The 135,874-nt window shown below is 43.6% G+C and overlaps 7 protein-coding genes across 25 annotated transcripts; 4 read left to right on the top strand and 3 right to left on the bottom strand.

Annotated features, from left to right (window-relative positions):
• Positions 1-1,115: 1,115 nt before the first annotated feature.
• prdm5 (PR domain containing 5) lies at positions 1,116-41,040 on the bottom strand. Its single transcript, XM_047588334.1, has 16 exons — positions 40,708-41,040; positions 39,924-40,007; positions 37,500-37,622; positions 36,045-36,210; positions 35,745-35,922; positions 34,671-34,763; positions 34,402-34,523; positions 33,632-33,711; positions 31,063-31,147; positions 30,828-30,985; positions 30,209-30,302; positions 26,101-26,261; positions 22,974-23,067; positions 15,341-15,426; positions 4,729-4,833; positions 1,116-2,414 (listed from the first exon to the last, which is right to left on the bottom strand). The coding sequence occupies exons 1-16, from the start codon at positions 40,804-40,806 to the stop codon at positions 2,250-2,252; spliced, it is 1,893 nt and encodes a 630-aa protein (XP_047444290.1). The 5' UTR covers positions 40,807-41,040; the 3' UTR covers positions 1,116-2,249.
• A 7,983-nt stretch (positions 41,041-49,023) lies between these two features.
• ndnf (neuron-derived neurotrophic factor) lies at positions 49,024-59,497 on the bottom strand. Its single transcript, XM_047588062.1, has 4 exons — positions 59,056-59,497; positions 52,853-53,047; positions 52,331-52,455; positions 49,024-51,151 (listed from the first exon to the last, which is right to left on the bottom strand). Exons 2-4 carry the CDS (start codon positions 53,044-53,046, stop codon positions 49,755-49,757), a joined length of 1,716 nt encoding a protein of 571 aa, XP_047444018.1. The 5' UTR covers position 53,047; positions 59,056-59,497; the 3' UTR covers positions 49,024-49,754.
• A 13,796-nt stretch (positions 59,498-73,293) lies between these two features.
• On the top strand, positions 73,294-88,805 carry cpeb2 (cytoplasmic polyadenylation element binding protein 2). Of its 9 annotated transcripts, none has more exons than XM_047587092.1 (11): positions 73,294-74,721; positions 76,070-76,339; positions 79,036-79,126; positions 80,782-80,832; positions 81,939-81,962; positions 83,494-83,712; positions 83,848-83,937; positions 84,085-84,203; positions 84,286-84,400; positions 84,654-84,835; positions 85,084-88,805. In XM_047587092.1, the coding sequence occupies exons 1-11, from the start codon at positions 73,774-73,776 to the stop codon at positions 85,309-85,311; spliced, it is 2,337 nt and encodes a 778-aa protein (XP_047443048.1). In that variant the 5' UTR covers positions 73,294-73,773; the 3' UTR covers positions 85,312-88,805. The 9 variants fall into 9 exon arrangements, with proteins under 9 accessions (XP_047443048.1, XP_047443047.1, XP_047443051.1 ...); XM_047587091.1 differs by having other exon boundaries at positions 83,491-83,712; XM_047587093.1 differs by having other exon boundaries at positions 73,295-74,721; positions 83,539-83,712.
• A 1,716-nt stretch (positions 88,806-90,521) lies between these two features.
• Positions 90,522-95,326, top strand: LOC125009478 (complement C1q tumor necrosis factor-related protein 7). Its single transcript, XM_047587483.1, has 3 exons — positions 90,522-90,740; positions 92,948-93,184; positions 94,452-95,326. The coding sequence occupies exons 1-3, from the start codon at positions 90,719-90,721 to the stop codon at positions 95,078-95,080; spliced, it is 888 nt and encodes a 295-aa protein (XP_047443439.1). The 5' UTR covers positions 90,522-90,718; the 3' UTR covers positions 95,081-95,326.
• A 449-nt stretch (positions 95,327-95,775) lies between these two features.
• Positions 95,776-111,080, top strand: cc2d2a (coiled-coil and C2 domain containing 2A). 3 transcript variants are annotated; one of them, XM_047587139.1, is made up of 40 exons: positions 95,776-95,953; positions 96,071-96,152; positions 96,797-96,850; positions 97,029-97,106; positions 97,204-97,351; positions 97,711-97,802; positions 97,934-98,035; positions 98,118-98,198; positions 98,283-98,495; positions 98,587-98,746; positions 98,839-98,975; positions 99,061-99,192; positions 100,393-100,602; positions 100,705-100,811; positions 100,925-101,065; positions 101,203-101,359; positions 101,484-101,752; positions 102,254-102,431; positions 102,546-102,699; positions 103,176-103,323; positions 103,650-103,788; positions 103,876-104,079; positions 104,187-104,279; positions 104,378-104,469; positions 104,677-104,805; positions 105,878-106,045; positions 106,143-106,200; positions 107,292-107,401; positions 107,584-107,680; positions 107,759-107,857; positions 107,936-108,112; positions 108,401-108,415; positions 108,540-108,743; positions 108,854-108,943; positions 109,038-109,151; positions 109,718-109,852; positions 109,932-110,054; positions 110,128-110,186; positions 110,282-110,459; positions 110,585-111,080. In XM_047587139.1, the coding sequence occupies exons 3-40, from the start codon at positions 96,845-96,847 to the stop codon at positions 110,768-110,770; spliced, it is 4,983 nt and encodes a 1,660-aa protein (XP_047443095.1). In that variant the 5' UTR covers positions 95,776-95,953; positions 96,071-96,152; positions 96,797-96,844; the 3' UTR covers positions 110,771-111,080. The 3 variants fall into 3 exon arrangements, with proteins under 3 accessions (XP_047443095.1, XP_047443096.1, XP_047443097.1); XM_047587140.1 differs by lacking the exon at positions 104,677-104,805; XM_047587141.1 differs by lacking the exon at positions 108,401-108,415.
• fbxl5 (F-box and leucine-rich repeat protein 5) lies at positions 111,069-118,283 on the bottom strand. 2 transcript variants are annotated; one of them, XM_047587143.1, is made up of 11 exons: positions 118,133-118,283; positions 117,255-117,470; positions 116,197-116,292; positions 115,798-115,993; positions 115,091-115,276; positions 114,855-114,980; positions 114,261-114,415; positions 114,084-114,166; positions 113,194-113,928; positions 112,493-112,641; positions 111,069-112,138 (listed from the first exon to the last, which is right to left on the bottom strand). In XM_047587143.1, exons 1-11 carry the CDS (start codon positions 118,214-118,216, stop codon positions 112,062-112,064), a joined length of 2,103 nt encoding a protein of 700 aa, XP_047443099.1. In that variant the 5' UTR covers positions 118,217-118,283; the 3' UTR covers positions 111,069-112,061. The 2 variants fall into 2 exon arrangements, with proteins under 2 accessions (XP_047443099.1, XP_047443098.1); XM_047587142.1 differs by having other exon boundaries at positions 111,069-112,641.
• An 830-nt stretch (positions 118,284-119,113) lies between these two features.
• nek1 (NIMA-related kinase 1) lies at positions 119,114-135,259 on the top strand. 8 transcript variants are annotated; one of them, XM_047588015.1, is made up of 36 exons: positions 119,114-119,260; positions 119,677-119,825; positions 119,931-120,027; positions 120,136-120,233; positions 120,431-120,514; positions 120,618-120,685; positions 120,776-120,862; positions 121,294-121,348; positions 121,654-121,854; positions 121,950-122,022; positions 122,522-122,634; positions 122,794-122,859; positions 123,176-123,235; positions 123,315-123,362; positions 123,605-123,685; positions 123,975-124,171; positions 124,258-124,377; positions 124,483-124,585; positions 125,023-125,109; positions 125,666-125,749; positions 125,851-125,928; positions 127,182-127,277; positions 127,360-127,566; positions 127,667-127,720; positions 127,813-128,059; positions 128,231-128,344; positions 128,441-128,617; positions 129,363-129,530; positions 129,632-129,737; positions 129,889-129,965; positions 130,053-130,270; positions 130,837-130,985; positions 131,199-131,581; positions 131,800-131,933; positions 132,033-132,165; positions 134,445-135,259. In XM_047588015.1, the coding sequence occupies exons 2-36, from the start codon at positions 119,709-119,711 to the stop codon at positions 134,456-134,458; spliced, it is 4,194 nt and encodes a 1,397-aa protein (XP_047443971.1). In that variant the 5' UTR covers positions 119,114-119,260; positions 119,677-119,708; the 3' UTR covers positions 134,459-135,259. The 8 variants fall into 8 exon arrangements, with proteins under 8 accessions (XP_047443971.1, XP_047443973.1, XP_047443972.1 ...); XM_047588017.1 differs by lacking the exon at positions 122,794-122,859; XM_047588016.1 differs by lacking the exon at positions 123,315-123,362.
• The last annotated feature ends 615 nt before the right edge of the window (positions 135,260-135,874 follow it).

Below are 135,874 nucleotides of genomic sequence, written 5' to 3'. Positions count from 1 at the left end.
TGATACACACAGCGATTGAAGTGGGGGGGTTGGTGGGGGGGGACAAGATCACTGGGTCACTGGGAAAGTCCCATGAGAAAAATCTAATGTTGCGAGACGAGAATGGAAAAAGCGGAGACGCGGCAAGACACGCCGTTACGGACGCGAGCTTTAAGAGCCGGGGCGTTAATCGAAAGCAGGAACATCTCAGCGCACAGTCGGAACCTGTCAGCCCGTTCGGTTTAATAGGTGGCAGACAATAATATTCCACTGTTGCAAATTCTACTACTACTACTGTTTACAAGATGCAGTATAAACGCCGCCGCGTCCCAGTGCGTCAGCTTGGCCCCGGGCGCCTCACCACTAAAGAGTAGGCAGCGGATAGCACGAGCTCAGCGGGCAGCGCGGACCTCAGCGGGGCCCGGCGGCTCGGGCCGCGCCCTTGCACTGCCGTGCGGTGAACCGAGCTCCAGAGGGAGAAGCAGGGCAGGCCGGCCGCATGCGACCCGAGTGCCGTCGCTAACCGTGCTCCTGACAGGAGCCTCCGGAGACATCCCGCTGCTTTCGATTTCCACGCTGCGCGCGGGGAACGCAACCTTAACATGAGCACCAGCAATTAGTTAATTGTTGAACAAACAGCACGCGCTCAAAGACGCGAGGACGGGCATACTGTAACGGTTATGTGTTTTTAGGAAGCCAAAACCGCACACGGCAGGATTTATTGAGTTTGAACAGCAACCCGTGTGATGAGAGCAACCCGCAGCTCTCCCCACTTCAGTCCGCCGCCCGTGAGGTTCTCACAGAGTTAAATCCCGAGACACCATAGAACCTCTGCAGGGGACGGACGTGAGAAAGAGTCCCCGTATCCAGAGAGAAACCATCAGAGGGACTCTTTAGTGTGTGGCTTTACAGATCAGGCGAGTGGTGACTGTGGCCTCAGAAAGAAAAAAAAAGCCTTAATTAGCCTCCGCTCCCAGCAGTCTGCCAACCTAAGAATAGGGGTTAGATTAACAACAAGAACTGAACGCTTTTAATCAACTCTCAAAGCCTTTTTTTTTTCCTTGTGCCCCCCCACCCCACCCTCCAATGTCAACAGTTCACAAACACATAATTAGAATGAGCGGAGGAAATGGATGTTTGGTAGGTGATGAGGTTTTATACATTTCAAAATACGAAAGTGTGAAGTGACAATTCACAGTCCTCTGATGCAGAATAAACAGATGGAAAATGGGTATTAATGAAAGGGGCAATGAATGAGGAAGCAGAGGGAAGTGGATGGAAAACAGAACACGCTATTGAAATACATGAGATTCTGTATTGAACGAAAGATTAATAAGGAACAGCACATAATGTAAGGCAACACAGCCCCCGGGCCATTCAAGTGAAAATGCACTCAACAACTCATTATGAACGACAACAGAAACAGTACTTTGGATTTTTCTTTTTTTTTTTTGTCCCTGGTTTGGGACACATTTGCGACAAATTTCTGACGCAGAAGCGACAGCGCGCTCCGAGCACCACTGCTTTCCTTGCGACAGATAGGTCGTGGGAAAGCGAGGAATGGCTGAACCCATTCATCTTAAGCTGGACCTACGCAAAAGTGGAGGGACAGCGTTTAACATTTGGGTCTGTAAACTTGCTCTTTCAGATTTTATACATGGCATGGTCACTGTTCACAGTGACGCTGCAGTAACACACCGTGTCTCCAAGAGAGCGTCGTACATCTAAACACGCTTGGACATGTGCAGCACATCACAGGAACTTATAGTGTACAGAAACAACTAAAAATAAAAGTGCGTCGAAAGGTCTTTGGTCGCAGGTTCTCGTCAACGTTTGGCAGCAGGCCGCGAATGCACGTACAGTAAGGGATCAGACCACCACAGTGCAGGAGGTCAGGCTGTGACAGTATGTACAGTAACATTGGTCAGAAGTCGGACAGGCCAGAATGGATTTGCTTCTGGAGCAGACGCGGCGGCTCCAGAGGCAGATCAAACATATCTGGGATTCTGCTTGTTCAAATATCCAAAACAATATGGAAACAGCATGACAAAAAAAAAAAAAAAAAAAGAAATTACAAATGTACAGTCTACGTTCAAATCTGAAAACACTGGCCGTAATGTTTTCCATATTCCGCGCGCATGTATCGTTAATCTATGTGTGCATGCAGTGTGCATGTGGGAGGCGTGCTGGCACCGCGTAGCACGAGACTGAACTTTATCTGAGGAATCAGATTCAGACTCATTTGCAGCCCAGTGCTCGCATAATTGGCTCTAGGTTTCCGTTTCCCCGTGGACATTCTCCATGTGTACTTTGAGGTAGTCGTTCCTGGTGAACTTCTTGTGGCACAGCTGGCACTCAGCCATGGGCCGGTTAGGGTTGTGCGTCAGCTTGTGTCTGCTGAGCATCTTCTTCAAGCTGAATGACAGGTCACACACCTGCAAAATACAACAAATGCGAGGCTTAATGAGCGATAATTACAGCAGGGAAACAGTTTAGGCTTATCAGGCGGAAAAGAAAGAGGCGACCACTGTTTTTTTTTTCCCACCAGAAGCGGGAGGCAACCCGACATCCACCGACTCCGCAAGCCTTTATCAATCAGGATAATCCAGTGGTGGCTGGCGTTCAGCTGCAGCTTCACATACAGCTCGAGGAATCACAGCATGCGGAACTTCAGAGCTACATTCAGAAAAATCTCAAACATACAGTGGAAGTCGTGAATGAAAGCAGCAGAGCGATCGCACGACACCACACCCGTAGCCTTTTCAGGCGGACGGTCGCGCTGATGCGTCATCGTGTTGCGGTGTTGTTGTAAGCAGTCTCAACAATTCACAAATCAGATCCCGCGCTGGCAAAATACTGTCAGTTTCACGGAGCGAACCAGTGGCGGGAGCCGACGACGAGAGAGGGGCCTCCGTGTCTCGTCGTAACCCAGATGTTACTGGATGCCTCGACAACATTTTAATGCTGTTATGACAGACGCTGCATCCAGAGCCCCTCCAGCTCGTCTGGAAAAAAAGTTCCTGGAACCGCGCGATCCCTTTGTCTGACTCAAAATCCACCCCGAAATAAAACCCACATGTTATTTCTATTATCTTTAATAGTTTAGCATCGAATTATTTACATGAAAATGTCTCGTCCAAAGCTGGGGAAAAGAATCCAGATGAATGTTGGATGTCGCTGGGAGACACTGTCCAGGGATGCTTCGCTGACAGTGAATGGGAGACGGATTTTGCGGCCGTGCAAGAGTATAGACAATCCTCTGGGGATGCTGGATGATTTTCAAGTTTAGAACGCAAGGCAGCGTCAGGGATTTAGGATTACTGGGCTCAAATGATCATCTGAGAGCATCTTTTCACCCAAGAATAAAGTGAGTGGAGCTTTTGTGTCGCCTGTAAATCTCACGTACACATTGTTGACACGTGTATTACGTAACGTGACCACTCTCTACTGTGTTTGTTTCTTGGATTCTTTCTTTTTAGAGCTTTCTAGATTCAGTTTGATCCTTCCTGACCACCAGACACAGGTAACTGAAACTTTCAACAAAGTTACTTTCACAACTCTTGTTTTTATAAACATACTACCAGTTATTATAGGCTTCAGATGCTTCTCTCTTCAGCTCTGGCGAACCAATCATTGCCTGTTGACTGTGATACCAGTGCAGGAATTTAATTCATTGTGAACGTCAACAGGTTTTCAACACCTGGCAAATCTTTGCACCTTGGTGATGTTGGCCAAAAGCAACACAGAACAGCTGTTACTGCAGTTGCTATATCGTCTGATTTAACTTTAACTTTGGGGATAATTGTGTTTGTGTCTGCTGGACGTAAAGTCTACAACTTTACCCACTATCTTTCTCAGCTTAAAGTAAATTGTTCTATATTTCGGTAAATCCGTGCCAGCAAAAACATCCAAAACTAACCGTTAGCAGCTCCTTCTTGCAGCGTGCTAGCGGATAAGCAGAAAACTATCACTACTGTGTCTGATACAGAAGAAATCAGTTATTACCAGCATCTTATTTCATGGCTCCGAAGGGATTTAAGTAAATTTATTCATGATGGACGTCGGCGATAAACACATCTTTGATAAGTGTCAGCGTGATCAGGTTCAACAGTGTTCAGAAAAAGTAGCAGCTTACGCGCGAACGCTTGCCAAAGATCCCCATCAGCTCCCTCATGTCCTCATGTGAAAACCCCTGCCGCAGAATAATATTAAAATATAATGCTAATTTATATAGTGTCTTAATCCCGCAGTCATTTGTGGTAGCTTGTAAAGACTAACGCTTGAGCTTTACATTGATCCAACACATTAAAATGTTTTGAGGGCTCCGGGCTTTCACGACATTTCTAGCTGCCAGCCGGAGTCGAACGTTTTGGCTTCATAAAAATATAGAATCAATCAAAAATGACAAAGCGCCGTTTTGAAAGTTTGTTCCAAACGCTGACAGCTAAATCTGCCACGTGCTCCCTCCCCAGTCTCTGAGAATAATTATTACTCCTGCAGTATTATAAGCAGAGGGTAATTTCTCCCTCTGATCCTCTCAACGTGTTTACGTGAGATCAGCCCACTCGGCCCCTCCAGAGAAGCAAGATTGCTATCTGCCTCTGACTGAGCCCCAGCTCTTCCACAGGCTTGGCCTTGCGCCAGAGCGCCATGACATACATAGAAAGAAAAGCAAAAAAAACAAAAAACAGGCGAGAATCACGAAAAGACAGTTGGTGGTTTGGAAGCGGTGCAGCGCAGGACACTCACGTCACATTGGAAAGGTTTCTCCCCCGTGTGGGTCCTCATGTGCTCGTCGAGTCCTCTTTTCTGGCTGAAGGCCTTGTTGCACTCGCTGCATTTGTACGGCTTCTCCTGCAGTGACACACACACGCACACGCTGACTTTAAAGAGGGCACCTCATCCGTCAGTGTCCAGCAGAACAATACATAAAAAACACACACACGAAAAAAAAAAACAATAATTCCCCAGTTTTGGTCACATATGGACAAAACCTGGTGGAAAAATGTTTAATGACACACACATGTGCACGCACACACGCGCAGAGAAAACAAACAGGCACGCAGGGAAGAGCTGAAAACACAAGAAGATGTGGAAATATTCGTGTAACGCGCACACCAACGCATTAACGCTCACACGCTGATGGGTGCGCACTTCGCAGCCCGGCGTGCTCCCCTCGCGTTTATGAAGATGTGAAATGAAAGATTGCAGCCCCTGCAGTGGGGAGGAAATGACCGGCGCAGGGGCCATCAAAAACACATGGATCGCTCGGAAGAGTAAGGAAAACACGGAACGCAAAAATTCCCTTTGAACGTGTATCAGTGCGCTGCCACTCTGGGGCTGTAGAATATCACTCCTCTGTCTCCGCACCTCATCAGTTTACCAAAGGACGTATCCTGTGCGCCGTTTGGAAGCCCGTCTCAGTGTCAGTCACGGCGGCTATCTCGCTGTGGGCGCGTTTTCACAAAAGACTGTTCAACTGTGTGTGTGTGTGCATGTTACAGTATGTGGAAGAGGGCGGACAGTAGGCGTGTGCTACCCGGTCTGAGGGGAAACAGTGGTGACACCTAAAAGAGAAATGAGAAGCGTGGAGATAGCGTGGAGCTGGTTCCCAGTGTCACTCTTCGGGGAGACTGTTTTTGACAAGTCTGCCTGATATCGGAGGCTCAACCCATTTAAAGCTTAGTTGTCATGGGAACGGGGTGAACGCAGGAAGTAAGGGTCCTGGGAAAGGCGCTATCATGTGGGCGGGGCAAGGAGTGCCCAGTGACACAGGATACAAAAGGAGGTAAAGATCAGGTTCACTGCATGTGCGCCTGTGAGCAGCTTTGAGCGTGCAACTGTTTGTGTGCCTGTGACAGAATAAAGGGGAACAATGGAAATAAAGATCTGTGTGTGTGAGAGAGGAGCCCGCCTCGAGGAAACACACTCTGTCTCCGGATCAGTGTGATGCAAATTTCCACTTGAATCTTTAGCATTAACAAGAAACACTTCTTTTTCCACGAGGGGAGGATGTTTCTTGTATGAAAGAACTAAAACCGAAGGGTGGAGGTTCAAAGGACCAGACACACATGGATGGACTTAGGTGATGCGGCGTACCCAGAATGCACCACTCTGACCCCAGTAACATCGAACATCTGTACCTGGTGACCTTCACTCTTCGGCAGCTGTTCTCCCGCTGACCTCTGACCCGACCTTTCCTCTGAATCTGACCACTCTCCACAAAAAAGCATCTATAAATGTGAGGACGGAGCCTTGTTTACTTACTCCGACTGAGCCAATCTTCTCATATGGCACGTTAAATATGCAGACATTTGTAAAAGCAGCATGCCAACAGGATGTCGCTGTGCTCAATTAGGCTTCGGGCTGCAGTCAGGAATCAACAAACAGCTGACAAATGGTTTTTAGACATGCTAGTAGCACGGCTCTAAGCAGTGTCAGTCTGTCTGGATGTTTGATTGGCCCCGCGCTTTGGTCCAGATGGAAATATTTCAGCAACTACTGGATGAAACACCGTGTTGTCTTGTGCAAACATCTGGGTTCTCCCTGACTTCTCTCCTGGCGGCACAAGTGAGATAGTATTATTTGTGAACAGTGAAATGTTTCCAAAACGAGAACTCTGGCTTAAGCCCACATTTCACTCTCAAAGTCAAAACCTTAGTTTGCAAAAAACATTGGTTTAAGACCAAATTCTTAAAAACATAATAACGTTCCGATCAGACTGATGTTGTGTTTTGCTCGTGCAGATTAAGAGTGCTGGATGGATAAATGAATCGGTTTTATACCTTAAATTTTGCAGATGTAAGTACGTCTACTGTCTTTTCAAAATACAGACAAGTTACAACAGCTTTGCCACAGCAACAGACCTGAGTCACCTGCTAACGTCTAACTTAATGTCATCTGAATCAGAAAACAGAAAAAAAACTGGGGTTGTTAAGGCGAGTTCAGAAGGGAAGAGACGAGCAGCTGAAATGATGAAACCACTTTGGCACCGTGAAATGGCCGGGTACCAAGTTAAACCAATCTCAGTCTTGAAGCTTTGCGAGTGATGTAACAACCGACGGGAGGAAATGATGCAGCTGATTGACATATGACATAAACACCGAGTTTCCCAATGGTCCACGACTTCTTGATAGCGGTCTCAGAGTGTCGGGTCCGTCCAGATGAAGGGGCGGCCGCATTGATGGAATTTGGAAGATTCTTGGCCGTCCACAGCGCCCGTGTCTCTGCTTACGTTCTGCTTGTTTCACTCGGAGCAGGAAACATACGAGACATGAATCTGGAACGTCCACTAGCAACAACCTGTCAGCTACAAAACAACGGGCGACAGCAAATTACTTCATATGTGGACGGGGGTTTGGACGTCTCGGGCTGATTTTGTCAAAGAACAAAAGATGACAAACACATGTTTTGTAATCATGGAATATACAGATTGTGCACATCCATTTTTTTGTCTCGGAACAATACCATTTAAAAGTCCTTGATTATTCAGAATGGCAGCAGGTTGTTGTTGGATTGCGTATCAAAGCGTGCGGTTCGCCGTGTAAACACGCAAAGTGCAATTGCATCTGTCTTAAATCCTCTGTACAGTAAGAGTGATCTGCAGCTCCTTCGGCCAAATGACATTAGTTTTTCTCAGCAGTGACTTCATCTGGCTCTGCTGTTTGTAACTGTTCAGCCCATATTTCAGAGTGTTGTGAGCAAAGGCAGATCTGGGAACATTCGGAGCAAAAACATCAGTCAGTTTAATTAGCGGCGCACTAGAAAATTATACCTGCCTGTTTCTGCCGAGACGCGCCGACCTGAGCGGGATACCTCCATTATCAACACGCAGCGAGAGCAGATCGCTGTGCTCTGGACAGCATTAGCCGAGGACAAATCTTTCAAATTAACCACGCTGACAGCCCCCCGACTGTCACAGTCACAGACGCATAAGCTGATGATGGAAGTACATGATGAAACACTTATTAGGGCTCATCCGTCAAAAGTGAAACCAGCGCACGCACGTCCAGATGCTCACAAAGAGCTCATGGAAAGTGTCACTTTGGTGGGGAACTTCAGATGGAGCTTCTCGGGCGTGACCTCATGACGTCCAGTAGCGGACCTACCTTCTCCCCTCTCCGCCCAAACACTGCCTCACGTTACATTTACATGCTCGCCAAAACAGGGTTTCCCATAAGTTGTCCTCCGTGCTCACGCCCCTCTGTTTTCTGAGAAAAACACAGTGCAAAATGTATCCAATTTTCTCTGCCCTTAACTACACTACCTCTGTGTTTTCTGACAGTGGGAATTTACTAGAGGAGTTATGAAAGAACCTACAATTGAGGGAATTACCTCATAATTAAATTTGCAGGGAGTGTCAGATATGTTAGACACGGAGGAGTCACACTTGATAATCACAAGGCGAGGCGCATGAGAGTTTCTTCATGCGCACTCTGCCTTTTAAACAATAGCTTAAAAAAATAAATAAAAATACGAGCGTAAATCTTCAGATAAAAAAAGTGGAATACGATACCCGAGACTGAGTTGGCACTTCTTCAACTCTGGTCTCTACCTATTCACCGCCTTATCGTTTTTTGTTTTTTTTTTATAATGGAGCTCATGTATCTATTAAACAGACACCACGTTTTCTGCTCTATTTAGTTTTTGAGGTCAGGAGGAATTTTATAATGGCCATCTGGTTGGCTAGTTAATAATATCAGAAACCCGGTGGTCGCCGGATGTGCTTTGCCGTGTGAAGACGTGCGTGCGGAGGCTCCGTGTAAAAGTTGTCAAAAAATATTAATATCGCCATATTTCTATCAGTTTGGGGGAGTGGCTGAATACTTTTTGTTTCGGGAGCTAACAAGTGCGCTCTCAGTGCATTTTAAGACCGAAAATGACTTCAAGATCGACTCGGACCGGTGGAGAGAAGCAGCAGGTGGTTAGCAACGTGGCCTCCTCTGCTAGCAAGGACAATGTTAGCCCATCTCAAGCCGACGACATACCTCAGTGGGCTAAGGACATGATGTCCGAGATTAAAAAAGCCAACGCTGGAGCTACGAAATACAGAGAGGAGACGAAGACCGAGATCGTGAAATGTAAGGAAGAGATAGAAAAAGGAAGAAAGGAGATGATGATTGAGATGGGAAAATGGACCAAGAGTTTGGAAGAGAGCACGAAAGCCCAGTTTGAGTTGCTACACGGGGAGGTGAAGTTGATTGGGGACAAAACTAGCAGTCTGGCTGATAGGATAGAAGAACGGAAAAAGGAGGTGGATGAAACGTTAAATTATCAGTCGGACACCATAACCAACATGGAGACAAGACTGAAAGAAATGGAGAAGGAGGTACTGAAGCTGAGGGGACGGAGTGAAGATCTCGAGGCACGATCACGGCGCAACAATATCCGTGTCGTAGGGGTAAAAGAAGGGGCCGAGGCAGGCAAGAAGCCGTCGGAGTTTGTGGCGAGCTTACTAAAAGAAAAGTTGGGTCTAGCAACAACGCCGACGCTGGACCGTGCGCACCGGACACTCGGCGCGAAACGAGACGGGAACGGAGTTCCGCCGAGAGCATTTGTAGTGAGATGTCATTACTACACAGAGAAAGAGGAGATATTGAAGAGGGCGAGGGAAATGGAGAGAACACCCGAGGGTCGGAGCGGACGGATTCACATCTTCCCGGACTTCACCCAGGAAGTAAACAGTAAGAGAGCAGCCTTCAGAGAAGCAAGAAGCCTCCTGCGGACCTGCACCGGGGTCAGATACGGGCTGCGTTACCCGGCAACACTGGTGATTACGCCAGAAGGAGGACAAACGAAAATCTTCGAAAGCCCAAAGGACGCCACGGATTACATCAAGAAGGAACTGAGCCCAGGGTGAAGCCTATGGACTGATTGGACTCTGGCTAAGTAGAAATTACACATGCTTACACTGTTGAAATGGGGGGATTAATATAGGCAGGATATTGTTGACCAGTCCTGGCAATATTGACGAAATATCTGGTTCCAGTGTATATTTAAAGGGAAGGTATACATATATTTATAACCCCCATCTCTTTCTAGAAGCTATTTTTGTTCTCCCTCATATTATTGTTTTACTTTATTCGAGGTTTAAGAGTTGAATGTTCCCCCTTGACCACTGTTGCCTACCCTCTATGGTGAATAAGTCAGAAGGGTGATGTTATACTTTGCAGACTAAGAGGATGATATGCACGGAGCTGCACACGGTAGGCTTAGTGTGCAGGAGATGGTGGACCGGTTGGCCACGAGAGAGCTCCTTAAGAGCGTTATGTGTGGGTTAGCGTTCATATATGTTATGTGTTATGTATTAGTTGTGTCTGTGTGCGTGATGCCCCCCTCCTTCCTTCCCAGACCCCCTCCTTTTAATTTTTTGCTTTTGCTGCCTAATCTTCAAGGTGTGATTCGGATAAAGGGTACCACAGGGCGCAATGGTGACATCAGGCTACGATCTCCGGACATGGCACCAACCATGGATCCGAGCAGAATGGCCACAAAACTGATGAGCTGGAATGTAAGGGCGATCAATAAGCCAGCTAAACGGAGTAAGGTATTTTCACATTTGAGAGACCAGGGAGCAGAGATAGTATACTTACAAGAGACACATTTGTTGAACAGGGACCACATCAAGCTCTGTAGGGGGGGATTTAATCAGGTTTATCACTCAAATTTCAATAGTAAGAGTCGGGGAGTGGCCATCCTCATACACAGGAATGTACAATTTATAGAAACAACTACTATAAAAGATAAACATGGTCGGTATATTATTGTAGTTGGAAAATTATTCAATATGCCAGTGGTGCTGGTAAACATATATGCACCCAACTGGGACAATGTTCAATTTTTTAAGGATCTATTCTTATTATTACCAAATTTGGATACTCATAATTTGATTCTAGGGGGAGACTTGAATTGTGTCCTAGATTCAACTCTGGACCGCTCTAGCCCAACATCCAATGTATTAAGCAAATCAGCACAATGCGTTAACTCCTTCTGTAAGGTATATGGTATATTTGATCCATGGAGATACGTAAACCCAACCTCCAGGCAGTACTCCTTTTACTCCCCACCACATCGGACTTATACTAGGATCGACTACTTCTTATTAGATAATAAATTGACCACTATAGTAACAGGTATAGAATACTCTGGTATAGTAATATCTGACCACAGCCCAGTCATATTGAAACTTCACTTTCCGGAGAACACACCACCTCAGAGAGTGTGGCGCCTTAATAACAGGCTATTGGCAGATGATAATTTTACAAAATTTATAAATTCGCAAATAACCTTTTTCTTAGAGCTTAATGATACCCCTGACATAAGCAGTACCACTTTGTGGGAATCCTTAAAAGCTTATATTCGAGGACAAATAATTTCATATAATGCTGGTGAAAGGAAAAGAAAGATGAAGCGTACCACAGAACTAACAGAGGCAATAAGAGAAGTTGACCTGGCAAACTCTACTGCTCCCTCTGAGGAGCTACATAGAAAGCGTATTTTGCTCCAAACTGAATATGATATTTTAATAAATCAACGTGAGGTGGATCTATATCTTAGGTCGAGACAGGATCTTTATGAACATGGTGAGCGCGCAGGTAAGCTCCTCAGCCACCAGCTGAAGCAATCAGCAGCTGCTGGTAGGATAGTGGAGATAGGGGATAACCTGGGAAATAAAATTATAGATCAGAAAGGTATTAACAACCAATTTAAATCTTTTTATAGGGATCTTTATACTTCCGAAGTAAATGACAGGGAGAGAGTGAAGAATTTTTTTGAAAATCTGGAAATGCCATCCCTAGAGAGGGTAGATAGGGATAGATTAGAGGGACCCCTGACTGCAAGGGAGATAGAGACTGCGATTCAAAACATGAAGACAGGTAAAGCGCCGGGCCCTGATGGGTTCCCAAGTGAATTTTATAAAACATTTGCTCCTAAACTGATACCCCTGCTCTGTAGACTATATAAAGAGGTCCTTGATAAAAAAACTTTACCTCAAACAATGTCACAGGCTATGATCTCTGTGCTCCTTAAGAAAAATAAGGATCCACTTAAATGTGAATCATATCGCCCAGTGAGTCTACTTGGATGTGATTATAAGATATTGACCAAAGTACTAGCAGCTAGGATTGAGCCTGTTATAAGTAAGATAATACATTCTGACCAGACAGGGTTTGTTGCTGGCAGACAACTTTCCAGTAATCTTCGTCGCCTCTTTAACGTGATATACACTGCTGAAGACAACGTTGAGCCTGAGATTGTGATAGCCCTAGATGCCCACAAAGCCTTTGATAGAATAGAGTATTCCTATCTGTTCACGGTCCTTGAGAGATTCGGATTTGGTCCTACATTTCGTTCATGGATTGAGATAATATATGCGAACCCCCAGGCTATGGTAAGAACAAACAATATAATATCTGAACCTTTTCCTCTGTTCCGGGGAACAAGGCAGGGGTGCCCCTTGTCACCCCTGCTCTTTGATATGGCAATTGAGCCCCTCGCTATAATGCTGAGGAATGCTGCTGGACTGGGGGGAATACGCAGGGGGATGCAAAACCATAAACTTTCGCTATACGCTGATGACCTTCTCCTTTTCCTGTCGAACCCTGTCACAAGCATCCCGGTGGCTCTTGCTACCATCGAGGACTTTGGGAGGGTTTCGGGTTATAAAGTTAACCTAGAAAAAAGTGTTCTTTTCCCAATTAATAAACAAGCGAGGAGACTATCATTCCAGGCCTATCCCTTTACAACACATAAAGATAAATTCACCTATTTAGGCGTTAATGTAACAAGTAAATACAAAGACTTATTTAATCATAACTTTAAAGTTACACTGGATAAGGCAAAGTTAGATATGGAAAGGTGGTCATCTCTCCCACTATCATTAGCGGGGAAGATAAATTCTGTTAAAATGACTGTAATGCCACGATTCCTTTATTTGTTCCAGACAATACCAATTTTCATTCCTAAATCATTTTTTAAAGAACTGGATAAATGTACATCTACCTTTATCTGGAAAAAAACAGTCCCCCGGATAAGAAGACAGTTCCTTGAGAGACAGAGAGAAGAGGGAGGCCTGGCCCTACCAAATTATATGCACTATTATTGGGCGGCTAATATACATAAGCTGTTGTTTTGGGTCTCACAGTTAGATGATGATGAAACCCCAGTGTGGGTACATATGGAAAGATATGCATCTAGCCCAGTATCCCTACGCTCCCTGATCTGCTCCCCTCTGCCCATAAGCAAGCACCTTTACACGAACAATCCTGTTGTACATGACTCTATCAAAATCTGGGTCCAATTCAGAACTCATTTTAAAGACAGAAATGCCCTTCTGTCCGCTCCCGTCTATGGCAATCACTTGTTTTCTCCGGCCCTTGGGGGGACAGCGTTTAGAGAATGGTATAGAGCTGGGGTGGAATGTGTTAAAAATCTTTTTAAGGATGGTGTGTTTATGTCTGCTGCTCAGCTGGAGAAGGAATATGGAATCCCCTCAAGGACTAACTACCTCAGATACTTTCAGATTCGAGATTTTGTGAAAAAGACATTCTCTTCATCCCTTAAATTGCCGCGGGATGGGTGGATAGATGGGCTATTGGACTTGAACCCGACTCTTAAAGGGATGGTTTCTATGCTTTATGTAAATATCCAGAAGGTGGCTTCCCCATCCCTTGATTACATAAAAAGGAAATGGGAGGAAGAGTTAGAGCTGGACATATCGGATGTTGACTGGGGCTGGGCGGTAGAATTAATACACTCTTCCTCTGTATGTATTAGACATGGACTGATACAGTTTAAGGTGTTACACAGACTTCATTTCACGAGGGACAAACTGTCAAGAATTTACCAGGGTGCTGATCCGACTTGCCCTAGATGTAAACAGGTGCCAGCCAACGTATCCCACATGTTCTGGTCTTGTCCCAGGCTCAAAGAGTTTTGGACCAAAATTTTCAAAACCTTCTCATCCATATATAACAAAAATATAGAGCCTGGTCCTCTTGCAGCCATTTTTGGTGTGGCACCAGGGGAAACACAACTAACGATGGCTCAAAGGAAAGCAATAGCATTCTCGTCACTGTTGGCTAGGAGATTGATCTTATTTAACTGGATAAAGGCAGCACCGCCAACTCACAAACGATGGGTAGAGGAGGTGATGGCACACCTTAAATTAGAACATCTTAGATTTACTTTACTGGGCAATACTAAGAGATACTCTAAGGTCTGGCAGCCTTTTATTTCTTACTTTGAACATGAGTTTTCATCTGCTCAAACATAAGTGGCAGCTTCTGAACCCCCCCCCCCCCCTTTATTTTTTGTTTTTGTGTTATAATGAATATCATTATTATTATTATTGTTGTCATTTTTATATACCTATTTATTTTTAACCCGAGAGTGTCTGGACCACACGGGTGGTGGCTATGTCTGTTGTCTAGTAGTAGTAGGATCTGTCTTGTTACTGTTTTGTCTGTAGTTTAGACCTGTGTTTGTGGTATACTGTATATTTTGAATCCTACTATTTTGTCTTGTTTGGGATGTTTGATGTTTGTGATACGAAAATCAATAAAAACACTTTGATTATTATTAATAATATCAGAAACCCTGGTCACACGCGGTTATTGTCGCGGTCTTTTCCCTTTTCTCCACCAGACATAGATCAATCCAGAGATCACAGAAAACAAGACATTTCCCATCCAGTGGGATAAAAATTTGTATTTCAATTTGACAAATTCGGGGAAAAAGGCCGTATCAGTCTGGTTTTGTGTTCTGGAGCGCGGTAAACCACTGAACAGCAATGTCGGCTCTTACCAGTGAAACATAACATGGTGACAGCAGTATCAGTATCAACTATTTGAGAGGAAAGTTATTTAGCTTAATAATATTTGTGTTATTTCTGTTTCAGGTAACTGAAAATCACACCACCTGAGACAACATTGCAAGGGCTCATTTCAAGAGGATGCAACACTAGAGGAAGAAATCCCTTCTTACAGCACGGTGAAGAAGTGGCCCGCTGAATTCAAGAGGAAGGAGTTCACTGGTTGGCATTTTGTTTTTAACCTTTCCAGAGGCATCGCGTTACCTGCAAATGTGCTACATTTCCTCAAACAGACTCCTTTTACCTTAGGCCACAAACTTATCCTTCAGTCCTCGTACTGATTACACTTATGCTCTTCAATCTGTTCTCTGTGGGCTTAGTGATGCTTTCTCGCTGCCTATTGTACAGGAAATAATGCGACCAAGAAAAATTCTCTGCTCCGTGACTGTACTTACCATCTGATAAACTAATACGGGAAACAGATGTCAGCGTGGCACAAAATAAATGGCACGCACACAATAATCTCACAAAGTCGGAAGGAAAACTTACACGGGTGTGGGTGCGGATGTGCATCTTCAGGCCGTCGTTCTTGCTGAATGCTTTGTCACAGTAGGGGCACTGGTATGGACGCTCACCTGGGAAATGAAAATCATCGGTGCGCATGAGACGTCACTCACACTCAGATATGGACATGTCACATACAGAAAACGATCAGAAGATTATGAGGAAGACGCGCCAAAGTATACGTGCTCCTACCTCTGTCCCTTCCTGTAAACAGTCTCGCTAACACAAATGTGACCCTGCTACTGGCGGAGCACGTATCATTCTCTGAGAGCAGCTCGTTTTAGATGCACGCTGACTTTCCACTGCGGAGCAAAAGCTTTTGTTGGCTACGCTTCATGGCTCGCTATCTGAGCTTCAACTGGCCAACAGTTTAGGAGCACATCAGAGGCAATGTGGCTTCTCCCAGTTGGATCAAAAGCAGTCCAGCCAAGCTCCCACAGATCCTATCTAAGGGCGCACCGCTGATGACAGAGAGAAAGTGACAGGCTGTCAGTCAGAGGGTCCGCTGACACATGGATCTGTTTACCGTGCGCTGATCCACAGGTCAGATAAGAGCCCCGGAGTTGATTGCTAATCTACAGAAGGGATGTGAGGTAACCTATAGAACCGTGCTGGAATTAAAGATTCAGAAGGGAAAATACTGTACAAAACCGACACGAAAAAAAAAAGTCTGGCTCGAGTATTTCCTCAATATAATTCATACGCTGCAATCTAAGATTGAAAAAAAAAAAAAAAAAAAAAAACATCAGGGTATTACACTATATGCTCTTAAACTTCTCCTCCAGTTGTGGATAGACCCACATTGTGAAGTACAGCTATCTAATTTCTTATCTGCTTCGCACTAACGTAATCTCTCTTCAGTGACTAATTGTTGAACAGTCATTTTATTGATGGGGGAGATGTGTTGCCCCTTTCAGTAAGAAGGTTAATTAGCTGTGTTTCCTTGGGATTCAAAATGCAAAGATGCTTATGAAATCAGAAAATCCATCAGGGGAATGTGTGAGAAGACGTAATATTATCCCACTGCTGTGAACACAACTTAGTTGGAGGAGGGTTTCTCTCATCCAGTCAGTGTCTGGTTAGACAGCTTGAAAGGGATGTACAGTAAGTATCTAATTGACATATTTTATACAGTTTTATGAAAGGTTAAGCTTGTGTCTTTCAACTACAGCTACGACGGCTGTCGTGTAGCAGATGTACACGTTAGCCCCCCCCACAAGAGGGCTTCAGAGGAGCACTAGGACGACCGCTGTACAAAAAGTCCAACCTGAGGTCGGTGCAGAAAGGGTCACGGTGACATACACGAAGTGATGACACACAGAGGAACATGTGCATGAGGGCAGCGAGACATTCTCTCCCAAAATCCCCTTCTGTGCAGCTTCAGCCCCTAGGAGGCCTTTTGTTGACAAACAGGAGAATCTGAATACCAGATGTGTTTTGAGACGGAGCAAAATCCTATGTCTTATGTAGCATGTGTGGTATCGGGTTAAGGCCCGGCGTTAGCCTTGGGGAGTCCTGGGGAAGGCATTAGTGTGCTAATAGCGCCGGAGCACAGAGCGCTAGTGTACTCTGCGGCTTGGATCACATCCCTCCCAGGAGCTGGCTATTGTCAGTTAATACACGGCACAGACAACCGCACCCTGCTAACACTGAGGCTAGCGATAAGTGCGCACCAATTCACCTACTTAACCTATAATACTCTTCGGCTCGGAACATGTGTGTCTCATCTGGAAAAATGCAAACAGAGAAAATGATGGTACTGAATATTGCAGGAGGGGTCAGTCGTAAATATGGTCATTTATAGTTCAAATGTCCCACTCGAAGCTACTTTAGTTCGACAGTCACGGTTTCCAGCCCGCTTTGGAATAAAGCAGGAGCAACCTGGCAAAACAGGAAATAAACAAATGCTACTTGGAAACCTTAGTAGTAACATTCTTGCAGCGCTTTTTCTCTCTGTTATTCATGCGAGAGGCTTCAGCGTCTGTTCTGCTGAGTGTTACTGTAACTAGAAACCCTCCACTTATTCTCCAGATTGAGCCAGATTGTTTGGGGATTACGAGGGGTGGCTGCAGCACTGAGCCGGGGCTTTATGTGTGTGGAGATGGTAACTGATTTAGCATGTGCTGAAACAGTACACCATCTCTTTGACCCTGGGTGTCTCCCCCGCCCCCCCGCTGTGGCCCTCACACTCCTTGTCTGCTAATCGATCCGTTTGGCACCCCCCCGTGTGTTGTATATGTGCGCGCATACGGCCGCGTGTCTGGTTAGCAGATGGTCGGCTTTTGCCGTTTTGCCTGCCGCGCAGCGTTCGTGTTACGGAGAGCGCTTTGTAGCTTCGGGGGCTCCGTGTCTGAAAGACATTAGCGCTGTCCGTCAGAAATTAATCCCTGGCTTCCTCCAGTTCGGGCAGACAGTGGCCCTCCGCTGTCCTTCTCTCCGCCCTGTGCCACATGCCGACAGGGGCCGCGGAGGTAACGCGATATCAGCGAGTTAAAGATGATAAGAGATTGGCTTTGATGAGCAACAGGAACGCCCAACAACACCTACACTTGACCTTTCCATTATAGCCAGTGTCTCAGTAGATTTCTCCGCTTCCTCAAACGATTGGAGGTGCCATCATCTGATGAGTCCTCCCCTGCCCATGCTCCGCCACACTGCAGATCTGAACCGGACACACGCTTCATATCTTTTCCAAGATGATAATTAAGCATCTATAAAGGAGTTACGGCTGTAAAAGCGGGGCCCCATTCTTCATATTGACAGATAATACCTCTTGCATGGCAATTTTGCTTTGCGAGTTTGTAACTATGACCACAGTCAAGACAAACAAAGTCATCTGCACGTAAATAGGTTCAGTGATTCCAGAGTTCTGCCAGATGTCATATTAAGGGCAGTCGCTCTGTCACGACACAATTTAAAGGTGCAAAGTGTGGATTTTTAACATCAAACTATACAACATAACAGATAACACATGGATGAAGATATTTAGCATCCTCCATGCAGATTAAAATACTGATTGTTTTTTTAATATAAACTGTCGTGTCATTCTAGAAACCCATTTTTACACAAAGAACACAGACCCTCTCCGTAACAGCGATCCAAACTAAAATACACAACACAAAATGCACACTGAATATTAGCGTTCTGGCAAGAACATTTGTATAATTACACAAATGTTGCAAAATTCACATGGCAATGATTTAGCGATGTTATAATCCTACACATAGCACACGAGTGCAACACAAGGTTTTAGTTCATTGGGGCAGATCTCAGAGCTAGACACTCCTGATCTGAAGAAAACCAGATACGGGGACTTGGCTTGTATGTATATTATCTGCTACACAACCTGCTAATAACAGAACATAGTGTTTGACAACCGTGATTACCTGGTGGTCTGGACTCCTGACAAACGCCTTTTTAACTTGTCAGAACGGGTGTAAACCATATGCTGTTCATAATTTTGCAACATAAACACAGTGTTTACATTAACCAACATAGCAACATTCATTAAGTTCATCAAACTGACGGCTCTCTGGAAACAGTTTACTTTTATGTAAATGTATGTTGTAGCTCAGATGTGAAACGACCAGGAACGAGTTGCATGAAAAGTTTAAGAAACACAGATACACTGGATGGCCAAAAAGAAAAAAAAAATTTCGTTGGAACCCCTTTGGCTTTGATTACAGCGGCATTCGATAAGCTTCTGCAACGTCACAACATTTATTTCCATCCAGTGTTGCATTAATTTTTCACCAAGATCTTGTATTGATGATGGGAGAGTCTGATCAAGTCGTTTCCAGCACATCCCAAAGATTCTCAATGGGGTTCAGGTCTGAACTCTGTGGTGGAAACACTCTTTCACTATTTGAGCCCCATGAATACTTGATGAAGCCATCAGGGGAAAAAATCCATTGATGGAATAACCTGGTCATTCATATATTCAGGTAGTCAGCTGACCTCATTCTTTGAACATAATGTTGCTGAACCTAAACCTGAGCAACTGCAGAAGCCCCAGATCATAGCACTGCCCCCACAGGCTGGTACAGCAGACACTAGGAATGATGGGTGCATCACTTCATCCGCCTCACTTCTTACCCTGATGCCCCATCACGATGGTTGCCCACTATCTTTCCAGTTTTTAATAATGCATTGGCCAGCTCTTAACTCAATTTTAGTAGTTTCTGCTTCAATCTCTTTGGATGTTTTCTCTGCTTGATGCATGCCAATGGTTTCTCAAACATCTTTTCTACGACCACTGGATGTGTCTTTTCACATTCTTGTTTAAGAAGTGAAAATACATAGATATGTAGATATAAGATTATTATTGAGGTCATCTCAAGCGGAAAATTATTTTATGGGATGATACGATAGGATAATAATCTCTCTAACAAACATAAAACTGGCTCATTCACAGCATTTTATCATGGGTTCATTTTGTTTAGTTTCTTTGAGAACACAAGTTGCTAAGTAAATTACAAATCTGATTTAAATAAGCTCCGATTTCTCTTCACCTTGTTCTCCTGGAACCTCTACATTAACCTGAGGGTACTCATTTAGTTTTTTCTGCCTTCACTGAGCTTGCGTGCTGCTTTTCAACCCATTCATACTTGGTGACACAAAGTGCTGTAGACACATCCCATCTCCAACAGCTGTTTAAAGTTGACACATTGTAGTCTTGGTTTATTCCATCTCATGTTTCTGCTTGTTAAATTTACAGCAACACTTGCTTTTATTTTTGGCCACGAGAAAGATTCTACAACTAACCTAAATTTACGAGAGGTGTTGCCTTTTGGAGAACCGAACACGTGCACGCACGCTGGAGACCCGCTGACATGCACGTGAAATGCCGAAGCTTAACTTCTGAGGGTTAAAATGCACAATTTCTCGTTACACAGCTCATGGGCTTACGCTGATCGCTGCTGCCAACATGACATGTCCGATGATGTCAGTATGACAGCGAGTCACTGGGTTCTGTCAACATTTCCCCTGGCACAAACAAATCTTTTATGAACCCACTACAGTTGTTCACCACATCATGGCACACATGGTGGGAAAATCTGCTCTCACTGAGCTGTGATGTGGAGAAGAGCATATTTGCGCCATCAAGGGGCCCGAACGAATCATTTAGAAAATGATAGAAACATCCATCACGACGGCCGGTTGCGCGACCTCCGGCTTTTTCGACAGCTCACATTTTAGGGATGGTCGCTGACCTCATAAAGGCTGCTCGCTGAGAAGACGCCCGCCGCTGTGGCACAGCAGCTAATTTGTTTGAGCTCGACATGACGTTCTTCGCAAAATTTAACTGAAACCAAATCCAAGCAAAATATACAGTACACGTCTCCCGAGCTCCTAATACTCTGCACTTTCTTCTGATTACGCGCCCATCTCTCTCATAATGCTCTGCAGTGTCTGGCGGTAAAATGAGAGGGGAAGGAAATCTCCGAGGAGTTCGGACAAAGTCCTCTGTGTTTAGCAGGTAAATAATCAATGCTGACCGGTTCCTGTGAAGCAGGAAGACAAACAAGATGGAGCTTTCCTGCCTGCCGTCCAGAGAAGCTGACGGTTTTAAAGGCCTCTTCCTCAGCTGGTGGCCTTCTTTAAGAGATCACCGACTGAAAAGCAAGCCGTCTTTAAGACCTTGGCAACATTAACAGGGTCACTTTATGATTCGGACGTCGCACGTTTGTCGTGCATGTAGGGAGATGAGTTACAAGAGGTATGTAAAATTACAAGATGATTCTCGTCAGGGTTGTTGCTCAGGGGGCGACTCTCCACCAGAGCTTATTTTTTCCTCTCACACAGAAACACAACAAACAAAAAAAAAAAAAAAAAAAGCCCAGTCTATAGAATGAGGGGACAGATTTACAGCCAGTCAGGGTCAAGGGTCATCCGGCTGGATGCTTTCTTGGAGTGGTCTTTTCTCTCTTTGCTCCTTTCTTTCTTTTAGGTGTCCCCCTCGGCTCCCACCCCTCCCCCAGCATTCCTCTCTTTTGTTTATTCTATATAAATACAATCAGACCGGGCCGCGGACCACACTCGTATACATTCTCTCTTTCTGTTGGTTTGTCCTTCACACATACACATGTACGCAAACACACACATACACAACCCGCGCACACACTGACACAAAGGGGGCTGTTGACAAAGTGTGGTAGGCTTGTCCGTGGACCGCCACTCAAATACACGCACACAATTTGACACTAATCTTACAGAAAACAGGCGAGAAGGACTAACAGGCTTTGATTAGTACTGCTGCTTGATATGATATAGTGTGATGACTGACCATAACAACACTGAATATGTTGTGTGTATAGGTAAGGTTTCTAACGAGCCTGTGACCCGGCAGTGAGTCTGTAGCCGCAAGACAACAGGACAACAAAGAGAGAACCTGACAGAGGAAAAGGAGAGACGAAGTTTAAGTAGCGACGAGGAAAAGATAGCCAGGCGTGGGTTAGAGCGACGGAGAAAAAGAAAAAGAGGGGGTGAGGCCAAGAAGTGTGTGTGTGGCCGTGCCAGGTCTCTGCACCAGTCTGTTGGTAAGGAAACACACTGGAATGCGTAGCTTTCCAGTTTAAGGCAGTTTAATGAACATCCAGAGCTCTATTTCTGTGGTGGTGCAAAGGCCGGTGCAAGCAGCGCTGCAGTTTTCACATTAAACATTAAAACGTGCTCCAATCATTCACTTTCTGGTCGGACCGTGTGGAGAGCTCGAACACGCGAGGGGTGGTGCGATCGCTTGATCTTCCTCTGGTCACGGTGTTTTTGGTGGAAGGTTGGTCTGGAGTCGCTCTCTGTTGGGAACTCATTATGCTCCAGCTAAGATCTGCTGGTCCAATCAAATCATCCGTGTGGGTTTTATGTGGTGCAGAAAGACGGATGGACGCAGACGTACTGTAGCCACGCACGTCGTGTGAGTTTAATTTGTTTACAATAAAGTGACTCTGATTGATTGCAGGACTGTCCATTATGATGAAGAGGTTGCTTTTGTTGTTTTTAAAGGAAATCCAAATGGCGTGTTACAAAACCCATATTTCAATAAGAATCGAGTCAGCCTACAACTGTACAGCAGATGTAGCGCCACGGCAAGCAACTGTTTAGCCGAGCTGAGCACGGATATATCTGTTTAATCTTTACGAAAACAAAAGCGTAAAAGCAGTGAGTGGCACTTTTACGGTGGTTATGAATCGGGATTATTTCCTGGGTGCGATGATGATTTAACACGAAGCAACGAGTTCAAACAGTGGGGCTGCGTGTGTAACGTAATGTAGATGTTAAAGTCTGCAGACAGAGTCAGGGTAGCTGTTTTCCTTTGGTTCCAGTCTTTATGCTAAGCTCCAGCCATCCAGCTGCTGTCTAGAGCTCCACATTCATGTAACGGACATGGGAAGGATGTTGATCTTGTCGATGAACAAGAAGTTGTGTCACTAAGAAGTGAGAGACCCGCATGATACTGCAACTACATGATTATCTAGAATTTAGTACTCAACTCTGAAAGCACTTCAACCCACTGAAGTAAAGTAAATAATAAATTTGTACACACTCACTCATGTAATACTAACAGCAGCTGGTGTAAGGATGATTTAAACAAAGCGCTGAGCCGTGGAGGGCCACTGACCTGTATGGCTGCGGATGTGAACCCTTAGCGTGCCATTGCTGGCAAACTTTTGTCCGCAGTACGGGCAGATCTTCTCCTTCTCCCCTGTGTGCGTCTGGCAGAGAAATGATAAAACGAACATATGGTGGATGTTAAGGGAAACATTTGTAACATTCATCTTCACATCCTTCCCACATTACAAAGTAAAATGTGATCTACTGTGATAGCAGGATTTCAATGTCAGAACATATACCCATCAGATACTCATCGGAAGGCTGTCGAGAAAGGAGAGGTTTTTAATGTGCCGTGCCTTCAAACAACGTTTACTAAAACATAATCTGATTCTGTAAACTTTACATGCACTTTAAATGTCACAGTCCCAAGTGAGCTATGCGGTCGGTTCGGGAATAAGCAACATTTCATCTCCCATGATTCACCGCTAACTAGAAAGGAGATGAATGGAGATGCACATGTTCACATGACGGTGGATTCTGAGAGCTGCCCTGAAGGCAGGATCAAAGAACACAGACGATGCTGATTTGCTTAAGCCCATGGGATCTAAAGGCCAGGGTGCAGGTATGCATTCAACTCCTCCTCCTCCTCCTCCTCCTCCTCCCTCCTCTTCCTTTCCCCTCACCTCCCAGCTGTCCGCGGCGTCGAGCTCCGCGGACCCGTACGAGCTGCACATGCAAACAGGGACGAGAACATGTGGAAAGAGTGTGCTACCTCCTCCACCTTTCCCCACAACACCCCCGCCGCTCCTCTCACTCCCTCTCTCCCTGTTGAAATGTACGCCCGGAATTCCTCCTCCTGGCCTGTTGTGAATTCCCGAGAATAATCGTGAGTACGAAAGGCTCAAACTCGGAGCGACAGTTTCAACAGCAGTACAACAATACAGGAACACCTCCTCACTGGGCCCCCATCCTTCTCTCCATCACCCCACTGTGTCCCTCTGACACCTCGGGTGTTTCGTTACAAAGGCTCGATCCACACACACACACACACACACACACTCCAGCAAACACAGTCACACGCACCAACAAATCCACTCACACGAACACATGTGACCCAGATGGAGCATTATCATTATGTTGTTTGTACAACACAGAGTATTCCACCTTCATAAACAGACAGCCGTGGGTTGGGGGAGGAGGGGGGAGGGGGGCACTCACCGTTTCACATGGGAACATCGGTGTTCAAATCCTACGTGTGGAATTTATTGGAGATTGTAGGTTATTATAATTTTTTTTTTTTGTCTGTATAATTGATCTACTTAAGAGCAACCTAGCAATTTTCATTCATACGAATTCTTCCATGCCAGCACAGAGAGGTGAGACTACCGCGTACAAAAGACACAATGCGTGTACATACATGCTGGCACACACACACACGCCTTCTCGCGCAACACCGATCCAGAGGAGAAAGTGTTTACTGTAACACAAGCGCGCTCCACAAATAACTCTCGCCTGTTGGGCGAGATGTGCGAGCAATGCGCGGCGTTTGCTGTTCGTCTATGTGAGCGACGGTGGCCGGGACACGCGCCTACCTACGTATCCGTTCTGTTTTGGCATCAGCAGGAGAAGCAGTAAAAATGTCTGCTTCACAAAGTAATTTAGTGTCATCTTCGACCTTGAAATTGCCGTTCCTTCCCCGTCGTCTTTTGCAAACTAAACTGCGAACAAAAAGCTTCAATTATAGTCACTGAGCCCTCCAATCAAGCTCACTTTTGTTTAATCCTCGAAGGTTCATAATTTGAGGCCTTAAGCGGGAAACGTAAACGACACAAACACACCTATTGTCTGTAGTTTTGTCTTGTTTTTCTGAACTTAAATAAAATTATAAATTTAATTCCTTGTGCCCCTTCGTGGAGAATAACTTCAATTGCCTGAAAATAAATGATTTGTTACTCGTGTCATATAGTAGAGAATTCCATTTAGTTGAAGCAGTGGTAAAATGACCAATGCTCTGTAGGCCTCAGGACAACTCTTAAAGCAAATAATCTCAAATTGTCCGACATCTTGCTGAGGTAAGCTGCACCAGCTCAGAGTTTGCATGTGTCTGCCCACCTGGTGTCTAAAAAAGCCGACACTATTAAGCCGACAATCCATTACCCTCAAGCACTTTTTCCAGCTTCCAGATCCAGTGTGTTAAGTTAACGATACAGGGTTAATAAAAAGCTACTATAAATATACTTCTTCTGTTTTTATCAAACGTGCTAAATCTGACATGACTCGCAAACCTCCAGTTAGAACATGGTAATTATTTTGGGCTGCACTGGACTCCACGTTTGCTCGAACGCACAGAGCGGAGTATCGAGCGCGCATTAAATCAGATTTCATCAACAGAGTGGGCAATAGCGGGGCTACTCTGCACGTGTAAACACAGCCAGCAAGTTGTCGTCTCCTCGGCAACCTGCCTTTGATCAGGGCCCGATCTCTCAGCGGTCTCCAGACACCGTAAGCAGTGAGACAGCTCGACATGCCTGTCTTCAGACCTACTGTTCTGAGTAAAAACAACAAAAAAAAACAAAAAAAACAAAAAAAAAAGCAACAAGACATTTTCTTTTGCCGTGTGCCAAGAAGCTGTTTGGTTTCAATCTTGATCCATAACCGCACCGGACGTTGTCAGATTTGGGGGCTCATAATCTGCAGCGGGATCTGTTTGGGGTTTGAAACCCTGCGGAGTTAATGGACTAACTGCCATTTCTAATCAACATAGGAACTGATTTCCAAGCCTTCACGGGCTGCAGTGGTTAAGATGGATGTCTACAGCAGGTTTGATATTCTAAGATATTAGTACAGTTAACTACGTCGCTTTGAAGAGACCCAGATTTAGAGTGGAGGCCGAACAATGGAAATGTCGGCCTCTCACTTCTTTCCGGGTATATGTGGTTTGATAACAGAAGATTGATGATGGAAAATGTGATGTAAACTGCAATTTAGTAAATTTCTTTCACCTCCGAATGGCGCATAATCTTAGTGAGAACCTGAAGATAATTTTGCATGGTTTCATAAGTTATTTTCTAACTGGTTTGAACTGTGTGCATTTCAAACAATTTAGTCTGAACCCAATTTCAGGACAAAGCGACAGCAGACGTTCAATCACTGCGTGTGATTGAGGCCTTCTGGCTCCGGCTCCTTTCATTCACCTTCTTGTGGCTCTTGAGGACCGAGGGAGTGACAAAGGCCTTCTCGCACAGGTCGCACTTGTACTTCTTGTGGCCGTCGTGCACCACCTGGATGTGGACGTTGAGCGTGTCCTTCCTCTTGAAGGTGGCGTCGCACTGATCACACTTGAATGTCCTCTCACCTGTAGCAAGGACAGAGAACCATTTGCCCATTTGTGAGAGCCATTTCCAGTTAGCTATTGTTGTGTTCCTAAACACACCGTCATCACGCACAGCAAGAGTGGACCCAATTTTACCAGGACAATTGTGTGGGCAGAGAACTACAAAGAGAGTGTGTTTCATTGCACCAGACAACCACAAACAGTGGTATTTAGAACAGTCTGCTTCAGATTCCTTTTTCTATTAAACTAAAGTTCTCTTTTATTGTGTATCTCTAGACGAGCACTTCCCATGGGAAACAGTAAAACAAACTGCTCTGCCATATGTTTGCTCTGAGTGTCTTTTTTTATAGTATTTTTTTTAACAGTGTAAAAAAAGATTTTATTAATCATTCCGCTGAACAGCCAGACAGACAGTACTTAGACAGACCGTTACGCCAGCCGCAATCTCAGCTGCTTGCAGAACGAAGCCTGATGTTTTCCTTCACGCCTCTAGCTCTCTGCCTCCGCACAACAGCCGCTATTGTTGAGGAGTAGATGTTTCCATTATATGGAGATCATTCCATTTCCACAGAGTAGTTTAGATGGGGGGCGGGGGGGGGAGGCGAGCGGTTACAAGCTTGTCCTCATTCTCCTGTTACCAAGGCCGATGATGGTCAGCTCAATAAGCGTGAACAGCAGTGGAAGCTACGGTTCACTGTGCGTTTTAATAAAACGTTCACCGGGTGGAAATCGACGTGAACGACACACTCACGTAAGGTTTCCAGTAATAAAGCAACTTTGGTCTGATGCTAAACTAAAATTTCTACACGTATGGTTTTCAGGCCAAGGACCCCCAAACTGATGGAGAGATTACGTAGGGACTGACCCACCTACTATGTAAAGATTTTGCAAACCCCCTGCAGTACCTCCATGAACCCCTAGGGGTGGCGGACCTCCTGTTGAAAATGCTCTAAAGGTCTTAAACTGTGGTCTAAAGACTACTGACCTGACATTAATGTTCTCTGTACATACTGAATGTCCAGATTGGTCTTAAGTTGTATTTACTGTATTTATTGGCCACGTGTAACCAACAGTTCTGCTGTTATGAGACAAATTCTCACTCACTTTGTCAGCTGCCTGAGGCAACGAGGTGCAGGTCTCTTTCCAAGGATTAACATCGACACCTGACATTGCAACACCTATTGTATAATGTTCTCTCACCATTCTGCGTCACAGGTTTCTTTCATATCCAACTTAATGTTAGACCACTTTTTTTTGCTAATACGACTACTGACTGTTACATATGTAGTGTTTTCATTTCCTGAATTTAAAACAAATGTCTTCTTTTTGTTCTTTGTTCACATTTTTGTGAATGAAACAAACAACAAGTTTGTGTTAAAAACAATGATTAAAGTAAGATTATAAAAGTGAGGCCTTGTGAGTTTCACCTGTAAATGCTACGACAGCTGTGCTTCATTTTCTCACTGTGGGCCGCTCGCTACAGTCCTCAAGTGCTGCCTTCCCCTTAACCCACAACGACAGACAAATTCATTTGATGGCATTTCTATTCTCTCACCTACAGTGCAGTGAAATCACACACTCCATCCTCAAGTCCCTCATACTGTGGAGAAGTTGATACATAATACAAGTCCTGGTATTATATTGCCCGCCTCCTGAGACAGCGGCAGGAAATGCCTTGAGCTTTACAATCTCTTTGTTATCTGGTTCAATTTGAGGACCGACGCTGCATCCTGCCAAGGCTCAGCTGCAGCTCAACTATCCAGGGAAAGACTTTCTGTCAGACTAGAGCAACGAGGGACGAGCAGACAATCAGAACACTGATGTCTTAGCAGGGAGGCATTTGATGAGGTTATGACAACTGGCGTTAATGGAAATATCCACAGGGGTAAAGATGAGACGACAGCCAATAAAAACGTGGGACTGTAAAACTCACCAGACTGCTTTTAAAGGTCAATATTCTGGATTACTTAATCTAAGTACAGGGAGAAAACTACATACGCCAACAAACTGGGTTCCTTATTTGTTCGTCATTGCACTTTCAAATTCTAAAAAAAAAGAAATTAAAAAGCTAAATGAACATTCATGATATTTTGATCCTTTTAAAATGGATGCATATTTTTCACATTGTGAAAGACTGTGACACATTTCCCCATTTGAATGTGAACAGTCAGAAGCAATTACACATCACTGTTCAAATAAATACAGCCAGAGTTATGCAACTGCCTTACTTGGTCTGGTATAACCAGTAGTGTATAGTACAAGTTCGTCTCACTAAAAGGAGACTTTTTATTCAGACGGTCTACTGCCATATCCTTTATTTTTTTTTACAGTTCCAAAGACATACAGTAATCTAGTTTATACAGCAACTCAGAAGGGAAATGCTACTTCTGTCTCTGAACTGGTTCCAGTTTTTGCGATCCACAGGTATCGTCTGCCTTCAACGTTATCACTTCCGCTCAAGACGTCAGTGAAAACCTTTAACGCGGCTCTAAAGCTTGGTTGAGTTTCATTAAAAGAGTAGAAAATAATGCAATCAGTGCAGGGGACTTGATTTCCTGCAAGCAGTGTTTCCCATTAGTTCCTAGACTGTAGTCTCATAAGGAATCAGAAATAGTTCGACACGTCTCAATTAACCTAAATAACGTGGCGGTGTTGTGGTGAAAGTGAAATAGACACTTATCTTTCTAGTTGTGTCTCAGTTAGATGTGTTCACGTCAATGCTACACATTGCATTAGCATACTTTTGTCATATTTTATCATATGCATCCAGATTAAGAGATAATTAAACTGATTCTGTGCTGAACAGACTACAGATGCTGTTTTTCACAACTAAAAGAAATCAGGAAATCAGGAGTCGCTAAAGAATTGGATCGACGGGCAGAATTGTTAATGGCGTTGACACTGATAGGATCTAATCAATTCCCATCCCTACCACTCAGTTAAGTCTAGAACAGGTCATATTAGAGAGGGCACCCTCGGCTAAGGCGTTCTCCACAGATGCTTTAATCGCTGTCATCTTTTTTAAGACAGATGAGGTGGCAGACTCTAAACAGCCTGCTTCGCTCAGTGCATTTACATGCAGAGCTTAGTCGAGCTATGCTCAAAATTCGACTTTCTCCGTACAGTCCTTGTCCCACTTTACATGCAGCGCAAGGATATCGAATAACTGTTCTCCTCTTCCACACTAGGTGGCGATACGTGTCTTTTCAGCGGGGTTAAAACCACGTTAATACGGCGCGGTTTCCGGGTTGACGTATTACGCGATATAATAAACTAGAGTCGTTCATGCGGCAGACCGGCATTTCAAACAACAACCAGACGGATAATAGTACATTTTTAATCTCGTACGTAATGTTCGCGCTGCTTCTGGTGCAGGTAAGATCGGCGCTATCCCTCAGACGGCTCCGTTTCTCTTATTCTTCTTCTGCGACTGGCTTTCTTGGACGTTTTTGTTCCGGGTTCACACGCCAGCGCAGCGGTGGTGGAGCATGCGCACACGCATTATCCAATTGAAAGCTCCGATTCGATCGCATTATCTGGGCGTCTCAATCGGATAATGAGAACTCCGATTTTAATCGGAGTAACGTGTTTACATGCATTTAAGTTCTCCTGTTATAGTCTGATTAAGGCAATAATTCGTTTTTTTTCACGTGCATGTAAACGCACTGACTGACAGCAGCCATTGGTGTGAAGAAATTCAGTTTTGTGGCAAACTGAGATGACATGGATGACTAGGTTGCTGACACCACATAAAGCCTGCACAAACGATCTGATTGGGCCTGCAGATCACAAAATCATTTACCAACACAATAAGAAAGTTGGTTTAATATCTAAGGGGACAACAACCAACTAAACAACCATAAACTGTCTGTGGGGAATGTGTAAAATATGTCAACATTGCCAATGAGGCCATCACAGAATAATAACCAAAACCAAAACCTTTCCCCTTTAACTAAGTCCACACTTACTGTTGTGGATGAGAAGGTGGCGCTGCAGAGAGAAGGGGGTGCGGAACAGCGCTTTGCACTCCTCGCACTGGAAAGGCCTTTCCTCAGAGTGGGTCTGCAGAGAGAGACGAGCAGCATCAGCATGTTTGTAATGTGTAAGGCGAGCCGTCCCCCGCCTCAGCGTGGACGTTAAAGGGGGCTTCTTAAATTGATGCGAGGGGATCGCGCGTAAGGCTCCGCAGCCAATTTGGTTTGTTGACCTGATGAAGACGGGCAGCTTGAGCGGCTTTACGTTCAAAGTGCTTCTGTGTTCCTGCTCCCCCCCTGCACCCGTCTGTCCACCCCCACACCTATCTATCTGAGTGACACCTCAATCCCAAAAGTAAACATGGGGAACCTCAGGGGTGGAGGGGGGGGGGGGGGGGGGGGGGGGGGGGGGGGGCAGAGACCCCACAGATAACAGCCACCAACAAGACCCTGATTGATTACAGCCTTAGTAATAACGCTAGCTTTGAAGTGATGAAGGAAGACCTCCCCTCAGCAAACCCAAACCAGCTAGAAGTAGCAGTATTAAGGAAATATATATGCTAATTTTGGCAACTAATTAATCACCAATGGATTTTTTTATGTGTTGGCTCACCTTCTTGTGATTCTTATAGACGTTGCGATGAGCAAACTCTTTCCCACACAGCTTACATTTGTACGGCTTGTCCTCGCTGTGGATGATCTTATGAGCCGTCACCTGGTCCAGACGCTTGAACGATCGACTGCAGATCTCGCAGGTGTACGGTCGCTTCTCTGTTGGCGAGAGATCAACAGTCAGAGATGGCGCGCGGAGTAAGAAAATCACCGACTCAAACGAAGCTCTCTCTTACCTGAGTGTGTGATCATGTGGCGTTTCAGCTGATTGGTCGAGATGAACTTTTTGTCGCACGCGTGGCATTCAAATATCTCATGCACCTACGGCGCAAAAGGCAAAAAGAGGGAGAGCTGATCGTCTCAAGAACTCAAAGCAAACGTCGGAGGATAAAAGTCTGCGATGGTCAGATACAAAATCTTCATTAGACTGATGTCTACAGACAGAAAAGCAATTAAAGTGATGAAAAGTTTCAATCCCGGTTCTGCTTCGGAGCACAGTTCCAATAATTGCACATTCAATAGTTCCCTGGCGTACAGCTACAATAGCATATGCTAATGTAACGCAGCTCCTCTTGTCACCGCTGCTTCTGCAAAAGCTTATTCAGCTAAATGATGATAATGGCAGATTTAAGCTGCTTTGGAGCTGAACTGTCATTATGGAAAGTTTGATTGCCCGACCGCAAGAATAATACTTAATGCCCCAATGGCTCTGATTGAAGCTATAAGAACACGCCAGATGTTTTTTGTCAGGAATGTGCTCCATATACAATGACACTGTGTTTCAGTAGAAATCAATTCTTCTGAACATCTTCATCGGAAGTTTTACTGGAGGAAAAAAAAAATGATGCTGACCTAAATTTATAGAGCCATATTCATTCTCTCTCTCTTTTTTTTTTTTTTAAATAGACCGATGTGTGTTATTTGAAAACAGCTCCATTCTGACGCCTACATTATAAAACTGGCACATAGGCACATTAGGAGGCCACACAGGAATATCACATACTCCTATTTTAAAACACCCCGGAGATGTGAAACTGGAGAATACTGACTCATAGGCAGGTGAAGTTAGTTATATGATTCACTGCAGAACTATGTCACAACTTCCAGGTGACTTTTCAATGCTGAACAGTTTGCGAGTGGCCCGATGATAAATAAGCTGACAGGGACGGATTAATGTCTGCTGATTAATCTTGATGATAGATGCAGATGGCAGGAAATTAAATTTCATAATTACCTTCTGGAATAATTAATGAACGAATAGTGGTTAATGAATGACAACCAATAAGACAAATTATTTGAAACAGCATGCATACTAATGCAGTGGCCGACATCCTTGGAGGTATTGTTTTAAACTGAAGCGTAAAACAGCTGAAAGGAAAACTAACCTGGGTCCAAGTGATTAATCTTAAATAATGTAAATAAAACGGTAATGAGAGATTGTTGTTGTTCTTGGACAGCAGCAGCTCACATATTCAGTTGAATCAACTGAACGCATTTTAGACTTAAGCCTCTGTGAAAGGAGGCTTCACTTTGAATAGGACTGGTGCACTGGCACTGAATGCCGGCGCAGTGGGGCTCCAAGAAAACAGGCGGTTCAGTTGTGCGGCAATGCAATTCGACAATGCAAAGCCGTCATGGTAAAGTGTTGTGTTGAACAGCTGCGTAGATGGCAGTTTAATACACAATTAACATGTTTCCAGTAATATTTACCCATCCTCTGCACCCAAAAGGGGGCATGCTTAATACTGAATGCTGCCTTCCACATTAACAAACACAGTGGATTCTCTTTCGACCGAAGAACGAGCACGTCTGCTCGATCAAGGCAGGACAAAGGGCACTGAAAATATACAAGTTTGAGATTCACCAGCAGAGAATGGTAAGTAGAGAAAAAAGTGTGTGTGTGTTGCTGTGTTACAGGAACGCTGCATTTCTGCTGTCGCTATTGTTTCAAAATGCTACAGTTTTATTTTCCACCCTGATATATTTACATAGGTGCAACATTTGTCTGTGTTGTTACCATCTGCTGTGCCACGTTCTGGCGTCTCCCAGGTCTTTTAACACATTCTGTTCCTCCAACTGGACTTAATGGATTACACTGCATGTCTGAACCCCCCTCGCTCAACCTCCATCACAGCCTCCTAATCAGCTTTAACACAAGCTGTTTTTGGCCTAAATTACCGGTCAAATATGTTGGCTATGTTAATAATAATTATTTAGTGGGATAATTTAATAGCACTTAATTGCAATCAAATTGTATCTTCAAATGGAAGGCCCATTAGCCTACTTAGTGCACAACGGAGGAATGCAGCTTGCAAAAAGAACTACCCAGCAACAAAACTATTTTTTGTCCTTAGGAAGATGTTTTCAGACGGCGTTTAAATAGCCGTGTTCAAATCTGCAATCCATCAATAAAAGAGAGAATCCTGACGCCAAGGTTAAAACCCTACAGTCTGCCAAAAGAGCCTCTTGAATTTCACAAGACTTGTGGGATGAGCTAGTGAAAAAGAAACCCAGCCCTCCGCTCAGTGTCACCCAGAATAAATTTGTAACAACTTGATCATATAGAGAGAATAAGTGCACTCGGAGGCATGTGAAGCGGAGGCACATGCCAGATTAAGAGGTTAGACTGGGTTATAGAAACACAGCGGCTCGTGATGGATACCAGCGTGGAGCAGCACCAAAGAGACATTCGCGTAAAAGTGGATCATGCAAAACTGCGTAAGCTGACTAAATCCTCTCAGATCCAATGCAAAGTATCTGGTCGTGATAAATTGAGCTGTACAGCAGATGCTGCAGAAAACTCACCTTTCTGTGTTCCTGTAAATTCAGAGAAGAGGAGCATTTTCTGTTGCATATGGTGCATGTGAGTTTGCGGCGTGCACTCCCTAAAGAGAGACAAAAACAGGGTTTCAGATCTCCATGTGCAAGAGTGGTAACATTAGGCAACGATTTTATGACACACCATCGCATCATTTAAGGAAAAACACCAAGCTCTGTTAATCATAACCCCAGTGATCCCACCATTTTGGGAGCAGAGACACCCTCCCTTTATCCCCATTTGAATTACATGACCCACATCTGTTGAGTCTGATCCACTTCCCCCCTCACACACACACACACACTCACACACACAGACACACACACCCCTTGTTCTGACCACATTGGGAAAAACATAAAGGCCCAGATCTCAGCTTCATCCTGCTGCCCAGATGAATGTCTTAATCTCGGGTTGATACTTGATTCCCAATGCCCTACATCCCATCATAAATAGCTATGCAAGTCCAATTATCTGAAAGAGTGAGCCGCCCCAGAACACACAGGTCAGCAATTATGGAGTGCAAGTAATTAGAGATGTGTCTCAACATTGCAGAGAGTTTAACTGATCGAGGTCATGCACTGTTACTGCAGTTCCTTGAGTGCTGAGGCTGCTAATGGACAATTATCTTCATTACACGACGGCTTGAAGGAAAGAAAAAAAAAAGTGCTATGCATGTGAATATATGTGCAACGGAGAGGGTGTGAATGAGACGGCGAACATCAGAGAGGGATCAAAGAGAAGACGGATAGATGCCAACCTGTGTGAACATTTCCTTTATGTTTCTTCAAAGCGTCTTTGCTCTTGAATCTTTTTCCGCAGCTCTCTGCTTTACATATGAACCTGGCGTCTCCTTTACAGGCTTCCTTATGCTGTTCAAAACTGCGCACACAGGACACAGATAGACACAGACAGAGTATCGGGACATCGGGTTACACAGTAACACAGGATAGCACAATTGTTCGGCTTAGAAAACAAATTCCAAGTGTGAACGCACATTGTATTGAGTGCGTGTTTGGGCAGCGTTACCTGGATTCTGAGCTGAATGTGTTGTGACAGAGGGAGCACTGGTGAGCTTTAGAGTCACCCGACGGATCCAGTGACTCTGAACAATGCAAAACACTGAGGAAGCGTTCAAGAAGAAAAACAAATTAGGTGGCAAACAGGAAACAAATCACACAAGTGTCAAGTGCTCAAACGCACAAAAGTCAAATGAACAAACCAATGAAGCTATTTTGCGCAGAACAATATCGCCAGGAATCTCCAAAATGGACAAAGTAAAGCTTCATTTAAAGAACAGGTTTAAGAAATAAGTTAAATATTTGGCAGAAATATCGACTGATACCTCTCTCAGTTGTACGATGAAGCTACAGCCAGCTGCCTATTAGCATGGCATTAAGACTGGAAACAGAGAGCTAGCGAACTAGCTAAACTCTGTCTAAAAATAAAAGAGTGCGCAAACCAGAACCTCTAAACCTTCTCTAATTAATTTTGCTTAACTTTTTTATCTATCGTATTTTATTCCATTAACATGTATTAAAAACAACATGTTAAAACATTTTATTCTAGGCTGGGTGGTAGTGAATTCACTGAGATTTCACTGGGTAAACATTCAGGTAAATAAATTAAGAGCTTTTGTTAGGTATGATAGTAGAAATATGTTTAATGGCTCCTGATTAGAAAGGAAGAACAATAACGTGTTGCTTTTTTCTTTACTAGAACCAGGCTAGTTGTGTCTCCAGTGACCATGCTAAGCTAAGCTAACATGCCAACCCCAACTTTACTTTGAATCCTTCATCTTATTAACAATTTGTGCATTTTACATAAGTATATTTACAAGCTATAACTTCGGTTCACTGTGCTATTGATTAGTTTCAGGTTTTTCACAGGACCACCATCGTAGTACCTCTCATTTAATGAATGCATTTGGATCAAAAGCAAACAAGCTAATACTCATTATCTGAGCTGTACTCTGGACTGATTTAATACTTAGAACAACTTCCCACTGACCTACGATTCAGTCTTATCAGCAAAAAAAAAAAAAAGCATGACATTAGGCAAAAATGCACTACAGCTAGTAAAGTGATGGAACAGTAAACCCACTGGCGCTGCAGAGCCTGTTTGATGGGGAATTTCTTGCCACAGTTCCTGCATTTGAACTCCTTCTCCTCTGTGCTGGGCCTCTGATGCAGGCTCTGGAGGTGGGCGGCCAGGATCTCCTCACTAGGAAAGCTGCTCTCGCACAGCAAGCATGGGTGGTCCTCCTTTTTTATTACTATTTCTGCAGAGATGTAGAATACACTTAACAGACGTGGCAACTGCAGAAACGTGAGGAATAAATCTAACTGCGGCGTTTTATCAATAACAATGGGAATTTATAAGAAAGCGAGCATTCCATCATACCCATTTCTACAAGATGCTTGGCCTCTTTACTGCTCTCGTCCTCATCTTTGATGTCTTCTTCTTCCTCCTCCTCCTCCTCTTCCATATCACTGTCCAGGAAGCCTATCAGGAGCTCCGTGTCTGTCTCTATGTCATCCACAGCCAAGTAGAAGATGTTCTCACCGTCCTAACAAACGAAAACATGGTTGTTGATCACGTGACAATAACACAATGGAGCACCGGAAGAACGTGTCGCAACATATTTGGGTGGAACGTAAGGACAAAACGTTTATAACCGTTATAACCTTTTATGGTAATGCGCATTGGGTAACTATTGAGGCTAGCTGAGGGCTGAACTCATTTCACCCAGACAACAGTCTGTTAAGGCCTGATTGAAGCCACAGGTCAAAAGATCAAACCCTTAAAAATGTTGTCATTAACTTCCTTGTCCTCAGAGGTCACGTTAATAAAATCAAACCATCATTTTGTTTTAACTATGGGATTCTAAACATACATAAATAATGATTAAGGGGGAGAAAGCCGCACAATAAATGTCACTGCTGATGAAACGCAGAGATTTAAGGAACTAGCGTGACCTTTAAACAACCAATCACGTTGGGCATCGGAGTATTAATGGCAGGAACTTTGCTCTAGAACCTAAAAGGATCCTCTCCTCTTCCTTCAACTGCTATTTTTCTTTCAACATGAGAGAAAATCCTTTTTTAACTTTGACACAGAAGTGCAAGAGGTGAAATTTCCCAGATCTAGCCAACTGTGTTTGCAATTGTGCATGTATGCATTAAGAGTTTTTTTAGGTGCCCATAGGCCTGGCTACTGTTGGTGACACATTATTTAGTCAGTATAAAAACTTTAAAAATGTTCCTGGAACCTTTTAGAAGTAACAGAAAAAAATAGTGGCTGATATCGCAAAAATGTTTTCTCAGAAAAAGAAAAAGATCCAAATCAAATATGCATCTGTCCTGAATTAGTTTTAAATCCATCTTTAATACCGTATGATGTTTTACCCCTCCGGTCGGTGATATACTTTATGCTGTAAATGAACAGCGTGTATCATTTCAGATGGTTTTCTTCATTGTAAAAACAAATCACAATTCTCAAACAGAAATCTCTTTCCATTCACTTTGCAGATTCAAAATATTCTCCATGCTATAACCACTATGTTCCCTCTCTCCCAGTTAATCCCATCATTTGGGATGTTTCACAGAACAAACCCAGTAAAGAAAAAAAAAAGAAAAAAAGAAAAAAAATACTTTTTTTCCCCTTTTCTTACACTAGTAGAAAGAAGGGACATTTTTGATCGAGCTCCAAACCAAAAACATGTCTCTTTATTTGTTGAGTTTAAAACCGAAAGACTCATTTCTAACATATCCGCCCTGACAGACGCCTGCAATATTTATTATTTTCTTTATTTTAGGTGAGTCTGAGGGATTCATTGTCCACCGAGTGGAAATGTACCTGAATGGCTGCCAAGTTCTTCTGCTCTTGCGAAGGCGCCTGATGGACAAACCGCAGCCAGTTGGCATAACGGGGATTACTTGCATCCAGAATATACAGCACATCTCCTTTACTGCCACGGACCTGGGGAAAAAAAAAAAAAAAACTGTTACTGTGTGATTTGTCAGAGGTGAACTACTGATTCTCCTTCATGTGTTCTGGCTTTAACGGTTTCTCCTCTGTACATCACAGTGTGCTGGCTTTACATACAAACATCTGTTCTCATGCACAGTTCTGTACCTCACAATGTGGAAGCTACAGATAACACAGCATTTACATTATTGGTTACAAGCAGCAGCTTCTCCACAACATGAAACGGGAGTTTCAGTTTAAATCGGCCAGCGCAGTTAATTGATGTGCACCACAATTAAACATTCTCTTTATCAAAGAAAAACAAAAAGGTACAAGACGGACGAACAAGCAGCTGTGTCATGTGATAAAGGATGTGATCTGTACTGTACAGCAAAAACAGATTCACAGAGACCGTTAACTGTAACTGAGTAAATTACAGTTATTAAACTACAATTATTACTCTATTACAGAAAACTGTAACTGACATCTGATTCTGTATGTCTGTATTTGGCAGAAGGAGATTATTTTGTAGCATCAACATGTCTCTGTTTTAGTGGCAGTTGGCTAGAGGACCCAAAATCATGTAACTAAACATGTCTGCTGTGTGAAGTACTTTAGTTTGGAAAATAAAGTCAGACAGAAATGTAAATGTTTGGTGGTAGTAAGAGATTTGCCACAAAAAAAAACAAAAAACAGGATGTGCAGAATAAACTCGACTGCATCGAAACAAGACAAAACACTCAAGAAGAGAAAAAAGTCAAGGAGGAAAATATCATATACAGCTTAATGGCTCGGATGAACAGATTATTTCTGTAGTACAGAACTCAGATGTTCAATGTCCTCGCTACATTGGCTTTGACGGCGCCATTGGTTGGACAGTTACATGATGCATAAGAGCGGAGAAAAGCTTTTAGCCTTTAGGACTGGAATTCAGCCGATACTGAATATTAGAAGATCGATATTGGATTGAAAGAAACTTGACTGTGTCATCCATAGCCAGTACCTATAAAAATTGGTTCAAGAAAGAAAAAATGGTGGACCACTGCCAGGTCCAAGGACCGCCATGGTTCGCTGATGCACGTGGGCAGTGAAGGCTGTTCAGTTTTTTTCTGTAGCTCAAACAGTTGAAAATGTTCCATCACAACCTGTTTTCTATGGGGCATGTTTTCTTTGACATCATATACACAGAATCCAAGGGACATCCCCTGGGGGCCCATGGCGGGGTATTTAGTCTGGAACCATTATAGATGTTACAATCGGTATGAGGGACAATCCAAGCAGTTCTGAAACGACTGGATCTGTGTCAGGCTTCAGCCAAGCCTGATCTTCTGTAGTTATTTATTTCCAATCTGCTATAATCCAAAACCACGTAGTAGTAGATCCCTGTTGGCTAGCATCAAAGCTGCCAAAAATAGACTAAAATGACTAAACATGCCGTGTGGATAACATGCCGAGTACACTCAGGCAAGGGTTGAGTTTAAAAGAAGAGAAATGTTTCCCTGAGGACAGAAGGACAGAAGTTTTCAGTCTGTTTGAGCTTCTAGAGCCAAGGTATGAGCTACCCCCTCAATACAAGTAAGATAAGAGAAGAGAAGCCTCCTGAATGATGAATGGTCGTTTTTGGGGTCGGAGTAAATAAAACCCGATTGTGACCCATCCTCAGAAACAATGCTCAGGTGGTCGTACGTGCAAAAGTAGCATTTACATAAATGCCGAGTTTTCCCAGAGAAACATTGCGTCACAATGAGATCATCCATGTTGTTCACTTCACGGTTTGGAGGTTTTAATGTTGCGGCTGATCGGTGTATACAGTTGATTGAGCAGTGATTACTAAACTCTGTGCAGGACTCCTCTAAAGGCTCACGAGGTCACAGGAAGCTTGAGCTATGTATTATATTTTATAAGATTAACCAATGTGATTAAATGTATTATCCTAATCTGAAAAAAACTGCACGACTACAGCTGTCCAATAGAATATGGGTAGTGGCATAAACGTTTCAGTGTCACTCTCTGAAATGCAGTGGAACAGATGTAAACAGATAAATAAATAAAGCAGCAGACAATGGAAATTATGGACATTTTATACGTTGTAGGGGTACAAATACCATCCTACAGACTTCATTTGGGCATTAGGGTTGTGATACTGCTGTTATGAGATAACCTGTCAAATAAAATGTACGTGAAGTCATATTATAAATATGCCTGCCAAACCGATTCAAGTCAACACTCCCATTCACTCGGATCAAATCAGAAGTGTGTAAAACAAAAAAAAAAAAATAGATAAATAAAAAAGCAGCCAGTGAGCACATTCACCTCCCACATCAGCCTGGTGTCCGAGCTCTCATCCAACTCACTGGGCAGCTTTTTCTCACCAGCGAAAGGGCCAAACTTTTCTCCCTTTAAAACAAACAGAGGAATCATTGTCAAAAGTGAAGCTTTTTCTAAAACACAGTCGCAGCCAGAATGAATTAGACAAAAACATGATAGCCTACACCCCGGCGGCGGAGGACTGTCCAAGACATGATTTCTGAAGTGTTGATAAATGTGGGATGGCCTGTGGGCTCGCCTACAGTTTAATGTGACATGTGAACGCATCCCTCGGTACTGGACATTCTTCCTAGTGATCTCCCAGGGGGGCGTGGTCAAAATGTTCTTCGTGGTGTATTCATGTTCATCTTCAGTTTTACACACATTCACATGACGATACCTCTCCACTGACACATGAACCCACTCCTCCTCCACGGAATGTCCCAGACTCTCTACACGTCTGTCAACAGCGGGGAATATGTTTGTAGTTTCGTAAAATGGGGTGAAAACTTTTAACAGTTCGTCTGAAAGTAACTTATTTTTAACGAGACCGCCGCCTCGAGACCCTCCGTCGCCGACATGACTGCGTGAAGTGGACCCGGAGAAACTACTGGAGTTACTGTAGCTACGTGGCACTTCACGTCAGAGAAGCCCTGGGTTGAGGTCGAGACAGGCTATAAGGCGAACACAAAAAGTATATACGGCGTCGACATTCTGCTAAAAAGTAACACAAAACGCTTCCCGTGCGTAAACTCGGCTACAAAGTTGCCCCCAGTCAGAAACAACAAACCTTTTTCACTCGCCTCGCCGTGTAAAGACCGATTCCATCCTGGACCTTGGACGATTTCAGAGAAAATCTGTCTGGCACATACATGCCTAACATTGTCATCGCTCGGAAATGTTCCCTTCAGTGACAGTTAGCTGGCTATCAGATGTGTCAGCGGAAGTGGAAAACCATGGTTAGTTTGTATTTGGAGCAGATAGTTTCTTCGTGGAGCGGTCCAGGTTGAACTTCTGTTGCTCCTGCAGCAGGAAAGCGGAGCGGCGTCCTGATTGGTCCAAAGTTTGTAACCAGAGGCTACCTTTACTGTGGTGCAGCCTGTGGTTCATTCAGTCCGCGCTCCCTGTGTCTTTAGGATGAGAGCGGCACTCGCACTGTAGTAGTTTGTTGGTCGTTTTCTCAGTAGTGGAAAAGAAAATCGAGATCTCTTCCTGAGTAAAAATATTACAACAATAAAATACCCGTCTAAATAAATAAATAACTCCAAAAACAAAACAAAAATTCCATTCCAACTTAAACGTGTACATTCGTGTCGTTCAATTAACTTAGTGGCACAGTTCCATATGTTATAGTTTGTTCTTGTTGTTATTATTCATGCATTGAGGTGAGGCAACATATCTCTGATATGTTTTTTTTCTTGATGATATGGAGAAATAATGCCTATACCTGTAATACATTTACTTTTACAATATTTTTCTCTTGCCTTATTTCTATTTGTACCCACACCGTCTTGCCCCGTCACTGTAACACTTACATTTTACAGTGATGTCTTTATCGTACCATATCTTATTTTATTTTATCTCAGATACATACAATGCAATAGTGTAAAGCAGCAAATAAAAAAAAAAGAAAGTAATGGACGCGTACCTCAGAAGGGGACTTAAACAAATGTTATTGGATGCATTCCACACTGAGTGTTCCCTAAACACTGTCTATACAAACACTGGCTCAGAGTGAATTTGTTACTAATGCAGTACAGTCACCAGATGTGTTGTTGGATTAACTGTTACATTTACCTTTGTTGGAGGAAATGATCAAATGGGCTTAGAAAGGGTAAATATACACAGAAATTAAACATTGTTTGTCTACATTAGGAGCCACTGGGTGCAGCAGTAACACTAGGGCTGGTAAATAATATTTGGGTAAGTTATTCCCATACATCCGGTAAGACAAGATGTACATTTTTTTTATTATTATTATTATTATTATTAGATAAGCTCTTATGCGTTGAGCCAAAATGGAAACGGATGAGCCCGTTCTACTATTAGTGCAGATCCTGACCCAGTAATACTTGCAGGTTATTACACAGGAAGCCGCATAGTAGCTCAGGAAAAAGCACCCGCCATTAATTTCCTCATTCACCATTAACCTCAAAAACCTCTGAATATTGTGACGCTCTGTGTGTTTTGGCCCGGATTTATCTGCGCTATAATTCACTAACCACACTGTACCAACAAGCAGCAGACCAGAGGTCTGACAGACTCTTTCTGCCCCGACAGCTCCGCTCAGCAGGGCAGAAACCCCAATTTACCAACAATCAGAGGTGGCCGGGACAGATGGTGCTTCCTCCCTGAAACAGCCCGGCACCATATGAATCAAATCCTCAGACATGATGTTCAAATAATAGTGAACCTCTTAGTAGATGGTGTCTTTAGAGTGATTGTAAATACTTTCACATTGCAAGTAAAATAAAGGTCAATATTTAACTTCATTGGCATCCAGTCTTATGAAACCATTTCTCAGTACTGATGTGATAAAACAATAAGATACTGCTTTACATATTCAAGCCCTATCTTTTATATTCCATGTAAACTTTGCATCATATTAAGAAGATATTTATTTATTTATGAGGATTAAGATTCGATGTGAACACGGCAATACTTTTTTTATTTTTTCTGTTCCAACACCACATTGACTTTTTACCGGTAAAAGTACTTTTTTCTAGTTTAAAGTTGGACATGGGACACTGAGGAGAAGGAGTTATGACATTTCAAAATAAAAGCGCACAGAGTAATGCCAGATCACTTTCTTTTCCCGACTCTCCAATGGATGGCGTTTCACCGCAACCGCAAATAATGAATACGCTGGTGAGAAATGGAACTATCCGGCCGCAAACTGACCTTGCATTACCTCCGTCGTATTCTTTTCATCTCCGCTCACCTTGATGTGTTGACTTTCACCCTGCGGAGAGAGATTAGCATCATCTCTAATCACTGGCTGTTTGTGTATGTTCTTTTTTTGAACACCTCCTCAGCAAATGCCTGCCTCCTTTAATCAGCACTGTGTCAGTATTCTCTTGCCTTTGTTTACTGTGTTTGTGGCCTGTGTTTATGCCAATGGCTTCCTGTTGTGTTGTGGCTCTATGCCCAACTGCTCTGTGATTGGTCCAAATGACGAGCATTGGTTGACAATTACAGCAAGACTGAATCATGGTGTACATGTTTACATCAGAGGCAATGAGCTAGAGTGCTTGACTGTCCTGGCTGCTATTTTATAGGGTTTATGCTTCAAAATGAGGGGTAAACATGTCCTTCAGTAGGGATCTTTTTCCCCCAGACCGCTTTTGTGTTTGGGTTGTTGTCATCAATGACCCGGAGTCATATTTCTGATGTATTTCAGAGAGTTAAGCCATAGGAGAGGGTTACACTCGGGTGACAAGCCTGATCACTACACTGAGAGGGCCTTTGTGTGCTTCTACTCCACCCATGTCCTCCTTGGTCCATTTTCTGCCCCCCCCTCCCTGACCTTCCTGTCAGTGCTTTGGCCTGTCGGGGCAGGACGATTAAATGTCACGACCCCCTTTTTTCCCCTGTGCCCTCTGAGGACCCTCCAACCCATTAACTTTCACTCAGCTTTCACTGAGATCCCGAGGTTATCCCCACCAGCTCTGATCTCCAACACCTGCACACAAGGCTCACAGAGACACGCGGAATATGTTCTCTTCAAGTAGGAACCCCGTCACAAGATGAGCAGATAATCCAGATGTGGTCACAGAGGCACAGAGAGTCGGTTCTGGTCTGCTCAGATAATTCACAGTGTACGGCAATGCATCCGTTATTCTTAGACATAATTCACTGAAAAACACACTATATATGAACTATACAGTGACACAAAGTGGAGGAAAAGTCTGCAGGGCCAAAAGCCACCAGGATTCATCCTCTTGGTCCATAGTGGACCAAAGAACCAGCTGAGCCTTGCGTACAAGGCAACACTAGAAGACAATGATGCACTGAGGACTTAGAAATCTGCTATGATATCTTCAGCCAGACAGAGACCTTTGGATGTTCAGCCTCACAGGACCAAGGCTTTGAACCTGAACATACCCAGCCCTGGAACTGAGCAACCTCAGTGACTGCTCTGCCAGTTGAGTCTCTGAGGTCCAAAAACTACAGAAACCACATTTAGGACATGGAGAAGGAAAGGACTGCATTGAAATAAATACTTTCAGAGTTTCTTTTTTTAAGTAAATATTTTCACTGAGGGAAAACCTCAGTTTGGCAAACATACAAATGGTTCCATACAAGATTTTCCAAATGGATGTGCGCATTTTTCTGAAATCTCCCAAACCTGATACTGTAGATTGAGAGGCCAGACCACCTTTTGTTTCATGTTTCACAAACCCCCGCAGTCCTTCACCGCAGCTCCCTATTTCAAGGCTGTCGCTGAATAGCCAGCAAACCATTTCCTGAAGCTCCGAGGTCACTGGATAAATGATGTTTTCATTTGACAACCCCGGGTCGCCAGTGAAGGAGGGTCTTCAGAGGGAGCCTTTTGAAATTACAGTACTGATGAAGCGTGAGAAATTACAGGCACTTAGAAGTGATTTCATGAGCACAAGAGAGCCGGGGGGACCACCCCTACGCAGCTCGGGCAGGAGGGAACGATGGCAGCGAGTACACAAACACGCAAACACACACAGCATGTCCACACGACTGACACACATCAACACCCACCCACCCACCCACACACACACAGAAATCGCATCCAAGTGCAGACGTAATAGGACCAAACAGTTTCTTTATCCTCAAGTGCATCATGAGTACAAGACTGTTCTGCTCAGCCTATGATAATGGAACTGACCTTATAGTTAAATATACAACAGAATTAAATAAAAGTCATATTCAGGTGCCAGTTATCCTAATGGGGATCAGCTGAGACTAGTAATGCCCGAAGGCTACTGGTCCTTCTCCACCCTTCCTGGGAATGGGCTCTCGGTCAGGATGGGTTTGGAAGGAAGCCTCTAATTTTTTGCCTGGTCCTCTGCTAAATCAGAGCAATGTAGAGCTGGTCTGGACCAGAGCCGCAATAATGATCTATCCCCAGAGCCGCTGAAGTGGAGTCATTTTCATCATGGCCTATTCCTCTTTACTTCCCAGCCAGGGCTCCCTCTCTATGCACATATGCTCATAATTTCATTTTGCACTGCTTAGTTTAGAGATTTCTGACACATTGTACCACTGCGAGAGCGAATCATTTAATTTAACCGCCCTCTGGTACTGCACCAACCCCTCAGACGGCAGAAGCCCTTCATTTAGTGCTGGACTTTTTACGGACAACAGTGTTTTCCTGCTTTTCTCCGCCACAGAAGTCACTCTCAAAGCCCTCCCAGCGTGTCCGTCTGTTTGCTGTCTGTCTCTGTTTGGATTCTGTTTGAGCCTCTACTCTCTTTTCACCATCTCTGTCCAAAAGTGTCACTCAGCTTCAAGTTGGGGAACAAGTGCATTCGCGCACACATACACAAAACACGCTCACGAATGCCAAGCCCTGAAGCCCTCCTTAAAGAGAGGGCGGCGGTGGGACCTCTGCAACAAATTAATGACGTTACATAGTTTCTGTAAATCGTGTTTTCTTTGACCTTCTTCTTTTCTTTGCTTAACTCTTCATGTCTACTTTAATGGATTAATAATAGTTCAACATTTGGGAAATACCCCTTCTAAACTTTGCTTGTTGAATGAATAGTACTCTGGCATCTGTCAGTTAAATGTGAAGCTACAGCAACAATAACCAAACACGAAAAAAACAATATATCATTAAGCTTTAGAGGTACGGGCTTTCTTTTTCGCTTTTCTTCTTCATAGTTGCGCTAACTCCTGGCTAATTAAGCTAGCGGCTTAATAAACAGCTGAGCAAATCTTATTAATGGTGGCTATTATATTAGTAAATAGTAACTTGTTTGTGACAGGGGAAGTTGCGTCCACAAAATTCTTTCAAGTGGCAGCATCATTCATAAGTCGCGAGAACATTTGGTGTCTGGAATGTACAGAAGCTAATAGATTAGCATGCTAACAACTGGGTAACTTCATATAGGAAATGCAAGGCGATGATAAAAAGAGGATGTTTTTGAGAATATCTACATTTTCTTCAGATATATTCATATTTATCAGAACAATTCTATAGGCTACATTGCCATGACCACCATTTTGGAAAACATCAACACGACAAACACATCACAGCTCCTGAACTTGGATAACATGACCCCAGATGAAGGCTGTAAGTGAACCAGACTGCACATCAGTCATAACCGCTATGAGCTTCAGCGTCAGCTGATGTTTGGAGCCATTTTCTTTTGCTATTGATTAGTCTTTGCTGTTTCCTAGGTCCCAGTGTTTGTTGTTGCCTGTATAGCGTCACACTTCCAATAAGCTGTCCATACCTTTGACCCACAGCATCTGGCTCTCCATAATACTATTTTATTCATGCTTAATGTAAAAAACACGCCTTACACTTTATAACACAGTGAGTTAGTCAATCGCATTCATAACCTTGGTTCAATTGAGGCGTCATAAACAGCATATGTTTATTTAATTTCATACACTCTTAACTTCACATCTGCCTAAATCTAATCTGGTGGTGAATAAAAAGGACCACAGCAGGATCAGAGCCAGCTCTTCCGTGCACTGGGGTGATTACTCCGCCACTTAGTCGGGCCCTACATGTCTGTCTCCACTCCTTGCCCTGCTCCATGTACACACATATATACAAAACTCATACATGAAAGCACTGCACTCATTTCCACGCAAAAGATAAACACGGGGAGCCCAGTAGATGGTTAGCTCTAGGATAGAGGTTTCTCTGTAAGCTCATGTTCGAGTGTTTGTGAGGAGATCTCCTGATGCATGTTGGAAAAACACAAGTGCCTAGATGTTTTCCATCTTAGACCTCTTGAATTGACCAGAGAGCAGGGGCGGGGGGGGGGTTCTTCAAAGCTTCCCAGCAGATATTATTCACACGTGGAGGGCAACATTTGAGCAGAGCTGGCCTTCTTTATTAGTGGCAGTTTACAGGGGTATCCATGACGCTCCCACAGCTCCCTGGAAGCTCCTCCACATTATTCCAGGGCAACGGCAGGTTAATGGAAACCAGGTGGAGCTTCCCTGCATTTCTTTCAACCAGGAGCCATTGATTGACAGGGAATTGGGGCGATGAATCGGGGAGCAGCTACCCAGAATCAGGGTCAGGATGGAAACATGGCAATTCTCAAGCCACAGCTGCTTTCCTTGGCCACAACAGAGAGAGTGTTTCCATTCACCTGTGACTACTCATCACGTGTGGACATGTGCACTGATGTGTGCCTGCCCCTTTTCTTTGCATCTTTGTGGTCAAGTGTGTCTAATGACCAGGCAGTAATATAAGTTGAGTTCTCCCAGAATTGGTGTTTTTTGAGGGTAGGTACTTGAATCCCACCTACAGCCGTGGCTGGAGTGCCCTTGAGCCCTTCAGTGTGGGTTCCCTCTCTTACAAATGGTCAGGTTAAATACTTTTTATGTGCACATAATGAAACTGTCAGTAAAGCTGGTATGTGCATTTGCATTTATTAGATAAATTTGAGTGAAGGGAAAGATTGTTTCAGACATGGTGGCCTGTTATTTTTTTATACATTCCAAACTATTGCTTTAGACCAATACGTTTCTTATCTTATTTGAGGTTCTCCCACTGAAATGCTAACGTCTCCACTATGACTAGCATAGTAGTTCTTGGTGGCTTATGTTAACTAATGATAGAAAACTTCAGTTAACCTTAAAACGTGTTTATTTTGAAATGCCAAAACAACATGGCAGTGATACACGTACAAAGTACAGACTCTGTTAATGGCTAAAAACAAACGCTAGCATAAATGTAGTCTTAAATAAACAGTCATAAATAGTGTTTCTTTTTTTTTGTACCTTATTGGCCGTGTTATGTACTGTATTTAGGTAAATAGAGCATCAGGAAAAAAAATATTTGACACGCATTTGGCAAAATAAATACAATAATCATAATATCTATGTTTTTTTTTTTGAAAACTACTCATGGTGTGGCTTGAAAAAATGAAAAAAAGTTTCACTGGAAAGTTAGCCAAGGACAGATTAGAGTGACTGGCTATTAATAAATGCTGCAATGTCAAAATTTTAGGATTTACATAGAGTAAATGGTGTATTTACATTATCTATTGTAGATTTATGGAAAAAACGTGAAAGTCTTGATGCAAGCTAAAAGAGAATAGTTTTCTACGCGGGGCCAAAAATTTCAGCGGCAGGGATGAATTGGGCCCGTGGACAACAATTCTTTCAGCAACCGTGTAAGTGACTCTTTCCCCTCTCTATTTATCATAAAACGATAATATCTGCCAACATATAATGGCTTCAACAGTTCGTGTCAAGAGTTATCTCAGTCATTTTAAACTGAAAGAAACCGACTTTCTATCAGACCTCCATTCATCACCATGCATCATTTCATGTATGAGATGCAAATTTCCTAATCCGTAACATCCGGTGCAGCCACAGCATTGTATTTCATCTTTGAGGAGATTAGTGTGTGTAACAGTAACATCGTCTGACTGTTTATATACAAAAAGTATAGATTACAAGAGGAGCATGTGAAACAGATGGTCAGCAAACCCAGAGCTAAAACAAGCTTTCAACCGTCCTGTACTTAGGCTATTTGTAGTTCAACATACTGTACGGCCTGTAGAACATGAATGCTTCTCTGGCAGAAACAAAGAAATGCACTCGCCAAAAATGCCAAAAGAAATATGCAAAATTGAATTTACCATATGTATGTTGACGATGTTCATTGCAAATAACTGCGCCAAGAGATAATACTTTTCCATTTTAGCTGTAGGCATTTATTTCTTCAATTTATTTTCATCTAATAAGTCCTTTTCTGTTGGTCGTTTCTTATCGCAAATCATTTCTAGGATCTCATTTTAAATCCCTCCTTCTATCATATATATTCCGCTTACCCTCATTTAGGTGCGGGAGTCTATAAACACAATATACAGTCGGCTCTTTTATCTTCACGTTAACTACTTGGCAAAAGAACATGACACCCAGGGTGACACAGGGATTACTTGTTCTATATTTAGTCTTTATGTACATGAATATTGGCAGGACAGCTCTGTACATGTGACACACACACACACACAGCGATACAGTGATAATAACACAGATCTCCAGCACAGAACACATTTACAAGATGGGCTCTAGGGCAAACACTGGCTGAGATACATAAGGGAATGTCTGAACTACGACAACTTCCTCATAAAACTGGAATCTTCTTGCAACGGTTATTACTGTCATCAATAAAGACAAACGATCAAAAAGAGAGACAAAAAGTATAAAATAATTTAAACTCATCCTAAAGACATGTAATGAATATGCAGTGAGAGATCTATACAAAGCGGGCGGCTACCGTGTCTCCCTAAGTCAACGTGATTTGAAACCGAAGGACGGGACAAATATGACGGACAAAAGCAAATGTCATGCAGCAACAAAGAAACATACAAGGTGAAAGATGATCTTCTTTGAAGTTCCTCCCCAGTGGCAACATGATGTCAAGACGACAAGCCTTGGTAATAAAGCGCCTCACGCTATGGGCCACCCAGACGTGCCACGGTGAAATGTAAACATAAATATACAGGTTGATATCTCTCTCTACAAACAGTTCAGTCACTGCCACAGGCCCATAAGCTGTGTGAGTAGTCAGTCTGTATACACTCCTTAGTAGAATATCACTTAGAGTTAAATAAACTTATTTAATATATATATTTATAATAGATTTATCCTTTGCAGAGTCATTTAGCAGTACTTCCTTGTTTTCACCAGTTTGCTCTGGTATTTCACTGAGTGACCACTGTGTCCCACCACGTAAACGTCCAGCAGGTAGGTCTTGCCTGGCTCCAGACTCGAGATGGTCTCTGTGGTCACAGCTTTCTGCAGGTTCGGGCTGTGGAAATACTTGCACATGACCTTTTCTGACTTCCTGCGGGTCTCTGGCCCGGCACACTGATTTTGTTCCCGGCGTCTCTGCTCCTCGCCGTAATTGTCGGCCACCTCTTTGCGGTAAATGCAGTACTTGTTGCGGTCCTGTGTGCCCAGCCAGGCCACGGTGACGGAGGAGCAGGTGCGCAGCTTGTCAAAGGCCTTGATGCGGGTGTCCTCCGGCAGCGAAGGGAAAGGCTGCTTGCTGCTGGGTCGTGTGGTGGCGAGCACCTTCAAAGTCGAGGCCCCTTTCCTGCTGCCCCGCAAGCGGATCAGGTACTTAGCTTTGGGCTTCCCCCTCAGCTGGAACTGCCGCACCCCCTCCACGTTCTGGGAGAGCAGCAGCTTGCCGTCGCGCCTCACCTGCACCTGCACGGCATCCAGGCATGTGTGGACGAACAGGGTGACCCTCTGGTGGGAAGACACCGGAGCGAAGCGCAGAAACTTGCTGCCCTTTCTTTTGATGAAAACGTCCGATACTTTCCCGTCCTTCAGCTCCACCGTCTTCTGACGCGCCTCCTCTTTAGTGCGGGCGAAGGTTCCCACGTACGCTGTGCTGGTGTTGGTGGCAGAGTTCACAGCAAACACATCAAAGTAGTACTGCGTGTCTGGTTTTAAATCTGACACGGTGAAAATGTTTTTGTTGCCGATGCACACCTTCTGAATGTCTGATACTTTGGGCTTGGCTGTGTAGGCCCGGGAGATCTTGTTACTTGTGAGGCCTCGGTCCTTGCCAAAACCATTGTCAGAGGGAACAAAACCAAAGTGCACAAAGTCAAATGGGCTAAAATCTCTACCGGGCTTTGGAGCCAACATGAAGGCATCATCTGTGCTGATTTTAGCCTCGGCAGCACACATGCTCTTGAAGTTATGCTCCTTGTTGATCACTACACAGTACTGGACCGGCTGGCCCATCAGAGAGCCCGTGGGTGTCGGTTTCCAGGCAAGTGTAACAGTTGTACGGCCCAGTGCAGTCACATCCACGCGTGGGTCGTAAGGCAGCTCCGGGTAGGGCTGGTCAGACTCTGGAGTTGTGGTTGCGTACACCTTGAAGTTGCTGTCTTTCTCTGTGGACAACAGCTCCAGCTGGTAGAGACCAGAGGACGTGCTGGTGGCCACATAGGACTCCACGTCATTACCCTTGTAGGAGAAGAGCTCTGTGCCATCGTCTACCGTCACCTGCTGTTTCTGTTGGTCCAGAGGTTCAGGCTCTCCTGGAAAACAAAGCCAAACAAGCACTGCATGAGCCCTTTGCTTGACACTGCATCCAAACTGACATTACTAATTCTGGGAGATCTGTACTGTTGACCTTTTACCATATTTTCCTTAACATCGTCTTTGATGAAAGAAAAATTTCCACCCACAATAAAAATGTTTAACGCTGTGAAGTCATGATGAAGCTCTGCAACCCTCATGAACGATTAGCACCCCCCCTCACATGGCAGCCATATTTTCACTCCAAACATCGCCAAAGATCACAGGCCAGCATTCACTTGGCCTTTCCGATGAAGCTGTGCTACAAAGAGGCGCCTTGTAGTTTCTATGTGAGAGAGACAGTCTCAGCTCTTATTCCTGCTTGAGCGAGAAAACATAATATTATGTTTGTCAACCAGAGAGTGTGCTCTGTGGTGTACTAAAAATTAATGCTCAAAGATCTACTCCCACTAGAGACATCAAAAAAAATGGCTGCTAAGACAGGAACACGCTCACTGGCTGAAATGCTGCTGCACCAAATCTTGGGAATTTAGACTTCAACCACTTGCTGTGTGTGTGTCCCGGGTCCTACGTTTGCACTATTCTTCCAGTTCGAGATGAATTCTTTTCTCTTGAGGCAAGGTACATGTCTCCGACAGTGTAACTACCCAATAAATCATGCGGAATATCTGATCTGACAGACGAGTGCAGACACACACGCAGGTGCTCGTTTATTGACATTCAAATATATGCTCACATCACACATCCACGCTCTAAACCACTGCTTAAGTCATCTGGCAAGATCTCTGGTGTTGAAAGGACACCCTCCAGATGGAGAAAGTTTTAATGTGAGGCAGAGAGGGGGAAAAAAAAAATGTAAAGGAAAGAAGGAAGGAAGACAGACAGAGCACGGCGGGATTTACCTTAAGAAGACCAAGATAGCTTAAGTAAAGGGATGTAATGTCTTTGATTCAGTGGGCTGACTAGAGCAGAGCTCTCCTCTGAAATTATAGACGTCAGCTTGGGCCGAGTCAGACCTCATTAGTGGTCAGACTAGACACCACGGCTGTGACTTAATTAAAACCCACCAAAACACAAAGGCTAGCATCAATGCGTAGGTTAATTGTGCGTGGAGGATAGTGATACTTCCACATAACGTGTCATTAACCTCTTCTACCACCGCCTGATGTCAATTATACCTGATCCTTCTCCGCTGGCCTCTTCTGGCAACTCCTGTAGGGTGAGTTTCCACTCCAGAGGAGCGTCACAAGGTGTCACAGTCACAGACAGGGGTGTGTTGTCTTCTTCCACCACAAAGTAGTACCTGGGAAAATAATAGGCCGACGTGAGCACCTTCGTTTGCGATTCGTCATAGTTTTAGCATTAAATAATAATAATGTGTGGAGTAAATGCACGAGACAGAGGATGTAACGCTTGAGCACATATTACTGCTCCACCAACCTTCTCGTCTTTTCTTCTGAGCTGAAACACTTTCTCATCTATTATTTAGTTTTTGCATGGACATAATAGATCATCTTACAGAGCAGCCTCTGATGCTTCCTATCTATTTAGAGTAAGTGGTCAACAACAAGTTCAATGTTTTCTTTGCTGATTGTCAGCAAAGGACTGGCTTGTTTTTTCAGTCTTGGCATCGCGCAGACAGTTTCAATCGCGAGGATTATGTCATTCATTCAGCCATTGTTTGTCTGTGGAGCCCTCACCTTTTGGGCGTATCCCTGAAAAGGTAGCCGCTGATCTCTGCTCCATCCGGTATGACGGACGAGTCGTGGAACAACGACTTGTCTCTGATCTGCATCTGAAAGAGCCCTTCATCTCTCGTGGGCAGTTTCTGGGCCACAGATCCAAGCCCTAGGAGCACCAACAGTACCACGCTCCAGCCTTTACACTGTCTCATTCTGAAAGACACAGAAAAACGACCTTAGTCTCATTAACAGTATGATTATCCAATAGATATTGGCAATAGAATCCAAGTGTTATTTTGGTTTTAGAGCATCGGCTGGATATTTCTGGATTTATTTAAAAGCTAGATAACTACATTAACACCCCTCTAAAGTCTGTGGAAAAACTATTAAGCTACAGCCAGCAGACATTTAGCATAGCTTAGCATAAAGACCAGCTAACCTGGGTTTATTCTGGGCACTTCTAATATGCACACACACACACACACACACACACACACACCATCCCCTTGAAACCACAACTAAGCATTTTTACGCTATTTAAAACTGTTTTTTGGTGGTTAATTAGTGAGTTTTAGAAGTTTGTGCGGGCATTGTTTTTAACCACTGGCGGTCTCCTACTTTTCTAAGCTGAATGAAAGGTGGGATTAATGTTCTGACAAGGAAAATAAAGAGCATTTAAGTCTTTTCCCGAAATGTCAAAATTTTCCTTTAAAGCCAAACATAATGGTATGATGACTGAAAATACTTCAGAGGAGTGAAGCCCATGTGCCATGCTCACGTCATGCTAAGCTAATCGACTGCTACTGAGCTTCATGTTTGGCAGCTCAGATAAAAAAGTAGCATAAGTGATCTCTGCCAATTCCCTGCAACAATTCCAATAACCGTGTTACCCAAAGTGCCTGGCAGTGGACCAAACATAACTATCTGCAATGAAAAAGAAAAAACTGCTTTAGGCATTTTTTTTTTTTTTTATGACAGAGCCAGACAAGCTGCTTTCATTATTTCCATTCTTTGCACTATGCTAATCTAAACAGCTAGTTGAAGGTTAATGTTGAGGATACAAACATAAGATGGAACTGATTTTTCTCAGCTAACACGCGTCAGCAGGCCGAAGTGTACTTCCCAAATTATAAATAAAATACTTTGAACAGTAAAAGCAATCATGACCTGGTGATAAAAGAAAACAACCGTCTGATTTTGTGTCTTAATCCTAAATTAAGCTAAGCTAATATACTTCAGATTGTAGCTTGATTTTGGTACCGGTAGCTTGATGTTTGAATGAAATCATTTTAGAAACTCAATATCTTTATCAAAAATGTCTTTTTTTGTTATGTAGTCATTGTTTTTTCATGTTTGTCTTTTATTTTTTCTGGCATTGAAACTAAAATCTCTTCCTAAAGACGCAGAGCTGTTGGGAATCACGTGGTTTTGGAAACATGCTAACAATGTGGGTTTCTGTAAAAAAACATTTTTTAAAAAATCTTCTACATACTGTGTACTTCGTGCTTCTTCATGTTAAATGTGTTTTCCTGGGAGTTTGAGGATTAATTAACCCGCAACATAAAATCTTGAAAACACAATCACCACCAGTGAGTGAATCAGACATGAAGCAAAGAGGGGGAACGAGTACACCAAGGCCACAGAGAGGAAGGAGGGATTAGATTCAAACAGGAATGTGTGATGGAGGGGACATTGCTTGGCACTCTGAGGAACCACACTATTTCATAAAACGCCTATTATAAAAAATCCCCAAATCCATGTCGTTTAACTTTTATTGACGCTGGTATAAAAATGTTTGGTGGTGCAGTCCACGCTTAAGAGTTGAGGCTCAGGACGCGGTGCAGCTGACCGTTGCTGAGAGCCTCTCACGTATCCCCTGTCTATTGATTTTGTCCCATTGATCGCAGCTGATGGGAACGTTAAATCCCTGGTGATTTAATCAGTGTAATGACGGCAGATTAGCCAGATACTTTACTGCCATTTACTGCCAGTGAGATGGTGTCCTTTTAATGACCCCTCTCCCTTTCTCTGCTCACCCTCGCTTGTCTGTCTCTTTCCCTTGATCACAGTTTTTTTTTTTTTCATCAACTTAATAATCTCTTTCACACTTGTGCACACATATCCTTCCCTTCTGGCTCCTCCTTACATGTTCTCCTCCCTCGCTGTCTCCCTAAACAGAGGCCGATAAGTAAAACCAGAGCACTCGGGCCCGGACGAATCTCCACACGCTACAAACGTGGCTTCATTTCTTACATTGGGTTCCTTTTAAAACATAAGCAGGGGAGAAAAGCCTTGACAGCTCCTGTCAGAGTGTCTCCTTCTTTGCTGTTGTCTGAGCCCAGCCTCCCGTCATGCCGCCAGACTTCAAAGAGCGAAAGAAAAGCCGCCTAAGTGGTACTCCGAGGTTTGACTCACAGAGAGTTGAGATCCTTATCGCCTCGGCTTGTCTCATTCCACTTCAGAAACGTGTCACTCGGAACAAAGACATGTCTATTAATACTGAAGACAGTGCTGAGGTGGTATGTACAGAGCTGCTCAGAGCTGCCTTTCATTCCAACATCCCCAAACACCACAGACACAGCAAGGGCCTCGGTCCCCCCCAGCCAGCTCTGTCCACCACACTGATGTCATTACACATAATGTCTAGCACTCATACAGTGAGGGTTTTTTATCACCACTGTCATTAGCACATCTGACGTGCGCCGTCAATGTGCTCCTCACATGTGACACCACTGATTTAAACCCTGTGAGCTTTCGGCTTCTCCCGCACGCTTCCCCCGCTACTCCCTCGTCGCAATCTAGGCCTACTGTATATTGCAGGGAGATGACATCTGAATGTTAGAACAGTTGTGCTGGGTCACTGCGGTTGCATGGACGAGCGCAGAGTCAACATGGTCACACAGCCTCCACGCTGGATCTGCTTTTACATGCGGCCCTGCACCATTCTCATGCCACAAAGTTCCCATACCAAAATAACACATAAAAAAGCAGCATCTGGAACAAATAAAGTCTAATGTTTAATTAGAATGTGGAAGAATGTATGATCGCAATTTGAGGAAGGAATCATTTTAAGGGAAAGTTCACCCACAGTCGTGTCAACTTTGTTTTGCTGCTTCCTTTAATTTTGTTTTTTAATGTATATTTCTAGAATTTTTTTCGCTTAACTGTTAGTAGGATTTGAAAAGCATTTTGGGTGGAAAACTTTGTGCATGTTCTGAGGGCTGTTCAGTGGGAGTAAAGGACAAATGCTGCAGTTGATAATGAGAGAAAATAGTCCTGATCTTCTTTCCCGTGGCTGACCTTGATATCACTATCAGCATTAAACTGAAAACAACAAAAGTAATGACCCCACCCCCTTGCCATTCCTGTGTAATCTGAGGAATATCATACAGAGTTCCTACTTTAACAGCTTTGACCCAGCTCTAATTTGGGGTCATTACTAGCAAATCGTGTGCAAAGCCAAAACAAAAACGTTCACACTTTGTCTTTACATCTCCCAGATGGATGCAATCTTTGCAGGGACATCAATCCACTGCAAAATTAAAATAATGCCCGAAGATTAAAGCAAAACCATATCAATTACACGCAACGACCCAGCCACAAAATTCATCCACCTGATCAGCTTTGTGTGCACGTGTGTGCTCAAGAGCGTTCCCAGCAACAATACGCTGATTATAAGCGCACAGTTTCCATGTATGGGGATGTTCCTGGAACGCGAGGCGGACCGCGGCCGTGCATCCCCAGCGCGGTCATGCATGTGTGCATGTATGAACCAAGCATGTGCGCGCCAAACTGCCCCTGACCTCGCTTTGTTTAACCGGCCTCCGTCTCATTCCCTCCAGCTCCTTGTCAAGATGGATAAGTCTCCTGCCTGCTGCCACATGGAGCTCATTAACAGAACGGGAGGGAATAAAAGACAGTTTAATTTCAACACAAATAAAGAGACATTTCGGATTCCACCCAACAAGACGCCTGGCATGGGCTCGCGGGACCTGAAGCCTCTGTGTGTTTTCTTTAAGGAGCTCTGAAGGCAGATTTATGGTGGGTCCTCGGTAGCAAGCTCCATCACCGCTGTCTGTTCAGGGCCAATGTGGGGATTGGAGTGAGCGGAGTACATAGTGGGGGAGAGGGTGGGGGCGGAACCACACAGGACCTGGACCTGTTCTACACTGAGGCCAAACCAAATCAGGTCTGGTGCTCTTGGCCAGCTAAACAGCTCATTAATGAATTGGTAGGGACTGTGGTGAGGGCTCCGGTCCAAGAAGGGAGATTTCTATCTGGTGTGTGTGAGCGTGTGCATCCATATGTGTATATGTGCGCCTGCGAGTCCAAACCATCGCATTCCTCTGCTCCACTCTGTGTATAAGTCTAAGTCATCACTCAGGGCCTGTCTCCTCGCCATCCACAACATCACTCACAGTTAGAGTTCGTGAGCTATCCACCTCATCAGAGCCACGAAGGCTGGCACAATAGCATCGCGGAAAGTAGAGCCCAGTTTCCTTTCCTTTTCCTCGCCCCACCCCTCCCCTCTTTATAGTCCATCTCTGGTGCTTGCTTGCGTTTAGCACGGCATCCTGGAATGTCTCTATGCGCAGGGTCGGGTCGCAGGGCCGACTCTCTGCGTAAAAAGCATTCAGATAGGGTCGAGGGTGGGGGAGTGGCAGCGGCTCTGACTGATGTGCTGGCATTGTGGCTGCGAGGGCGATTATAGATTACAAGAGAAAATGCACCCCCATGGGAAAGTCGTCCTCCCACTGCCCATCATCCGGGGCGCACATGCACGGGCCCTGGGAAATGAGTCAATCATGATCCGGTGTGTCGTGCTCGGGGAAGCAGAGACGGGGAGCGCTGAAAGCCCGTTCAGAAGCTTGTGTTAGCAGGCTCTGCCTCTTCTTGTGTCCATCTGAGGGAGCATAATGAGGGGCTTTGCAAAGTGAGCGTGCCCAAGGGGGTGGTAGTGGTGGTGGTGGGTGGGGGTAGGGGGTGGAGGGGGCACGGGGGTGTGGATATGATGAATAATTTAACAAGGAAATAAAAACTTGCGCCCTTAATCTTCCACCACTGACTCTGGGTGTGTGACAAAAGCCAGCGCGGAGAGGAGACTGTATATCCACCGCCGAAGACTGTCACTTCTCTGGACGCAAGCGGCTATAGCAACACTGGCGGAATTCTTTCAGCCGGAGAGTTTTCATATGCAAATCACGGTTTAGTTACGGTATGCGACGCAGACCTTCCCATTTTAAGACTTTTTTTTGTTCATGATTCATTCTCCTGAGAAAGTAGAAGGGAGGCAGTGTGGCTTCGCCCCGCTGCTAAATACAGTTATTCAAATCTCCACTCCGGGTATGTCTCTCATTAAACACCGACTGAGAGGCTCTCACATGGACCGGATGAGGAAAACAACTCCCAACGCGAGCTAAAACTGTCATCGGTCTGCACTGATCCGTTTAATTAAAACAACAAATGCACTGCCAAGTCAAATATGTAATCAAATATGTACAAATGTTTTGGTGACATTAAAAAAAAAAAAAAATCTTCATTAAGCGCTTTACTCCGATCAGACCGGGCTCCCACAGGTGCGTAAAAGCACCCAAGGGCGACAGAGGGGAAGGAAAATTCATTAAAAATGAACTTTTAGCGAAAACTTGTTAAAATTAAAAGTCTGATGGAGGAGAGTAGCTCCTCCGCGACCCATAGCGCGCAGATAGTCAGAAATACTGCGCGTATTGATAAATCGCCTGCACTGGGTGCTGTCACCCCTGGGAGCATGGGAACTGTCGGGAGGCACAAAAGCAAGAGGATTTTCCAAAGTTCATCAGCTCTGCAGCACCGTGTGATATGCAGCTCAAAACCAAAACGAGCAAAAAAAATTTTAAATTAAATTAAAAAAGCATGCGAGTTGAGGCTCGATTGAAATGTGTTTGAAACTTTTAACTTCCCGGAGTTGTAAACCGCAAAACCCCTCTCTTCCCCTCTCTTTCCCCGTCTGGCAAGCGTTTCAAAGGCACTACTTTACTCTGGGAGTCCGGGTCTGCATTTACATGGAGCTTTCATGCACATTTAGAGAAGGGGGGGCAGAATGCTTCAGAAAAGTTGAAGAAGTTTCTTCCTTTCTCTGATCACATAATTCTCTCGAAGATCCGGATCAGGCGCACCGCAACACGCCAGAAGCAAATCACGAAAAAATAAAATAATATATATATAAAGAGAGAAAATCTTACCTCTCGGAATATGAAACGACGAAGTTATCTTCTGAGGGATGGCGCTTCTGGTTCTCAAAATCACTCTTGAAAAATTGCAAGTGGAAAAAAAAGTGCTTTAAAACTAAAGCGAATCAGGAGAAAAATCAAAACACACGTTGTCCTCTACAGTGTCCAGTAGTTCCCTCAGATTTCACTTCTATTGTTGGTGCCTATCAATCGGATTAGGCGACTGCACTGGTGCGCGTTTGCAGTTTTCTAGCGGATTTAACTGGTCTCTGGTGGGCAGGAGTGTGTGTATGTGTGTGTGTGTGTGTGTGAGTGTGAGAGAGAGTGTGTGAGTGGGTATCCCGAGTGCTGGCAGTGCGTCCCTCCCCTGCCGCGCCGCTGCTATTGAAACCTCCACTGGATTGGAGGCAAAACTGGTGCGAACTTCTTTTTCTTCTTCTTGTCCTTCCCTGCGCTCTAGACTCCAAGACACAGAACCAGCCCACTCCTTCAGCGGCACGCCACAAAAAAACGGGGGAAAAAAACAAACAGGGGCCAGACAGAGTGCTCCCAGGTTTGACTGGCCCTCAAACTCTGAGCCAGGAGTGGAGGAGAAGGATAGACACAGCAAATAAAATCTACTAAGCTTGTATTATACAAGCCAGGTAGTTGAAATCGCATAACGATGCGTGCGTGTGCTGCTGTAGACAGTCGTGCTCAGTCCTAACTCCTCCAGAGCGGGGTTCCCCCTCATTCTTATTATTTCCTAACTGTTTACTGTGATGCTCCCTGAAATTATTAGTTTGGGCAGTAGCACCCTTTCATAGTCACGCAACCCTCAGGGCTACGATGTGCAGACATGTTTTATCATGGGCCCTGATACGTGCGCGGCTATGCAAAACCTGTTCTATGCATTGGTGGTGGCAAGAAATATCTACTTGGCACACAGGTCCTCGCCGCCACAAACTACCGATCAGTTGTGGGAATTCCCACTAAGTCTTATTAGCGTTGTTTTGTTCCTTCTGGAGCCTGAAGAAGCAAATATTTATCCAAGATAAGAGCCATTGACTGCCACGGAACTGAACTGTCCCGAATTTACGGCTTGATGGGTGTCAGTTGTCTGTTGGGCGGACAATCTAGATTTAGAGGATGCTGCCGTTTCCTGCTGTTTCCTCCCCAGGAGCGAAGTCTTTCATGTGGATCCGCGGGTTTTTCACGCGTGAGCGGCTGCAGGTTGCGTGCGAGAGATTGCTCCTCTGGAGCCTCTGGCCATCACCAGTTTGTCCTACAGGACTCAAATGTTCTGAGAATATAGTCAACATCAGCAATTGCGAAACTTGTCACGGCGTTGTCTTTGCGGAGACTTTATTCAATACAAACGGCCAAAAAAAAAGCAGAAATCGTTTTTTCTGTTTACTGTTTAAGGGTTTTACCCGCAAGAAGTGACCGGAATATGTTGCTGAATTCACTGACCATTCATTGTTACTGTGCTGTGTCGGTCTGCAGACTGCTGGCAGCTAGAAAATGGCTGTTGGTGCAACAGCGTCATCTAGCGTTTACCAGAGCAAGGCCGGAGAGGGCAATGTGTGCAGGGTCCACTGGTTGTTCTTCAAACATTTTGGTGAGAAAAGTGAGGCTGAGACTTGAATGACTATGGAGAAAAACAAAAAGCTTTAATTATGAATCTGCACCCCAACAAACCAAGATGTCAGACATTTCCCTTACCGCAGGATATCAATCACATTTCCATTTTTCCTGTACATTTATATACAGTATGTCCTGGATAGTTGCCCATGGAACCTACACACAGGTTTGTGTGTGCATATGTGTGTGTTGGGGATATCGGCGCCTGCGTTTATGATTAGTGCCGCCGTGACTTCCACATCCTTGGGATTAAAATAAATGCCAAATTGAATCTGCCATTAGCCACACCACCAAACTGTGAAAATGAATCCACTCTGGGGACCTGTATGGTTACAATAACCCAGTCACACACACACACATGCTTTAACACACACACACACACACACACGTTGAACCAGCTGCATGCCAGAATCGTGAAAACGTATCCACACCAGGGACAGTTTAATACAGATGGAGGGAGGAGGGGGATAAGGAGGTGGAAGGTGCTCCTGTAACGCTAATCCCTCCGCACTGTTCCACTGCAGAGAGTAGAAAATCTCATTTTTATAGATTTACTCAAACATTTGCTCATAATTTGGAAGTCCACCACACTTCTCTGCACTTCCTGTTAGCGTCCTGCTTCATACTCCACTATACCGAGGGGCTTCACTGACATATTGGTGCAGTTAACATCTACATATGTGAACTGAAACCGATTTCAGAGTCTTCAGTGAAGTTACTGCAGATGTTAAGCAAGTAGTGTTTGCTAAAGTTTTTTAATGAGCATTTAAGTCAAATTTGGACTCACTATATTAGTATATTATTGTTAGACTAAAAGGTCAGTTTGATTAATTCTCTACATACAAAGACCTGTATAAAATTTCAAAGCCATCCATTTAGCGGTTTTAGACATTTGTTGGGAGCAATGTGGTGAACTGGGAAGAGTTTTATGCCTGGAAATATACACTGTAATCCTTTGTCATTTTTTTTTCAGACCACGACAATTAATATTTTTTCGAGGTGGCAGAAATATCGCAAATCTGGACAACGGCCATTTTCAAGGTTAAAAAATAAAAAAAATAATTTTTTTACTCATCGGTGGCGGTAAATAAGAAAAATGTCTTTTATACTTTGATCCAACTCTTTAATCTCAGTTACCCAGTGAACCTCTACAGTGATTAATGCTTCATTATCAGTGTGGAACATTGTGGGCCTGGCGTGTTTGCTTTTGGAGATCGAGTTACGCGTCGAACCAAACTTGTTTTCCATCCTGATAGTTCGCCCATCGTGTCAAAATGTCAGCAGCTGGTGCGCTCCTATTCGCGGCCGATAGGTCAGAATGAGGATTTGTGACAAAAAAACACTGTCTGAGTTTATAAATTAAGGGAAAGAAACGGTGGTTTTGTGGCTCGAAGATGTTTGCAGGTCAGCCATGAACAACAGTCCTCACATACTGGCCTCAGGCTGTTTGCTTTGGGGGTTATGTCTGTCACTGATCTAACTGATCTCCTTGCACTTCCACAACGCCCCTGGTAATCCATTAATGCAGGGCGGTTGGAAAGTAATATCTTATTGGACTGAAATATATTCATATGATGCTGAGTGGAGCCTGGAAGGTGTAATCTGCATCATCCATCCTCACATCCATTTAAAGTTGTCTGAGATCAGAGCCGCAAAAGGAGGAGGGCTGGCTCTGCCTTTTAGGCCTTTTAGCAGGCTGCCTACTTAATACTGAGTTCATCATTAACTCTGCGGAGTTGAGAGCCTTCTCCAGACAAACATCCACTCTGTAAACATCTCTCCCCATCACTTTTTCCCTCCTGTGTCTTCTTGAGTGGAGCGGGGAGGACAAACAACGTGCGAACTCTGACCCAGCCGAAGACAGGCGCATCTCACCATTTTTTCCCTAATAGATACACTTGTCAAGAGTGCAGTTATGCACGCTGGGGGATATTGGAGGCATCATCCGTGAAGAGCATTTCAAGATGGAGTGGGAGGAGAGACGGGAGGTTACAGTTCAAGGGAAAGAATGAGGGAGGGATGGATGGTTGAAGGAAAACGGGCGCTGCGTGTTACGCCCCTGATGTGTACCCATCTGGCCTTCAACAGATGCAAAACGAAACCTCTGCTCGGAGATAAGGCACGTCTGGGGGGATAAAGGGAGGTTTGTTGCTGCTCGCTGTGCGAGTTTGCGCATATCAATACAGACACAGAATCCGTAGGTTTTGGGCAGTTTGCAGTCTCTTAAATTAGGCCGTTCTCTAGCTCACTCATTCTTCGTGTTCAAAAGCTTTTTCGGGTCTAAGTTGGGGGGGGGAGAAAAAAAAGGACTAAAAGCCACAATTGAAACCAGATGAAAGATGACACAAGAGAAGAGCGCATGTCGTGTCAGCGCCTAACTTCCTCTCATTATCCAATAAGGGGGCAGTAGTTGCCGGCGTCCGACTCGATTCTGTGATCCAATGAGGGAGCGGCATGTCGGCGGTGCCCGACGTACTCGGGGGAGAGGAAGGGATAAACAAAGAGCAACGTTTTAGGCTCACAATCACTCACACACGCGGAGGCAGACTCAAACAGCAGTCCGCCCCGGCCCTTTTTAGTGAAACTCTAGAGCGCAGCAGCTCCAGGCACGGTATGCTCATTGTAAACACAGCCGCGAGGACGCAGAGACAAGTGCTGCTCTCCTCACTCTGTTTTCTGTCCACGGGCAACAGGAGGACAACCAAGGAAGCATCACATCATGTGTAACGTATTACACCACTGATATTCACACATATGTCAGCCAAACAGGATTTAAGGTGAAAATCTTATAGATTTTGGATATTAGTCATGGTTGTTATTGTAGGTCAGTGCATTTACCTCCTCTCTTTTAAGTAGTTTTCATTGTTGGCTGCGGGGTCGGCCATTAGTGCCATTGATTGACATTGCCTTTGTTTTAGCCGTACGTCCTGTGCAATGAGAAACAAAAGACCACAAGATGAGCACATACACATTCCAGTATTTTCTCATTCTATTCATATGTATACATTGTGCAGAAGTGTAAGTGTTTCATTTCTAGAGCAAGGTGAGCTTCACAACTACATGTAATTAAGAAGAACGACTCGGAATGCACCCTCTTGCTGAGAATTGACATTTCTTGATATACTTCCAATCATCTTTAATTCCCATGTATCTGGATTTGGCTTCATTAACCAACATTACGACTGTTTGACTAGCATGTCTCATGTTACCTGAGTTAAATATGTTTCCTTCAAGCACAACATGTTTTGTCATGTTCCGTGTTGACGAGCTATTCCCACTGTATGTGCGACCAAAAAACCTTGGGCTTTAATCAGTACAGACTTAATGATCTTTACGCAGGCGTTTATATGCACGTCCACCAGATTTGCATTCAAATGCATGTGCAAAATTCAGGAGTTTAGGCAGCGCTTCCAAGTTTCAGTTTTGATCTCGTCAGATAATCTGGTAAAGAAATCGGTGGCACTTTATAGCATTTCTGCGTAAATCCTGCGTTTCTCGTTTCTTTGAGATGGTTTCAAAGCCACAGAATTTACTGTTCTATTTTATGGCGCAGCAAAAACAGAAACCGAACTGGAAACTTAGATCACATGTAACGCGTGCTTTGCAAAAGCGAATATACTTGTAGCATAACAACCGTATTGTGATCGAAAGCTGAGTCATCAACTTGCACTTTTCAGCACATCATAAGGTTGGGAAAATTATGATAACGTTGCAAAAAAAATTAAATTAAATAAAAGAAAAGGTTTATTAATGCACAAACCGTGGTGTCACACAGATTTAGACTTTTTTTTATCGCTCGGGGAGAGAATGTTCTAGTCATCACAGAGAGCAGAGAAAGCCCAGAGAGATGCTCAGACTTTATTAGATTTGTTCTCTGTCTGTCAGGGGAGAATTTCTACAAAAGCACTGAGCGTCTTGACTGCCTGTCAAGGAGGATTTTGAGTCAGTCCCCGAAGACACTTTACAGGAAAAGACCATAAAATCCTTTCAGAGAACATTCCAGCAACAATATCGCAGTCTACTGGAGCAAGCCAAGTTTATAGCTACAAATTTACCCAGCCAGCACGACAACACACACACACACACACACACACACACACACACACACACACACACACACACACACATACACTCACACTTACAACCCAGGAGGAAAAAAAAAATCATAAACATGAAAATCCAGATTGCTGAGCTGAAAAACATATAAAGTGAAAGCATTATAAAAAATATATATGTTTGATTCATTTTAATGGATGCACATTAAGACTGGGGTTAGAGAGGTTTGAAAAATTTTGCATTTTATTCCCAGTTGGTACAACTGTTCAAGCAACGCTGTGTATGTTGTGATGGCTCTCAAACGCACGGAGCATTAGGAATGGAAACACTTCCCCCTCCTGGCCGCAGATGTACACTGCAGCTATTTCTGCTGGAATAAATTAAATACTGTAGTACATAGTGTTTCATGCCTGATATACCCTCGTCGTACAAACCTGAGCAGCACACAAAATGCCCTAGGATATAGGCAGTTATATAAATTAAATTAATATAGGGTTAGATCCACATATTCTTGGATGCATTTTTGCAATTTCTGAACTTAGTCAAGTCCCCATATATTATATGACAAGCACCAGCTTAAAGTGCAGTTTAATCTTGAGGTTATTTACATCTAAACTGGGGGAAAGGAGAAGGCATTATAACTGCTTTTATAGACTAGCCCCTATGATCTGGGTTCTCAGAGGTGACAGGATTCAAAACAGATATGAGAAACTCCTTATTTCTCCATTACATGAGTAAAAATCAGGTTTTGTGTTCAGAAAATATTGCTGTGAACCCACAACATGCATTCAAAGGAGCTGTCAGTGCAAGTGAAACAGGCCGTCTTTAGGCTCCACAAACTAAACTAATCCATCAGAGAGATAGCAGGAACATATCATATGGCCAGATCAACACATTGATACATTCGGAGATTCAGAGAAAACACATTGGTGAGATTGGCAACAACAACAACAACAAAAAAAAGACCTGGACGTCCACAGAAGACACCAGTGGTGGATGATGTCAGGGTCCTTTACGCATCATCCAGCCAAGTAAAGAACCCACTATGGTCATATACAGTAAGAGGAGAACTTTATTCCGCACTCTTGCTCGATAAATTATTTGTGCCTCAAGGCTGCCTTTGTACTCATGACGTAGAGCATATTGAAAGAAAGAGCTTCTGGTCCCTTTGACTGTTCCTCAAGAAAACAAAAGAAAAAAGAAGAAGAAAAGAAAAATCCTTTATGAACAGTCCTAGTTCTGTCTTTTCCCCTAGTGATGAATTCAACAGTTCTGCTTCCAACGTATCAAAGGACCATCATCTAAAGACACTGTCAAATTTCATTTTTTTTTTCTCTCCCTGAACAGCATTTTCTCAGGGAATCGTAACATGAATGAGGACAAATCAAATAATGATGATGACGATGATGTCCCATTGCTTAAATTAAAAGCACTTTCAAAAGGAAATCTCTTCTTCGGGAAAACTCTTCCTACAAGCTACATGTAACGATGATAGCATTTCATTTTTCTCACAACCAGCCCCTATTATGGAAGCGATGCATGCAACATTCCCTGGTGCTTTGTCATGTCTGAGGTCATAGTTGTGCAGCCTTTCAGATTAAAGTTACAATGAATCTTTAACAATGATCTTTAACTCTCTGGCTGTAATGACATTGTTTTCCATTATGTACAAACCTGTTCCATCTATTGAGATATTCTCAACGTAAATGGTTACTAAAGGTCATTAGTTCTATTCTCGTCCACGACAACATTCGACAAACCTAAAAATAACTTCATTTGCGGAGACTTGCTCACCTGTCAGGCACTTAATGACTGTGACACTAAGCTACTTTTGACAGACTTTATCAAGGCATCTTATACAAACCCCTCCATAAACCTGCTCAGGGCGCCATCTGGCCCAGCTGCTTTGCTCCATTCACCTTCCCCAACCTTCAGTGAGCCTTCAGCGAATAAACTGTCAAGCTGAGAAGCAGAAGAGTCAACAAAGCCAGAGGAGGGTCAACCGGGGGAAGGGGCTGTTTACCTCCATATAATCAGATAAAGGCTGTTTCTTTTGTTAAATCTTTCACGACTGTCACCTGGACCGGGTAGAGTCAGGCCAGCGCATATTGCTTTGGAAATGCTTCGGGCGAAAATATTAAATTCAAGGGAGATTAAGGGTTATCTGACATAGTGTTTAGAAGTAATTGCTTATGCCAAGGAACATAAATAACCACGGTACAGAGTATTATATCACTGTATGCATGCAATAGTTGTGCTTGAGATAAAAATATTATACAAATTGTCAGTTATTTAGAAAATGGTTGACTGCAACCTTTTTAAGTTACCAGGTCATTGAAAGATTAAGATGCATTTTAAATATTAATGTAGATGCCTCTTCTACCACTAGGTGGCAGTAATGCGCAAAACTGATCGTTCAAACCACCCGGGCAGCTGCTCTTTATACACTAATCAGACACAAACATTAAAAGTAAATAACATTAAGCATCCTGTGACGGTTCAATGTTCTGCTGGGAACCTTTTAGACCTAGCATTCATGTAGATGTGATTTAGACGTTGTATATATTAAATACACACAAAAAATAGAAGTAATAAAAGTAGTTGTACATATGGGGTCTACTTGGAGCAGGCAGCACATCTACTACCTTCAAGCTCTGAACTGCCGTCTCATGCAAGAAACCTACTTCTTGAGAGCATCCTGTGGAGAAGCATCACATGCCGGTTTGGGAACAGCACCAAGCAGGATATTCGAGCTCTCCGAAGTGTGGTGCGACCAGCTGCGTGTACCATCAGCACTAAGCTCCCTGGCCCGGAGTCAACAAGCGCAGCTCGACCAATGCCAGGAACACACCCGAACAACGGACTGTTTTCTCTGTTGACATCAGGGAAGGGTTTACACTATTTGAAGGCAAACTCAGAGAGAATGACGCCCTATAACATATACCCGACTCCATATGTTGCCTTATATAATTTCATTGCCTATTTCCCAAAAAAGAACAACAACACAGATTAAAAGTATTACTCGCTTCAGATTTAGGCCTATTTTGCTGCATCTAGGCAACTTACCATCATTGATAGACCAATGAATTCTGAATTATACGGAGAAATTGGCCGGGCAAAAGAAAATATCATGACATCTGTATGTGAACTGAATCTTGAGAGAACCTGGGTTATGCAACAACATTCCCAAGCACACAAGTTGTTATACAAAATAACAGTTGAAGATGGGAAAAAGTAATGTTTTTGGTGTCCTCACCTTAATCCAGTGGAAAGGTTGTGGAAATTATTAATTTTCTTGAATAAACAAATACTAAAGGATAATATTTCTTTTTCATTTGTTTGATTGGGTTCTATTGTCAGAATCAGCGTTTAAATGGGAGGTGTTGCTAATGATCCATTGATCCATCTATAGTCAGAATACCCAGTTTTCTAATTTTCTATGACCATCAATTCTGTTTCACTATTATAATATTGTTAATATGTTGCTTATCACCATCTACTTACATTTTATAAATCAAACGCCCAGATAAAGGCCTGACCACTGTTGTCAGGGATATATTAATCAATATATATTATATATTAAAACTTTCCACTCACAAACACACTTCAACATCCGGGGGAAGAAAAATATGATACCAGTTTAAAAATACAGTGTCTCCTGCTTGGTTTTGTGCACTACAACCATGACACACATTCATGCTGTCATTCAAACTATTTGTTTAATTTGTATGTTCTGACTTTTCTCCCTGTGAAAAAAGGAAAAGAAAACACAGATCGATCTACAGTATATGACCAAATGAAGTAGAATGTAGAATAGAGTGATTTTCAAATGAACCACAGCTTTACCTGAGCACTATTAAATTGTATTATCTTCCAGCAGAGGTTTAGCATAATAGGACTTACCGTCTTGCAATTCTTATTCTCTACACCTGCTGGCCTTTTACAGGGCATCTGCAGGCCACCAACACCTGTCACCGGTGACCTCCGACCCCCAGCTGCAGCAGCTCTGATCCGGGGACACTTGAGATGCTTGTTCACAATGTATGGAAGAAACATGGAGACACACACACGGGGGCAGCCACATACACTACAGAGAGAGAGGGAGAGGGGGAGCAAAAGAGGTACCTAATTGCATTACCTGCAATAATGGAATACACTGACGAACAGGTGCTTTTGTAGATTTAATCAGAAAACACACTGTCTGTGTGTGTGTGTGTGTGTGTGTGTGTGTGTGTGTGTGTGTGTGTGGCTAGGCGGGTGCACTCTTTGTTTCCCCTTTTAACAGCATCACAGGCATCCCCTCATGTCTGAGACCCCTGTTGAGGCCTGACGTTACGGTCTGCGTGTGTGCGCCACTCATGTATTTGTCTGCAAATAAACGGCCTATGGAAAGCAGAAGGCTGCCGGCTGTTATCTGCTCATGCGAATGTTTGCTGTTTCAACAGAGCTCTGGCTTCTGTGCAACAACCAAAGGAAATTTACTCTGACATTAAGATAACGGCATCTCTATCTCCCCCTCCCTCTCTCTCTCTCTCTCTCAAACACGCACACACACAAACACATACATGCACAAGCAAAAGCCAAGTGAGCAAACAGATGTGATGTGGACACAATCACTGGAAACAGCACTCACGGGAATATCAAGAACGAGATTAGAGATGAGAGACGGGAGTCAAGAGAGCGCCAAGACCAAATAAAATGAGACGAAGTTGATCAAAGATGCTGAAAGCCGTTGTAATTTGAGCAGGATTGATTTTTTGAGTTACCAACATTGCTATGAGGTCATGATGATGAAGCGGCATGACACCCTGCCACATGTCCCATATATGTGTGAAGCATGACAGATGTGCCTGATCGGTCTCCAGCCTCGGAGGAAACCAACCACGTCACCAAACCAAGCCTCCTGTGCACGGGGTTGTAAAATGCAAATATGTGTCACTCCTGAAACCAACCTTCTCATTCAGTCTCACTGAATAATACCAATCATAGATGGGAGGGACTTTTACAATGGTTCCAAATAAATAGTAGCTTGAGATGGGCGTGGCCCGTCGGCCCCAGTTTACGTGTGTGATAAGCTTATCCAGTCATCTAAAACCACACAGCGTATCAGGGTGTTTGTAAATTTCTGATCTAACGTGGATGTGACGTCATTACCCACGCCTCTGATTGTGTGCCTGCGTTTGTGTGCGCGCGCATATGTGTGACCGGGATGACTGTTTGTTGAAGCTTTATCAGTCAGCAAACACAAAGACCCATTCAGGGCCCAGAGAGACACAACAAAGGGACAATTTACAGCAACAAAGACATCTCCGTCCTGGAGGCCATGCCGGGTGCAAATCAGAACAACAACAAAAAAAAAACTCCAATGGGTTAGTATTAAAACTGTGGCCATGCTACCGTACAAAACCATAGGTAGAGAAGGATCTGGGGTCTGTAAGAAAAATAATCAACTTAAATGGCCAGTTCAAGGATGAGGGGAAAAAACGACAACAGCTAAACAACGTCACCTACCGTGTACGTAATCTGGATTATCTAGGTTTGGAGATGACGCATTAAATTCACCTAGTCTAGTTTCCAAACATCATTTAGAGAGTAGCTCCCATGAAAACTGCTCACAGCAGATAAATTTAATTAGCAAGATTGATCGGGGATTTCTTGTGGAAGGTGATCTTACTGCTTAATTATTTTTTTTTAATGTGACTTTAATACTGTTTGTAGCACAAACTAAATTCCCCTTTCTCACCTTGTGGCATATGAATCCAGTCTCAGAGATGCATGTCGGAATTTGAGCAACTTAGACGCAAACTATCAATTCAATTCAATCCAATGCAATTGATTTTATTTATATAGTGTCAATAACAATACAAATTGTCTCAGGAAGCTCTGCTTAAACAGAACTGAAACCTCCAGGGCAAGCCTGAAGGCGACAGTGGCAAAGAAAAACTCCCTTTTAACAGGAACAAACCTTGAGCCCAGCTCATATCGAGAGAGCCAGGTAAAAACAAGAAGACAGAGAGAAAACAAGATAAACAAACTTCTGCCACAGATACATACATCAGACTACAGGAAACAAGATATGGCTGATGATGTCATGTGCCAGTTTGAGAGTGTAAGAGGAATCATGGGCAGGTGGGATAAATCTGCAAAGCTAAACAACGCGAGAGCTTTAATTTGAACCGAGCCTTTAATTATATCATGGAATGATTTTAAAGCTCTCCAGGATACCACTGAGAAATTACATTAACAGCACTTCTGCCCAATTACATCTTTATTCGCGACCCAAAAAGCACACAGGAGGCTCACTGTATGCTGAGATAGGATTAGGAGAGATGGACCACACCCTGTCAATCCCAGAATAGAGTCATCACCGCTGATGGATGGGTCTGTCAAACAGGATGAGCTGATCAATGCCATCAGCCTAGCCCTTCAAAACATACAGACTGAGAGAGAGAGTGCCGGGCCCTGAGTCAAACAGACTAATCAAGCACACAAAAGGAAATGTAGATTACCTGTTGCTATGGCGACCGCAGCTGCAGCGTGACAGCCGTCCATTCTGACAGAAACCTAAATAGATCCTTTACAAACATGGTGAAATGTGATCTCGTTTGGCTGACCAGGTGCTTCCTAATAACTGGCAGTGGCGAAGCAACTTGGTAAAATGAGTGTAGCTGCTTTATTCTTCTACTGAGTCACTCAGTTACCGTGAAGCATCCTCATGAACGATCAGATCATGTGTGCATACACACCGCGATATCTCTGTTCCTACATTTTCATGTGTTTGCTCTTCATACTCAATGCATGAGCAGTGTATTACTTTAGAGCTAAAATTCAAATGACAGAAGTATGTCCAAGTTAGTTCTTTGGATTGGATGTCGAATACTGGTGGGGCAGCTGGGCCAGCAAATGAACCCCCCCACCCCCTTCTTGCCTTTAACACCACCCCTGCCTACGCCCAGCCCACCCTGGCCGACCCCCTCCCCCAGCTCCTCATCATCAGACACCAGCAGCTGGCAGCTTGCCCATTTAACTCCCTCCAGCACTTACCGGGCCCGGCTAATCACTGGTGCTCAGCACCAACCGCGGTCACCACACCTGCCCCCTCACTGATGGGACTGTCCCATCTGGGACCTTATGATGGGGAATTTACAGGGGGGCGTCTTCTTCCTTCCCAAAATTGCTCAGGTGCTGCGAGAAGACTGGAGTCAGAATTTTTAGTTACCGCTGCCAACTTTGGTACACGAGGAGAATGTTTTTCAGCACCAGTAAATAAAAATGTAACGACGGTAATGATGATGTATCCAAAACATTCTGGTGTACACGCTTGGCAGGCTCAACGCGGCCATAGCAATCAACTTTGTAACACTTTCTTGTGGGGTCAACTGTGTGTTTTTTTTTTAATCAAATGCTTTCAATTGATTTATTTATTTATTTTTTAAATAAGTATTGTTTAAGGAACAATGTGGGGTGGAAAGCTGTGTGTAGTTTGTGGTGAGATAAGCTATCATCATTAGCAGGGGACCAGATGGTAGGCTGATCATGCACATTGCTTTGCTACTCCAGTATCTGTTCTGCTCATTAGAACCCACATTCACACACTGATACTGCATTGATTTATTCAGTGTCAGTCTCCAAAAAGAGAAATGATCCCTGATTGTTAGTGTTAAAATACAATCAAGCCAGCAAAGGCACTGGAAAGGAAAGGCACAAATTGACTTTTTTTTTTCTTTCTCTAAAATAAGAAACTGAAGTGTTACTCATTTGCATTTGTGCAATTACCAGCTGGTGCTTGTTTTGTGTCGTAAAGCAAATAAAAGTCATCTTCTGTTCATCTGCCGAGGGAAAAGTTGTTCCCCCTTAAGACCTCAAACACAGTCAGATGGTGACATATCCGCGCACTCACTCTTTCATGTAGACAAAAATATAATTTGCCTCCAGCAATATAGCCGAGCGCTTCTGCCGGTGGCAGTTTACGAGGCAGATCATATGGTGGGGTTGAGTTCAGAACAGCCGATGGAGATCCATCTCCCCCACTGACACGCGCTGACATAGAAAACTATATTTAGCTTTTGGCGTCCGTGCGTAAAGTGACGCTTGCGCAGACGCACGCACGGCGGTTGTGGACTGAATACAGATTGAGCCGTACCACATCTGCTAGCATTCAAAGACCTGCATCTCATAGTGGCAGGGATCATCCTAATGTGACACGGCCAGCTATGAAATTCAGTATAGAGTCTAGAATTGGGATATTTGAGGCTGGTGGGGAAATTAAATCAAACGAAGGAGGTCAGTTAATTCGAAATACATTGAGAGTAGAATTCAATCCTACATAATTGCCCAGTTCTCTGAATCTGATGCTACTACGGGGTCATTACCAATTCACAGCCTCCACGACGATGAAAAGTGTAGCTGTGGTGAGGCCCACGGTGCGGCTCGCCCTACAGTATGCTGTGGCGAGGGCGTATAGTCCTACTGCACTTTATGAATAATGAAGAAGTGACGTAAACAATGCGGTCCTCTTTGCAGCTCGGGCTCGAGGCGTGCGCGCAGAGGCGTGATGCGGTCGTGACGTAGCCCGAGTCGGGGATCTTTAATCCTCTGCCGCAGCAGCAGCACAGCCGGTAACCAGAGGAGGGGGGAGCACGGTCGGACGGGAATGGACCGCACGGGCTAGGCTAGCGTAAAAAAGGCCGAAACAGCTCGGTCTTTTAGATAGACGACAGTATCACCGAGTAAAAACAGAGATAACGACCAGAGCGAGCCGACTCTTTGCACAGGCCAGACCCCCTCCTCTCTGTGCTTTAGCCTACAGCCTATTCACAGCCATTTTCCCGTTTAAGAGACTTCATTCAGAGACGGCGGTTAAATATACCCCCAAACGCCCGTTTGTTTCATTCAAACGTCGAATATTTTGAGTTTTTTTTTTTTTTTTTTTTGCGGATACCACGCCTCGTCCTGCCGGTTTCTCGCGGCCGGTTTCACTCCCCGGTTCGCCCTTCAAGCCGCGTCGCCGCGTCCCCTCTGCTGCTGTCAGCTGCTGCGCATCAGCAAAACATGCAGGATGAGCCTGTGGGGGTGACAACCACGCAGTTACCCCAGTCAACCGAGGAAAAGGACCACCGCAGCAGCAGCAGCAGCAGGAGCACGGTCAGCAAATCCGGAAAGCAAACCGACAGCCAGCCGAGCTCGTTCACGTCGGATTATAACCACCTAAAGCAGAAGGTAGCTTTCCCCGATTTCGATCGAGATCGTTTTTGCCCGACGCAGTCTATCTGTGACCTTCAGCACAGCCGAAAAATACATCAGCAGTTAAGTCAGCACACTGAGTTTAGCCCCACAGAGTCACCCCCACCCCAGGGACGTTTCAGTCACCTGCCGCAGAGGCAGCCCTTCTGCAAACCCGACCCCGTCGCTGCTGACCCCTGCGGTTCTCCAGTGGAAGAGGCAGAAGCTGATGCTGCGTCGCCATCGCCTTCTTCCGTAAACCTAAACAAGATCCAAATGGACTCCCCTCTCGCCCACCATATAAACAACGGCAATGGCAGCAGCAGCACCGGCAACATGTTGTCCGGAGGTCTCGGCGCCGCTTTCCCGAACCTCCCCACCCAGGAGATGCAGAGCGCCAGCGGCGGCTCGTCCTCGCCTTCCCTCCCCGGGTTCGGCACCCCTTGGTCCGTCCAGACCAGCTCCTCGCCCCCGCCCGTCCCCAGCTCCATTAACCCCATCCACGCGAACGCCGTTAACCAAATGCCCAACGCGGACTCTGACAACAGCTTCTACCCAGGTATCCCCTCCTCCATCAACCCGGCCTTCTTCCAGAGTTTTTCGCCGGTGTCAGCTAATCCATGCGCCGGGATTAATGTGCAGGGCTTCAGCGGTCCCTTCTCGCCCCAGATAAACGTCCCTCAGCAGCCGCAGAGCCGCAGGTCCCCGGTCAGTCCCCAGATGCATCCCCAGCAGGGAGCCTTCCTGCAGCAGAGGAACAACTACAACCAACATCAGGTGAGCATCTGGAGGACATAAATCACATAAAGATGGCGCAGCTCTCTTATCACATTCCTGTCAGTCAGTATTTCCATCTCCACTGAGCTAAAATATACAATGAGATCCACTACAGCTCCATTATTTGTTGAATATTCAATCGAAAACCGTCATTCGAATAAACATTTCATGTCCCTGGGTTATATGTTGTGCTGTTGTATGTGTCTGCAGTCGGCAGCCGCGACCTTTGGTGGGGATAAACAGTTATTCATGGCATAATACAGAGAAAAATGCTTTATACAAGAGCTCAAGTCACTACTCTTGAGGCAAATGCAGGGAGGGGTGAACAGAGCAACAAGGGAGCATCACTGAATCTCGCTGTTGTTCTCTCCTGGAAGCTGCCAGTGGGCTGTAGTCACATGGCACCGGACCATCCCTGTCTTGTGGCTTACTCTGTGGGAATACAAAGGCTCGCAGGGTTTGATATCCTAAATGGGTGCTTATTTGGGTGAAAGGAAAACATCCAGTCTCTTTGTGGCGTGACGGCCGGGGTTATTGGACCCCGAGGAAAGACGAAAACAGTAGAAGCTCACATGAACCTCCCAATTATGCAGCAGCAGGGTTTATGTGTTGGTAGCCTTCAGCTTCAGGTTTCTCATGTGATTTGCACATTGGGTTGGGGCGTGAAAGCGTGTGCGTGACTGGGTGTGTCCGCGGTGCGCCCGCCTCACTGACCTCTAACCCCTTGCTTTGATTACGCGTGCCATGTAAATATATTTTCATTAAGCCAACAAAGACGACCACATGATGGTGTGTGCAAAATTCAGCTAGGAGAAGGGATTGTGTTTTTATTTTTTCCAGTGGCATTTTTGTACAACAGTGAAACAGCTCACTTTTGACGTTTAATGTCTTTCAGGCCTCGAAACCAAATCCTCGAGGAGGCACGTGTATTCTGCAAATGCGACATTGTCTGATTGCTTTTAGCTTCCAGTTTACATTAAGTGCTGAGTGCACAAACACAGAAAGTTGAATGCACTCAGTGTATGATTTCCACGTGAGATTAAGCGCGCTCGGATTCGGTCAGTGTATGATGCCTAAGAGGGGACACAAGGTCCAGGTGGAGCGAGAGTGTGTGTAAGTTACAGTGGTAGTGTTGCAGCGCACGAGATACTTAGTATTAGTCTTAAGCCCTAAATCTTCTTATCTACCCACCCGTTACAGGAGCAGATCAGGCTAGGCCGTGGCTGACAGGGGTAAAATAAAGGATAGACGAATGGGATAGCATGAAATAGAAATAGCACACATACAGAATAATTCATACATGCTCGTTCCTAAACCATTCTGTGCCCCTTATTTGATGTGTTTGCAGCCCATGGTGAAACCATCTCCATGGGGCAGCCACCAGGGGAACGGCTGGGGCTCCGGAGGCATGTCCTGGGGCCGAGACCACCGCAGAGGGAGTGGCATGGGCGTACCTGGCTCAGTGAGTCACGTCTCGCCCCTGAAGAAGCCGTTCTCCAGCAACGTCATCGCTCCTCCCAAGTTCCCACGCTCCGGAGGGTCACTGGGGCCTAAGTCCTGGATAGAGGAGAACATGTTTCGCACAGACAGCAACAGCAACACCTTGTTGCCACTGCAGGTGTGTGTTTTGGGTTGTTTTGTTGGATAATTGATGTGTGTGTGTGCATGTTTGTGTGTGAGTAATGGGGGGTCTTTTTGTATTACAGTGTGAGAATAAGCAATTTCTAAATGTGGGAAAGATTCAAGCTAAGTCATAGAGCTTAGACGAAGGGAATGATGAAGGGAAGGAGATTCCTTTTTATCGACAGAGGAACTGAAAGCAAAGGATTCTTTAGACGTATGCAGCAGTGCGTAGATGGAAATTACCACCACAGAGCCAGAGTGGTTTGCATTTCAATCAGACGGGAGGAGTTGGGACTCTCTAGGTTTCACTAAAGGTGAAACAAAGTGGGTGCAGGGCTGCTTTCAGTTTTAGGAAGCTAACATGTCATAGGTGAGATTTATTTCAGGATTTAAGGAGGCTAAAGGTCTTTCAGTGCAGGTTCAAATCAACCAGCACACTGTTTCATGTTAGATTTTCCATGGTGATCTCGACCTACAAAAAGTAGGGAAAAAAAGCAAAACCTGAGCAAAAACTCATTAGTTTCGGAAAATAAGATTAAAAAAGCGTTCGGACAGAGGCTTTATTTAAGAGGGTTTAATGTTGTCAAAGAACCGATTGTCTGTTACTCCAGTGAGCGGTACATCGCCTGATTGAAAAACACAATACCACAGAGTACCATTTATAATTCAAAGTGTCTCTTAAGGACACCAGCTTTCTTCAATGCCCACGAAAGTCCACGAAACTTCAAACTGTGTTATCAAATGACTGTGCAGCCGCATTGTTGTCTTACAATAAATGAATCAGTTCTAGGAATATTGGCTCATTCAGACTAATTTAATGACATCATCAACCTAACGGTTGCTATGAGCTCAAATTATTAGTGGTATCAGTGCCAAGAAGTACAATACTTCCTATTCCAGGAAGCAGGCCTGACTCCATGGATTGTTAATTTCCATAAACAGTGTCAGACCCAGGATTTTTCGGATTCCTAGTCTTTTCCTTCCTTCCTCTCTGTTTAACGTTTGGCTGTCAGTGACAGACTGTATCTCTGCTGTGTCATGTTTTTAACATCTCACAGATGAGCGCAGACTGAAGAATACAAGGGAGAGCCACTGCTGCATTCAGTAACACTATTGTTTCTGTATTTTGGCTCGTCCCATGATATTTCTAGAAAAATGTGCAGCAGTTTCCTCCCGATGATTAAGAGTGGGAATCACTAATGTCCCATAATATAATTCAACATTCAACATTTTAATATGAAAGTGTAAAATACTATGTACAAGGAATCAAATATTTTGCTCCTCTTAGGAAATGTTGCCTGATTTAACTAATAACATTAAGTCAAGTAGACAGATTTACCAGTTGCAGTCTTGTCCATTCATTCTTTCATTCATTTTCTGTTACCACTTCTCTCTCTGGAGGGTCACTACGACACTGCGCCGCCCCAGTCTAGTCCACCTTAACTCAATGCAAACCTGCGTGGGCTGATGTACTGTCACAGGTATTCTGGACAATGCAACATATACAAAAAAGTCACATTTTCAATCTATAGGATACAAAAAAGACTGATACTTGGCGCCCATGTATCGAAACAGGATTGTTTTGCCAAATATCGCAGTACTATGCTGCCTTTTCCCCAAACACGAAACTCCACAACGCTCAGATCATGTTGATGCCTAAAATCGTCTGACAGGAGCACAAACCAAATGAGTGGTTCTAGACCAACATTTTCACAGAAAAAAAAAATGTGGGTGGGGAATTTTGCCTGGCTTCCTGACTAAAAATATGTTGTTGTTAAAGTAGAAGTAAAGAATACCCAGCAAGCGTAATTATTCCAATCGCTCTTCTTCATCCAATATTTCGTCCAAAAAAAGCTAATACTTAATGAAGTCTTTTGGTTTAAACCGAAGAAAAGCATACAAACAAATGTAGTTTTCGAGTTGTATGCTATTAACCCACCGTCGGTGCAGTGAACTGACGCTTCATTCTGGATAAAGTGTCTGTGTAGACATTGTTAACAGCATGTTTATCTACAGTAAAAGGCGCAGTGTTGCTGGAAAGACGTCGAGGCTGAAATGAAATTCCACTTTCCAACTCCACTGGACCGAGGCGCAGGATAGTATCTCCAAACCTTCAATAAATAAACTATAACACTTCCCTCTCCAGTTTCAGACCTGCTTTCACTGTTGCATTAAAAATAAATGTGAAAACAACACAGATACAACCGTTTCGCTACGAGAGCACGGGGCCGTGGCCTGTAACCTGCTTTTATGCTGGGTGTGATAAGATTGATAAGACGCTTTGTGGTGCGCTCTTCACCAGAATGTCACGACTCTGTCCCGCCGACGAACTTCCATCTCAGCTCCGAGGCTAAATGCCACTCCTGGTTTTGGTTTCCATTTTCTTTCTGTCTGCCTCCGGGAGCCAGTCCAAATAGCCCGGGGAATCCGTCATATAGGCCACCCGTAAACTTACCTTCAGACCCCTAAAGTGAATAAATACGGAAAGAATGTTAATCCGAGCGTGAGGTGCTCGCATTCTTAAATCGCTTACATGTTAAGCCAAATACCCGTGCTTCGGAGGATTTATTATTCATAAGCCAAATCACAGAAGTGCGTTGGGAACGTGAGGATGCAGACATGCGCCGTGACGCGCGCTTGTTTTGTCAGGCTCTGGATTATGCGCGACCTCATAACGTGTGTGTCTTTCAGGACCGAACCAGAATGTACGACAGTCTGAACATGCACTCCCTGGAGAGCTCCCTGATTGACATCATGCGGGCCGAGCAGGATCCGATGAAAGGTAAGGTCGCCTTTCCCTTTCGGCCTTTGTTTGCGGGGGTCACGCGGAGGTGATCGTGTTTGCGGAGGCAGGCCGGCATCAGAGCGACTCGTTGCAGGAAAGCGACAGGCCCGCAGCTCCCGGAGCTGTGTTGTTTTTCCCGCACGCCAGCTTATTTTCTCCCCGCTGAGAGCTTAGTGCTTGTGCCACCAGCTGCACATTTACGTGACCTTCTATCTCTGATCCTGCGTCTACTTAACCCAGGCAGCGCACAGATCTGAGTGCGAAGTGGAGGATAGAGAGAAGAGGAAACATGGCGTCTTTATTTTCGGTCTCTAATTAGCTACAGATGTTTTTTTTCCACGGTTCAGGCATGAAATCACACATGATTTAAGATTAGGGATTTCATTTACAGATATAGAAATAGTCCCGAGTTTGCTTGAATTATTCCTCACGGCTTGGCAGTAGAAAGTGGAGAATGTCCCGTAGTGTGACACTGTCCTGGCCTCCTGTGCTCAGCTGCTGGACACCAGAGGAGCAGTGTCAAATAACTTACCCTCCTCTCCTACTGACGGCTGCTTGTCACTCATTTGCAGCCTCGCACACCAGACGCACTCTCACTTTAAAATATCAAGGCGAAAGAACATCCCCGACGAAAGCAGACATCAGTTGATACTGGTTTGCGCACGAGCGTCAGGTTCTCCAGGAGATTTGCTCATTTGCGGTTCTTCTAAAATGATCACTCAACCTGCGCCCTCCTTCCCTGGGCGAGTTTCTTGTTTTTCCTGCTGGAGCAGATGGAGAGGACGTGGGCCAGCGTGTAAAGGCAAAGAGAGGGGGGGGGAGGTCTAGACTAATTTTAGATGTGATCACGCTTTCACACACTGTGTATGACAGCCAAGAGAGGAGATGAGAGGGAAGGAGGGCTTGCGAGGGTTCGCTCTGCCATTTATAGCGCTGCCATGCTAACACAACAGTGCGTTCTGCCTGACACCACACCACCGCAGTAGGCCTGAGTGAAAAGTTACGTTTTTAAGCCAGTGAAGCTTGCATTGTAATGCATTCAAACGACAATTCAAAAATGTCTTCTGTGCAGCGCTAAAATTTGTACGCCGACACAGAAAGGGAAAATCTAATGGTGAATTCCTGCTCTCAGTATCCGTCTGTATGCAAAGGTCTGTATGATGCAAATTTTGTCATCGGACCGAATCCACAAAGGACCATGCAGATCTGTGTCTGGGTGCAACCGAGAATTTACGACCGTGCGACGTGTAAACGCTGCTAGAGCTCCAACGGTGCAGGCCCCAGGAAAACAAACGGATGCTTGTTTGAGAGGATTCATCATTACCAACACTCCTGTAATAAATCATTAAGCAAGTACAAATACATACAGACTGTATTTTTGGTATTTTTACTTTAAAGGAAGAACCATAGAAACAATAGAAATGAAATACTGGAGTGTAAGTCAGTAGACATGTGACACGACTGTTGTAGCTGGCAGCCACTGTGCTTCTTTGTGTGTGTGTGTGTGTGTGTGTGTGTGTGTGTGTGTGTGCGCGCGCGTGTGTGTGTGCGCGCGTTTATTCCCATGTACACACATTGGCCTCACCCTGTCCTCTCCATCTGTCTCATCTCTATTTGTGTGTGTGTGTGTGTGTGTCTGTTTCTCGTGTCAGGCCGTGTGGGATGCCCTAACCCCGGGGCTGACGGCCTACTCATGCTCAATGGTAATTATCTCTCAGCATCATCTCCCTCTGTGTCTCCAGTTCTCATGATGCTTGCACTGTTTCTCTTTAGCCTCATTAGACACACTCACCAGATTCCCAGTGATACGGTAAGGCCACACTCTGTGACCTGAGGTAGATCTGGAGCAGAGACAACGGCCTCTTGTTAAAAATAGGTTCTAATTTTAAAAAATTCGATTCAGTTTGTTTGCATACAGCGTGGTTCTAGTCAAAATTTCTACGTGGTGCCACTCAGGACTTTAATGATCCCGCTGATGACTTTGCATATTTTCCACAAGTCTTCCCAAGTCAGCACCTCCCATGCTAATGTAATGGTGCTCACATGACAAGAACTGCCTCCATTGTTGTCCCAAGTCACAAGAGGACTTTGAATGCACCACGAGCAGTACTTGGTTACATCCTCCCATTAAATTTTCAACGTCACTTAGGCTTAGTGTTGTCCTGCAGAGTCTCATTCAGCATCGCATCATGTTGGTGTCAAAAATACAATCTTGTTTCGTAACGGTCTCAGCGGGGCGTAAATCCGGGTCACAAAACATTAGCAAATAATTACGAGCTTGTTTTTATTTTTTTTAATTGTGTCTGATGTTTGCTAGTTCCTCCTGAGACCCAGCGATCAAAAATTCATGGTGTCCTCTTTTCGGAGGCAGCTTTTGGCTCATGTCTCTGAGGCTGTGACTGCTGTTGTGCACGATGGGAAATTTGTCCCTGACGGAGGACAATCTGGGCTTTTCAGTGATGTAACACATGTGGCCCTTTTCTGTGTAATAATTTCATACACAAACATGCCATATATTATATAAATACAACCTCATTTTAATCTTTGTGCCAAAAGATACACAAAGCGCTATTTTTTATTTACAGTTATGGTGAAAGTGTTGCTAGAAAAATAATTTTGAAGAATGTATTAAACATAAAAGAGAGATATTTAAATAGTCTTACACAAAAATGACTCAGTGAAGAATTTAGGTTATTAGACGTTCTGTGTCTGAGTATTTGGATAAAGAGGTCATCAGCAGATCTGCAGATTTTATGCCATAAATGTCTGCGCAGCTGAAACTTGCACTCTTGTACTTTTCTACATGCAGCCAGGAGCTATGGGAGGCGTCGAGGTAAATTCAGCTTGCTACAGTGTGTCTGTTTTATCGTGGCTCATTCTCTCGTGGCATGTTTTTATTGCTTAAGCACCAAACTGAGGCCTTAAGTCTGGAATCAGCATTCGTTGTCTTATTGCTTTTAAATTCATGAACATATTTTTGTGTTATCACGACGATCGTAAAGTTTAAAGTTTCCCCAAACAAATTAAAATTGGCTGCTACAAAATGTACCACAAATGCTTAACGACTGTATTGTTTTATTGTCCAGACGAGCATGATGTCAAGGGTTTCAGGTTTGGTTCAGTTTATCTGAATAACTACAGCTGCGCCTCTGTTCTATGGAGCCCCAAAGTGCACACTTATTACTCATTATCAGAATCAATTTTATCAGCATTATTAATAGTATGTATGAAATAGGTTGTATTGAAAGGCCTGATATTTGTGAAACAACTGAAGAAATTGTTCATCACTAATTTGCACAACAGTGTTTTATTAGATTTTTTTTTTCAAGTCTGTTTTTATTTCGGTATCAGTTGCATTTTTCGTTATGATTCATTTCAGTTAATTCATTCATTTACTTTAATTCAATTCATGTCCTCCTGAATTACTAAGCTTGCAAACTCAAGCCTGGCACAATCAGATGATTAAATTCTTACCAGAATCTGCTAACATGCATTTCAGTTCTAATCAGTAGAGGGAAATAAAAAATCTCAAATGCAACTGTTAGTCCTACAACCAATCAGAGCTATTTTATCGGAAACAAACTCCATGACGCTCATGTGACACATGGATGATAAGATCTGGTAGATTATTCCTGGAACCTAATCAGTTCCAGACCAAATTTCCACCAATTTGTCTGGCTTCTAGGCTATACAAGCACAACAACTACCACGTTTAGCCAAAGCTATGTAAGCTAAATGATAATGCTACAGATATTCTGAATAGAACTAATCAGAGGCTAATGTGTGCTGTGTTTATCTATAGCAGTGGCTGGATGATTCAGATTTGCGTTAACAAGTGCTCGTATGTACAGCTAATATACTGTATGTACATAAAATAATATAAAACAGTCTAAAATAAAATCAACCAAACTATTATTGTCATTTTTTTTTTCAAATGTTCTTCCATTGTTTCATTCATATTCCGTAGTTTACTCTGCCTGTTAATTATTTTATCAATACTTTGTGATCTATTTAATATTGAACACTTTGGGACTCCGTACGGCTAGAGCCATTACGTTAACAGCTTTGCTCCACTGACTTTCGTCTCTTGCTTTAGCCGCCACGCTGCTCATAGTGGAGCACACACCGTGGCATGTCCCACTCTTAGATCTGTGTAAACTACATTGCACATAATCCTCACTTAAAGCTGGTGCTTTGTCTCGCAACCACTCAGCGATCAACTGCAATGAAAGCAGAAACATCATTTTTTAGACAGCCTCACCCCATGAACAGATATGAAATTGCTGAGTCGAGAGGCAGGTACTGTAATTTGGTGGATTAGATCCATGTTTTCAATGCTTCTGCTTGTGGGTGTTTGACAGCAGACTCGACATTCGCCGCAGCCTCACCTGCCCGTTTTCCTCCACCAGGCCGCTCCTCCCTCTTCCCTATCGATGACAATCTCCTCGACGACGGCCACGGCAACCAAGGTGTCCCGGGAGTGCTCGGCTCTCCCAACTGTTACCCCCACCAAAACGGGGAACGCATCGAGCGCTTCTCTCGCAAGGTGTTTGTGGGGGGCTTGCCTCCCGACATAGATGAAGGTGAAGGACGAAACGAAATGATGAAATCTCTCAGATTTCACGCTTGCATCGTACTGCTGACATTTGATACTTCTGTCATGTTACCTGTCTTAATCTGCTCTCCCATCTATTTTTCATTTTTCCACACTCCCTCAGATGAAATTACCTCAAGCTTCCGTCGCTTCGGGCACCTGGTGGTGGACTGGCCACACAAAGCAGAGAGCAAATCCTACTTTCCACCTAAAGGTAACGGCACACGCAGCCTGTCATTTCTGTAGCTACTAAAATGCTAAACTAAGTGAATATCTCTCATTTGAATCATTAGAAACCAGTGAGTTGTTATGCAGCCTATGTGTTAAATACACACACTGAGGCTTTGTGTGTGTTTCCTAGGTTACGCCTTCCTGCTGTTCCAGGAGGAGAGCTCAGTGCAGGCTCTGATTGAAGCCTGCATGGAGGAGGATGGGAAACTCTACCTGTGTGTCTCCAGCCCCACCATCAAAGACAAACCTGTGAGTTCAGCAGTGAAAAGAAATATGTGTTTCCTGAACAACAAGAGAGGGCGTTTGATATTAAATCTGACTTTAACTCCAGGTGCAAATTCGACCTTGGAACCTGAGTGACAGTGATTTCGTGATGGATGGATCTCAGCCCCTCGATCCGCGCAAGACCATCTTTGTGGGAGGCGTCCCTCGTCCCCTGAGAGCAAGTAATTACGTCCACTTTGTTTTTCCACCAGCAGGACAGGAAGTGGTCCATACTGCACGAGATGATAAGCTGTATGTTTAAAGAGTGTGACATGAGAACCGAGACTTAAAACCTCGGCTAAGGCCACAGTTGGACAGCTTCTCCCCTGCTCTGTCTCACATCACGTTATGTAACATCCTCACCATATTCCACATCTTTTCTGATTCAGATGTTTTTTTCTTTTTTTTTTTTTTCATCTTCCTTCCTCTGACTAGTTGAGCTGGCCATGATTATGGATCGTCTCTATGGCGGAGTGTGCTACGCAGGAATCGACACGGATCCAGAGCTCAAGTACCCTAAAGGGGCCGGACGAGTGGCCTTCTCCAACCAACAGAGTTACATCGCTGCCATCAGCGCCAGATTTGTCCAGCTGCAGCACGGCGACATTGATAAGCGGGTACGGCCTCCCTTTTTCATTTACTGCTCCGACCTTCTCTACCTTCATAAAGAGTGTGTGACGTAGCCGTCAGCGAGCGTCACTAGAAGTAGCTTGTTGCTATGGTGAGAGAAAAAAAAAAAAAGATTAATAGGGATGATTGAATTAGTTCCGCTACATTAAACCGAGGCCTTTCATAAACTGTCACATTAACTGTATTTATTCTTCTTCAATGTGTCACTCAAATGTGTGTGTGTGTGTGTGTTCAGGTGGAGGTGAAGCCCTACGTCCTGGATGATCAGCTGTGTGACGAGTGCCAGGGTGCACGCTGCGGAGGCAAATTCGCTCCATTTTTTTGCGCTAACGTCACCTGTCTCCAGTACTACTGCGAGTTCTGCTGGGCCAACATCCACTCCCGCGCCGGCCGAGAGTTTCACAAGCCCCTGGTCAAAGAGGGCGCCGACCGACCCCGCCAGATTCACTTCCGCTGGAACTAGAGACGCGAGCCCACGTCCGCGGCGGCACAGTCAGAGGAAAGGGAATGAAACGCTGGCTAACAGGAAAAAAGAGCATCGCTCCGCCTCTACTGCTCTCCTAAGCTATCACTATAACCGAGTACGTAACACTATACAGTATACACTATATATATCTATATATCTTTTGTAGCAGCCAAACACCACAAGCCTCAGTTTTCACCAAAACCCCCCTCACATCTCAGGCTCTGACAACTCTACAACTCTTTTGTGGTACTTTCATCTTTTCTAAGAGGAGATTTAAAAAAGAGATTGATTTTTGTAGCTTTTTTTATTATTATTATTTTTGTATGTGAGATTTAACGTAGATACGGGAATGTTTTTGCATGGGGGCAGCTTGTCTGTCTGTTTGTCTGCTGCTAGCCACCCCACGGTGCGTTCAGTGCACACTCGTTTCTGAGAAGAACCTCTCTAATGACGACGCTCGCCCCAGGTCATTAACCAAAGGTAGCAAAAAGATAGGAAAAGCTGAAAAATTGACACGTTTTCTGCCGCAAAACAAATTGTTGTTTTTTAATGTCGCCATGGGCTGTTTCTTCTTGTTAGAGAGTTTATTAAAAAAAAGATTAAAGGGTTATTTTTGCGCTCATACTGACCCATAGAGTGATACCTCAAAATATAAAATCTGGTCTCTGCAAACTGTATTCGACATTTATACGTAACAAGCTATTTTAGAAGCTTTGCTGCTATATATACATATATATGAATAGATGTGTAGGTATTATATTTAATGCCATTTATAAACCTGAATCATGTAAAACGAAATGCAGTATGTACTCGACCACATATGGCCCCCATGGCCATGGAAAGAGTTAGAGTGCATGTAATGACAATAGACTTAGCTACACGAATAGCATGCAGGTTAGACGTGAGAAAAAAAAAACACTGAGGAAAAAAAAAAACCTAAAAAAGAAACCACTGAAATTCAACAAAAATCTATAGAGAGTAGCATGATCATCAACTCAGAGGGAAAAAATCAGATGAAGCTAAATAAGTAAGAAAAAACAAAACAAAAACAAACATATTTAAACGTGCATGCATTGATGTTTCTCTGTTGTTTGATCCGTTTACATACTAACGATACAAAAAGTGAAATTGGTTCTACTGTAGACTTAGTGGACGCCATCATTTTGTGACACGGTGGCTTGTATGGAAAAAAAAAAAAAAAAAAATCCTGTCGAGAAGCAGAGTGGTGTTCAGTGGTTTGTGTTCGTGTGTCGTCCATGTGCCGTGTGAGTGTTGTTAGTGTAGACTGAGGCTCTAGTTTAGTTACCAACAGATCACGTAGAGGAGAATCAAACATCGGAATGACTCTGCCTTCACCCTTCCCAGCCCCGTATCTTTTGTGTGGTTCCAAAGGTTGATGATGATATAGCATCGCTGCGGCGGACGAGATGCAAACAGGGCGACTCTGTCGGTGAGCGTCCGTAGAAGCATCCGAAAAATGCTTGTTTTTCTTTGTAAGGACGCAGTCAGAATTTCACGCTGTGCGGCTGCAGCTCTAGAAAGCCGAGGAAACTCTGGCTAAGTTACTGGAAGATGACGCATCTCCTCACCGCGCTTTTACGGTGAGGACGAAAGATGAAACTCTCTCTCTCTTTGTTCACGTTTTGATTTCCACCTCGACCCTTGAAAAGACTATTTAGGGACAATCTTTCTGTGAGGACGGCGACCCGGCCGTCTGTTCAGTACTGTACACGTGTGTCGCCCTTGTGTCGTCGTGGTTTTAGTGCTCCACGCCCCCGGTGTGTGTCCCCCGGTATCAGTGTTCAAGCGTCAAGTGTGTACTGTTACGAAACCTTAACGAAACTTTATTCACTTCGAGTCGACTAATTCAATCTGTTCGTGTCAACTATCACTGGCCCTTCAGTATGTTTTTTATAATATATATTATGCACTACTTTTCTATATCCCTGCTCATTCTTCTCCTTCGTCACCCACTTAAGTGATTTCAGCGCCGACTCTCTGAAGCCTCCACCTATTTATAATTCTCCAGATGATTTATTAAATTTTTTATTTTTTCATGATCACTTATTTAAGATGTAGCGTGAAGCAGTGGTCTTAAGTTGTCTGTGTTCTGTGTGAGTAGAGGAAGAATCTGATATTTTCTAATATATTCTAATGTAGTGTGGATCTTGCGAGGGCAGGGAGTCCGAATGGGCATCGCAGGGTGTGACATGAACGAGGTGAAAGCTAAAGAACGAGCTCCCCTCCCCCCCCACCCCCATCCTCCTCCTCCCCCCTCTCCCCCCTCTTGTGGCTTTAGTTCTCATGGCGTCTGATGATGTTTGAATATCGTCACCTGTAACACTTGACTCGTGCTGTTTTTGTGAGGTTCTATTTTCTATGTTAAACACTGTTACTTTGTTCTGTACGTGTCCTTGTTTTTGTAAAAATCATATTTATTTCACTATTTTTGTAGACAAAAAAAAAACTATTTGATTTTGATTGTATTTTTCTATTTAAATAGGACTTATATTACAATTTATTTCCCCCTGATTATGTCCAAAATTTCTGTTCGAAGACAAAGAATCATGTCATAAGCAACAACATCAAAGTTTTTGATAAACAGTTGATTCTTATTTTGATACACGTGACACATTTCATTTGAAGGAAGGAAACATGAAGGTTTTATTATATTCTGGGAAGACACTTGAGATTCTCCCCTGTTGCATCGAGGCCCCAGCTGCCTGTCCTCATAGATGCTCTGAAACTTGAATATAACACATTTTGAAAGGCTGACTAACCTCGAATCTGTGTTGTGACGTGCAATACTGTTTCTAATGTTTGTATAAAAGTAAGAACTACAGTGTAAACCTTTTTAATGCAGATTTATTTTTTTCATTGCATATTTTGCAGATTTCTGATCCACAGTGTCATTTTTTACTGTCAGAAAAATAAACCCCGTTTTTTCATTGCAAGTATTTTTAAATCCAGATATCTTTGTACTGATGTAAATGATTGTAGTTATTTTGGATAGTGTTTTGCTAACAAACGGAGAGACTTTTTCATGCATATTTCTATTTCATTTCATCTTGTTTTATCCCGCATTTTTATTTCATTTAACAGTAGCAGAATTCTTGGCATAATTTTTCATATATTTAAATGTCATTGGTATTATTTTGTATTTTTATGTGAAAATACAATATATATAATTTTAAGATGCTAATTGCTAAGATATTATTTTGAGTTTAATTATTTTTAAAGCTAAATATTTGTAATTTTATTGTTAAAGTGACTAATTTCTAAATCAGAGTTTTGTGTATAGATTCACAAAAGTGGTTTATGAGGTGTTTGGATTGTAATTATTACTGAATGGTTCTTTGATATGCAAAATGAATATCATGTTTATTTTTATTTTTGTTGGTTTTGTATTTAAATGGGGTGTTGATTACAATCTTTTTTTGTTTTGTTTTTCTTTCACTTCCTGAATAAAGACCCATTCTGTTTGGACACAATCCGGCTGGTTATATTAGAGCTGCTGCTTCCTCGTGTGCATTAAGACAAATCCTGTGATTCATATAATCTGAGCGATTTCACACATAATGATATGTGACATGTCCAGTATCGTCACATCTGCCTTGAAAGAGTGAAACTAATGACTGCTTACATGTTAGCAATGCTAACTTGCTCAGGTTTAACCAGTTAAAGGTTCATCTTTAGCCTGTTTGCATGCTAATAATAATGTTTGATAATTAGCTAAATAAGGTAGATACTTTTATTATTTTTCAGACAGGTTTGCAGATCATAAACCAAAGTATTGGACAACTTTAATGTTAAATCAAAAGACATAAGAGAAGTGAAGGGGTCATCATCCGAAGACAGTCCATCCAATAGTTACAAATTCACTCATTTTCTGCAACCGCTTGTCTTCTGGAGGGATGAGCATATTCCAGTCTATGACAGGGATCCATCCAATAGTTGACTGAATACATTTTTAGTAAAAGCACAAAATACAAACTCGTGGCAGCACTAAGGGAACAGTCTGGGGAATATTAAGGCAGTAGGATTCACTCTATTGGAGCCATTAAAGTTTAATGGAAATTTCCAGAATAGTTCCTGACAATTGTAAATCAGAATCACAATATGCATTGACGTCACTGTCGCAAAAAAAAAAGGTGTAATGTATCAGTAAATACAGGGAGACCGAGAAAAATATGGATTATCATATGAAATTTAGGATAATTGAACTCGACAATGATCCATACGAACTGCTATGGATTTGGAAAAGCGAATTAGCCTCAGATTCAGTTAGTTTTAGGTCGTTTCAGTTATGTTAAATGTAGCTAAGTAAAAGATGCTAACGCTAAGGGCTTTACTGAGAAGTAACATTAACCATACAACACTGTCGAACTGGACTTAAAAAGGATGTCGAGGAGTCATCGCAAATATTATGTTTATTGTTATTTATTGTTGGAATCAAAACAGTTATACTTACTATCGGCCGTAACTACGCCAAAACAACAGCATCCACAAACTGAAAGCCCTCCAGGACGTAACCTGAGAAGTAATTTAAGGTACGACTTCATCAACAAGTACTGCATAAATTAATATTACCTGACACTGAGTGTGAACCACAACACCAGGTTTTGGGTGGCTGTAAGCATAAAAATAAAGGCGTACGGAAAGTAGCAAAACTGTAAATTAAACATTAATTAGATTTTCAGAAAAACATTATAACAGAAGCAGATAAGTACAATGACGTACACTAATTAGTCCGCTGCTGAACATGTCCTTGACTGTTCCTGTAGTGCTGCCATGAGTTGGGGCTTTTATATGTTGAGACGGTGACTAAAGACCGGAGTTATAGAGGTAAAAAAAAATACAAGACAATACACTTGAGCTCTATCATCTAATTTACATACTCTCCTTCACACGCCACTTTTAGTGCCATCTGGAGGACGATGTTGGAAACACAACCAAACCTCACACTGAAGTCAACAGGACTCAAATGAGGCCTGATTTATGAATGTGAACTAAATCTACACATTCCAAGGGGCTGACACTGGGAGCCTGACACTAATGAAGTTTTCATTCATGACCTAATGGAGTCGATCTTGCATGCACATGCTGTGACTGCCTGGGTGATAGCTGTTAGCCTTGGGAAGTTTATGGGACAGAGAGAAAAGGGAGTGGATAAAGGGAGGAGCGGGAGGGAAAGAGGCAAAGTTGGATGGAGTGAGTCCAGGCTGCTGCTGCTGCTGCCGCCGCTGCTGCTGCTCCACATGACGCTGCCAGCGACCGAGCAGCTGAGCTCCGTGCGCAGATGACTGAGGGTAACATGTTCAGCGAGGACTCGGCTTGTGAACAGGACTGGACTCAGAGCAGATAGGGAGGACGGGCACAGCGAGGATTGCAATCAGCTTTGCAGATGAACAGCTGCCAAGTGTTGGGTAAGAAGACTAGTTAAATGTGTTTGTCTGGGTCATGGGGTGACTGTCACAGAACATCTTTCAGGCAGAATGTTAACAAAAAGGATGGACAACACCGAAAGCTGCTGTACAAGTGTGTATTATTATTATTAATATTATTATTGCAAGCATTTTAGGCATGTGTAGGTGCATGGCATGTCGTCTAGTATGCGGTAAACATTCCCTTTAAAGACAAATGTTTAAAAGTGTGTTACCTGTTCTGTCTTTCTTTATTTATTTATTCACATGAGAACAAGAAATCAGAATTGAATCTGACATTAGTTAGAAACGCCTCGGGGACTATTACTCAAAGTGGACACAGACAATTTACAGCCAATAATAATAGAAACTGATACAATGAAAATCAACAGCCTTTTCAGTTGAGATCTGAATGACATGCATGTTATAAATAAACAGAACTGCACTCAGAGGAAACATTTCTTGCAACATTTAAAAAAAAAAAAAAAGTGTAGCTCGTATTGTAAGGACCTGAATGTGTCTGCACAAGCGCTTGTGTGTGCATGAGCCCCCCCCCCCCCCCCCCCCCTTAAAGATAGCTGTTTCACTAATGCTGACATCATTGCTGCAGAGTGGAGCGGGCGAGGTTCCTCTCTCACAGGACCTCTCACTGGCTCTGTGACCACTTCATTACACCCTAAATCAAAAACATGCAACACTGAAGACACGGAGGGAGATGTGCCGAGCAGCCTCGGCCTGTTCCCGCCGTGTGTGTGCGTGCAGAAAACTGCTTTGTGTGTCCTTCCTGTTTATCTCATCGTTTTTTTTATTGCCGAGCAGCGTGCGCGCATCGCTGAAGCCTGATGTGGCGGCGGCGGTGCGCTGACACACAAAACAAGTGTTTAATGGCAGAGGAAAACGTGTCGCAAGAGGAGCACACAGTTCTTTTTTTTAAAGACAGGCAAGGGGCGAACCTTCTCTGTAGACCTGACTCGTATGTTCCAACGCCCCCACCGACCAGAGGCAGATGTTGAACGTGCATTCTCACACCCACATTGGCTTATCCGCGAAGGCCGAGCAGTTGCATTAATCAAACCAACAACTCTGCAGCTAACCTTTGTGAACACTGAACATTTTTCACCCCAGAAGAACGCGTTCTGTCAGCGTACATGTGATTTCATGATTATGGAATGCTACGTATCCATGTGTGAACAGTTGCCAGAAAGGAAAGAAAGGGTGTCACTCATTTGCCCGCGGCCGGTTCATCACCAGCGTTTAGATTACATGGTTATCTGCTGCCAGTCAAGCGGAGGCGAAACCGTGTCTCTGCGCGACACCAGTGTGTAAATGCCTGCTCGGGTGCAAGTGCTTCTTGGTTGGGTTCCCCTGACAGAAGTTGTTCTGGATGTTGTGTCATAGCTTGGGAATGTTTTAGAGAGAGGGGGAAAAAAAAAAAAAAAAGGAGGACGCTTGGAAGCGGGACAAAGGTTTCTCATTTGACGTCCCTCACAGGCAATTCTGTGGCAGGATGAGAACATCGGCGTGTGAGAAAATGTCAAACGGCCCGCTCGCTCCTCGTTACGAGGATCACATCTGGCCTCGCGCTGTATTCGATCACACATGGCTGTGAATTCACTGATGTGCTTCATTTGCAGGCACGACAGCAGGACTGTGAAAACCGATGAGGACCGGCTCAATAACCTGGTAACACAACTTGCTGATTCTGTCTCACTGCTCAAGTTGTCTGCAAAGGTCATCCAGGTTATGGTAAAAAAAAAAAGCTGGAACAAAGGCAACTGGACTTTTTTTTTTTTTTTTTTTTTTTTTTGCCGTCATTAGGTGGCTTCTTAGGTTCTAAATAACAGACGGGAAGTTTGGGTTTTTATTGGGAACACCAGTTAAGCTGACATGACTACGCTCTGTAACCGGTTTGTTCCCGACTCGTGATAGAATCAGTAAGTTGTTCTATCTGGTTCTTGAGCCGGTCCCTTTATCAGTTTCCACAATGCTGTTGTCATGGCTGCAGACAGCGAATCTAATTTGTGATCAAACAGAGCATAAGGCCAGATGGGATTCTTGTAACAAGAAGCAACGGCCACCCACAGATGTTTACGACCGAAGGAGCTACTTGGATGAAATGCTTCCACTTTTGGATATCTACTATCAGGAGAAGCACAGATCCTTTCTAAAGCGAATAAAATGTTCTCTCTAAACCTTGTTTGCATCTGCAGATTTGAAGATGTGGGCACTGATGGGAGTAGTCTGCCTGTGCCACTGTGTCTTTGGACAGCTGTTTGAGGCCAAGCACAAAGGAGCACCGCGACTGATCTGCAGTGTCCCCGGGTCGCCGGGGCCGCCCGGCAAGCCTGGTCCCAGCGGGCCCCCGGGAGCAGATGGGAATGTGGGTATTCCAGGAAGAGATGGCAGAGATGGCAGGAAGGGTGAAAAGGGAGAAAAGGGAGACGCAGGTATAATATGAAGTATGAACAGATGCAGAATGTGTGTTGATAAGGAAACACTGGCGGTCTATGGGAGAAGAGAAAAAGCTGGCGCACGGGAAGGCTTTCTTATCTGACAGCCAGCATGAGAGGGAAGAGGAATTCACTGCTGCGAAAACAAAGCGTCAGACAAACTAACACTTGTTTAAAATAGCAAACAGATCAGTGACACTTGGTTGCAGACAAGCCGCGGGCCTCCAAAAACAAAAAGAACCTCAACGTTTGCTTCTTTCCAGAGCTTCTTAGGGATTTATAACGTGAGCAGCCTTCACGTTATAAAGAGGCACCTTTGATTGTAGCCTTCAGGAAGCAGTGAAGTGACGCCACAGTTCCACTGTTTGACCATTTTAAAACAGCGAAATCAATAATGGCTCTCCGTGCTCTTAAATGTAAAAGCAGCTCAAGCGTGCTTTCAAATGCGCAATATTTATGTCGCACACAAACGCAAGCTGCATTTGCCAGCTCTGACTGATGTTTGATCAGGGCGAAAATTATTTGCTTTGAGTAAAGGACAAAAAACACACGTCTCAATTACGAGTTCCCGTGTTTGATTTTGACATTTTACCTCAGTTTTTACCTCAGATAATTCCATCCGGCAGCTGGTCCAGTATATTTCAAACTGCGCACCCATTATCAGTTTTAGGAGAGGCTGAGCTGGCTCAGTCTACATTTCTATAAGAGCTGGGATTGGCTTCATCTAAACACCCGGTTAATGTTTCCCTAATGTGCTTTATATCAGTTACATTATATCTGTAAGATGTTGAACTCTGACATTGACAGACTAATATCTGATAAGGTTTACCTTGTCCAGCTGAAATGCAGTGCAATAAATCTGTCGGGGGTAAATAAATGTCATTCACCTGTGTTTTCCATTATGTGTGGGCGGAAGAATTCAGACAAACACCTGCAGCAGGACGTGAAACTACTAATTTAGAAAAGCCCACTGTGCTTGCACAAACAAACACTGCGTGTTTCCTAGCTCCGGGATATTAACGGTGTTGATGGAGCTGACGGAGTTGATGGAGCATACAGCGTAAGATAGCTGCGATGAACTGAGCCTGTTCAAATGTGAAGGTGGCTGCGTTCCAAGGGTGACTTAATACGTGACACCGAGTTTCCATTAGTTTATTAGTCCTTCAATAATCTGGTTCCACGAGGGCGGAATTGATTCATACATCAGACTGTACAGGAAAAGGCAATAATTCGAGGACTGATAAACGTGATGCTTCTGTTTCAGGGCTGAAGGGAAGGGTAGGCCCGGCAGGTAAGATCGGAGAACGAGGCGACCGGGGTCCTCCGGGGAAGCGGGGCCCCACAGGAGAGAACGGAGGCGTGGGCCCGCCTGGTCTTCCAGGTCGCGACGGAGAGCAAGGGGAAAAGGGCAAACGAGGGCCGCAGGGGACAGCAGGAATTTGCAAATGCGGCAGCCTGCTGCCCAAATCTGCCTTCTCTGTGGGAATCACCAGCAGCTACCCCACAGAGAAAATACCCATCAAGTTCAACAAGGTCCTCTTTAACGAAGGCGGGCACTACAACACGCAGACTGGCAAGTTCATCTGCGCGTACCCAGGCATTTATTACTTCTCCTACGATATCACACTGGCTAACAAACACCTGGCCATTGGTCTGGTGCAGAACGGTCAGTATCGCATCAAAACCTTTGACGCCAACACAGGAAACCATGACGTGGCATCTGGCTCCACGGTCATGTACCTGAACCCAGAGGATGAGGTGTGGATGGAAATCTTCTATCAAGATCAAAACGGTTTATTTTCAGACCCTGCCTGGGCTGACAGCTTGTTCTCTGGCTTCCTCCTCTATGCAGATACAAACTACTTCGACGCACTTGCAGAGGACTATGCATAGAACACAGACAACACAAATCTAAAACTGCTAGTCACTGTGATTATAATGCAGTATGAGCTAATATAGCCAAACTATATTTTTATACAAATGTTGGTACTGCTAGTTATAGTAATGGCATAGAGACTTATCTAAGGATATAGAATAATGTTATTATACATATCTTGAACAAGTGTTTGGATAATTTGTTTTTTAGTGGGATATAAAAGAGATATAAAGTAACTTAAATAAACATGAGTGGCAGGTACAGCTATGTCTGAGTGTTTTTTTTTTCTTTTTGCAAAAGGGGAAAACTGTTGCAACATTTAAATATGAAGGTTAATAATATTATAATAGTATTTGTAATAACACATTCCTGGAACAAATTACCACTACACATCAGAAACTGTGACTACCTAAAAAAAAATAAAAAATAAAAAATCTCAAACATTGGTTAGAAATAAATCCGATATATCCTCATATAGCCTAAATACCGTTCAGAAGTCAATTCAGTAAATAAATAAATAATTAAATAATGAAATGGGGAAAATATCGCATATGCGCATTTGTGGCTTCTCGGATTCCGTAGTGGGCGAACTCAAGCATCAACGAGCTGTTTGATTGACAGTCTAATAAACGAATGGGAAATGGGAACCTTACAACAGCTAAAAGGGTTGGTTGCATCGGCGCTTGTTTTCAAGGTAGGTGGACTGGAAGTAGTTTATGTCGTTACTAGGCAGCGATAACGGAGTTCGTTTGCTAAGAAATACAAGAGAAGATATTTCTCTGCTAAGGTTGTGCACTGAAGTAAACACCGCAGCAAAGTCCAAGTTTTATTCCAAACTAATAGTTATAGTTAAGGGAAGGAACTATTATCGCCACCCTGGCTACCTCGAGGTAGTTATTGTGCTTTTTGTATACTCCATAAATCGCAGTCATATACTGTACGTTGTAGTGGGATGCTAAGCTAACGTTAGCCCCGTTTTGAGATAAGCGCCTCTGTTTATGTTCCAGCGACATCCGAGGGAAAATACGACAGACACGCCGTGCTTTTCAAGAAACTCTTGGAAAAAGCAGAGATGACGACGACGTTCAGGTAACGCTATAAAAGTTTTAAGGCGAGGCAGCTTTATTTATGTAGCACATTTCATACAGACGGCAATTCATTGTGTTTTACATTAAAAAGGGTGAAGACATACAATTTAAAAGTGTTATAATCAATAAGTTATGGTAGGAGAAATAAAGACATAGAGAGGGAACTAAAGTATAGCATACAGTAAGTGCAGAATTTCTTCAAAATTATTACAAATCAAAATGCTAAAGTGCATTAAAAGAGCTTACTCATATGCACACAGTTTGTTCCATCTGTGTGCAGCATAAGAGCTAAATGCTGCTTCACAGTGTTTGGTCTGAACTCTGGGCTCGACTATCTGACCTGAGTCCATGAATCTCAGATCTCTGCTGGGCATATTTTCACTCATCATGTCAGTGATGTATTCTGGACTTAAACCATTCAATAATTTGCTTTAACCCCATTAAATCATCTGAAACTCAGTTTACCACGGTTTGTTATTGTGGACTGATAGTAGCCTCGTTGGACTTACCGGAGTGAATAAGCACCATTCTTGACAAGACTCAACATGACACGAGGAGTCGTTATATAAACACTCATCATCACAAACACACAACACAGGCAGAAGCTGCTCACACCGTAGTAGTAAATGTAAGTATGCTCGATAGGCTCTGGTTCCGTCTACCAAGTTGAGTGAGGAGAAGCACCATGCTGCCATGAAGGTCGGTGTGTGTTTTGTAAGCTGTAGTGGCTGCCCTGCGTGTGCTTCTAGCTGTTCAACACCCATCACCTATTCTCTTAACCCTCTTCCTGCTTTAGAGCGCTAACTAGCCGTGCTGTGCTGTGCTGTGCAGCTTTACTGTTGATGTCAACCTAATCCGTGTCCCTGTGTTACACCAGGAACCCAGTGGCAGTGAAGACCCAGCAGAGACTCTGAAGCGCACATTCAGGGCCGAGAGACAGCGGCGGAAGAAAAGGGTACATCTTCCTTTTGGCCTCCTCGGTTTGTTGTTCTGTGATTCCATTCATACCTCTTTCCACGCGTTCATGCTGTTTTTGTTGGTCTTTTCATTAGCTACTGGGGCATACTTCAGACCAGGAATCCCAGGATGACGGTGTGGAGGAGATCTCCACCGTTCAGCCCCACACTGCCGACGGGGGATTTGCTGGAAAGTCGGAGGATTCAGTGGTTTTGCCAAGAACTCCGGCTCGTTCTGACAGAGGTGTGTTTCTGCATGTATTTGTTTATTCTTTAAGAAGATTTCAGGTAGTAGTAGCAAAACTGTATTTAATGGTCCTTTATTTTGCAGCACATAAAGACATACAATACATTTGTTTGTTTGATAGCATGCCTTAGATTTCTAAATGGTTTTGCCTGATAATTCACTACATCATCTTAAACCAGTGACCTTATGGTCCCAGATGTGCTTCTCTAACCACTAGCTACACACATTTGTGGTGTAGTTTGTGTCTGACATTTCACGACCCTATTGCCAGCATGGTGGAAGTAATCGTAGCTGTCGGTAACAAAACTGGGCACATTTGTTGTTGTGATTGTTCCATGATGTGATTTGTATTCTAGGTGTCTCCTCAAGGACTCATAGCAGTGCCAGCTCTCAGCAGTTGGATGACTTTTTGACGCAACGCTTACAGGAGAAGCTGAAAGCAACCAGGGTGAACCTACTTTCTTGTTTCACACCACCAAATTTATGCGTTTCAGTGAGAATTTGAAAGACACGTGTAAAAAAATGTGTAACTGTCAGTCGTTCAGGAAAAGCGTTGACGCCTGATGTCTTGTGTTCCAGCCTAAAGGTGTGAGCCGTGAGCAGCAGGAAGCGTCGCCTGAGCCAGTCAGTCGCCTCCAGAGCCTCAGAGACAGAGACACTGTTACAAGGTTTGACAGAGAGGTGAGCAACTAATTTCATCCAACTGTGATTGGAGTCATGTAATCCCATCCAGCAGTGGAGGTCAACTTCCGGCGTTTCGCAGGTTGATCCAGACAGAGCAGGAAGACACGATGCCCCCTCTGCACTCAGCGCCAGGGTCAAGTTCCGAGAAGCTGCTAGACGAGTGAGACTTAACTTTGAATCCAAATCCCTTATACACAAATAATTTATGTCACTGTATTGATTAATTGATTCCTTGCGAATACAGGCAGGGAAAGGTTTACCGACTACGGAGGAGGCATACAATTTCTTCACATTCAGCTTTGAGCCGGATCCCGTAGATGAGCCTGAGAGGATTCGCAGGAAAAAACAAAAGCAGAGCAAAAAAGCTGAGGAGGACGGAGATGAAGATGGAGGAGGAGAAGCTGAAGAGCACGAAGGTGATGAAGTGGATGAAGAGATTCAGGAGGAAAGAAGCCAGGTAACACACCAACGACAATGCTGTAGGTCGTGTTTTGTAGCTTCGGTTGTCTAAAACTAAGTAAATGTGACGTATTCTTCATCCCTTTTAGAGTGAAGAAGCTCCTCTTGTACAAAACGAAGAAGAGGATTTATTCATCATTCACCAAACTCCCCAGGATTTCTTAGAAGTGAGGAAAGCAGAATATATTGGCTACAGAAAACTTGTCCAAAGGGAAAGTGAGCTCCTGTTTACGCCAAGCTTTCGAACAGGTATAATACGACATATTAAATTACTTCATTCACATTCAGACTCACACATGCTAAAATTTGTCATTAACTGGAACTGCGTGTCATTTTCATAGTTCCCACCTCTGTTAAACTGCCTGAAAACATGAAGCCTCGTTATCTGGAGGATGAGGGTCTCTATGTAGGGGAGAGGCCCCCTGTATCACTGACCAATGAGAACATTCTGGAGAATCGCATTCTGAAAATGGAGGAGGTAACATTAGCTGACATGCCAAAAAACTCAAAAAGACGCTGTCCTTAATGTTAGTTTTACACATCTTGTTTTTGTGTTTGACCAGGGGAAGAAGTGGTTTGGAGATGATGGCAGGATCATGGCTCTGCCTGACCCCATAAAGGAATCATCCACCAGGCCCCCTCTCTTCCACATGGAGGAAGACCTGGACCCTGCACTCCAATCTGTGTACAGGAAGGTCAGACACACACCCACTGTGACTCTCACCTCAACCACCTCATTTGCCTCATTCTATTCAGTTTTGTTTTTATAGCGCAGATAAAAATCAAAACTGTTGAAGAAGCTTTACAGAACTCAAAGCCTGAAATCCAGAGAACTAGCAAGAACTGAGGAAGCTCTGAAAAGGTTGTTTCTCCCACAGATTTAACTACTTTCTTAAGCCCTTTATCTTGAAAAAAAGCAAAAGGGCAGTTTGGCATTTGGTTCAAAGCAGCAGGGAGGAGGGGGCGTCTGTTATCAGAGAATAGGGCAAAGGTGGAGGCCAACACATCTGTGCTATATCTCTTCCCACAATATACAGCTACATGACATCCATACTCCAAGTGGACATGGGCATGCAAAGTAGTGCAAGCTGGGAAGTTACCTTTGAAGAAGAACTGGCTTTTAAATACTTTACTTTATGTTTATGTATATGATCTTGTAGAATCAAGAGAGAGGATGTGTTTGCAACTATGGATTATTTTCATTATTGATCAACTTGACTAATAAAATGACAGAAACTGATGAGATGATCTCCATCAATTGTAAACAACAGTTTTGTTTGACCGACACTCAAAAGTCAGTGATAATAACAGAGTAGATCAGGGTTTTCTACTTCTTGTAAAGAACAATGAAATATTTTTTTAGCTTGAAATTGGCGAAGTTGATTGATAATGGGTTAATTTGTGTTTTCTATTTCTTTTTGTGAGTAAGCTCTTCTGCCTACTTATTAGAAGCTGCTGACCTCAGACATTATTCACACTTGTGCATGATAGAAAGATACTTTATTTATCCCTTAGGGGAAACATACATAATGTGACACACGTAAGCCTTGAAAATATGACAATATAGGATGCAGAGTAAAAACAGTGTTCAGGGTCACTGGAGTTTGTCCAGTGTTTTGTTGTTGCAATCTGTATTTTTAATTCTTACGACAGGCACAGCCACATAACAGAGCGTTCATTGTGCTTCATGTTCATGGTACATTCTTGTCATACATGCGTTTTCATTACAGCGCTCCCTTTTGGTGCCATAAATCTCACTAACAATTTCATGCTGCCTTTAAGCCTACTCACATACTTCGATACACGCAGGCACGGCGCACCCACAAAGTGTATTTCAATCTGATTGTCATTTTTCCAGGACAGCGCTTGATGGATGATGTTGTTCTGTTCTCCAGGCCGTGAAGTCCAAGTATGCGAATCTGTACATTTCTGGAGCAGCAGACCCTGAGGGCGACTACCAGCTCGACGTCGATGTCTCTGGGCTGATCTTCTCTCATCACCCCCTCTTCAGCCGCGAACACGTCCTCGCGTCCCGTCTGGCCCAGCTGTACGATCAGTACCTCACCAGGCAACACAATAACCTCACAGGACACCTCACCGACAAGGTGAACTCCTCCACACTGTGTATAGTAAAGCCAGCATCCCGCTGACCCCAACTCCTGAACACATTTAGAATTTTTGGAGATTATTTTTCTTTTCTGCATTAGTTAAATGGGTTGAGGAGTGCGTTGCGGAACATGCTGGAGATCCACGGTGGGCAGAGCCTCAGTCAGGCCATGCAGCAGAGGATTTCTGAGTACAGCCTGGAGGTTAGGTGAGTTCGTCAGATGGTTTTCCTTTCAAGCTTGGCTCAGCTCGGAGACGTTTACAGCACGGGCACCTTGACAAGCGGTATGGCTGCTTTATGTTTTCCTTGCCTGACTGCAGGAACACTCGACAGCTGCGAGACAACGAGCAAGAAAAAGACAGGACTCTGCTGAAGAACATAGTTAAAGTGTGGAAGGATATGAAGGCCCTCCGAGAGTTTCAGAAGTTTACCAACACACCCTACAAGCTGTTCCTCAGGAGGTACGTGCCAGATACACTGACAGCTCACGAACCTTTAAATAAAGCACTTTGCATTCACCACTGACAACCTCCAATATGAGATATTTTTAGTATATCAGACAACTATATGTATATTTCATTAATGTATTGCGTTCCAGAGAGAACGTGGATCGGGCGTCTGATGAGCGGGAGTATGAAGCTGAAATCTTGGCAGAGGTTGTGGAATTAGAGGTAGAGAATGATGAGGACTACCAGAAGAAGTTAACGGAGTACCAGAAACAGCTGGAGGAATGGAAGCTCTGGAGAAGGAAACAGGTGCCGACCTATTTACCAGTCGTAGCTTGGCTTCATCAGTTTCTCACTTTAACTGACAAAGATTCAGTGTCTGGTTTGAAACAAGGACAGCTTTCAGTTTGTACCGCTTACTGCCTGTTTTCAGAAAGCCAAAAAGAAGAAGAAAAAAAAGAAGAAAAGCCTGGCGCAGGACGACACGGAGGAAGACGATGAAGATCAGGAAGCAAGTGAATCGGAGGCGGCGGCCGAAGAAGGCCCCTCGAAGCCGGAGCCTCCTGAGAGGCCGGACTTTGACTCCATAGAGCAGTGGGTCAGGGAGAAAGCCTTCAGGATACGCAGGAAACCTGGCGAGGCCATTCTCATCCCCGAGCTGTCAGCGTCTGGAAACATCACCGCCACCGAACTCTGCCCCAGGTATGAGCAGGAACACGGTGGAGGGCACGTTGGGGTTGTTGAACAAGAACTAGGTGTGAGGATTTTATTTTTACTGTTATGTTGAAGAAAAGAGCAAATAGATCCGAGTGAAATTATCCCACACACTGTCAGGTTGCTAGCTTGTTTTGAGAAAAGTAAGATGAATAAATAAAACAAAATGACACGAAGCTGGACTAGATTTTAAGTGCCAGCAAACAAACTGATCGGTTGGGAGTTGGAGACGTTCATCCCATCCACTGCACCAAACTTTAGAGAGGCAGAGGAGCTCGTTCTCCGGCAGACTGATTCAGCTCTGCTCCCACTGTGAACACTACAGAACTTATTTTATTCCTTACTCTTTCCAGCTGTACAACAGCTCATCTTTTTGTAACAACTAAGCTACTATGACCAAGCAACTTTCCCATATGAATCGTTAAAGTCTGTCTAAGTGCAGTGCTGTGTATGTTTTTTTCATCATGTTTGTTTTCCCCCATATTTTAGGGCTGAAGTAGCTCGAAGAGAAGATGTTGCGAGGCGCTCTCTTTTCGTCAAGATCCTATACAACGACAAAGAAGTTTCCAGAACCGACAGCCGTTCCCTCAACAGTGACTTCAGGGCGCACTTTGGTCAGATTTTCAATCTTAAGATAGTCAATTGCCCCCAAAGCATTAATTTACAGGTACAGTAACCAAATGCTGAGCCACTTTGTTTAATCCACATATTTTGTCAAACATATTTTATTTGACTGCTGTAGCGTGTTCTCACCATTTCTGTGTTTTGTGTGTATGTGTAGGTGTTTGAGGAGATTGGATTGTCGTGCTCAGTTTTGGCTCAAGTGTTTGTCCCAGTGCCCGAGCCCTCAGTCTTGACAGGAAACGTCCCCGTCGAAGAATTTGAGTTCAGCAGCAACCAGAGAGTGATGTTTGACCACGAGGGAGTTGGAAGTGGTCAGTATCTTAATTTGAAACTATTTCATACCACAAATGTCACACCACAAATGCAGTTGTGGACTAGTGACAAGAAAAGCTCATCTTTTTGTAACAATTAAGCTACTATGACTAAGCAATTTCCCTCATGGATCATTAAAGCGTGTCTAAGTCTAAGTCTATTATAATGTCACTGGTTTGATTCCCTCCTACGTCCAAGTCTCTTAAGATGAGATAAGATAGAACTTCATTAATCCCAAAAGAAACTCCTGTGTCAGCAAACAAAAAATGTCCGTACACATCTGTAGTATGATTGTATGATGTGCTCCCTACTCTTCATACATGTATGAATGGATGAGTTAAAATCAAATAACTAAATAAGTTTACAGCTTAGAGCTTACAGCTTTTCCAGCCGTACCTTTTAGTCCTCAACGCATCTACTTGTCAGCCTCCGTCTCTGCCTTCCACCCTCTCACTTGCTCTGTACACGTCCTCAGATGTCCCGCTCTCCTTTGAGGCTGATGGCAGTAACAAACAGATCCTGCTGACCTCTGGGAAGCTGTCGTGTTGTGTTTCCTGGGGAATCGGAGAGGATGACGTACCGCTCGCACCTCCTGTTACTCAACAGCCAGGTGGCATACACGGGTAAGTCTCGCTAAAAGGACCGATCTATGACGTACACCACTGCTGACTGTTTCCTAAAGAATCCCAGAGGTTTTCCTTACAGCAGCAGAAGTATCTGAAACACTTCTGCTTCTCTGTGTCGGGGCTATTCAAGTACTGGGCGAATAATCTTTTCTTAGTGTTTTTATATTTTTATTGAGCATCATTTCTTAATAATAATAATAATAATAATATCAGCCAATGGCTGGAATAAGTTTAAAACATGTTAAGTGTTTCCCTATTATGCTTGTCCTTCCCTACCCTTTGTAGCATGTTCTCCTTTATGTCAATCATTGTCTGTCTCTTAGTGGTTTGGGTCGTCTTGATGCTGTCACATTCATCGGAGCCTCTGGACTGTATGACATGAAAAAAATTGGCGAGTGGGCCACACAGTCACGGCTGGACCCTAATGATCCTAAGAATGCCTCCATCATGCAGCTGCTGAAGGTGTGTACAAGAATACTGCAAGAATACTCTCGTTTACAAAATGAGTTAATCAAATGATTAACCTTTCTCTGCGCCTGACTTTCTCAGGTAGCCAGCAGCGGAGAGGTGACGGCTCCAGATTACTTCCGCCTAGAACATCTGCAGGAGGAGTTTAACTTCGTGACCGACGAAGAGTTGGAGCAGTCAAAAAGGTTTCGCCTGCTCAGGCTCAGGAACCAGGAAGTTGCAGAGTTTCGCAACTATAAATTTGTTCCTGCTCTAGAGAGGGAGGTCACCGATAAAGTCTTCCAGGTCAGCCTCCTAAAAAAATATACCATGTGGCAAAATATTATGGATGTGTTGGAATGAGGATGCGCTTGCTTCATTTGAGACTAATTTCTTATTGTGTTTGGATTCAGGAATATGAAAAAAGGTTGAAGGAGGGAGAGATAATTGACACCAGAGAACATTTGGATTCACACAGAGCTTTAGTTGCCAAATACCTACAGAAGGTGAGCAGACACATCGAATATGAACACATTTCTTTCTCCGACATTAAACACACGATAGCCGTGAGTGCGAGTGTGATAACGTTTCCATTCTCCCACAGATCAGAGAATCAGTCATCAACAGATTCCTTCTTGCAAAACATCACTACCTCCTGTCTGACTTGGTGGTAGAGGAGGAGATACCAAGCATTGGGTAAATATTCTCCCCGGCATTATTTATCACGTGTCCCATCTGTAAGAGCTGATCTTTCTGTGTGCCGTGCGTGCCATGTGTCAGACTGAGAGTGTTTTATTGTTTTGCACTTACCAAATACTAATCCAAACGCTGCTGCTTTCTGTGTTGTAATTCACAATTTTCTGCATATCCCATGCCTCTTCCTCTCGTTGAAAAAAATGATAGATTACCTGAACTCCCAGCTCCAGTTGTTAAGGGAAGGTTAGATAACTCGGATTACCTTGAATTGTGGGCTCAGCAGCCAAAGCGACTCATCACAAACAGTGACAGGGTCCGCATTATTCACACGGCGATGTAAGTATGCTCCTTGACCTGGTGCTGCTTCAGTCTGTTTGATGTTGAGCTCAACACAGCGTTCACCCTGGACGACAGTGATCCTCTCCTCTGGAACCAGTCAAGGTGGCGTTTTAGAGCAGGTTCCAAAACATGTGGTAACGATAAGAGAGAGATGATGACGTTTATTTCAGCGATGACATTTGAGCAGATTCATAGATAATGATATAATGATGTATATCAGGGCCAGTCCAGGTTTTGCTCTACACATATTTTTTTTGTTATTGAATTATTTAAGCTGTCATTTTTTCTGTTCCATTTTCCTGCTGTACTTCTGCTATGCATTTTAACAGTGGTGCAGGTCCTGGGTATGTTGGTAGAGTTTTTTATTTCTTTTCCTCCCGCCCTCTGTGTCTCCGTTTATCCGTTTAGTTTGTACCTTCAGTACCAGTGCAGTAGTGATAACACACCAGTATTCAGTCCTCTCAGAATTTTCTTGCACAATTTGTTGCACAAAATGGTTGCACAATATTATTTTTTCAAAAATGAATATTGTTCTAGTAGGTTAACACCACTAAAATGGTACAACAATATATGTACTATATAAAACTAGGAGATTTAAGAATTTTCTTAGTGCTATTGTGTTAACTGTGCACTTTACTATTTGTCCTATACATAGATGTACAGAACTAGCAAATGTGAACTGTATTTCATTTTGTCTTTGTTGTGATTTTACCAACTGTAACAGTGTGCATGTATCATTTGTAATATTTGTGAATTACATGCTTTGAGATACCAGAAAATTACCCTGCACTTCACACAGTAAATTTCCATATATGATATGTATCTTTCCAACTGCTCATATAGCCATCAAACGTCATGAGAGTGACATGTTGAGGTGACTGCAAAGCTGCAAATTCCTGGAAGACTGAGTACTATCTCTAGTAATAACCCGAGCCCAGTATTTTAGTTAGAAATATTTGCCCTTGGAATTAAGGCTTATTTATTCACTACAATGTATTTTAAATTAACACTTTGCATGACATTGTCTTTTGTTGAATGATTTGTTGAGTGCGTTGTTTGTGACACTCAGGATTCTGGGGATAAACCTCTTTAAACTGGCTGAGCCCAAGCGGCCGCTGAAGCCTCGGAGGAAAGAAAGGAAGAAGGTGACAGCTCAGAATCTGTCCGATGGAGACATCAAACTGCTCATCAACATCCTCCGGGCCTATGACATCCCCATCCGCAGGCCGCAGACCAAGTGGGTGCAACGGTTTTGAATAGTGTCTGTGAGTTCATAATGCGGTTATTCGTTTCAGAGAACTGACAAGACACTTTCTATTGCTTTCTCATATCAGTAAACCAGGACAGACTTCTCAGACTGCCATCCAGGGCAACGATTGGTTCCTGAGTCAGGTACGGTACATCTAACTTTACAACTGACAGCAACGTGACATGGAGTGACTATAAAACGTATTACCCCCTTTGATGTTTCTCAGTTTTCTCCTAATGGGTTCATGGTCAATATCATTTGGCAACAAAGATAGACAGATTTAAAAAAAAAATGTTTAATGTAAAGTGGCTGTTTTCATAAGTATTCACCTCCTTCACATCAGGTTGCTTGGAGATTGGGCTTGAAGGACATGTTTCAAGTCCAGCCACAAATTCTATATTGGACTGACATCTGGGCCACTCAATTCACCTTGTTGCTTTTAAACCTTATTTGTGTGGATGTCACAGTATGGTTTGGGTCATTGTCTTGTTAGAAAATAAATCTTTTTCTAAGTTGTACATGTCTTACAGGCTGAGCCAGACCGTCCTCCATGATTTCCCTGTATTTTACTGCATTCATTTTTCCCTCTATCTTTAAAAGTAATTGCCACAGCATGATGCTGCCACCACCATGCTTAGACTGATTTAGTCTGTTGGCCTGATCAGCTCCATTGTAGCCTTGTCCGACCAAAGATCCTTCTTCCATTTGACCTCTGCTGTATGCAGAGTCTCTCCTTTATTTCTCATTCTAGCCTCCTCTTTTCATTGACGCTCAGCTTGTAAAAACAATAGGTTACTTTGTGCCATGTTCCTTCCTTTTCTTTGTGAAGGATTTAACTGAACTCCAGGGTATCATCAGTGACTTGAAAGTTTTTATCCATGGCATAATTGTAGCCAGGATCACTCATTAATATGTGGCTGAACCTTCCAAACACGGGTGACTTAATACTTAAATAATTGTGAGGCTACTAGTGCTAACTGACTGGATCTCTGTTAGGTCAGTCACTTTAAAGCTAGTGAAGAGTCAATCACTAATCACTAATTTTACATTAATTATCGTTAATTAATGTAATCAACTGACATTACTTTGTAGACAATTGTTTTCACTTTGGGTTTTTCGTCAAAAAAACAAACTATATTGACTGTGATTCCATTTATTAAAGCAATAAATAAGTAAATATTACATATTTAGTAGCCACCGTATGTGATTGTACGTGTTTTTATGTCTGATGTAGATACAAGTGAGGCCATTTGTGGAGGTTTCCTTCCAGCGCACAGTCCTTCAAACAACCACAGCTGATGGACCAAACCCATGTTGGAACGAGGAGCTGCAGCTGCCATTTAGGTGAACCGCAGTGTAGCTTGTCTTTTATTTTTAAATAAATAGTTGCTTTGCTTATAAGTGCAGGGTACATATATACCTACCGGAGTTGCCTGCACTACAAAGCAAAAACAACTGTAGCGGTTCTGGTGAAAAGTGTGTGTAAACTCTGACCCAACAAACTGACTTAAACTTCCTTGTGACAGTGCCCCAAACGGAGACTACAGCACCGCCAGCTTGCAGTCAGTTAAAGATGAAGTCTTCATAAACATATTTGATGAAGTGGTGTATGAAACTGGAGTGGTGAGTTATCCTCCTTTCACCGTCCTTACAGCGTTCGCGTCAAAACTGGTGAGTTGCATCGTTTGTGTTGTGTTTCAGAATGATAAAGACCGGGGGAAGTTCACACAGACCTGGGTGGAGAAGCACTGGCTGGGCTCAGTCAAGATTCCTTTCAGTACAATTTATTCTCAGTCCAGGGTGAGCCATTTATTAAGAGTCACGCTGAACGGTTCCTTCCTGAACTTGCGGACGACTATTTTTAATTTCCTCCGGCAGATTGATGGGACGTTCAAAGTGAACACGCCGGCCGTGCTGCTGGGGTACAGCAGGGAGCGGAGCCACGGCGCTAATGGTGGTTATGATGTTTTGCGGAGCCTGAGCGAGGGAACATTTATCACACTGTTCATCACTATGGAACCGCAGCTGGTGCCTGGAGAGTCTATTAGGGAGAAGGTAAGTGCTGCCCTCAAGGATGGATCGTCTGCTCTTTATTTCTCATTCTGCTTCACTGTGCCGCCCGCTCTCGTTCCATTTATTTCTTCAGATAAGCTTCTCTCCATATTTAACAAGACGTACAAGAGATGATCATACATTATTATTATTTCTTATAAATGGCTCTTGTTTTATGTTTGGCTTATGTTATGTTACGTTTTATGTATCTTACAAGCTTCCCATTAATTTGTTTTCATGTTTGTCATCCCTTCGTGTCACTGATTTGCTCTGCTCTGCTGCATGTACTAGTTAAAGGAAATTAAGGTAACACTTCCATTAGAACACTCATCCACTCATCTGTTTTTTTTAATTTTTATTTTTTTTTATATATATACTACCTAGCCTTTAGCTGGTTTCATCTGCAGTAACATTAGATTTTCCCGTGCAGTTTGACAGCCAAGAAGATGAGCGTTTGCTGCAGGCTTCATCCAGATTTGAGAGGGAGGCAGCACTGGGCCACCCGGACCGACCCTGCCTCACCACAGTCATAGACCTCAGCGGGAAGACGGTCTTCATCACGCGTTATATTCGACCGCTCAAGCCCCCGAAGGAGCTCCTGGAGGCGTTTCCCAATTCCCCCCAGGAAACTGCGGTCAGTGTGAATGTATTGACGGTAGAAAAATGCAGCTCTTTCACTGTGTTTCTAGACTTGCATCTCCTGAGGCGAAAAAACTCAAGTCTACTCAATCTATCCCCGCACAGACCCTGGTTGCCAGGTTTGTCTCGCTCATCCCTTCTCTGCCAGACAGAGTTTCGTTTTCTGGCGCCTGTGACCTGTGGAGCACCTGCGACGTGAGTCAACCCTTTTTTGAGATGCTTTGATGGTACAAAGAGGAGAAATGCCCATTTTTACCTTATGATTTCTATTTTTTGTTTGTTTTTACAGCAATTCCTCACCCTCCTAGCGGGAGATGAAGAAGAACATGCTGTATTGTTGTGCAACTACTTCCTGTCTATGGAGAAGAAAGCCTGGCTTATACTTGGCACAGCCATACCAGAGGTTATATATGATGAATGTAACACTGCTTTGAAAATACACTGTGGCCACTTCATTAGGTACAACTGTTTGGCTGCTTGATAATGCAAATATCTAATCAGCCAATCACATGGCAGCACCTCTGTACATTTAGACCTGTAGACAAGATGATCAAGAAGTTCAAACTGAGCTCCAGAGTAGAGACGAAAGGTGATTTATGTGACCTTGAATGTGGCAGTAGTGTTAGTGCGAGGTGTGCTGGTCTGGGTATTTTTAGAAACTGCTGATCTACTGGGATTTTTTCCCCACACACAAACCTATTATCACCTCAGACTAGTTTCTTGAACAAGACATTGAGTTCACTGTATTCAGATATAGTGACTGTATCTCAAAGGGATGTGGAGGAATGGGAGATTCACATGGTGTGAGGCTTTAATGTTAATACGGACCCAACTCTAAGAATTGTTTCTAGCTCTTTGTTGAATTTATGCCATGAAGAAGTAAGGACGTTCTGTACCCAATAAGGTGGCCTGGTAGCTTTACACTTAACTTTCAGGGACGCTTAACTTTCTCACGTGTTGATGTGTCAGGGATCCACAGCGTACGTCCTAACCTACGAGCAGAGCCGCTACCTCATCTGGAACCCCAGCAGCGGTCAGTACTACGGCCAGTACGACACCTTCTGCCCGCTGCAGACGGTTGGCTGCTTGGTCAACGCTGACAACGTGAGTGAACAAAGAGCAGAATGAATAGTTACGTAGGGTTTTTTAGAAGATGGTTGGATGTTTTTTCTGTCTTGTCCAGGTTTGGTTCAACATTCAGGAATATACTTCACCGATGAGAATAAGCTTTGACATCTCAAACGCCAGCTTGTGGAAACCGTTCTTCTCCCGATCCTTCTCCCACCCTGGGCTGTCCAGTGTGCAGGCGAGTGTTGAACATGTCTGTATAAGTTTTACTTTCTGTGCCGTCTATTGATTTGTGAACTGTCTGTCTGTAGCCAGAGGAGCTGGTGTACCGGCGCACGGACAAAGCATCTGCAGCCGAGCTTCAGCACAGGCAAGTTTAAAACAGCTGGTGTCACTTCTCCCGCCGAGTCGCGTCGACTGCAACTACGAGCTGAACGCGCTCATGCACCGTCTCTCTCTCCTTAGAATCGAGAAGATTCTGAAGGAGAAGATTATGGAATGGCGCCCACGGCAACCGACCCGCTGGAACCGCTACTGCACCAGCACCCTGAAACAGTTCCTGCCCAAACTGGAGCTGAGCAGAGGACAGGACGTGACTGAGGGACACCGACATGAGTTGCAGAGCCTGCTGGGAGACAACAAGGTAGATCTGCTACAATGAGCCACTGTATTATATCAGTAGTGTTCAACCCGTTGTCTCATCTGCTGACTGTTCTCTAGAGAGTTGACATCATCAGTCTCCACTTACTGGCATCTGTTTGTGCTCAGATTTCAGGATTCCCCCTGCATATGCCGTTCTCTGAGATCCGGCCCATCATAGAGGCTGTGTACAGCACTGGAGTTCACAGCGTTCAGGCGTCAAATGTGGAGTTTGCTCTGGCCGTGTATGTGCACCCGTACCCCAACAACGTCCTGTCTGTGTGGGTGTACCTCGCCTCACTGATGCGCACGTGATGCAAGAAACGCTCACCTCATAGTATTAATGTGTACATAAGAGCTTTAGTTTTATCACTACTTTGTGTAATTAATGTACATAACACTTTTTGGAAAACATGTTGTGTGCACAGAAACCACCTGTATCACAACCTGTATCAGAGCAATAGCAATTAAGTTTTTTCTTTTTTTTAAATCTACATTTACATACATGGGCACAATAGAAATTGATTGGAACATTGTACAGCAGCCTGATAAAGCCATACACCATGAAACAAATAACCTTAAAATCACATTTTTAAATAAAAAAGTCTGAGAGTCTCAACAAAAAGAGGATTTATTGCAGTTTGTTGGATATGTATAATACATGTAATTAACTCTTAAATGTGTTTAAGACACTACTCTGGCTTGTTTGTAAGTATTAATATGACCAGCTGCAGTTTCTAACTCCAACATACTTTTGTTATGAACTGAACATTTCCAATGAACCTCATGCAAGACTTTAAACCAGAAAACAAATCCTGCTGCAGCCATGAATGATTATTTTTACTCCCCCCAGCAGGTTCTCTAAAAGCTCCTCAGCATTGGCTGTGTCCAAATCAGTGAGCGTTGGTCCATGTGGAGTGCATAACAGAAAAGAGAAGCCAAAAAAAAAAAAAAAAAAGTTTTGGTGAAAAACTCGGGACAAAATGTTTGAGACTATACCGCGACATCATGGACCGAGTCCTACGCCTCAGAAACTCAGACGGTTTCCTTGCCAATGTCGGGGTATTGTAGCAGGGCAGTCACAAAATTCCTATGTACAGACCCTAACCGTCAACAATATGACCGACACTGAGATCAGTCAGCTTCAAAGTAAAGAGAGAATCTCTCCTCCTCAGTTTAATTTTTCTTATCCCCATCTTCAGTACAAAACCCGATCTCTCAGTCAGTCACTGTGCTGATTATAAATGAGTGAACAGCGCGGGGAGAAGCAGACTCAAGTAAATCTGTTTAGTCTGTGACAAAACAAATGTGTTTAACTACAGGAAACACTACCTACTTGGTGCTGAACTTGTTTTTTTTGTTTTTTTTTAACATTTCCAAACCCAAAAAAAGGAACCCGAATGTACATTTGCAGACACTTCACCCCTTTTGTTTTCCTTATCTAAAGGATTATTTCCATTAATAATATAGGCGGAAATAACAGGAGCAGAATTACAGTTTCGTCAAGAAACATTTTTACGTGACACAAATACAGCAAACGGTATTCCCGGGATAAAGTGCAATGAAAAGGAGAAGTGACATTGTAGGAGAGCGTTGCTTGCAGGGATCACTCTCCAGAGCGACAGCACGCTCTGAAACCACACTGCAGGTTCTGGCAGCCGCTGGCTGTGTCTGCATGAGGACCTGGAGACAAACACCACGCTGGGGTTATACACTGACCTGCATCCAGGAGGACAGGTGAAACGATGATATTTGAATGATTTAATAAACTGCCTGGCATCATTGAAGGCATCACTGAAGGCATCATTCATGCTGGCTACTGTAACGCCCACTTACCTCCCATCTCAGCAGCACCGATTACTTACACTCGGACGCGCTATGTGAGTGGGGTTAGTGGTGTTTGTTATAGTTGACACACACTGTAATGGGTTTACTCACAAATAATGCACAGTCACCATTACATCTTAAAACAAGGACACGACCTCTTCAGCGCTAAATAATGTGCATGCACGCTATTTTGCGTTTGGCTTGCGTTACCGTTGATGTTGTCGCAGTAATAGAAGTGTTCGTCGTTGAGGGAAGGACAGGCCGACACGAGCTCCTGCAGCCCGACCTCGGTGATGAACAGGCAGCCAGACAGGTTGAGGTGCTCCAGGACGGGAAGCCCTCCGCGCTGAGACAGAGCCCTAAAACACACACACAGCGCCATGCGGCCTCATTACACCCACAGCAACATGCAGCAGTGTGAACATCTAGATGAACACTGATAAACCAGTGTTAAAGGGTTGTACGGTTGACTACAACAGCAGCAACGTGTAAAGCATTTTACTGATGATCTGAATTAAGTTAATGACTGACAGAAATATGCCTCGATGCGCACGTATGCGCTTGTACTTTTCCATTCTATACCACGGGTGAATACACACTCGGTAATGGATCTTGTCCAAACTGCGTACGTGAGAAAGGTTGCAGGGAGGAGGAGTTTACCACGACGGGTGACTCACATGTTTTATTACATCATCCTCTCTTCAGCTAGCACCGAAAATAACACTTCTCACTTATTAAATGTTGTTTTGAAGCTGCATCGAATGTGGAACTTTACATAGCGACTCATTTATCTCACTGCATCTCATTAGTTTCTGATGAAATAAGCTCCAAATAAAACCCATGTAGAAAACAAGTGAGAGTGGAAAACATGCTATTTGTTACATGTTAAGGGAATGTGAAAACATCATTACCTTAAGCCCAAATCAGTGATCTGATAACATCCAGAGAGACTGAGAAATCTCAGCGAGCGTTTTGCTTCCGATCGGTCAGTCCTGTTTTCAGACTCCGCGCACTGCAGGCCCCCGAGCAGAGAGCATTTAGTCCAGAATTCTGCAGTGTTTTTTCTAGTGGTCCCTGACTTGTGCTGAGGCCCAGTGAAAGTCCTGAGGGCCGTGTCAGTAGTGCAGCAGGTGGAGTGGCCGCAGAACACTTCCCCAGACATAGCGTACTGCTGATGCAAATAGGAGGCTTCCGAGCCAGTCCTGTGCCCGCGCCTCATCCTCCTCCTGCAGCAGCACGAGCCTCCCACCAGCTGTGTCTCGACAAAGCTTTCCGTGCCCGGGAGAGACATCCCGCCGCGGCGGCTCCACTCCGCGGCGTCTTCAATGTCGGCGAGGTTCGAAGTGTCCAGGACCCACACTTGTGTGGGCGTGCAGGCGGCCCCCCAGCGGGCAGTCCCCTGCTTGAAGATGATGGCCTGCCGCTTGCGCCCCACCGGATGCAGGTTTCTCTCATCCATGAGCGTGATGGGAACAGTGGGGCTTTTGAGAAGCTTGGCTCGCCGGTCTGAGTGTTTGTCGACACCGACGGGAGACGTGACGTCGCCCAGCCCGACGGATAACTTCTTCAGGGTGTGATCGGAGATCTTCTCGCAGCCCGACAAATCCAGGTGCTCCAGAGAGCGACAGGCCCCGAGGGACGACCAGCTGGAACAGGGAGGATAGGAGAAACGTAGCTTTGAGTTTTCTGCATACACGGAAAAAAATGACCTAGGATTTTAACCACCTCACTTAATCATAATCCACATGGGACACATGGTGCAACTGTGAATAAATTAAAAACCCTTTTTATTAACATTTACCTGTCAAAGGCCAAATCTGTAACATCAGTCTGGGTCAGGTCCAGATGAGTAATGTTGGGGCAGAGACTGAGGATTTGACGGACCTGGACAGGACAAAGATAAAATTATGAATATTCACAGTTCACTTACGACATACGTCATTTGCAGTGTCAAAATAAAGCATTTTGCACAGCGCACCATTTTACTGGAGACGGTAGAGCTGTATGCCAGAGTGATGGACTTGACAGATGGACCCACGGCCGGCAGAAGGTTCTGGATGATCCCGTTCAGGAGCCTCTTCTCTCTCTGAGCAGTGCTGATTGCCGAGGAGCCGCCTCTATTCCCCGACATGTCTGATGAGACAACGAACAAGATGAATTTACAGTAAAGAGCTGATGAGTTGACACCTTGACAGAATGGACTAGTAGACATTGTCACTGCTTTATTTCAGACTGAGAAGATCATCTGACATCAGTGCAAACTCTTAAGAAGGTGAATGAAGGTGAGGGTGTGAGGAATGCCTCGTTTTAAGATCTTTGATAAAACACATTTTTAATCAAGCTATGGTTTTGTTATGCTTTCAGAAACAATGCAAAGCAGAAATTGATACCACATTTAAATGACTTTTACGCTTGCTAAAGATGGTGTGAAAGAGAAGTGTCTATAGCACATAACTGATACACATGTGGTGGCATCTGTGTGAAATTCACACATACCGTGAGTGAATACTTTATCCTGTGACTATTTTAGTCTCTAACAAAGGAAAATACTTTACTGAAGACGAAACCTCACCAGACTCATCTACATCAGCGTCCTCGTCCCATTCCTGATAGGCACGGCCCTCGTTCTCCCGACTCTTCACCCACTCCTCATCAGGCTCCTGGTCCAGATCCCCGGGTGGTCCACTATAATAATCACCTGCGTTAGAAACACACATTGTTTTATTAACGGCACGCCGCAGGATATGCACCACTGGGACAAATGTGAGTGTAAAATGCAAGTCATCTCTAGCTGAAACTCGAGGCTACCTCTGGCCCAGCGCACAGGATACAGGTGCCTCCACAAAGAACCCGTCTTGGCGAGCTCTGACCAAGAGCTGCACACCTGACTGCACCGACACAGATCTTCAGGGCTCAAATAATGGAACAGCCTCAGCATAATTTCTGTGGGCAGCTTGGAGATGTGGGTTGAAGAATTTCTGTTCTTTTCCAGTTCTGAGGAAGACGACAAAAACAGGTCTGCTGGTGAGTGACTCAAATACCAAGATGATCAAACAGTTTATCCTTTTGTGAAGCAGACAAGATCACTTGTAAACACTGCCCTGATACTGTTTCCTTCAACAAATATTCTACATTTTCCTACACTCACATGCAAGTTCATTAGGAACACTAGTGAAAATAAATGCACCTTAATATAACTGTGGATTCAGAATTGATTTCAAATAACTGAAAGAGCTGTTGATTCAATTGTGGTTTCATTTTGGAGGCTGTGGTTTATAGTACTAATAAATTGTATTGTGTTGTAAACTGAAGTCATAAAGCTAAGATTTAGTGCAGGTTGGCTTCATTATATTAAAACATATTTATTTTCACTTCTTTACCAAATGTTTTGGCAAGTGAGGCCACATTATCCACCACAACACTAGAGGCCATTTAGGTTCAAGTATGTATCTTAACTGATACTGGCAGCTAATACAGTTATTAACCGTATTATTAATGTAAATATATTCACTGACCATAATCTGTCTTCTCGTGATCGGCATATTTGAAGGCTTTCTGCAGCTCCTCTGCGTGGCTCCACAAACTGAAGCCCTTCAGCACCTCGACTGCACAGCCGCCCTGCTGTTGGTTGCAGTGCTGCGCTATCACCTGTTTCTTGATGTCCTTGAGCTCCTCATAGGTGAAGTACTGCATAAGCATTGGCTGAAACACCTGCAACAATCTTCTTAGTTCACAAACGGCTTGCAACAGTCGAAATTATGTGTATTATCACCAGACACATTTCCTTCAATGTATTCTAATATTTCTATAGTGTTGTTGTTTACTAACACAATTTAGTCTTACCCATTTTTAGGAAATGAATTACTTAAAATATGTTTGTACTGAAAACAAAAAGAAATTTGAGTGACTTATACCTCCTCTTCTTCCTTCATGTGAGGCAGAAAGTCCTGTGTGAAAGCTTCCAGTCTCTCCTTCAGCTGCTGCGCATAGTTAAGCTGCTCGTATTCACTCTAAAAACACATTACAATTATTAATTCATGGTTTTTGTCCAAAATGGTCTTCACACTCACTCACACACTGCTCCCTACACAATGGACACCCAATAGTTTACTCAACAGAGAGCAGTACATTTTGATTACAAAGACGTCATCATAGTTTTGCATCCCCGCTGACACGTGCCGAGTTGTGCAAGGTCCATTTTGTAAAACGTCGTGCTGTGGGACTTTCTGAAGAAAGCAAGGTAATCATGACACCACGTTTTTAGGGTCATTCTGCAGACGCTGGACTGTCAGGCATGATGACTGTCCCTTTAACTTTCTTAATCTGAATATTTAAGCCAATCATTGTGAATTTAATATAATCCTTTGATATTATCCATTTATCTAAAACAATGTTGTGGCAGTATTATTTATTACAGGAGAAATATTTTCTGTTAGACAGGAAGCAGGATCTCTCTCCAAAGCAACAGAATGTTCCTTTCTCTTTTCCAAACTGGCAGAGGGGAAGTTCAGATTTAGACAACTGCATTATTCTGGAAAGCCCTTTTTTTTTTGGTTTTGGGAGAGAGAACAATAACGCTTGTCTCCAGTTAAGCAGATCACATAAACAACCCTGCCTCTATTGCAGAGTTCAGCTTTGTAACTTCGGCAAAGGGCATTTTTCTTGCTAAAACAAACAAAAGAAAAAGATGTCTGAGCTTGACAGACTTGCAAGACAATTTGTTTTAAACTCCATTTTGAATAGATACGTTATATTTTTCCGTGTTTAAAATTAACACGTAAACATGGACATAACAACTGACATCGCTTGTGCTCCAGTCTGTGTGTGACCACCATAATAATTATTGTAATGATGGTGTCCTCCCACCGCGGTTGTGCAAACCTCACTTAAGTATAGTATTTTTCTACTGAGTCATTTCATCGCGATGCAACAAGTGCATCTTGCAACAGTAATTTCTAAAATGTATATTCACCTTAACACTGTGCAGCCCTTTCTCAAAGAGAGACAACATCTCAGACAGTTTGTTGTCAGAGTGCACATTGTACACAGTGCAGCAGCGCTGTTGCAACAGGCCGATAATGTATTCATTCTCAATTTGTTCATGCATCTTGAACTCCTTAAAGGTGGCGCACAGAGACTGTAGAAAAGACCGGAAATCATTGTTGTTGGAGAAGTTGGTTTTTGACAGCTGTGGAAAAACAAAAACAAGAGTTATTTATTATATCTGGGGGCGTCTCTGATTCAGAGATCCATGTGACAGAAATAACTATAAACAGTGTTGCTGCACAGTAACTGGTGCTGGCCGTCAAGCTGCGATATGGTAGCCTATAAACTCAGACAGCTAACATGAAAGCAGCAGTGTACTTTGGGATAGCTTACAGTACGGTGGTACAGCCGTGGACATTAGCTCGCGTTGCATCTGTCACGTATCCTTCGCTCAGACAAGCAGAACTAAGACTTGTCCCACACGTAAAACACGTTGCATAACACAAGAGATCTTGGCAAGTTATTTAAGCTAACAATCAAGAATGCACGCGTTAGCGGAGTAGGGAGTGGGCTATAAAAACTTTAGAGGGAGCAACTTAAGACACGCTCCACGGTACAGGCCAAGTAAATACACCTATGTAATACTGGCGTTACACTCATAAGTCCATCCACTGGTATACCATAGGGTCCCAGTGGCAATGTTTAGACAATCGTTTATTTGCTTCGGCTCAACTCAGCCCTCACCGCCACAACGCACCAGCTAGCTAACCCGCTAGCTTCCGTTCACTTTCACAAGTGGCCATACGCCACCATGTATTCCTCAGCAAAACACCACACCGACGACAAACAGTCATTAGTACATACTTTTTCGCAGTACAGGCCCACCAGCTGCTTCATTCGCCAATGTGGGCCAGTAAAAACATCCACCTCGTCAGGAAAGGGAGCCATCTTCACTGGAGCTCAGCTCACTGCGTCATCTACGTACAGTCTGCGCGATCATGTGCGCGATACTATCATCAAACAGGCAGGCGTGCGCGAGCCGCTCACGTGACCACAACTTGTCAACCAGGGTTCAACCATTGCCGCTTGAATAATCTCTAATATAAAATTAACTGCAGCTCATTCGATACATTTCTAAATTGTTTAACGTTTTTATGTATATGAATTGGAATTGAAACCAATAAAAACCACACCAGTAGTCCAGCAAAGTGTCAGAATTTTGGTCTTGTTTTGTTTTACACAGAGCATTACAGACTCAAAGTGTGGTACTAGGTGACCAGACGTCAACGATTTCTGGGGACAGCACCCGTTTTGGGTAACCTGTCCCCCGGATAAAACTGTCACCGAAAATGCCTTTTATGTATAAGAACAAATGTTGCGCGCAGACTAACGGTTATTACGGTAGCCGTGAACATTTTGCGAACAGACTACAATTATTACGGAGGCCGGTCGCGCTGCTTTTGACATTACAGGCATCGCAGTTTAAATATGTTCAAATATGAATAAATATGTCAAAAATAAATTAAACCGTTATTTCCCCTGTTTCCTCATTTCATCTGGATAACATTTAATCATTATAATATATTTTTTTAATGTAAATATATGTCCCCGGATTTCATTTCAGAAATCTGGCCACTACTTCATGAAATTTGAAATTATGGGGTTTGGGACAACGAACTGTTTGAAAAATAAAAATAAAACACGCTTAAAGAAAATGTATAAACACAACGCCCGATGTTTCCGGGCCCCACAGCCACGGTTAGTTTGTGGTTGCTATGGAAAATGTCCACAGCAACGGTCTCTTTGTGGGCGGAGACTCGACTGTCATTCAAAGAAGAAGAAAATTGACCGTTATGTAAACCAATGGGAGAGCGGTATTTGTGAACCTGACCAATTAAAATGCAGCAATGCATGACTAAAGCTAGGTAGAGAGCGGCAAGACAGAATCAAGTGCCAGAACCTCTGCGAGATAGCAGCGAAAAAAGACTAATGGTGAGCTAAGTATTTGACAAATACTATAATTTTCACACCGCTAACCGGCGAAAGACGTTAATTAAACTTCTCAGAGTTTCGTGCGTTCACGTGGCTTGTATTATACGCAAAGTGAGCTCGGCCTTCTTGTTGCTTCTATGTAACGGTAACGTTAGCAATCTTGCTACCAGTTGTTGTGTGGGCTGTCTCTGAGCATCACAGCCCGTCTGAGGCGACAGATTATTTTCTGTCTGACAGCAGCTCTTCATTGAGCTGACATGATTCCATATTTACAGAATGACGCACATAGGACTGCTAAGAGTTAACGATAGCGGAGGAAATGGTTGCCTTTCATAAAACTAATTTAATCATTGGACAGTGGATGGGAGCCTGGTCAGATCGAGCCCAGCCTTACCGTATTCCTGTTGTCTTTGCAGACCCAGCATGAGGAGCCAGTCATTCCAGTAAAATGGACAAGTACGAAAAGGTGAACAAAATCGGGGAAGGCTCCTTTGGAAAGGCCATCCTTGTGAAATCCAAGAAGGATGGACACCAATATGTCATCAAGGAGATTGGCATATCAGGAGTAAGCTCCTTTCCATAATATTAAACAAACTTAATGTGTCGACGTGAATGTGTTCTCTCCTTTACCAGCTTGTTCTGCTACATCCACTGTTCATTGCTTTGACAGATGCCAAGTAAAGAGAGGCAGGAGTCTCGTAAAGAAGTTGCTGTTCTTGCCAACATGAGTCATCCCAACATTGTCCAGTATAAGGAGTCTTTCGAAGGTATTCACACCATCTGAAGAGCTTAGTCGAAGAATTTCAGAGGAGGCTTACTGATCACGATGCACACTGTAGTCAAATGATATATCATCATTTCTTCCTCGTTTTCAGAGGGGGGCTGTCTGTATATTGTGATGGATTACTGTGAGGGTGGAGACCTGTTCAAAAAGATTAACTCTCAGAAAGGAGTACTTTTTTCCGAAGATCAGGTAAGCCACTAACTCTAGTGTAATCATGAATGTTTTGGAAACTGTTGTTGACTTACTGGAACAGCCTCACAACATGTGAACTGAACAAATCCATCATCGTTGCCTGTTTTAACATTTCTCCCATGGTTTGTTCTGCCATTAGATTTACAAATGACATTCATTGTGGAATTTGATTTCTACGTTATTCTTTTTCCAAGATCCTGGATTGGTTTGTGCAGATTTGCCTGGCACTCAAGCACGTTCATGATCGAAAAATCCTCCACAGGGACATCAAATCACAGGTTTGTCTTCACACTGTCTTCCTTAGTGTGATGACTGACTGTTTATTTGCTAAGTATTGCTTTATTTGCACTCCTCATCACTCTTCTCATGATATCTGTATAGAATATATTTCTGACAAAAGATGGGACTGTGCAGCTTGGAGACTTTGGAATCGCGAGGGTGCTGAACAGGTAGATATAATATGGACTGGGAATCGCTTTAGATCTCAAGATTTCAGACTAACTAAAGCATAATATGATTTGTTCCCTTCTGTTTCTCAGCACTGTAGAACTGGCAAGAACATGCATAGGAACGCCATATTACTTGTCGCCGGAGATCTGTGAAAACAAACCGTACAACAATAAAAGGTACTTGGTGCAGTGGAATACCATGATTTTAGTGTCTGTCTCATTTATGATGTCAGTTGTAATCTATGGGACAAAGCTCTCCCCCCAATCGAGTTGTGAGTCATGCAGGATTAGGTGGTGGCTTCAGGGTGATGCAAGTATCTAGTGTCTGTTTGTTATTGATCAAACCGTTGTGAACAGCGACAGCAACAATCCAGTATTGATTTCATCTTTAACTATTTTAGTATTCATGTAATCTAATGCTCTGTATACTTATGTATAATTTAGTCACATTTCAGTATTTAGAGCTTTCTTAGCTCCTTTCTTTCATTGGGTTTATAATAAGTGAGGATGTGTTAACAAATGAATGTGAACTTACCCTAGGACTTATCCCTGCCTGTTCATTTGTGTACCCTTTCCTCTCATTTGCCCTACTTTCCCTCCTTCCACAGTGATATTTGGGCCCTAGGGTGTGTCCTATATGAAATGTGCACTCTTAAGCATGCAGTAAGTACTCTGCGTGAGCTGTTTGTTTACTCATGTATATTGAATGAAGCTTATGCTGCATCGTAGCGCTCTATCACATACAGATTTGTATCTATTCCCCATGTATTCCTTCATGTAATGATTAGAGAAGCTGGTTTTAAGACTGTTTTGTTCTTCTTCATGGTCTCAGCCATTATCACCTTAATAATCTCCGCTCTGCTCCGTAATTTATCCGGTCAATTATGTTTGCCTGCGGTAATTTCTATGCAGAGGCTGTAACTCTGTCTCTCTGTGTTCGTGTTCTCTGTGTTCGTGTTTCTTTTCAGTTTGAGGCCGGCAACATGAAGAATCTGGTTCTGAAGATAATTCGTGGCTCGTACCCTCCCGTGTCTGTTCACTATTCCCAAGAACTGCGCTCTCTCTTGGCACAGCTGTTCAAACGCAACCCTCGCGAGAGGCCCTCAGTCAGCAGTATACTGGACAAACCTTTTCTTTCCTGTAGAATAGAAAAGTTTCTCACACCTCAGGTAGAGTACACACTTTGTTGTCTTTGATAAAATCTTAATTTCCATAATCCAGACTGTGTTCAATTAAATAAAAGTTGTTCTTCTACTCATTCCAGATCATTGCTCAGGAATTCCGCCATACTTTTCTTCACAAGCAGCCTAAAGTGGGTGTGGTCCAGGTGCCACCATGTGAGTAAACTCTTTACAGCTTTGTGCAACGCTGTTTGCCACAGCATCTTATTACTAACTCTGACACATTTTACATCCCACAACTATGCAAGACACAAAAGTGTTCAAAAAATAGAAGAAAAAATCAAACTAATTAAAGTACCAGTTAAACATCTGTTTCAGACTAAAGTGAGAAGTGAATATTGAGATCCTTTAGACTGGACTTGTTTTAGCAGACACAGACAAACCTACAGGGAGATTTAGACGTGGAAAGAAATATCGGCCTCCACCTACACATTTGTTTCCTTTAATCGTCGTATCAGGAAGTGTAAACTGAGAGAGAAATTGATTATAAGATCTCAACCCAACATCCCACACATCCTACACTACTTTTTTGCTCTTGGACAAAGCAAAGCAGAGTGTGGTCGTACATAGTTTTTATTGTTGGCATCTGTAGTTACCAGACTCTTGTCTCACACTGATTGAGAAAAATTTTCTTATTCCATACCTCACCCTCCAGCCCAGAAGATTACAAAACCAGCCGCCAAATACGGAGTGCCTTTAAATGTGAAGAAGGTGTCAGATGGAGCCAAAAAGCCTGCAGAGAGGAAACCAGCTGCAAAACAAAAACCGGTCAGTATCATGTCGATAAATCAAACATCTTTGGGCGTCACAAAGCTTTGGTACTGCGCTCCTAGTCTGGCACATCAGAAGCCAGTCTGGGCTTCTGATGTGCCAGAAGAATCATACTGTGTTGGCAACCTTTGAACCCCAGTGTCATATGTTGCTCAGGCCCCTCTTCCAGCAGCCCCCAAGAGAAGAGTGAGTCAAGTGGAGGAAGAGAGGAAAAAACACGAGGTACAGCTGAGAGCCCAATAATAAATGCATTCTCTGTTAGATTTCCCTCCCTTGTCTCTCCTCTCTCACCCACACATTTGAAGGTTCCTTCCTGCCAGCATTTTTAGTTTTTCTCTCCCTCATTATGCTCGAACCCTATCCTTCCCGTTTTCCACTCCTGGCCCATTCGGAGTATTCTGCCTGATTTGCCGTTCTCTCTTAACCGACCTCTTTCCTCCTTGCCCTGTGCAAGAGCAGTCCTGCTCCCACTTGTCTCAAAGCTGGTGACTTTAAAGTGTCTTTTTTTGTTGTTGTGCTTCTTTTTCTCATTCTACAGGATGGCATCAGGAAGAAAAAGATGGAGCTGATTGAGAAAGAAAGAAAACAGAGAGAGCAGGTGATCATTTATCTGCCTTTAGTCTTACTGTAAAATGAAGTTTTGCGATACATAATTCCATGATCTGCATCTCCTTCAGATGGTCCTGCTGAAAGCAGATCAAATGAAGAGATATGAAAAAGAAAAGGTGGGTGCTAGATATCTACCTTGTGGATACAGTTATCATACCTCTTCATAAGTGGAAGAAGCATAGGAAGGGTAAATGTGCTACGTGTCCAGTGTTCCCATTAAAAGCTTAGCCACAATTATTACATCTCATTTGATCTTCCAGATGATTGATTTAGGCATTGAAAATCTCCATGTAATTTAAACACTCTGCACAGCTCCAGCTAAAACCTAATAAAAGCCTGAACCTGTGATCTCTTACAGATCAATCGAATAAATCAGGCCAGAGAACAAGGCTGGAAGCATGTCCTGAGCTCTAGTGGAGGTAGCAGCCCAGAGAGGAAGGTAATGGATACCCATTTCCTTTTTTATGGTCCAGGATTTTCCAGCAAATCAAATATACTCATGTTTTATGATCACATTGCAGTTCTGCATTGTGGCTTCTAACAACTTTTTTAAATGTATTTTTTAATGTGTTAATCCCTCGTGGGGAAACTCTTCCTCTGCATATAACCCATCCATTCCTTCACACAGCTCTGCACGCTCGTGGCAGTGGGCTGCCACCCGTGCTTCAAAACTATCTTCCCAGAATATTGCTTTCCTCTAATGTTTCTTCTCCGTCTAAACTTTTAAGCATTTTGTAGGCGGTGGAAAGAGGGCTGCAGGTGTTGGCCTCCCTCTCCCAAGTGCTGTTCACGGCCCCACTCCAGCTCCTGTCTCCAGCAAAACCCCTTATGATCATTACCACGCAGCTTTGGACCAAATGGCTAAACCACAGCCCAAAGACATCAGCAGGGAAGGATCCTCACCAGGACCGGGCAGCCCCATTCGGTAAGTTATCTACTTTTTTTTTTTTTTAAGGAGTTGTAGACGCATTAAATAACCGTTGTGAAGGAGCTGCCTCTGTGCGTTTGAAGCGTGCCACCTGCTGCTGGCCCAGTGCTGCCCAACGGCCCTGCCCGACGCCTAAACCCCGATGTAATCAAAAGAGAACTTCAGAGGCTGCAGCATGTTTCAAAGCAGGCCCATATTAGTAGGTCAGTCGATCAGGGCGCGGCACATCTGGATGGCATCTTTTCATCCTGGTTCTTTTCACAACGCGAAATGTGGTTACACAATGTGTTGGTGTGCTCCGTTTTTAGACAGCGTGGACACATGGTGGCTGAACGGACCTGTCAGGTGGAGGAGTTCTTACAGCGGAAGAGAGAAGCTATGCTCAACAAAGTCCGCGCTGAGGGGCAGCTGGTACGTTGAGTGTCCTCAACCTTATTTTTTGGATAATGATAATAATGTTGCCTAATAGGTATATTTTATATGCACAGAGATGACAAGTGACATTGATGTTCTGTAGCAAATATTGTGGATATTAGATCTCCCCTTGACAATATTTTTGCAAATCCCACTAAGAATCATTTTGCTTTTCTGCTCAATGAGGTTGAGAACTTCATCATCCAACACTCAGGATGTTTAATTTATTATGGATTAGTAAACCTCTTCTCAGGCCCACTAAGGTGTACTTGTCACCACATCTAATGATCTTACACATTATTACATTTTGCATAAGTGTTTTGAATGATCAGTGCAGCTTTATTTAAAGGCTGGTCCAAACTCATAACTACTGTGGCAGTAAGATGTTAGGGCCTGCGTCCTTCTAAAGTGTGGTCAAACTGAACGGTAAACAGGGCACTCGGCAAAACCTGGCTGCAATCTATGGAAGCCGGACAGGTACGCTTCGGTGCAGGAGACCTAGAGCCAACAAAGAGGAGGAGGTAGGAGCCCAGGCCTGAATGTGCAGCCTCGCACTCCATCTCACTCACGGCACGTCTGGCTTAGCACGTCTCATATGTCTGCACAAAACTCCCTTTGACAAAACCCATAATTCAACCCAGCAGCTCAAACTCATGCCCGGTCCTCGCACAGTGTGTTGTACTCTACTGTCCAGTGAGGCTGTTTATTTATCCCAGTAATGGCTGTTTGCTGTGTCCCATTTCAAACAACCATCTCAGTTCTGAGTTGTGCTACAGTATTTTTTTTTTCCTTTGACCTGAATCCTTATTCTTTTGTTCATTTTTCATTGCACTGTTAATTGCAAATATGTTGGGTTTTTTTTATTCTGTGTTAATGTGTATTAATGCTATCATTATATTGTGTTTTTTTTAATGTAAAATTGAGTCTTTCTTTATAAATGCTTACTAAGCATGTGAGGGTTTTTGTGTGAATGTGACTTCTAATGTTAGCACTATACTCTATACCCGCCTGTCTGTCTCTGCATGTGTACCCAGCAGTTCACCTTTCAGTTTGTAACATTTATGTATTTGTTCTCAGGAGTACTTGGCAAGACTGAGGCAGATCCGCTTGCAGAACTTCAACGAGCGTCAGCAGATCAAAGCCAGGCTCAGAGGAGAGAAGGTACATTCCTCCAGTCCTAGACTCTTAGTTCGCCTGTAATGGAAGTGCTCTCAGTTCGCTCTGATGTTCTGTCTTCTGGCTGTTGATGCTGTGTGTTTCAGTATGACAGTGATGGGTCTGATAGCCAGGAGTCCAGTGAGGAGGCAGAGCTCAGGAGAAAGAAGATAGAGGCTTTAAAAGTGAGTTGACAAAAATATACATTTTCAGTATCGTCACCTTCCTGAAATAATGGCCTGAGTCAAATTGATTTTTAATAATAAATATCATATATTCGGTATTTGGTTCAGTTTTTTTGTGTTTTCTGAACAACCTGAAAAAACAGTTTTGGGGCCGTTATTTTAAGAGGGTGTGGTGTTGATATGCAGCATGTATTTAATTACCTTTTTTACGGATCTCTCTTTCACTGAATTAAAGGGAACAAAGAGAAATGATCAGTCAGTCAACTAAAGCCACCCACTCCATGTCTGCCCGTGTTTTACTCTGTTACTTGTTTTAATGAGGATGAAAACCAGAATGAGAAAATAAAACTTTCTACCTGGTAGGCAGTTTGCTGCATATCATTGGGGGTTTCCAAGTGGGCACCTCCCTTCACCGATGTTTTCTTAAATTAGGCCCATGACACCTCAAGAAGGCTTAACAGTGAATTCCAGTGTCCCGGAGTCAACCTCCCCACACCCCTCTCCGTGCTGCCACTGCACAGCCCAGCAGTTCCCACCATTCAGTGACTTTCAACAGCCCAGAAATTAACCGAGCCCTTTTTATGCAGCAATCAGTGCAGACAATCAAACTTAATTGAGCCGTTACGGTCTTGTGATTCATGAGAACCGTGCATAATCAAGCTATTTTCAACCTTTTGTTTGTGTTGTGGATTACTCATCTCCAGAGAATATTTCCACCAAATGCGTCTGGTGTATTTTTTGCCTCGTAACTGACACAGTGATGCATGATTTTTTATTGATTCTAGTAAATGTGTTACAAGAAAAAAAACTTGTAAAAAAATAAAGGTTTCCTTATAATAAAATGTTAGGGGGGACTGCAATGAACAGGGTTGCCAGAAAAAGTGCTTTAGTCCTCATGAACAAGGGCCACATATCAGTTTAACTGTACGCTATATACTCAGTCATTTAACTGTCACAGAAACACAGACTCTTCTCTTCTTCTGCTCACTCGTTTTGTGTGAATGAGTGAGGATTCATAAAAAAAAAAAAAAAAATCTGACCAATCGTAGGTTTCAAACAGAGGAAATAAAGGCCTGCTGCAGATAAGAGCTTGTTACCTTCCACAGCTAGGAGGTAAAATAAACAAAGGCTCCAACAAAGGCTTCCACTTTTGAAGGAAATATAAGTATTTGCTAATACTCTGTATTTTGAAGCTTGAAACGTGTCTGGCCATAGATTTATTGTCCTTTTATTCGTGTGCGTGCACCTGCCAGGCCCAAGCAAATGCCCGCGCTGCTGTACTGAAAGAACAACTGGAGAAGAAGAGGAGAGAAGCACACGAGAGAGAAAAGCGAGCTTGGGAGGACCATGTAAGCTTTTGACAATTTATTCAACATTCTCTATTGGTCAAGTGTAGTCTCCTAATACTTAGCTGTTGTGTCTTGCGTAAAGCTTGCAGCCCGGGGGGTGAAGGTTGCCGCGTCTGCAGGAAGCGCAGCGTCGGTGGCAGCAGTAGCAGTATCATCTACCTCGGACAGTCCTCCTCCACAGCCCAGCCCCCCTCAACCAGACGCCGCTGCCAAAGCTCCAGTCCTGCCCGCATCCAAACTCTCTACCCCAGCCATATCCATGACTGCTGCCCTAAAGAACGTTGGAGCGGTCAGTATATATTTATGAAGTGCATCACACCCTGTGTCATAGTATCTTTTTTGGATGCATCCCCTGCTTATATTAATTTTGCCCTTTTATTTTTTGGCAGAGCACTCCACTGAAAGAAAACTTGCCTGAACCAGAGGGTGCTACTGTGATCCAGGTGAGCCGATTTGGCCTTAAGACATTTAGTCAATAAAATAACTGGAAAAAGACTGGAAACTGCAACGATAAGCACCGCTTTCTGTGTAACAGAGTGAGAAAAAGCAGATTCTGCGCAGACTTAACCAGAACCTAAAAGCCCAGAGCCCTGCAGAAGAAGCTGAGGAGTCTCCTCCAGCGCCTGCAGAACCGAGCCCTGCTCCTCAGCAGAGCCAGACCCAGGCTGACGCAGAGAAACGCCCCTGTTCAAACGGAGAGCGCAAGAAGTGGGACGCAGGAGATCTGCCCGTACTTCCTGCTGCTCAGCAAACCTTGGAGGAGACGTGTATCGCTACAACCAGTGAGTTGAGCCTTTACAGAGCAAATATCTTTATTCCAACTGAAGAAAGTTTAACACGATTACAAAACACTAATGTAACTATATTGTATTTAATGTGGTTTGTCTTGACAAACGTGTTGGTACACTTACAATACCACCATAGTATAGTATAAACCAACGTCATTTCATTAGCTGCAGAAGAAGACAGACCATCCTCTGGTGAAAGGAAGAAGTGGGAGGCAGGAGCTCCGATCGTCCTCTCTTTAGCCCAACAAACTCTAGAGGAGACGTGCATCACGACCATCGGTGAGTGAGAAGTGCTAACCCAGATACAAGCCCTGGTTTCATGTGTCCAAGGCAGCAGTCTCCATTCTCTCTCTCTGTGTCGATGTATCGTCTCAGAACAAACCGTGGGTGAAGTTATACGGATGGATGGGCTACAGGAAGAAGCTCCCAGGAAGGTGTGGGGAGCGCATCCGGACTCTCAGGTGCTGAGGGTTCTTCAGGAGGCAGAGCTTCAGCCTCTCACCCAGCAGCTGGAGGATGTCACCATATGTGAGGAGGAATTTTCTAGTCCTGGTTAGTCTTTTTTTTTTTTTAAATTATTATACACTCAAATACAGAAGCAGGGTTAATATTTTGCCATTTTCTTCTTACTTCATCTCAAAGCTTTTATTGTTTTAAATATCTTGCCTTTCTTTGAAAGCAACTGGGGAAATTAATGACAAAAGGCATTAGAAAAGATTTTCATGTTAAAAAAAATTGATGAGACTAGACGTTATGACACCAAACAACACACATCACCACAAATAGACTTTCTGTGGTGGTGTCGGCATCATTCTGCGGCGATGCTTCTGGGCAGCAGGCGCTAGATGGCTTGTAAAGTTAGAGGGTAAAATGAATACAGCAAAATAGTGTACAAGATAATTATGATTTGGGAGAAGATTTATTTTTTATAGGAAGACAATAGCCCAACAATATCTACATACACATGGTTTAAAGACAGCAAGGTGAATGAAATGGTCATGTCACAGTGCTACATCGACTAAATATTAATTTGAAGGAGGGGAATAATATCCAATGACTGATTTTCTATCGTATACTTTTAAACTACATTTCATTGTAGAAATCTGTCTAAAAAAATTAAATTGTATAAACAATGATTCCTTTTCTATAAATAATAAACACATCCGAAAGAGTGAATGCTATTTATGGACACTGAATCTGAACATAAATGCTTAAATTGAATTGAATGAATTTGTGCATTCACTGTGTGACACATGAAAAGTCTTTCTAAACGGATATGATGTCGCATCCTTTCCAGATGAGCCTATCCAGGCAGCAGCAGAACCTGACACTGTGAAGACGAGAGAAGTGGCAGCCTCTGTTGAGCCTCAGCTCTGCACTTCAAGCGAGGCTTCACATCAGGAAGTGTCTGTGGCCGGTGCAGTAGAAAGAGAGTCAATGCCACCCAATGTTACTGAGATTCAGGGTTAGTATGTCACTCAGCCTGACACTTTATCTGATATTTTCTGTTTATTTCAAAGCGTATTTTTAGGACACTGCAATCCTATCGTGCCTATATTCATTCAGATCCAGCAGACCTGGAATCTGTGGTTTTGGAAGAAAGTCCAAATCTGGTCTCTCATCCCCCAGCTGGTGTGCAGCAGGCGTGGGAGCAGGAAGCCCAACAACAAATGTGACTATTTATCCTCCTTAGTCGTGCTATTACGATTAAAAAATAGATCAATAACTACACTCTAGCTCTATGAGAAAATAAAAGATTGAGATTTTAACAAGGAGTGATCATTTAAAGAGGTTTGTTGTGCTGAGTTATGTTTCTCTTATAGGCCACCAGAGGGCATTATGAGACCGACAGACTCCAAGGAAGTCGACAAGAATTCAGAGAAGCCAACTGAATCATCTGGTGAGATTAATGTGCAGTGAGCCATGGCCACTTTATTCAGTGTAATTATTTCCTTAATTAAATCTGCCCTTCCTTCCTTCTCCTCAGCTGCAGCACAGTTTGAGGAGCCCCTATTTATGAAGCTGTGTTCCCCGGCCCACCGACGCACTGCTGCCCTCGCAGCCCTCTCAGCCCAGTCCTCCATGGATGAATCATCCTCCTCCCTGGCCTCACGCTCACGCTCCGTCTCACCTCTGCGCTCCAAGCACCAGGACGCCCTCCTCATCGGTCTCTCCACTGGCATGTTCGATGCCAACAACCCCAAGGTGAAACCGGCTGAATGTTGTCTTTTCATTATCATTCTGGAAATTACATCGCTTAATGAGAAAAGGTCTAGTGGTAATTATCAAATGACAGCATAGGGTCCATGACATTATTAGCAGCTAGAGTGAGGTGTTGAGGAAATTCGCAGTTGCTCTTCGGCACGGAATGATAAAGAGGCCTTTGTGGTATTTTGGGTAGGACTTCAGTCTTCTTTATTAATGAAGGCAGGCTGAAATGGAGCTAGGGCCATTAATCACGTACTCTCAACCTGCAGTGGGTTTGATAGGAAAGAAGAGGAAGAGCATCCATCAACCTATATCTTTCATAACCTTAATCTGAGAACTCAAGATCCGCGGAACCAGGCTCAAATTTTTAATATAAGAAAGAGTCACGTGGAATATGTGTCACAATACCACAGCCCTTTCCTCTCTGTTGCATATTGAAACTTCTGTTTAAGTATGCCAGCATGATTTGCACTAACAGTGGTTTAACTGAAATGTTCTTTCATTTCTACTTCGTCAGTCCAGACTTAACTTCTTTGCCCTTGTTGCTGCGTTTGCATTGCCAGATGCTGCGGACTTGCTCTCTCCCAGACCTCAGTCGACTCTCAGCCGGCCCCGCGGTGACCAGCGAGACTAATGTTGCCCCGGACAACAACCTGGAAATAGAGGACATGGACGAAGCAGCTAAAGATGAGGACCAGTCAGAGGCCGAGGAGTAAGACGAGCATATGTGATATCTCTAAAGCTAAAACATGACAGCCTGTGGTGTTTGGCTTATCATAAGTGTGTGGAGCTTTTGTGCCTTTGTTTTCTTTTATGTGTGTGAGACAACACTACAAAAGGATGCAGATCTCCTTTTTTGCAACAGAATTAAATTCTCCAAATGTAGCGAGTAAAGCTGTGTGTGATGAGATGTTTTATTCTGTAGTGCATATGAGGATCAGGATCTGCGGGACATCAGGGCCTCCATGGAGAGGCTGCTGCAGGAAGAGGGCGACATAATGAGGAGCCCTCCAGAGGACGGAGCGGGGGACTATAATGGGAACCCTCCAGAGGGCAGAGACCAAGAGCTTTTCAACAGGATCGCAGCTGAGATCAATCAGGACAACAATCAGATGGCTGTAGATGACGACGACGATGAAGAAGACGATGATGACGAAGAGGAGGAGGAGGAGGAGGAGGAGGAAGAAGAGGAAGAGGAATGTTCAAACGGGAGTCCTGGCGACGAGGAGGCAGAGGAGTTGCTTACGAATGGTGTGGGAGAAGATGACCACAGTAACAACAGCCAGCTCAATGAAGAATGGCATTCAGGTAGGAGGGGAAAATTTAAGACTTATTAAACTATTTGGTTATTTTCATGTGAGTCAGTAGTTGGGAGAAACCCTCCGCATGTGAAGCTTTTATCGGTCTGATGTTTCACATCTTTCATAAGTGGTTATAGTAGTTTATGCTGCAAACTCAGCACAGTGTGATCAGCATCAAAAGCTCCACTCCCTCATGAGAAATGGTGCCGTATATGTCCACGATAGATGGCAGCGGAGAGGAACAGGGCGGAGAAGCTGAGCATCACGACAGCATCTTCAGTCGTCTGGAAGAGCTTCGCTTCAACCTAGAGCAGCAGATGGGCTTTGAGATGTTCATTGAGGCTTACAATAAGATTAAGGTATGAAATATTCATTATTTCTATCTGAAACCCTGAGGTTGTGTGTATAACCCCTCTGTTAAGTGCTACTGATTAAACAGACATCTTGGCGTTTTCAAGGCTATACATGAAGATGAAGATGAGAATATTGACCTGGGCTCCAGTTTGGTCTTAAGCATTTTGGGAACTGAGCACCAGCATCTGTATCCCAACATCCTTCATCTAGTGATGGCTGATGGCGCGTATCAAGAAGGTTAGTGGTAATGGTTTGTTGTTGATTTATCATTTTTCATATATTTTTTTTTCCCCACATCTCTCGATCACTTGTGTAAACCACAGAAATATACGCACGTCTCACTTCAATTTCCTCTGTTCAGCAGCTGCTTCAGCAGTGTCGGAGTACTTTGAAGTGTTTAATCTCACCTCTAAAATCCCGTCCTTGTATCTTGAGTCACTTCAGTGACAGAGACTGAGTAGGTGTGAAGCACACTCTCAGCACAGAGCAAGACAAAGCAGATACACGGAGTCATGTCAGTTCTCAGACTGGGGCCACGGCTGGAATAGAACGGAGGGAGCGCATTTTGTTTGAGCCTGAATAGTTTCCCTCAGGGTGGCGGCAGCCTTCAGATTCATTTTTCACCCAACATCTTTCTCTGACAATTCTTTTATTTTCTATTTTTACCGTCTTCTGAAGGAGAGTTAGAGGATGCAAATGTCAGACGGCTCCCTGGAGGAGTCGTATCAAGATGGATTGTGTGGCTCCCTTTCAAACAGACCTGAATGAATTTTGTAATATTTTTAAGGCAGCTATCAGATAAGAAACACACGTCCTGTACTGATGCATTAGTCTTCTTTCACTGACACAAACTGAACATCCAGCAGATTCAAATGCAGTTATTTATCGACACCTGCGATCGATTGGATGAGCCTTGTGTTAACATATAAGATTAAAAAGATTATGTCGCTTTATACTAAATGCTGACATCAGCACACTCACATGTTCTCTATATTTGTGGTCAGTGTCAAACAGGAAGTATTGATTCAACTAATCCAAGGCAAGAGTGATAGGAATACTATCATTTCCATTTAAAGAATAAAAAATAAATAAGGATATTTTCTTCTTTGGTACCCAAAGCACAAAGTAAGCCCAGCATGCTCTGAATAAAAGCTACTACCAGTCAAGCAGTTGAAAACACCTTCTCATTTAATGTGTTTTCTTTGTTTTTGTGACTATTTACATCGTAGACTCTCACCAAAGGCATCAAAACTATGAGTATGTAGTTAACAAAAAAGTGTCAGATAACTCAAAGCATGTTTTATATTTTGGATTCTTAGCTTCTTCTTTCTTAAAAATAGCCATCCTTTACTTTACTGCCTTGCACACTCTTGGCATTGTCTAGATGAGCTTCATGAGGTAGTCACGTGAAATGGTTTTCCCACAGTCTTGTGTTGAGTTCCCAGAGATGCTGAGCACTTATTTGCCCTTTTGCCTTCACTCTGCGGTTTATTTCATCCCAAACCATCTGGTCTTGGTTTAGGTCAGGTGACTGTGGAGGCCAGGTCATCTGGTGCAGCGCTCCATCAGCCTCGTTCTCGATATAATGCTCTTACACAGCCCTGGAGGTGTGTTTGGGGGTCGCTGTCATATCGCTGCAGAATGCTGGTTCAGTGTGTCTTCAGTTTTGAATAAATCTCCCAACAGTGAAGAATTCTGTGTGGCATTTGTCTGGGCTTAAATCTGAAGTGTCGTTAGACTGCGATTTCTGAGGCTGATGACCCGGATGAACTTATCCTCAGCGGCAGAGGTGACTCTCCTTTCCTGGGGCCGTCCTCATGTATTGTTTGATGTTTTTTGAGACTTGCACTTGGGGACACATTCAAAGTTATTTTCTGGACTGACTGAGCTTCAGTCCTTAAAATAGTGATGGACTGTCGTTTCTCTTTACGTAGCTGACTGGTTCTTGCCGTAGCATGAATTCTAACAGTTGTCAAATTAGGCTGTCAGCTGCATAGCAACCGGACTGAGTTATCTATTTTATTTTTGTTTGCTACATAATTCCATATATTTTACTTCCTGTACGTATGTATCTACAATATAGACAGTAGTAAAAATAAAAATAAAAACATTAAATGAGAAGGTGTGTCTGAACCTTTGACTGGTAGTGTATCTCTGGAAGCATCAATCACAGACTGAGATATTACACAGGAAAAGTGAAAACCTTTGGAGGATATACCTCTGGGATCATGCACACCTGTGAAAAATGTCAGTTCATCAGATAGCCCTGATTATATTTCAGTTTGATCCAAACGTGGTGGATAAAGTGGATCAACTGACAGTGAAGAACTCTTATCACCAGAGTCATGTCGCTAACATGGCTAAAATAATATAGATATACCTGCATTTATGTTACATTTTGTATAATTAAATTAAAGGTATCTCATTGCGGGCTCATCTGCTGCTGATATGCTTTGGCCTCTCTAATGAATCATCTGTTCCAACACGATTCTCTTTATGTTCTCTCTCCCCTTCAGATAATGATGAATAATGTTTTGTGCAGTGGAGCTGCTGGCAGCTATGACAATCTGCTAGCTATCCGATGTCTTCCTATGACGCACATCATTGGCAGATGGATCTATGCATGAAGCGACGCAGCCTCACATCTAACAGTGTTTCAGGCACACTTGCATGATGTAAAAGTAGTACACGCAAGACTGTATTTCATACTTTGACTATCAGCACCTGACACTATTTTCTAACCAGTGTTCTTTCGGAAGTGCATTATCAGATTCGTGTTCTTATTAACCAAAGTTAACGTCAAAACTCCTGTACATGTTTCTGAAAGTCGGTGAAAGGATGACATGTGTGTATTGTCTCTCTGATTAATAGCTTAGGCTTTCTTAGTTGTTGGTTCAGTTGGACTCTTCGTGGCATTTTGTTTCGGTGGGAAAAGATCTGGTCCTCTCAGGTGCTTTCTTTGTGTCTCATTCTCAACTATATCTTCAGACCATAAACCAGGTCGCCTCCACGCACACTACGATTTGCTCAAAACCAGTTGAACCTCCTTTTTGTTACAAATGTTTTCACCAAACGCAAATTTAAATATTATCTTCTACATTTTCAGCATTTCTTACTGTCTCAGATAACCCAAATTAAGTCGGACTTGTGAGTGAGACTGTCGCCAGGGTACTGTAGCAAGACTGTGGCCGGTGTGACGTGTAGGTAGAGTGTCCGGTGCAGAGGGCACCGTGTACTGATCATATAACCAGTGGTGTAAATGCAAACAAGAATTCATACTTTAAATTAAATATTGTAAATCTTTATATGAAATAAACACATTTTTTAAGTATTTAAGTCTTTTTTTGCATTTATTTCTGCCTCATCTCTGCAAAGTTGGACCAATCACCAGTTCCAAATGAGACATAAAATAAATAAATATATATTTTTTTTCTTTTTTCTTCTAAATGAAATGTCCTCAAAAGGTTTAAAAGACGACACAGATCACTGGACTGCAGTACCACTGTTGGGTACACAGGTCTATTTTAGTCCACAGTCCTTCAACAGGCCACTCGCCCCTCTGTCATCCAGCAGGATTTATCTGTACTTGCGGCGTCCGTGGGGTAATATAACACGAGCCTTCGCTGTTCTAACACTACATCTGATATGGTGCGACAGGAGAAGCTGGTGTGTTTCCTCTGCATTAGAGTACAACCGAGTAAATGACTTCAGGAACAGCAGCAGCATCCTTCTAGGAAGGGTAAACAAACCACCCTGATGACAGCTGTGCAGCGGTTCATGACTATAATCCTGAAAACTGGCATCGTTCAAGATGAAATCATTTTTGTAGTTAATAGGTCAGTATGTATGGGGGAAAAAAATGTATTTTGTTAAGAAGTTACACACGGCACGTACTAGAAATAAATGATTAGGAACTGTGGAAATCATTTCAGTTAATAACCGACGA

Source organism: Mugil cephalus, chromosome 6 (genome assembly GCF_022458985.1).
Source record: "Mugil cephalus isolate CIBA_MC_2020 chromosome 6, CIBA_Mcephalus_1.1, whole genome shotgun sequence".
Lineage (NCBI taxonomy): Eukaryota > Metazoa > Chordata > Actinopteri > Mugiliformes > Mugilidae > Mugil > Mugil cephalus.
Note: the sequence above shows the minus strand (reverse complement) of the source record. Positions and strands in the feature narration are given on the sequence as shown.

Excerpts from the sequence above, each read along its gene's own strand:
- cc2d2a (XM_047587139.1), top strand. Across the intron at positions 102,432-102,545 it reads CCCAAAGCATTAATTTACAG|GTGTTTGAGGAGATTGGATT; the intron begins GTACAGTAACCA and ends GTGTATGTGTAG. Across the intron at positions 103,324-103,649 it reads CAGCCAGGTGGCATACACGG|TGGTTTGGGTCGTCTTGATG; the intron begins GTAAGTCTCGCT and ends TCTGTCTCTTAG.
- cpeb2 (XM_047587091.1), top strand. The coding sequence starts at position 73,774 with ATGCAGGATGAGCCTGTGGGGGTGACAACCACGCAGTTACCCCAGTCA. Across the intron at positions 81,963-83,490 it reads GAGCTATGGGAGGCGTCGAG|CAGACTCGACATTCGCCGCA; the intron begins GTAAATTCAGCT and ends GGTGTTTGACAG. Across the intron at positions 84,204-84,285 it reads CCACCATCAAAGACAAACCT|GTGCAAATTCGACCTTGGAA; the intron begins GTGAGTTCAGCA and ends CTTTAACTCCAG.
- prdm5 (XM_047588334.1), bottom strand. The coding sequence starts at position 40,806 with ATGACAATGTTAGGCATGTATGTGCCAGACAGATTTTCTCTGAAATCG. Across the intron at positions 35,923-36,044 it reads CAAGCATCTTGTAGAAATGG|AAATAGTAATAAAAAAGGAG; the intron begins GTATGATGGAAT and ends ACATCTCTGCAG. Across the intron at positions 26,262-30,208 it reads CCACCTTCTCATCCACAACA|GTGAGAGGACATTCAAGTGT; the intron begins GTAAGTGTGGAC and ends TCCTTGCTACAG.
- LOC125009478 (XM_047587483.1), top strand. The coding sequence starts at position 90,719 with ATGAACAGCTGCCAAGTGTTGG. Across the intron at positions 90,741-92,947 it reads GAACAGCTGCCAAGTGTTGG|ATTTGAAGATGTGGGCACTG; the intron begins GTAAGAAGACTA and ends TTGCATCTGCAG. Across the intron at positions 93,185-94,451 it reads GGGAGAAAAGGGAGACGCAG|GGCTGAAGGGAAGGGTAGGC; the intron begins GTATAATATGAA and ends CTTCTGTTTCAG.
- fbxl5 (XM_047587142.1), bottom strand. The coding sequence starts at position 118,216 with ATGGCTCCCTTTCCTGACGAGGTGGATGTTTTTACTGGCCCACATTGG. Across the intron at positions 113,929-114,083 it reads ACAGATTTGGCCTTTGACAG|CTGGTCGTCCCTCGGGGCCT; the intron begins GTAAATGTTAAT and ends TCCCTGTTCCAG. Across the intron at positions 112,642-113,193 it reads ATCACTGATTTGGGCTTAAG|GGCTCTGTCTCAGCGCGGAG; the intron begins GTAATGATGTTT and ends TGTGTGTTTTAG.
- nek1 (XM_047588015.1), top strand. The coding sequence starts at position 119,709 with ATGGACAAGTACGAAAAGGTGAACAAAATCGGGGAAGGCTCCTTTGGA. Across the intron at positions 123,236-123,314 it reads AAAGAAAACAGAGAGAGCAG|ATGGTCCTGCTGAAAGCAGA; the intron begins GTGATCATTTAT and ends CATCTCCTTCAG. Across the intron at positions 129,738-129,888 it reads CAGGAAGCCCAACAACAAAT|GCCACCAGAGGGCATTATGA; the intron begins GTGACTATTTAT and ends TTTCTCTTATAG.
- ndnf (XM_047588062.1), bottom strand. The coding sequence starts at position 53,046 with ATGAGACAGTGTAAAGGCTGGAGCGTGGTACTGTTGGTGCTCCTAGGG. Across the intron at positions 52,456-52,852 it reads TTCAGGGATACGCCCAAAAG|GTACTACTTTGTGGTGGAAG; the intron begins GTGAGGGCTCCA and ends TTATTTTCCCAG. Across the intron at positions 51,152-52,330 it reads GGCCAGCGGAGAAGGATCAG|GAGAGCCTGAACCTCTGGAC; the intron begins GTATAATTGACA and ends TTTGTTTTCCAG.